Source organism: Vulpes vulpes, chromosome 9 (genome assembly GCF_048418805.1).
Source record: "Vulpes vulpes isolate BD-2025 chromosome 9, VulVul3, whole genome shotgun sequence".
Lineage (NCBI taxonomy): Eukaryota > Metazoa > Chordata > Mammalia > Carnivora > Canidae > Vulpes > Vulpes vulpes.
The window spans coordinates 11,243,992-11,374,459 of record NC_132788.1 but is presented as its reverse complement, the minus strand read 5'-3'; the positions used below and the strand labels follow the sequence as shown (position 1 = coordinate 11,374,459).

General features: G+C 40.9%; 2 protein-coding genes across 9 annotated transcripts; both read right to left on the bottom strand.

Annotated features, from left to right (window-relative positions):
• Positions 1–19,684: 19,684 nt before the first annotated feature.
• On the bottom strand, positions 19,685–65,813 carry LOC112925466 (thiamine transporter 2-like). 4 transcript variants are annotated; one of them, XM_072719330.1, is made up of 8 exons: positions 65,418–65,808; positions 64,864–65,001; positions 63,229–63,389; positions 47,696–47,859; positions 44,659–45,472; positions 40,583–40,775; positions 34,434–34,575; positions 19,685–24,798 (listed from the first exon to the last, which is right to left on the bottom strand). In XM_072719330.1, the coding sequence occupies exons 4-8, from the start codon at positions 47,843–47,845 to the stop codon at positions 24,622–24,624; spliced, it is 1,476 nt and encodes a 491-aa protein (XP_072575431.1). In that variant the 5' UTR covers positions 47,846–47,859; positions 63,229–63,389; positions 64,864–65,001; positions 65,418–65,808; the 3' UTR covers positions 19,685–24,621. The 4 variants fall into 4 exon arrangements, with proteins under 4 accessions (XP_072575431.1, XP_072575433.1, XP_072575432.1 ...); XM_072719332.1 differs by having other exon boundaries at positions 64,864–64,960; XM_072719331.1 differs by lacking the exon at positions 63,229–63,389.
• A 5,777-nt stretch (positions 65,814–71,590) lies between these two features.
• On the bottom strand, positions 71,591–92,675 carry SLC19A3 (solute carrier family 19 member 3). Of its 5 annotated transcripts, XM_072719328.1 has the most exons (9): positions 92,514–92,675; positions 92,112–92,242; positions 91,049–91,199; positions 85,804–85,869; positions 80,336–80,487; positions 77,511–78,336; positions 75,315–75,507; positions 73,722–73,863; positions 71,591–72,953 (listed from the first exon to the last, which is right to left on the bottom strand). In XM_072719328.1, the coding sequence occupies exons 5-9, from the start codon at positions 80,483–80,485 to the stop codon at positions 72,777–72,779; spliced, it is 1,488 nt and encodes a 495-aa protein (XP_072575429.1). In that variant the 5' UTR covers positions 80,486–80,487; positions 85,804–85,869; positions 91,049–91,199; positions 92,112–92,242; positions 92,514–92,675; the 3' UTR covers positions 71,591–72,776. The 5 variants fall into 5 exon arrangements, with proteins under 5 accessions (XP_072575429.1, XP_072575430.1, XP_025862103.2 ...); XM_072719329.1 differs by lacking the exon at positions 92,112–92,242 and having other exon boundaries at positions 92,514–92,594; XM_026006318.2 differs by lacking the exon at positions 92,514–92,675 and having other exon boundaries at positions 92,112–92,372.
• Between the last annotated feature and the right edge of the window lie 37,793 nt (positions 92,676–130,468).

The following is a 130,468-nucleotide window of genomic DNA, read 5'->3' as shown; positions in this document are numbered from 1 at the left end:
ACATCGGACCAAGAGCATCTGCTTAGCCTCCCCTTAGATTCTGAGATGATCAAAGCACAGGACAGGAATGCTGTCTCACTCACCTTGGAGGATGACCCTGTCACTCCCACCCGAGCCCAGTGTCCAGCACAATGTATGGCAAAGAGGATGCAACCCAGTTCGGTTGTCTGTCAGCTGGGAATAACGGGATACATCCCGCTTGTATTTCTACTGAACTCTAGTGGCTTCTAAGAAATACCTCCACTGTATTCATTAGTGAATGTGTTATGGTGAACACAAATTTTAATAAGAGGTTTGCATTTGAAAACCTCAAATTTTTAACAGGGATGGAGTTTCCTACCTATAGTTATCTAACAGGGAATGAATTTCCTACCTGTTGTCCTCTCACTGGTCTCTCTCTAGGTTTTCATCTTTAACTCACCCTACAAGCTGCTGCCAGGTATGTGCTCCTAAAATATTTCCATTTCTATGTGCTGTTTAATTCACTTGCAAAAGAAACGTCAAAGTCTCCATGACCTAAGGTTCAGAATTAATCCCAACTTTTATTCCTGGCCTCAATACCTACTAATTCCCTTGAAAAAACTTTCTACTATATGCACATGTGCTTTCTTTCCTGTCTTAAGTCCTGTATTTTCCCTTACAACATGTAGCCTCCCTTGAAATACTAACAATAGCTTTTACTGAGTAGGTCCCGAACTCTATTTTAGGTGTCTATAGGTGTCATCACACTCACATTCCACAACAACCCTCTGCTATAGGTATTATTATTTTCATCACAAAATGGAGGTGAAGACGGATCAGATCACACCCCTGGGGGTGGAGGAAGGAAGCAGCTCATGCAGGATGATCCCAGACTGCACCCACCCCTGCTCCTTCCTCCTCTCTACCTGTTTCCATCTGGTTTCCCATTCAAGACCCAGCTTGAGCTCTGCCTGCTTCATAAAACATTCCTATCACTATGTAATCGGAATTAATTATCCCCTCCTTGGAACTCTTGCAAATCTTAATATTCACTTGGAACTTAAGCAGCCCATACTTGGAGTCAACTCTTATTTTATTTGACTAAATCTAAAGCTTTTTTTCTCCTCAATTTACCCAATTATTTCTTCTCATATCTCTGTTCAGTTGGAGTTACTTAGAAGTACATTTCTTTGCATCACCCATGTAGTCTGGCATGTGAAATGGGTTCAAAAATATTGATTAATTTGGTTTGCCTTTGCTCAAGTGTTTATCATTCCAAGTAGAACGATAAGCAGGAAGTTAATTGATAGGTGCCCTGAAGAGTATCCTCTATTTAGAACAGCCACACCTGGTTATTTTTAACTGGCATGCTTATGCATTTGACCCGTGCTTTAGGTAGGAATTTGTGCTACTGACTCATGGGCCACATATTTGAATGCTCTATGACCTCCAATGACCTAGTTGTACAGGTTGGGAGTTGGGATTGTTGTCTATCCCAACAGGATGGAACAGAGCTGACAGTCCCATATGTGGCATAATCTGAATGCAGTCACTCTTTGAATGAAATCTGATCATTGTCCAATGTTACTTTTTCAGGTTTTGGTAAAATTTCAAGAGAAGTGAAGAACTCATTAGATGGTATGTGTGTAGGAGTCTAGTTTCATCTTTGGGTAATTGTAGGGATTTCTGCACTGTTTTCAATGGAAGGTGTTATTGTTAAGATTAAATATTATGGTTTAGGATCTATAGATAATCTTGGAGTGCTCTGAGTCCTTATTTCTTCAGTCCCTGACTCTCTTTTCTCAGTTTAACCCATTGTTTCTATCATCTCTTTGGCTCTGTGAAGTATTTCTAAGACATCCTTTTGCCACATCATTGACATCTATTTTTCCCTCTATGGTAGTGTGCAGAACCTTTCTGTCCTTTAAGAAGGAAAGAGGTTCAGACTATTTTTTTAAAAATGTAAGTGTTCAAAAAAAAAATGTAAGTGTTCTTGGGGTGCCTGGGTGGCTCAGTCAGGTAAATTTTTGACTCTTGATTTTGGCTCAGATCATGACCTCAGGGTGGTAAGATCAAGCCCCGAGTCAGACTCCACCCTGGGCATGGAGCCTGCTTGGGATTCTCTCTCTTCCTCTCTCTCTCTCTGTCCCTCCTCCCAAATCCCCTTCTAAAAAAACAAAAAGAAAGAAAAATATGTAAGGGTTCTCCCATCCTTTCACTAACAAAAAAAATAAGGGAAACACAGTTAAATATTCAAGATCAAAACAAATAATTCAATTTCCTTTATAGACAAGAAGTACTTTATCTGTTGCTAATCCATTCCATATCAGTTCAATTCAGCAGAGCCTCTGAATGACGATTTCAACTCTACCATGATCCTGTTACTCTCTTACACATTATTTGAAGATCTGGTTTGGAGGATAGCTTGAAGAACAGGAGGCACCAATGAAGAATTTCTCTATACTTTTTCACCTTGACATTCCACAAATACACTTTGAACACATGTACTATATGCGGGAATTTACATTTTAACCTAAATGTAAGGAAGATTGGTTCAAAAACAGGGGGCAATAGCAAGTAGGTAAAGAGAAGGGATAACGTTGACCAGCTTATGCAGCTGGAACAAAGTAGTTGGGAAGCCATATGGATGACCACAGATATTTATCAGTTCTGCTTCTGAGATGTCACGTACACTTACGCTGTGACTGGCCCATCTGAATCTCAACTCTACTGGTCTTGGGATTCTGATGTGTCTGGTTAGGGCTCCAGAAATGGTGACATGGGCTTGCCAGGGGTCTCTTGGGCTGAAGGCTGAGGGGCCTCTTAACAAATCCGAAAGCAAGTGGAGTCATTGTAAGGGAAAAGAGTCATGCAATGGTGTTCAGTTCTATGACAGATGAGTGACTAGAGTCTTTTGAGTGGTCCATGTCATGGACCTAGAGCAACTGGATCTCACTATGGACTTGGGCCTGAGGCATGTGAGAAGAAGGCAATGAGAAACATTCCCTGGGAGACATGGAGAGTCCAGGGCATGGTACCAGGTAGGGGAGGACGTTCTTTCCATTGCAACAGAGTGGCATCCAGGCAGGGGGATGTTCGTAGGCCGGGGGGTGAGGCCAGGGTGGTTAGCGGGATGAGGCCAGGAAGGTTAGCACTGATAGCAGCTACAGCACAGGGTGGTGGCTGGTGACAGTGTAGGTTCCATTACGGTATGGCTTTGGCTTAGGACATTCACCCTTAGGCAGTACCTGTAGTGGTGGGGCATCCACTATTGCCTTCATGGTTCTTCATGCTTGTAAGTCCTCAGAGATGTGCCACTCCTGGCCCTGGGGGGCTGGCCAGGGGAGAAAGGAGCACTCCACAGGGCTACTGAGTGTGCTACATCCCTGAGCACACTGCCATGTCATGGGGAACCCCAGGATTGTGGTGTTGGGGCAGGAGGACTCTGAAGTCCTCCTACATGGCACACAATGATGAGCGAAATTCAGTCAATCAGTTAATTGATCGAAACATTCAACAATATTTACTGACCACTTGCTAAGGGATTAAGTAGCCGATCTAGTAAAACACAATTTGTTACTCTTAGTGTGATGCCGTTTTCTCTACCGTGACGGTGGTCCCCTGGGGAATATTCTATGCTGTTCGTACTGGTTGTTCCTTGCCTCTCTGTCCCTCTCTCTAGCCCACCGAGGCTATCTGTCCAAGACTGTTGCAAAAGCCTTTTCACTGGTCTCTACTTGTGGTCTCAGCTTCCCAAGTCTTGGTTCTGTGGTCAGTCACCTTCCAGAAAAGTGAATCCCAGGTCCCGCTGGCTGACTCCACACCTCCAGGGCTTCTGCACCAGGTTTCCCTTGCAATCTGGCTGGAAGCAGAGCGTTCCTATGAACGCTTTCAAAAACCAAAGTGGCACAAAGCTCAAGAAGCAATTACCACTAATTTACATGGAAAAATTTTTGAGGGTTCCTAGACCCCCAAAGCACCTTTCTTAGGTTTTTCTGCAACCTGAGGCCACATCTTGCTAACAGGTGCACAAAGTCAGTGGAGATAAGGCACAGATGCCCACGGACGCTGCTCAAAGCTCTGGCGGCCTGATGCTGGGATGCTGAGGGTGGCTCCCAGAGAAGGAATGGACAGGGTGGCTCCCCATGCTCAGGAAGTGAAAACCCTCTTCAGATTTCCTTCCATTAGCAAAACCAGGTACTAACACAGGTCTTTGTAAAAGCAAAGCTTAACATGAATGTACAAAAAGCTGGGATACCTGTGCCCAAGGATTTCTGCCCTCAACTCTGCTCCCAGGCTGGGCACTCAGTTCTCAGCTGTCCCTGCTTCCCCTGGGTCCCCCAGCTGTGGGCCTAGAGGGGGTGCTGCCTGGATTGGCCCTCACATGTTGCCGTCTCCAGTCCTTACCCAAGCCCTTAGATGGGAGAGAAGCCTTTCCTGTGATAGATGGTCCCTCTCAGTTTTCCCAATTCTCCTTCTCCCACATTAACTCCGAATCAACTTTTTTTATTCTCATACCTCTAAGGAAATCGACTGATAAAAGTTATTCTGGTTCTTACACTGCGTCTTCGAATTCTTTGCATGCATTTCTCACCAGACTGAGAGCCTGTGGGTTGGTCTTGTGATGTCCTCAGAGTTACTGCCTAAGACAAGGATCATTCAACCACCATTTGTTAAATTGCATATGCTGCTCCCCCCAAGTTTATTGGATGGAAAATATTAATGTGCTTTAAAGCAGGAGTTCATGAACCCTTTTAAACAACAACAGGTGGATTTTGGAGGTTAGAGAATTGGGGAGAAATGTGTATGAGCTGAAGGCACGGAGGAAATGCTTGCTCTTATATATTTCCCAGGACAGTTATTTAAGCACTTTTATTGTTCTATCTTCACTCTGGCACAAGAAAGAAAAGCTACCAAAAATTTACAGGACATGAATACGTTCCAAAATAAAGTATCAACCGGAAGTGAATAGGCTATTTTATTTATTTTTTTAAAAAGATTTTTATTTATTCATGAGAGGCACACAGAGAGGCAGAGACATAGGCAGAGAGAGAAGCAGGCTTCTTGTGGGGAGCCCGAGGCGGGACTCAATCCCAGGACCCTGGGGTCACGCTCTGAGCCAAAGACAGACACTCAACCGCTGAGCCACCCAGGTGACCCTGAATAGGCTATTTTATACAGAGTTTTTCCTAGAACTGGAGTGATAGATGCAGGAATGATTTAGAAGTTTGTACAACTGAGGCACGGTGCCACACCACTCCATTTTCTATTTCTTTCTTTCTTTCTTTCTTTCTTTCTTTCTTTCTTTCTTTCTTTCTTTCTTTCTTCTTTCTTCTTTCTTTCTTTTTTCTTTCTTTCTTTCTTTCTTTCTTTCTTTCTTTCTTTCTTCTTTCTCTTTTCTTCATTCTCTTTCTTTCTTTCTTTCTTTCTTTCTTTCTTCTTTCTTTCTTTCTTTCTTTCTTTCTTTCTTCTTTCTTCTTTCTTTCTTTTTTCTTTCTTTCTTTCTTTCTTTCTTTCTTCTTTCTCTTTTCTTCATTCTCTTTCTTTCTTTCTTTCTTTCTTTCATTCTTTCTTTCTTTCAATTTTATTTGAGAGTAAGTGAGCAAGAGAGAAAAAGAGAGAGAGAGAGAGAGAAAGAAAGAGAGAGAATGATCAGGGGAGGAGCAGAAGGAGAGGGAGAAGCAGACACCCCCACTAAGCAGGTAGCCCAATGCGGAACTCGATCCTGGGACTCTGGGATCATGACCTGAGCTGAAGGCAGGTACCTAACTGAGCCACACAGATCCCCCTCCATTATCTTTCTGCTCTGAAAAGTAGGACATAGTTGCATTCGTAAAGAACTCATCTTTAAGACTTTTTAAAATCCAACTATAATTAATGTACAGTGTTATGTTAATTTCAGGTGTATAATATACTGATTCATTACTCAGTGCTCATCATAATAAATGTCCTCTTGATCCTCTTCACCTATTTCCCCCACCCCCCTACTCCCTTCCCCCCAGTAACCATCAGTTTGTTCTCTAAAGTTGGGAGTAGGTTTTTTGGCTTGTCTCTTTTTTTATTTGTTTGCTTTGTTTCTTAAATTCCACATATGAGTGAAATCATATGGTATTTGTTTTCTTCTGACTTATTTCACTTAGCGCTATACACTCTAGATCCAACCATGTTGTTGCAAATGGCAAGAGTTCATTTTTTATGGCTGAGTAATATTCCATTGCATGTATATACCACATCTTCCTTATCCATTCTGTCGATGGACACTCGGGTTGCTTTCATATCTTGGCTACTATTAAAAAATGCTGCAATAAGCATAGGGGGTGCACCTATTTTTTTTAAATTAGTGTTTTTGTAACTATTTGGGTAAATACTCAGTAGTGGAATTACTGTCATATGGTAATCCTATTTTCAATTTTTTAAGGAATGTTCATACTATTGTCCACAGTGGCTGCATCAGTGCATCCCCACCAACAGTGCACAAAGGTTCCTTTTTCTCCACATCCTTGTCAACACTTATTATTTCTTGTGTTCTTGACTTTAGCCATTCTGACAGGTGGTATCTCATTGTAGTTTTGATTTGCACTTCCCTGATGATGGGTGATGTTGAGCATCTTTGCCTGTGTCTGTAAGTCTTCTTTGGAAAATTGTCTATTCATATTATCTGCCCATTTTTTAAAAAACTGGATTATTTGCTTTTTGGGGGATTGAGTTGTGTAAGTTCTTTATATATTTTAAATATTAACCTCGTATTGGATACATCATTTGCAAATATCTTCTTCCATTCAGCAGGTTGTTCTTTTGTTTTATGGATAGTTTCTTTCTCTGTGCAGAAGCTTTTTATCTTACTGTAGTCCTGATAGCTTAATTTTGTTTTTGTTTCCTTTGTGAAAAGAGACATACCTGGAAAAATACTCCTATGGCTGACATCAAAGAGATTTCAGCCTATTTTTTTTTTCTAGGACTTTTATGGTTTCATGTCTCACATTTAGGTCTTTAATTCATTTTGAATTTTCTGTTGTATATGGTGTAGGAAGTGGTCCAATTTCATTCTTTTGCATGTAAATGTCCAGTTTTCCCAACACTATTTGTTGAAGAGACTGTTTTTTTCAATTGTATATTCTTGTCTCTTTTGTTATAGACTAACTGGCCATAAAAGTGTTCATTTTTTCCTGGAGTCTATTCTGTTCTACTGATCTATAGGTTTGTTTTGTGCCAGGACCATACTGTTTTGATTACTATAGCTTTGTAGTATATCTTGAAATCTAGGATTGTGATACATCAAGTTTTGCTCCCTTTTTTTTCAAGATTGGTTTGTCCACTTAGTGTCTTTTTTGGTTCTGTAGAAATTTTAAGATTTTTTCTTCTAGTTCTGTAAAAAATACTGTTGGAATTTTGATAGGGATTGCATCGAATCTGTTGACTGCTTTGGGTAGGATGGACATCTTAACAGTGTTGGCCCTTCCAACTCACGAACATGAAATATCTTTCCATTTGCTTGTATCATCTTCAGTTTCTTTCACTAGTTTTATAGTGTTCAGAGTACAGGTCTTTACTTCTTTGGTTACATTTTAAGACTTCTTTAACAATAACTGAAAAGTAACCAGAAGAGAGCCCTGTGTTAAAGACCTGGGCCATAACATTATTCCAGACTCCTTCAACTCAGGGTCATGCAAGGGTCTGAGAGGACACCCAAGCTTGACTCATTTGTATGCCACTTGAACTGTCCTAGGATGGCTGATAAAAGCACTTTCATATTCCACAACAGCCAACAGAATCTGACCAGCGGCCTGCACTGATTGCCTTTACTATTTACCCTTAACAGGAAAGAGTGATCGGAACAAGATTGGCCAATTAGAAGCAACCATTTCAAATCAGCATTCCATGGCAGACTGATCCATGATCACTAGGGACCGAGCAACTGTTGAAAATATGCCTTTAGGTTTGTCTTTCTTTGTTTTTAAAAAATATTTTATTTATTTATTTGGGAGAGAGAGCAAGAGCAAGAGCACAAATGCAGGGGAGGAGTGAAGGGAGAGGGAGAAGCAGACTCCCTGCTAAGCAGGGAGCCCGATGGTGGGGCTCCATCCCAGGACTCTGGGATCATGACCTGAGCTGAAGGCAGATGCTTAACTGGCTAAGCCACCCAGGCACCCTAGGTTTGTCTTTCTTTTTAAATGGGCTGATGAGAGCAGAAGCCTCCTTGAGTTTGGCACATGGCTTGGGAATGTTGTGCTCAGGATATGCTTCTATCATCTTGTAATAACCCCTGATAACACTAGATCCCTTCTCCTCTGAATCAGAGTCTCCTCCTAACTGATGTTCCAGGATGAAGAAACACCCAAGGAACTCTGCCTTGGGATGATGAAACAGTATGACCTGAGATCACGTTTCCTGTTAATTCTCCAAATATTCCCTTCTGTCTAAAAGGATGCCTCACCACTTAGTAAAAGGATATAAATGGAGTAGGAATGAAAAAATATAGTCCTGGGATGATATGACCAAGAATGTAAAAGTATCCAAGTGGAATTTTGACCCATTCAGACATCTACTGAAAAAAAAGTTATCAAAAAACTCTCCAAAAAAAAAAAAAAAAACCCACAGAAAACAAACAAAAAATTGGGATTTCATAGTTACTTCCTGTCCTATTTTTAAAATGGCCTTAAAAGACAAGTAAAAGATAAATTTAGCTAAGTTTACAAGTCAGAAGGACCCATTAAGGAAGTGCACAAAAGGCCATGTGAGATTCAACTGTGGATATTTGCATTAACAACAACAGGGAAGTGGCCTTGAGTCCTGGGTTAATACTCTTCCCTAGAGTTGGTATATAAGGGGGTCCCCCAGCAGAAGGTGGCATCAGACTCCCCTCGACCTCTCCTGATCACCCTCCTCACCTGTCCTGAGTCCTCTCTACTGACACCATGGGGTGCTGTGGCTGTGGAGGCTGCGGTGGCTGCAGCAGTGGCTGCGGTGGCTGCGGTAGCTGCGGAGGCTGCGGTAGCTGCGGAGGCTGCGGAGGCTGCGGGGGCTGCGGGGGCAGCTGTACCACCTGCAGGTGCTACCGGGTGGGCTGCTGCTCGTCCTGCTGCCCCTGCTGCTGCGGCTGCTGTGGGGGCTGCTGCAGTACCCCCGTGGTCTGCTGCTGCCGCCGCTCCTGCGGGTGCAGCTCCTGTGGGTGCGGCTGCGGGAAGTGCTGCTGCCAGCAGAAGTGCTGCCAGCAGAAGTGCTGCTGCAAGAAGCAGTGCTGCTCCTAGGTGGGCCACCTGTCCTCTGTCCCTGCACAGGAGATACTGGGAATTTCCTCTACTCCATTCACCTGCCCTACCTGTCATCCTCTGGTATTCTGAGACTTAGCCTCTTGGGCCGACTTGGCTCCTGGTTTAGGCTCCTCTTTTTTTCTGCTTTGGGTGTTCTCAATTTTAGTATCTGAAAACTTTCCAATCAAATAGGAAACAGCAAAAATAAAGCCATGAATACCACCTCGTTCTCAAAGAAGACCTGACATCACAAAGCTCTATCAGATAGGATCACAATTATTATTCTTTTGATATGTGTGATTATATCCTTCCCATGTACGTGCTTTTATGTCTGCTCCTTTTTCATCTTGTAGTCCTATTTGTCCATAGCTCTTTTCTAAATTTTCTACTAAAATAAAAACATTTATCATTAAAAGTCTCTCTTTGCCTTTATTTTGATTTTTATCATATCCCACCTCCTGGAACATCTTAATCTCACTTAAACATCCCTTGGAAGATGGGCAGTGAGAGCAGAACAAGGCAAGGACCATGAGAATAGAGCTTTCCTGCCACTGCTGTCCATGTGCTCCAGCTCCCAACACCACTGGGACACTTGAAAGAATGCTTTATCTACAACTTGAATTCTATTTTGAAATGACAGTTTCAGTTACAGAGAAACAAGTGTCCCTAATTCATTAAAAATTCTGTCTTATTCACAAAGAGCCAATTCAAACAAATTTTCAGAAATACATCTGCTACCAAAATATGGATGGCTAACGTTTGCTTTAGATTCCCATCTATCGAGGCCAATTACTCTTTGCATCGGGGGCAGAGTTCCACCCCTGCAGTGCAAGCTCTTTCATTTTTTCCCCTATAAACTCAGCCAGAAGTGTACATTTAGACTTTTGGTATTATTAGTTTAGCTTTCTATCTCCCTAACTACAGAAAGCAATGCAATCAGGTTGTGCTAAGTGGGTTGGCATTGGTGGGCATGGGGTCCATCTTCATTCTCTTCTCTCTATATTAATTTGACCTCAGTAGAGGTATTGTTGAAGCTCAAGCTTTCTTTTGATTTCACTTCAGATTTTTTTTTTTTAAGGCAGGGAGGGTCAGGGCAAGAGAAAGAGAGAGAGAATCTCAAGCAGATTCCACATGGGGCTCCATCTCACAACCCTGGGATCATGACCTGAGCCCAATCAACAGTCGGATGCTTAACCAACTGAACCACCCACATGCCCCTCAAATCTTCCTTAATAACTTGAACTGTGATGTATGGTTTTCAATTTTATTTCCAGTTTTTTAGACTCGTGAGCTTAGAGGGGGCCCTGAGTGGTCATCTAATCTGTGTCCGTTTGCTAGACTGTGGTAGTCTGTTCTTGATAGGAAAACAGTTTTGTGAGCAAGATATGTTTCTTTGGCATCTAGAGGAAACTAGAATTCAGTTAATCCTTGATAGCCATCATTCACTTGGAAGATACAAATGGAAATACAAATGATATTTTATGATTCAGATCATGCGTAGTATTTATAAAGATTTTAATATTCCAGAAGAGTCTATTTTCTGTTGACAAATGTTCCCTGAGAAACCTCTAGATATAAAGACAGGTCTAAAGTGCTGAAGCCAGTTCAAAGATGGGAGTAGGTTTTGCCTTGGAGAGTCTTTGGGCGGGGCGGGTCATGGACAAAGAATTATAATCCAAGGCCAAGTATGACACTTGCTGCAGGGGTTTCCATCAGAGGTGGGGAGGTAGTTCTTGAAAAGATCCGTAATAGCCACTGAATCTTACGGCTTCTTGTTCCCTGTGGACTCCTCAGTGTACATTGTCACGTTTAGTCTATTTTGAACCAGAGCCAGAGGGTTGCAGAGGTTATTGTCACTGCAATGGGAAGCTCGGCAATTATTGTCTTTGTATTAACTTCCCTCATCTTTTGCCACAAGGCACATGTTTCTCAGATGGACGAAGTACTGAAAACAACAAGATGGGTCACACTTTAAAGAAAAGATTTCTGTAGTTCGGTTGGGCTCAGGAAATATTTTCATTTCTCAATCTGATATTTTTCTCACTGTTTTCAAATCCTGATAGGCCCCGCCTATATATTTCCCAATTATCCAGATAACCTAGATGAAGACCCATATTGACACTCAGAATACAGAGGGGAACATTCAAGAACTGAGATAAGATGCAGAATGTGTGCATGCAGAGTGCTCTTCCCATGCTTTCCAGTCCCTGGTACCAAGCCCTCATGCGTGGATCCTGTCCTCTTTCCTTGTGAACTTTGTGATAGCTTCATGCAGTGGATATTAGAGTGGGCCATGCTCAGGAGGAAGAAGAGAGAGCTGAGTGTGTCAAGGAAAACCAGGAACCACATTGCATGCATGTGCCACATCGTGGATACAACAGCAGCACGTTTCTTTCATTTAAGCATCAGGGATGACTCGTCACACAGATTCACCTAAGACACAGCAACCCTTTAGGCTGTGGCTCAGGATCCTCATAAACACGTGTATTGTTGACGCTCATCGGGTATGCCCCAAAGAGTGTATTCATTTGCCAGGGCTGCCATAACGAAGTACCATAGACTGGGTGGATTAACCAACGGGAACTTATTTTCTCACAATTCTGGAGCCTGCCAAGTCCAAGATTAGGTCCAAGTTCCTTGGCTTAAAGTCCAAGATGAAAGTGGCAACAGGTTTGGTTTGCAGCCTTTCTCTTTGGCTTGCAGATGACTGACCGCCGTCTTGCTCTGTCTTCACCTGGTCTTCCCTCTCTATACGTCTGTGTCGTAATTTTCTCTTTTTATACGAAGACCAGTCCTATTTGTTTAGGACCCAACTTAAGGACCTTTAACTTAATTACCTCTTTAAAGATCCTATCTCCAAATACAGTCACATTTTGAGGTACTGGGAGTTAAGACTTGAACATCTGGATTTTGGGGAGATGCAATTCAGTCCATAATAAAAGGGTAACAAAACATAGAGAAGTCTTATGCTTTGTCTTTCATTTATGTGGTTTGCTAGTGACCTATGTTTAATATAATATAGTCTTTGCTTTTTTTTTTTTTTTTTTGGACAGTAGCCATAACTGATTTATACTTACCTTCTTTTCTTTTTTTTTTTTTCAAGTATTTCATCAGTTTATTTATTTAAAAATTTTTTTTTATTGAAGTTCAATTTGCCAACATATAGCATAACACCCAGGGCTCATCCCACCAATTGCCCTCCTCATTGCCCATCACCCAGTCACCCCAACCCCCCGCCCACTTCCCCTTCCACTACCCCTTGTTCATTTCCCAGAGTTAGGTCTCTCTCATGTTTTGTCACCTTCAGTGATATTTTCACTCATTTTCTCTCCTTTCCCTTTATTCCCTTTCACTAATTTTTATATTCCCCAAATGAATGAGACCATATAATGTCTGTCCTTCTCCGATTGATTTATTTCACTCAGCATAATACCCTCCAGGTCCATCCACGTCGAAGCAAATGGTGGGTATTTGTCATTTCTAATGGCTGAGGAATATTCCACTGTATACATAAACCACATCTTCTTTATCCATTCATCTTTCGATGGACACCGAGGCTCCTTCCACAGTTTGGCTATTGTGGCCATTGCTGCATCGGGGTGTAGGTGTCCCAGCATTTCATTGCATCTTGCATCTGTATCTTTGGGGTAAATCCCCAGCAGTGCAATTGCTGGGTCATAGGGCAGGTCTATTTTTAACTCTTTGAGGAACCTCCCCACAGTTTTCCAGAGTGGCTGCACCAGTTCACATTCCCGCCAACAGTGCAAGAGGGTTCCCCTTTCTCCACATCCTCTCCAACATTTGTCTTACCTTCTTTTCTATATCAAATTGTCACCTAACAAAGGAATCGTGTCTCACTGTCCCTCATAGGACCCAGCACAATGTTTAGCAAATAAACATTCAGTAACTGTCACTGTTTCACACTGTTGCCTGGGTCCTTCTTTCACAAATTGATGTCAATACTGAGTAACAACAACTCAGCCAATACTGACAGCCTCCATCTTCCACCTACACTGCCTGAAAACACACTCACATTTCTACTGAGTGGGATGGAGAGATCAGGAGCCTAAGAAGTGTTACATTTTTGATGCTAGGAAGGCCAGGCATCCCAGAATTCTACCTGTCAACCTTGTCTTGTGGAAAACCTGCCTCAGGGAGTCCTTAGTGAGGAAAAGTTGGGTAAGATAGAAGGATGGGACTCTCCCCTGCTGAGAATAGCTATGTAATAGGAAGTGGTTCTAAATGTGAAGCCTGGCAAGAGAAGTGTGAGTCAGAGATTGGAGACCATCCTAGAAGCTGAGAATAATTAAGGGGTTCTGGGTAGCCAGAGGACACTAGAGACTCAGCACTTTTGGATGTGGAAAAGGAAACAGAAACAAAGATGTGTGTGTATCACATCTTTTTTGAGGATGCTCATCTCAGAACCCCTCCGCAACTTGCAGGGGCTCCCTTTGGGGGTCTTAATTGACATGGCTACTCAACTCATGTTTCCTTTGGTGATTTTATTGCATTTGGTCACTTAAATCTATGGAAGCATCTAGTTTGTCAGAGTGACAAGGAAGTACCCTATGTGGATTTGTGTTGGAGCAAGAATATCCTTCTCCTGGGAGACAGATCCCAGGGGTTTCGCTTCCCTTAGGCTCAGCTTCCACCAGACTCATCTGGGAGCCCCTGTTTCCCTTCTCTCTCAGCTCACTGCTAAACCAACTATGATGGATCAAGAATCTGGAAGTTACACAGAAAAAGACCAGAGAGCATTATGGGAAATTAGCAGAAGAGGTGTTCAGGAACACATTTTATCCTGTGTGTGGAGTTAACTCCTTTGGGCAATGCTGAGGGAGTGGTATGAAAGTTGCCCAGAAAAAAAAAGGTTGCCCAGTTTGATTATTTTAAATCTAATGCTCATTTTCTGACACTACATTTGAAAGCCTATTACGTAGTTTGTAGTGGCTGACAGACAGACTTCCATGGTGTCTACCATGACTCCAGTAGCACTTCTGGAAGAGCTGCAGAGGAGGGTATGGATGCTTCGTGAGGTGAGGGTTGAATGGAAAACACTCACGGACTACAGAGCTAATGGGAAAAGAGATGTGAGAGACCGAGGGCTTCCATTGCCTTTTGGAGTAATTCTCAGCAATGAGGCCATGACAGTCAAGCTCAACATGCAGTAGAAAAAGACCCTAGGAGTAGACAAAAAAGTGGCCATCGTAAATGATAAGCCTCAAAAGTGACCATGACCTTAAGTGGTCAAGTGGCTATGCAGGACCTGTATGAATATTTGCACACTCAGATTTCTGTTGCTAAGAGTCCATCAAGGGAGAGGTTTGGGAAGAGTTTAGTTTATGACATTTAGCTGCTAGGATTGAGGATGTGCCCCTGAATTCTTTGCTTCTTGATAGACCCACAGTGGATTAACCGCTTGCTAATCCATCTATATCTATCGTAAACAATGTATCTGGCTTTCAATTCATTGCTGTCATCACATATATACTATCTGCTTCATCTGTTGAGATTGAAATGTATTGTTCCCCAGGGATAGACAGTTTAGAGCCTGGCAAGAAAAAAAGAAATGGGTCTTAAAACTTCTGCTTTATGAAAGGGAAATCCGTTTCTCAAGCTGCTTTGAAGTGTGGCAGAACGCATACAGGACACTTTGTAATTTATGATAATGCTAAGTGAAATGTCTTACCAACTTCTGTAGAAAGTGACTGCAATGGGAATATCTCCATTTAGTTCTAAACTAGGTAAAATGGTCTCAACAGTACCACCAGGGGCACTGATGAGGCCTATAAATTAGAAACTAATAAAAGAATTGCACAACTTTAAAAAAAAAAAAAAAGAAATGGGTCTTTGTGGCTGATTTAGCATAATTTATTAAGATAACAGTTGCTTTGCATTTACAGAGATGACAATACAGTGGTAACAATGGGACATAAATAAACACAAAGTTAAAGGCAACTCAGGAAGGTAAGACATTAGCTGCCTCGATTCACTTTTATCAAGGACAAGGTTTGAATGGTAATTGACAGAGGAGACTGAACATTTATTACTTTGGTTGGTATTTATTCAATGCAGGCAGGATGACGGAAACCACAGAAATGTGGGATTGCTATGGGTTGGTGACAAGGCTCAGGTCATGCTTGAGACTTTAAAGTCAGAAAGGAACAAATAGGAAGGGAGGAGGAAGTATTAACCTACAGCATGGTTACCTGCAGCACCTCCCCAGAGGCCAAGCCCCTTGCCTAGGAGCAGCACTGCTTCTGGCAGCAGCACTTCTGGCAGCACTTCTGCTGGCAGCACTTCCCGCAGCCGCACCCACAGGAGCTGCACCCGCAGGAGCGGTGGCAGCAGCAGACCACGGGGGTACTGCAGCAGCCCCCACAGCAGCCGCAGCAGCAGGGGCAGCAGGACGAGCAGCAGCCCACCCGGTAGCACCTGCAGGTGGTACAGCTGCCCCCGCAGCCTCCGCAGCCTCCGCAGCCTCCGCAGCCTCCGCAGCTACCGCAGCCTCCGCAGCCACTGCTGCAGCCACCGCAGCCTCCACAGCCACAGCACCCCATGGTGTCAGTAGAGAGGACTCAGGAAGGAGTAGAGAGAAGGGAGACTCAGGGAGTGAGAGAGGTCTGATGCCACCTTCTGCTGGGGGCCCCTTATATACCAGCTCTGGTGGTAGCAGCAGGAAGACACATGACCATTTCCTTGTTGGTATTCGGCTCTATTTATGGGGGAGAATCACATTGTCTCTTATTTGCCTCCCTTTTGGATATCTTTGTCTTCATCACATGTTTATTTTTTGAATAAAACCTATATTCTAGTTTAACTTTGAAAAAACTGAAAGTTCTAGGGAATCATTCTGGGGACCAGGAGCATAGTGAGGCTTTGGACAGGAATGGGCAGACAATCCATCTTTCCAGGATGCCTGTGTCTGTGCGGCTTGCAGACTATACCCTGGGCCAGATGATTTGTGCGCTCTTAGGGGGTTGGCACAGTGAAGGCTGAGGTATAGTCCCTGACCTCAAAGAGATGCAAAAGGAAGTAACACTGGGAGCTGGGGATGTGAAATTGGCAACAGGTTCAAAGGTCACCTTGAAGGCCAGATGCCATCATTGCAATTGTTGACCAAGCTGGAAAGTTCTACTCCCTACCTCTTCATGTGAAGCATACCATTGTTCTTTCCCACCTCCAGGTCATAATGACTATTTTAAAAACAGAAATAAATCCTCATAAGAGTCTTCGTTTTCATGATGTAATTCTTGCTATATTTTGCTTTGGATGAGGAATTAATTTTGTCTTTGAGTAAATAATATCGGTTGATGTCTGAGAGATACCCTCTTGCTAAGTAGCCTGACCTAGGCAATCCTGAGAGCAGGGTGGGATTCTCGAGAAGTGCAGGTGCTGAGGCCAGAGATGCAAGGAGAGGCCCCACGTCAGGAGAAAAACAGTGTGAAATGTGGTGAGGTGTGCAGCTGTGGTCCTGGTGGGATTTGAGGGCTAGTGACCGACCAACAAGGAGGCTATGTAAACCTAAGACAAGCAAAACAAGAGCACAGGTGGGCTCTTCATCACGTGTAGCTGTGGGAAGAGCACTCTGGGCTCTCAGGGACCTCTGATCTTCATGGAGATCATTGGCGGCCAACAGATTCCCCAAACTACAACTTACAACTGGCTTGCTGCCCAGAGCCTATTTTCCCAATCTGGCGAGGTTGTTCTCCAGGAATCTGAGTGAGGGGAAATGCTCTAAGGTCCCTGGAGGCATGTTGGCATTGTTATTCATGATCCCAAACTATTTTTGTGGTGTTTGGACCAAAGCATACGTTTCAACCACCCGGGGGTGCTTGGACTGGGGTTGGGGGTGCAGTGGAGTGAGAGATAGAGAATAGGTTTGAGAGGTTTCAAAGAGGCACAGTCAACAGAATTCAGTGGACATCAGCTATGAGGCTGAGAGAAACAGGATTCAAAGCTGACATCTTAATGGATTGTCAACTGGATGGAGAAGGCACAGTGGAGGAATGTGGGGTTGGTGATTGGGCTGGAGAGATTATGCACTGAGCCTGGGGCCTGGGACACGGCAGGTGCCTTGGGACGGCTGTGGGAAGAGGATGGAGGGCGAGTTGGCTGTCTTGGATTTGGAGTGTAGAGGAGGGTCTAAACTGGAGGAAGGAATCCAGGAAACGCACATGAGGACTGAAGCCCTGGGTGTGGATGTGAGCTACCAAGGGAGAGGGGGTGGCGGGCGAGAGCGGAGAATCAGGTCAAGATTTTCAACAGACAACTTTCAGGGTTGAGGAAAAGAGGGTCATTTGGTTTAAAAATAGTCCACATCTCTTTGGAAGTACAGCTGTGAACATGCAACCTCGCAAGAACGAAAATGGCCCATTTAAGAGGTGGAAGCTACGCGACAGTAATAGATGCGAAAACAATTGGAAAGAAATGGTTTGTTCAATTCAATTATTCCTATGGACTCTACCTCTGAGAAGTTTCTGTTGGAAGCAGGGTGCTTTCAGCTGAATCTATGGACAGAAACCCACTGAGGAGAAGCAGAAAAGTTGCCGGCGGTCATCAAGTGCTTTCTTAGCTCTGACTCTCAAAGGTCATCTACGCTTCTGGGGGAAATGAAGACCCCTCCAAAATGTTAGCATCTCTTGGCTTGCCTCCAAAATGGCTTTAAGAAGGGAAGCTAAAATTAGCAAATGTATTGGGTTAAATATCACCCATGAGACTGTAAACAAGGAATAGCCCTGGCTGAGCTAATTGTGGAAAGTGCACTGTGGCAGCAATGAGGAAGAGCTCAGGTCATGTGTCCTGGGTCCCTCGCTCCATCACCATCCTCCTCAAGGTGGTATATAAGGGGTCCCCCAGTGGAAGGTGGCATCAGACCCCCCTCGACCTCTCCTGATTGCCCTCCTCACCTGTCCTGAGTCCTCTCTACTGACACCATGGGGTGCTGTGGCTGTGGAGGCTGCGGTGGCTGCAGCAGTGGCTGCGGAGGCTGCGGAGGCTGCAGTAGCTGCGGAGGCTGTGGTAGCTGCGGAGGCTGCGGAGGCTGTGGCAGCTGTACCACCTGCAGGTGCTACCGTGTCAACTGCTGCCCCTGCTGTTCTGGCTGCTGTGGCTGCTGCTGCAGTACCCCCGTGGTCTGCTGCTGCCACCGCTCCTGCGGGTGCAGCTCGTGCGGGTGCAGCTCGTGCGGGTGCGGCTGCGGGAAGTGCTGCCAGCAGAAGTGCTGCCAGCAGAAGTGCTGCTGCAAGAAGCAGTGCTGCTCCTAGGTGGCCGGTGTGCAGGTGTGCTGATGCCCATTCAGGTGGTAAGACTTCCTCCTTCCCATTGCTCTTCCTCCACCTGATGGTCCGGAAAACACCCCTTTCCTGTCTTTATCTCCTGCCCAAAGTCCTTCCATCAGAAGACTCCCTGAACTAATAGAAACCATCTAGTGGAAAAAATACTTATGCAGCCGAGCACCAGGGTAATTGTGCCAATTACTGATGAAATCATGATTCTGAATACTTTGATGGAAATATCCCCTGCCTTTCCTTCACTTCTGCCTTTTCCCACCTTTCCTTGTCATCATGCATAGTTTTTTCCCCCTTTTCCTTCCTCGTTATTATATAATACTGCCTAGATTTCCTAATAAAATAAAAACTACAAGTCCATGAAAAGTGTTCTTTTTGTCTTTGTTGTGTTTGAGTGCGTGGAATCCTGGTTTGTTCTGAAACTTGAGAGTGAATTTTTCTTTGTACGAAGTTTTCAAAAAAATCCTTGCAGCTGCAGCAGCAGCAGCAGCGGGTTCCAGGTGGTATAATAGGCCTGGCCAGGACTCTGGGGTCCACCTTCCCCCCACACACAGTGAAACATCACTCTCCTCCCAGCCCCCTCCCCCCTTTCAGCCCAGTGTGCCGACTCCCTGGGAGACACAGTCCCTGTGTATTGATGTAAGGACAGGGCCCTTCAGCGGCAACCCCTCAAGCTCTCCATGGACATTCCCATCGGGACCCAAAATACAGAATTTAATGGTGGGTCTGAGACCCTTTGGGCTTTCCATGGGGTCTCCTTTGCTGACATATTCATTCTCTTTCTTCTCCTCTTTTTGTTTTTTGGTGTATGCAGTTTTCTTCTTACACCTGTTTCAGTACACCGTGACGTTCAATAACAGGCATTTGAAATGTTTCTACATAAAATGCATTAGGTTGCCATGAATTTTGCCAGTGCCTCTGTCTTCTCAACTACCTTCAGCAGAAGTAATAAATACGAAGAGGCCCAGGGGAAAGGCAGTTTTCGATGCTTCTTTAAGGGAGGATGTCGTTTCTTCCGCTGCTTCAATTTTATTCACAAAAGGGATAATCTCTTCTTTTCTTCTTCCTTCCTTATTCCTTCTTTTCCAGTTTCTTTTTTTTTTCTTTCCCTTCCTCTCCCCTCCTTGTCCTTTTGTTTCCTTTTTTCTTTTTCTAATTATTTTCTACAGCTTTTTCCCACTGTGGAGATTCTGCTGTTTTATTAGCGGTAGAGACCTTAGGCCGAGGAGATTTGGGATCACAACAGTTCAGTATTTTTACACATGGATGCATTTGTGCAAAAAGTGGGGGGAGGAAGGTATGGCACATAACATGTTCCAATAAAATAAATTAACCACATAGCTGGGCTCAAAACCAAGATAAATATCTCTGTGGACCAAAACACAGAACAGAAATGCAGAATACAAGGCGGTAGCAGTGGCCTTGCTGGGGTCTGGGTCCAGAAGTGGGCTATAGGCATGTGGAGAGTGGGAATATGATCCCGGAGATCAGAGATTCCATGCAGAGAGGGGATGATATAGCCAGGCTCACTTTTGAGATTTGGTATCCGGATGGGGCCTCCTTTGTCTTGAAAAATTCTATGACTCTCTCTTGCCTGGAGCTCTGGCCTATACATTGGAGCCTACCAGAGACACATGCACATAGTCTCAAGATCACAAATTGACTTAAACCATCTATAGGCATGAGAATGATCTATGATATCCAATTACACTATGGGATGGGGCATGGGTGTGGGGCAGGAATACATAACTGCAAAACTTCTAGACAGGTAGAGGCCAAGGTGAGGGCTGAGGTAAGAGGAGGGAGTGAGAGAAATTAATGTGAAAATAAAACACCTCTCACTTAAAGCAAGTTAGCAAAGTTTCAAAAACTCTTTGTAGTAGGAAGCCTCTAACATGGCTCCCCAAATCCCTGCCTCCTGGTGCTCACGCTCTGGTGAAATCACCTTCTCTGGAGTATGCCCTAGATCTAGTGACTAATGAAGAGAATACCACAAAGGTGACAGGATGCCGCATTCTTGATTAGGTTACAAAAATCTGTGACTTCCATTTTTAAGCCAGTTTTTGTTTTCTTGGCTTGTGCACTTTGATGAAGCAAGCTGACACGTTGGAGGGGCCCACGTGGCCAGGAACCGAGAGCAGTCTCCAATCAACAGCTAGCAAGGACTTGAAGCCTTCTGCTCAGTAGCCATGAGGAACTGAATCCTTCCAACAATTACATGAAATTGGGAATGCATCATGCCCCAGTCAATGCCCTGCCTCCTTGAGATGGTAACAGTCCAGTCAACACCTTGAATGCCTGTAAGAGCTAAGGTGTGTCCAGATTTCTGACTCAGAAACTGTGGGATAATAAATGTGTGGCGTTTTAAGGAACAAGGGTTGGGGTAATTTGTTATACAATACTAAATAACTAACACATATTTGAAAACATCGAATGTTATGAAAGGGCAGCAAAATAAACTTGGAACATAAATTCACTTCAGATGAAGTTGACTTTATAGAACTAACAGTATCTTTCAAATAATATTTTTTTGCATCCTTAAAACAACAAATAAGAGAATGACTTCCATTAAAAAAAGAAGGATTTATAGTGAAACTGCAGGTAAAGACAAAATAAGAATAGTTTGATATAAAAATCCTGGGAATAAAAAAATATATATAAATTGAAATAAAAACTCAAGCAACAAAATAAAACACCATCAAAGAGAGAATATGTGGATTGAAAGATAGATATCAGGTGTTCACTTAGCACACAACAGAGAGAGAGTCCCAGAATAGAAGCTGAAGTAGTTTGTCTTGACATGATATCTAATCTGAAAAAATGTTTTTGAAGATTTCCCAATGGGGCTGCCTCATATGCCCAAGGATTTCTTTCTACTACCGTCAAACTTATTATTCACTTTGGACTTAAATTCCAGATATCTCCAGATGGATTAAACTTCAGGCAACCTTTACTCTACAGGAAACACTGGACTCCAAATTATCATGAAACAATGGTAGCGTGTTCCACTACTACTGTTCCTGAATATCAAGTTGCTTCAATTAATTAGAACGCGTTTCTCATACAAATCAAGTAAGAGTTTAGTAAACAGTTTATTTATTTCTTTTCTAGGGATACCAAGTAGCCAACACCACATGTCTCTGTGAGTTAGACTATTCTGACCACTGCTTTAGCTCCATTGTCCATTATGGTAACCATACCCATCTTGTCTTTAGCAACTAAGTGCCTCTTGGTGGCCCCTGCCACACTAGGATCTCAAGATCTCCATTGTGTTTAAGTATCTCAGTTCATTGGTAACAATTCCCACTTAAATTATTGACCTACAGAGCAAAGCAACCACAGCATTCTTCTAGAATGCTGGGCTGCTCTCACAAATGTATTCTCACAGTTATGTTAAAAGATGCATCTTCTGGATCCTCCCAAGCTGAGTGAACAAATCCACATGATAAATCTACTCTAACATTGTAATTTCCCTTTTTGAATACTTTCCTCTGTAGCATACCAAGGCAGTTCTGGCATTTCAAGTTATTTAGTGTAGACCAACTGTGGCTTGGTGTTTCAGCTAACCAACCAAACTGGCAGCCCATATCAACAAATTTTGCTTGATCCAACTTTATGTTCCTTCTATCATGATCCCAACAATCTTAAGTTCCACTCCCACACATATTATCTAGATTTCTGTCTATAAAAACTGGGAGGATCATGTAGCTCTTTTGGAGTTTAATGCATCTCCACACATTTTGTAGTTTATCTTTTGGTCTAGTTATAGGTTTAGAAGCAAAGATGGGTGGTAGGAGTGGGTCTGATGAGACTGAGCAATGCCTTGCTACCTCAGTGGATGCCATTACAGGACTTCCTTATTAGGCTAGGGTGGAAGGGCTGCTTCTAATGGCAAAGACTTGGCAGATCTAGGGCTTAGATGTTCCCAGCTTTATTGAAATCGGACCATATGTCTCTTCCATTCCAGTTTTCAGGATTCCATTCATTTCCAGTGAATGTCCTTACTTTATCAGAAGACACCTTGCAAGGTTAGGAGTTCATTTTGCTTTGTAAATCAGCCAATCGAAGAGTGAGACATTGGGTTTGGTTATCAGAAATCTCAGCTCTGTGGCTGTAGGAGATAAGGGTTTATTTCAGGGAAGATATTAGAGCTTTCAGGTCATGAATGCAGCTCTTGAGCTGGGAATTTGAAATCCTGAGGTCATTCTTTTTTTCTCCCTTATTGTCTTCAGTGCTGTCAGGAGCAACCAGCCAATTCCATTATTCTCTTTAGTTTAACTAAAATAGTCTAAGTTGACAAATACACAGCAATTTTGAACCTTACTTTCTATAGGTATTCGTCCTCGGTTGAATATTGTATCTCCCCACTCCCTAAATTCATATTAATCTAGAACTTATAAATATGACTTTATTAGAGTTGACCCTAAATCCAATATGATTGATATCCTTATGCTAAGAGGGGACTTTGGACATAGAGACACAGACACATAAGGAGAATATCATGTGACAATAGAGGAACAGATTGGAGTGATGTGTCTACAAGCCAAATGGTAAGAATTGCCAGCAACTGCTAAAAGCTAGGAAAAGGCAAGGAAGGATCTACCCTAGACCAAGTTTTCAGAGAGAAACTATGGCCCTCACAACACCTTGATCTCAGACTTCTAGCCTCCAGAACTGTGAAAAAAGAAGTTGTTTAAAGTGACTCAGTTTGTGGTAATTTGTTATAAGAACATTAAGGAACTAATATAGTATTTGATTAAGAGTGTCCAATCGTGATACTTGTGTGTCTAAAACCACATCATGCCATGATTACTAGTGCCTTCCTTATGACTGGAAACAGATTCATAGTGGCTTTAAATCTAACTAGATCAGATAACCAGTTCCAGAAACTTCAGAAAAGTTTCTTTGCTCTTATAAATCTGTCCTCTACAACCACTAACTTGGTACTGAAATCTGTATCAATCAAGATTCAACCTGAGAAACAGAACCAGTGGAGAAATATATTAAAAAAAAAACAACATTTCAAGGAGTTGGCTTACTTGATTGTGGGGGCTGGGGCGGGCAAATCCAAAATTCATAGGGCATGTTATCAGAATGGGTAGGCTAGAACTATTAGGCATGTACTCATCCAGATTATCTCCGGTAATCTCTCTCTCCCTGTCTTTTTTTTTTTTTTTAATTCATGAGAGACACAGAGAGAGAGAGAGAGGCAGAGACATAGGCAGAGGGAGAAGCAGGCTCCATGCAGGGAGCCTGATGTGGGACTCGATCCCGGGACTCTGGAATCACGCCCTGAGCCAAAGGCAGATGCTCAACCACTGAGGTACCCAGGCATCCCAAGGGTAATCGCTCTTAAAGTCAACTGTGAACTTTGATCATATCTGCAAAATACATCACAGCAATACCTCGATTAGTTCTTGTTTGAATAAATAAGGGACTTGGCTTAGTCACATTGATACAGAAGACTCACAAATTGCAACAAACATAAATTAGTTTGAAAAGAATTGAAATCTTTACATTATCCAGTCTTTTCGTGTAGGATCATCGTAAATTTAATAATTTTTTTCCTTAATTTTTTGGCCTCATTTTGTAGGAATTAAAAGATTCTAACTTTTTTTTGGTAGTATACAATACGAGTTTAATAATAATGGTCATCACATGTTGATCATTTACTATGCATCAGGCCTGGACTAGAAAATTCTTTATCTACTCCCCAAGTCAAAACAAATCACACTTTTATGAGGTTGGGGACAGACAGCCAATATATATATCATTTACTCTATGATATTTCATGTTTTTGTTCTTGGATGGTCCCATTTGTCTGATTTCCATGTCGTTTTGCGGTGGACTTGAAAGTGTTAAAACAGTATTTAGGATCCCAGTTGTTCATTGAGGCCATAGAGATGGCTGGTCTCAACTTGTTGACTTCGGTTTTTGGTTGTTCTCAGTTTACCAGCCTGTAGCTGAGGTTTTGATGTGGTGTTGATGAGGTTAATGATAATCCTTCTCTTTTATGGTATCTTAATCTAGGACAAACAATTAAAATGCTATGAAGTGTAGCACCATATATTTTTAGAATCATCCATCCTTTGAGTCCATGGTAAGTAGGAGAGATCAGGCTAAAACTGTGTTGTTACTGTGTTTGTATTAGAAATTGAGTCTTCTCGTTCGCTTGGATTCCGACCAGTAGTAGACCTACAATGTTCCTTTCCACATTTGGCTGAACAGATTATGTAAATGCTTCTCATTAGGAAAATTCCAGCAATAACGGAAAAATAACTCCCATAAATTAAAAACTGAAAAAGAAAAAGAAAAAGAAATCAATGAATGGCATTAAAATGGACATTTAACAATAAAGGTCGGTAGGCACGCTTTACTGCTAGCTGGGAGATCTTAAAGAGGTCACGGATTCTCTTTCAGCCTCATTTTCTCAATTGTAAAATGAGGATAATAACAATATTTACACATTTGTTGTGAGGATTAAATGTGTTATTACACATAAGGTATATAGAAGAGTACCTACATAGTAGAATTCAATCAATGTTAACTGTGTTTGTAGTTTTGAAACTCTCCATTAATATAGACTATATATAGACTTCCTTCTTGCTTTCTTTCTTTTTTCATATTTGCATTTAGTATATGAAATTGAGAGTTTTTTTCTTAGAATCTGACATGCTTGATGGAATTTCTATCCAAAAATAACAGTAATAAAAAGAAAGGATACAGTATTTCTATCCAAAATATTGAAATGATATTAATAATGGAAATTAGAACTCATATATGTTCTTAATGAGTAAGTTGAACATTCAACCATTTTAACGATTTTCCTTAGACATACATATTAAGAGGTCTTGATTATGCTTTATCTTTAAAAAATTTATAGTAACTTTTAAATTTTTCATTTGCATGGTATGAATTTTCCCTCCCCCCTCCAAACTTCACATGTCTTCATAATTTTAAATGCGTCTTCTGTAAATAGACTATGGTTGCAACCCTTTAAGAATCTAGCCTGAAAATATTTTTTTGTTATTTTTATTTTTGTCCTGGTTTATTTAGCTTTGAATTGCTTAATTTTTATTTTTGGAAAATTATAAACATTCACAAAAGTGGATAGGACAGTATCCAAACGCCCACTAATCCCATGACCTGGTTTCATCAATCACCAGCAGCAGCCACTCTTGGTTCCCTAAGGCCCAAATCGCTTTCCCTTACCCCTCACAGATTAATTTGAATCCAGTATCACAGGATTGTAATAAATATTTCAGTTTGTATCTTTAAAAAAGAAGGATGTGCAAAAGCGTAACCACAAATCATGAAGACACCTAAAAAATTAACAATTGCTTAGTATCGTCTAGTCAGTACTCAAGTTTCTCTGCTTGTCTCATAATATTTTTAGCTTCTGGGTATGAATCAGGATTCAAATAAGATCCACACATTGTGATTGATTGCTGAATTTCTCAGGACACTATCAATCTTTTAAAAAGTGTTATTTGTTGAAAAAGTGTAATTTCCCAGATGCAGGTGTTTTTTGGTGGTAATCCTGGATGTCATGTAATGAGTTCTGCTTCCCCTATTTCATGTAAATTGGCAGTTCAATCTATGAGCTAATTTGTTATTTTAGTGACAACTCACATATTTGTATTTTTTGCCACCATATTTTCCTTATTTTTTACGTTCCTTAATTTTCTCCTCCTTTCTTGAGCTCCTTCATGTAACTATTTTTCCATATACCATGTTTTATTCCTCTCTGCTGCATAAAAATTGCATAATCTATTTCTAATTTTTTTCATGGTTCCACTTGAAATATTGACTCTTAAATAAGCAAAGCAATGGTGTATAAAGGTGATGGTGGTGGGAATTGTCTGCCTTGGACACAGGCAGTAAGTAGAGAGACCTACATGTAGAGAGTTTTAAGACTATAATAAAACTGATTAAAAGCCTGTGGTATCTCATTATTGTTATGCTGCAGCAATTTAAACAATGCTGTGATGAAATCCGCCCTCCCTGCCAGATGGACTGCCACCCTCCTTGGCGTGCCACCTTAGGAGTCTAATCAATAATCAACAGCATGAAGATCCTTAGTTTTGAACATCTTCTATTGATATATACTATTGTTGCCTGGTACTTGAGGCATCTTTTTAAAGACTCCTCAAGATATAGAATATAAGTGTTATTTTTATTTATTTTTTTTAAAGATTCTATTCATTTATTCATGAGAGACATGGAGAAAGAGGCAGAGACACAGGTAGAAGGAGAAGCAGGCTCCTCTCAAGGAGCCCAATATGGGACTCGATCCCCGGTCTCCAGGATCATGACCTGAGCCAAAGGCAGACGCTCAACCACTGAGCCCCTATTTTAGCACCCTCTGAGGTGCCCCTATTTTCTATTTTTAAAGATTTTATTTATTGATTTTAGAGGTGGGGGAGGGGCAGAGGGAAGAGAGGGGAGAGAGTCTCAAGCAGACTCCCCCAACAGGGGGCTTGATCCCAGGACCCGGAGGTGAAATCAAGAGTTGGATGCTTAACCGAATGAGCCACCCAGGCGCCCCTAACTATTATTCTTTTATTTATTTATATTTTTTCTGTTGTAGAAAAACATATAAGACCTTTATTAGATAAGTTTAGCTTTAAACACATGCTTATTTGTATTTCAATAAATAGCAGATCTTTATTTTTATTATATCCTGTTTCAGGAGTTAAACAGTGTACCAGACTTCCTTTTAAAGTTTTCCTGAACTGATAAATTCTGCATGCATTGTGGCTGAACTAAGAATGGTTTTTCAATTTTCCACCAATTACCTCAGTGGTATTCTTGACTTGAAAAACCATACTATTACTATTTTAAATGATTAGTGTTTGTTCAGATTTACTCACACATTTACTTCTTTTTTTCACATTCCTTCTTTTGGGAATACCTTCCGTTTGGGATAATTTTCCTTCTTCCTCGAGTGCATCCTTTAGAAATGGCTTTTGTAAAGATTTTTGTTGATAATGCACTCATTCTATTTGTCTGAAAATGTTTTGCTCTCATTTTTAAAACGTAGTTTCTCTTTGTCTATAGCGCTAGGCTGGCCAGTATTCTCGGCAACACTTAAAGCCATTGCTCTGCTGGCTTCTATTGTGAGCTACCAACAAGTCAATTGTCTATTATCATTTCTCCGTAGCTGAAGTTCTGTTTCTCTATTTTTAAGATTTATTTTTCTTTGGTTTTCTGCATTTGCCACAGTGTGTTTAGATATGAATTTCTTTTTTTTTCTTACAATTAAGAAAATTTTTATTGGAGTTCAATTTGCCAACATATAGCATAACACCCAGTGCTCATCCTGCCAAGTGCCCCCCTCAGTGCCCATCACCCAGTCACCCCAAACCCCCATCCACCTCCCCTTCCACTACCCCTTGTTCATTTCCCAGAGTTAGGTGTCTCTCATGTTTTGTCACCCTCACTGATATTTTCACTCATTTTCTCTCCTTTCCCTTTATTCCCTTTCATTTTTTAACAATAAATTTATTTTTTATTGGTGTTCAATTTGCCCACATACAGAATAACACCCGGTGCTCATCCCGTCAAGTGCCCCCCTCAGTGCCTGTCACCCATTCACCCCCCACCTCCCAACCTCCTCCCCTTCTACCACCCCTAGTTCGTTTCCCAGAGTTAGGAGTCTTCATGTTCTGTCTCCCTTTCTGATATTTCCCACACATTTCTTCTCACTTCCCTTATATTCCCTTTCACTATTATTTATATTCCCCAAATGAATGAGAACATATAATGTTACTTTTTTTTTTTGAGATTTTGGGGGCTTCTTTCTTAATTTTGAGAATACATGCTATTGATTACTTTTGGAAAATTCTCAGAGAATATTTATCAGCTTCTCTCTACTACCTTTATTATCTCCTCAAAGAACTCCAAATAGATATTTGTTTAATTTTCTCACTTTCATTTCCACATGTCTTAATTTTTCCACTTCTCTTTCTCTGTGCTGCATTCTTGGTGATTTCTTCACATTCAATAATTTTTCCTACATATTTAAGGTCCTAATTCTCATGAATTCTATTTTTCCCAAATATTCACAATCATTCAAGATATATCTTGTCCCATTCTTATGTTATTATTTTCCTTTGTGTACAAACATCTTACTTTATATTCTAATGCTGATAATTCCTCCATCTCAAATCCTTGCTGTTTGATTCTTTATTTATTATTTCAGTTGGCTTGCTCATAGTACTTTATATCCATTCATGATTTTGGATGTTTTAAAAAATCATAATCTTATATTTGGTGGAATTTTATCTGAGGCTTTTTTTTTTTTTTTTGGTTTCTATATTGAGGAACAGTCTTCCAGAGACCATTTGTTTTGATACATACAGGTGCCTGGGGCCATTACCAACCAGAGCCTCTTTTAACTACATACTCAGCTTTAGAAAAAAATATTTAGGGCACCTGAGTGGTTCAGTGGTTGAGCATCTGGCTTTGGCTCTGGTTTGATCCTGGGGTCCTGGGATCAAGTTCCGCACTGGGCTCCCAGTAAGGAGCCTGCTTCTCCCTCTGCCTGTGTCTCTGCCTCTCTCTGTATGCCTGTCATGAATAAATAAATAAAATCTTTAAAAAAATAGAAAAAAAATGTTTAGCCTATAGACATTGGAACCCAGAATTATGTAAGTGCTGCTTATGAAAGCGAATTTCCAGGGTAAATTCCCTGATACCACCCAGATTCATCTTCTTTGTTGGAGTTTCCCCAATAACTTCATGTTTTGTTCTGTTTTTCTGCTCACTGAGGATGTAGCCCTTGGGGTTGCCACTAAAACCAAAATTCGAGGTCACTGGGAGAATTAGCAGATGCTCGAGCACATGATAGATTTAGTGCTTCCTTGTCTATCTGGTTTCCTGTTCCTGCTTTGACCTCTGAGGAGTGTTCTTATTTCTTACCAATTCAGCCACTTATTAAAAAAATATTAAATTTATATCCAGGAGTTTAAGGTGCTTTGTAGTGTTAAGAATTTTTTTCTGATACCTAGTTTATTTATGCTATAATGGAAATAAGCCTTTCTTATTTTAATATTGTTAAAAGTCTATAACGTTTAATGGAAGTAAGTCTTTCTTAATTTAATATTTTTAAAAACCCTTGTTGACTTCAATCTTGGGGTTTCTTTTATATATTTTTTTTATTAGAGTTCTATTTGCCAACATAGAGTACCCAGTGCTCATCCTGTCAAGTGCTCCCCTCAGTGCAAAACTTGGGTTTGAATGTGGACACCTGCCCTTCTTCTCCTTCTTCAAATGCAATACCTCAACCACATTCCTCTGAAGGTACTTGCCTCTGGACCATTTCCACTAGAATAGACAAGTGAGAAAACAAGACAATATCTGAGGGTCAGGACCCAAACTCACTGAAAATCTTAATAAGTAGTTATTTTGTTTGATAATGAAAATCTGGCCCCCCGTTAAGCTATTCTTTAAGATTCCAAAATAGTTGATGAAATCGTAGGACCAAAATCCAACAGATCACACATCTCCCATGTTTGAGTTAATGAATGTGAACTGAAAACACTCATCTAAGCTATCTGGATTGGCAAATAGTCCACGCTTTAAACACATCTGAGAAATTTCAGATTTGATATATGGGAGGCTGCCTGAAATCTGAACAAATCCCCATTTCATGCACTTAAAATAATAGCATCACTGTTCTACTTTTTGTGAAGTAATCTTTCTGTTTAGAGTGCCCCTTCTCTTATGAAGCCCTTTGGGGTTAAAACTAAAAATCCATTTTCATGATTCTAATTTTTATTTAATTTAAGGCAAACGAAAGTACCAGTTATCCTAGCTAGATAATCTAATGGAGTGTGTAATCAGGGGTCCATCTGGTCCCAAAGTGGCTGAGTGCAGTGGCTTCCTGCCAAGAGAGCTGGGGAGGATCATTTTGCATTTCTCAATGAGGACATGAAAGACAGAGCAGGGCAGCAGCTGTGGTTTTCATGACATCGAGGGGTCACTTTACACCAATGGCCTTTCTTTTTTCTTTTTCATGTGTCCTTGTTTGACTTGCTGGTGATGGCATTCAGGACAATCTACCCCCAAATATGACACTTTGGCATGGTGAATATTTTTTAACTAAAGGAATTTGAGACATGGCAGGTGCAGGAAGGACTTCCAGACCTTCCCTTGGAGCAAGTCATAAGACCCTAGTGTCTATACCCGGAGGAAAGAACAACCTTATCTCCAAAGATAAAGGGACGCAGAGAGGAATCTGAATGAACAGGCCATGTGAAGTTTCCCCAATTTACTATTCTTAGCTCATTTCCTTTTTGTTCTATCATATTTTTTTTCCCACAACTTTCCACTCTTTATCAAATCTAGCATAAAAACACTCAGGTTTGACTATTTCTTCAGGTCTTCATTTCCTTATGAAGGTTCCTGTGTTACATAAAACTTGTATCAAATACATTTGTGTGCTATTGTTAATTTGTCGTTGTTACGGAGACTCAGCTCAGAGCCAAATAGGCTGAGAGGAAACAGTATTTTTCCTCCCTGACAGTATCAACAGTTGCTTTTCCTATCTTAAGCTTCAAGACCCTCCAGGGAGGAGGTGGGTGAAAGTAATGAGATTCACGAATGGGAGTTGAATGAATGTCAACTCCCTCAATCAATAAGAAATCTATGGTTACCAAGGTGTTCCTCCTTCCAAGGGGTATCTCTGCAAATTGAGGGGTGGAACCAGGCAGACAGTGAGAGGGGTGGAGGGATATAACAGGTAACCAACTTGTGAATAGTTGGGCATTTTAGTGTGAAACTTGTTATTACATTTTTTTTATCTAATAAAGGGATTATTTTTTAAAGATTTAATTAATTAATTAATTCATGAGAGAGAGCGAGAGCCCAAGTGAATGCAGGGAGAGGAGCAGAGGGAGAGGGAGAGAGATATAATTTCCAGCAGACTCCCCAGTGAGCACAGAGTCCAATGTGGGGGTCGACCTCAAGACCCTGAGATTGTGGCCTGAGCTAAAACCAAGAGTTGGACATTTAACCAACTGAGCCGCCCAGGCACCCCACAAAAGGATTATTTTTTATAAAAATAATCTTTTTTGAATTGTGTGATTATTCAGCCACTCTCTCTAAAAGTCCCTCATATTTACAACTATGAATTTCACCTATTTTTTAAAAACAAAATTCCTCCAGAAAATTATTTTATATCATCAGTTACAACAGTATGTTCATCTGCTTTCACTAAAGATACACTTTCAAGTTATTGCTTCTTATATGACTAGCTAAATTACTCCTTAGCTTTTTTTCTAGATGAGGTAAAAAGATTTTTTTTAGCTTTCCTTATGGGTCTTTTCTCCCTAGACTTTAAGTAATATTCAAAGATGTATATGGAACTTCTTTTTAAAATCTCTATGGTCTTTTAAATTGAAAAATATATAAAAAACCTGTGTTGTGACAACAGGTTGAGAAGTAATGAGAAAATGGACGAATTAGTTCAGGATGTCTCAAAGCAGATTTCTTTCCACTTAATCTCGATGTCCTACGAAAATGCTGACTTAGGTTGTAGTTTATGTTTCTTAGATTCCAATATTTTAAAATGGCCCTTGAAATTATATTAAAGAGCTCATGAACAAGTGCATAATCAATGATAAATGAATATTTATGGTTGAGATTTGGGAATTATTAATCAATATACCTCTATACTCTTGGCTCTCTTGAAGTTTAATTTAAGTGTATTTAATTAGATTCCTACCCCAAATCAACTTTAAGAAGGCTGCTTTTCTTCTTTTTTTTTTTAAAAAAAGATTTTATTTATTTATTCATGAGAGACACACAGAGAGAGAGGCAGAGTCACAGGCAGAGGGAGAAGCAGGCTCCTGCAGGGAGCCGATGCAGGACTTGATTCCAGATCCTGGGATCATGCCCTGAGCTGAAGGCAGATGCTCAATCTCTGAGCCACCCAGGCATCCAAAGAAGCCTGCTTTTCAAAACCAGAAATCTACAGTAATACTTTTTTAATCTGGGAAATATTTTATAGAAATAGGATTTGTCTTCTGTTATGCCTTTGGACTGTATATTTTGTGCTTACCCTGCTCTGACCCTTGGGTAAACTAGTCCTTTATTTAGGAGCTGAATTTTGCATTAAATAACATACATAGAAGAATCTCAATGAAAATTGTTCTAGCATTAAGGATATTGGCAGAGACGATAAGAGAAGGTAGGTAGAAAGACAAAGAAAGATTTTAGAGGAATGCCCTGAATCTAGATATGCCTTGGTTGAGAAGATAAAACAATTTGAAAATCTTGAATTATCAGGGGAAACAAAGGTGAAGCTTGACTTTTTCTGCCAAATTTAATTTTCACCTTCTGCTTTGGATGTTTGTGTGAACTGCCCAGAAAGGTCAAAGTGTATTGATTTTCCCACTAAAGAAAAATGCACCATGTATTGAGTACACTACAGGCCAGAAATGGTGAATTTTACAGGCAAGCACCTAATCTGTATAAGACCTCATGAAGTAGGTATTATATTCTCCATGTTACTGAAGAGAAAACGGAGACATTAAAAAAAAAAAACTACATCTCTCGGGGAAGGATGAGCAAGTGGGTGGCAGGTACAAGTGAAATAAGATTGGCCATAAATTTGAGTGATGGATGCCTGGGACATCATGCCACTATTCTTTCTATTTTTAAGATATATTTGAAATGTTCCCAAATAAAAAAATTCTTAAGAAATCACTAATAAAAAATCAAGATTCAAATACATACTTTGTGGATTTCAAGCTTGTGCTCTCTTGATCACATCACATCATACACCTAGTGATTTCTAAAAAGCTGGAGAGCAAATTTCAAGCTAGATAATAAACCAGGAATTTAAATTTTATTTTAAAAAGTAACAATTGATCCCTTTATGTTCTCAAAAAGAATTGAGTCTATAGTAATCTTAATTTTAATATTTACTCAATGAAGATCTCTTTCCTTCTACTGAACTATTGCGAGATTTAAATAGATTTCTTAAATATCCTGGTGTTACTCATTCAATTGTGTTTCCTGAAATAATTTCTTTTTTCTCTTGTTTTTAAAGAAGACATTTCAATATTCTAAACATTTGCATTAGATATGTGTAGGGACTTGTAAGATTGAACATTTTGTCCATGAGATTGAGTAGGCTTATGAAATTTGTGAGCTAAGCATTAATAAGGTTGAATTTTAGCTATGGCAAGAAAAACCTGTGGAGCTGTGGGTAACGAGAGCCATTTCAGCTGGAATGACTTTTTGGGTCTATTTTAGGTAGTGCTTTCATTCTTTCATCTGCTTAATGAAAAGGTCACCTGTTTAATGAAAAAGTTTCCTAAGAAATAGAATGTAGATACATCTACATCATATTTATATAAAACATCATATTTATATAAAATTATAAACATATTTATATAAAATTATAAAATTTTATTAAAAATTTATAAATTATATAAATATATAAAAATATAAATATATAAATTAATATATTATTTATAAAAATAAATTTATAAAAATTATAAAATTATTCCATTGAAGACACCATGCTAAATGAAAACAAGGCAGAAACAAAAGGCTATCGGTTCTATAATTTCATTTATATGACTTTCTAAAATGAAAAAGCTTTAGGGATAGAAAACCAATCTGTGGGTTGCTGGGGGGGTACTGTGGAGAAAGGCAGCTGATGGCAAAGGGGCACTGTCTGGGTGAAGGCGCTGTATTTGATTTTCATGTGTTGGTGGCTACACAGCTTTTTTTCCCCCAAATTAATAGAACTGTATATAAATTTATTTATATGTCAATTTATTGTATGAAAATTATATCTCAGCAAGTCCAATTACTATGTCTAATAATATAAATGTGTGTGTGTGTGTGTGTGTGTGTGTGTGTAGTTTTCAAAATATGCCTCTGTGTCAATGAAGGCACCCAGGTATGCACTTACCTGTATGCTGACCGGAAGCCCCAGTCCCTGGTTGTCAACCACAGCTACAGTAATGACAGTCTGGATCACCAGGGCAATGAAGGTGTTGATTCCGAACACCAGGGCATAGCGTTCCACGCTGAGATTAACAGCAATCTGAAATCTAACAGTGTACAAATGGAAAGAGTTTTGAAGGCACACATATGTGGGTTTTTATTTTATTTTTTTTAAAGATTCTTTATTCATTTGAGAGAGAGAGAGAGAGAAAGCAGAGAGAGAACATATGAGCAAGGGAGGGGGTGACAGAGGGAGAGGGAGACACATATCCTTGCTCACCAGGGAACCCTACGCAGGACTCAATTCCAGGATCCAGGACCCTGGGATCATGACTCGAGCTGAAGGCAGACGCTTAACCCACTGAGCCACCCAGGAGTCCTCATAGGTAGGCTTTTAAATACAGAGAAGGGAATTGTGCTGTTCCCAAGATTTGGCTCCCCTCAGGAAGCCCAGGCCTCTGTTGGCAGTCTCCTGCTACAAAGCTCTTCTACCAGAGAAAAAGGAACAAGGGTAAGTGGCGTAGTGAAGTGTTATATTTTAACATTCCATGAGATGTGATATATTATGAGAATTTAAAACTAATTATCCTTTTCTAAAATTAAACCAAATATTCCAAATGTTCTGCAATAAGGGAACACTGAACATTATTGGACGTGGATATGATGTAGGAGTCACTTTTTAACCTAGACATATCAATGAATAAATCAAAAGTCAATCTGATGAGTTTTTACTTATTTGTAGGCTGTTCACCGGATCGTTGACTGTCTACATTAGCAGTTTCAGAGTCTAATAGGTAAATTTTTTTTCTAGAAAACTCACAAATTATTTTCTTTCACAGTCAAGTCAATCTGGCAATTAGTTCATTTTAAATTGGTTGGTTTTTAAAATTTAGGCAAGACTGACATATATACATTTGAATTCTTCCATCTAATTCAGCTAAAATACTTAAAACTCTAATTTATTCAAAAATAAGAAAACAGAGGCACCTGGGTGGCTCGGTCAGTGAAGCATCTGCCTTCGGCCCAGGGTCCTTGGATCCAGCCCTGTGTGGGGTCCCCTGCTCAGTGTGGAGTCTACTTCTCCCTCTCCCCCTGCCTTCCCACACTACTCATGCTCTCTCTCCCTATTCTCTCAAGTAAATAAATAACTAACTAAATAACTAAATAACTAAATAAATAAAATCTTAAAAAATACGGAAGCAAATGGAAAGTTTTAACTATGGGTTTTAATATCCCTTCCCCAAATCATCATATTAAAAGACAAATATAAGCATTTAAAAATCATGTGATTCAATGAAAATGTATTATTTCAGTGTAAAAAATTACCAACTAAACATACAAAACCTATAAATAACCCTAGATTCTACAAAGTGAATATAACATGTGGTCCAAATGGGCCTTAGAGTTTCAGGGGTTCCTTGCTCAGCTAACAATTTTTTCCTCTGGAAAAAAATATTACACTACATAGATGCTCTTGAAACCTAGATTACATCAAATGGCAGATTCCCTTTCAGTATGCAAATTATTTCAGATTGGAATCTTGATTTAATCAGTACCGATGCTTAAACAATGCATCAGCAATTACTTGGTTTTGGATAAGACCTTTATATCTGGGGGGTTCAGATGGAGTCATAATGCTGACATTAGGCTGAGGGTGGCATTGAATCCTAAGATTTTTCAGTCTAAGCCCAAAAAGTATTTCTCCATGTAACTGAAATGACAAGGAATCCTACTGTCTAAAATTTTATTTCAAAGCTCTTACTGAGTCATAAAACTATGATGCAGAGTACACTGCTCAGGGCTAATACACTCTTGGAAAGAGAATTATATTCATGTTCTTCTGTTAGGCATTTTTTAGCACTCAATACACATGAGCCTCTGGGATAGTCTGTAATTTAAAGATTGAACCACTTTGAAATTTTATTTGATCATTTACGTTCCATATATCATGACATTATGGGATTGGTGTTTACCAATTTACCTTAGAACTCAAAGGAAAGTAATAGGAACAATTTATAAAGCATTAAAAAACACATTATTTTGTGCCAATATAAAAATAGAATGGTTAAATTAAAAAAATCAATAGCTCAAAGTTACTATTCTTTATGTTGTATTATTGTATTTGTTCATTGCTTTTTTTTTTTTTCAAGAAATGCTAACCAAATGTTTATCATGAAGCAAGAACAAGCATCGGGGCATACCAATGAATAAGCATGATTTTTCCCCTCACAGAGCTTATACTTCAACAGGGAATACGTAACTGAACCCAGATAACTGCTTTGACTAATATTATTTAAATTTATCAGTTTTTATCATGAAAAAGAAGTAGAAAAAATATCTTCTTTTATAGACTAATCATATTTTTTTAATATGAACTTCTTGTATCACATGATGGTTGAAACCATGGATGGTCGATCATAGAATTTCTTCCAAATCTGAACACTAACGCTTTGCATTAGAAATACATTTATCCTACATGTACTAAATTTATTTTAAAATTTTCTTAGAAGTTAGAATAGTAAAAAGATGTAAATTAAGTTACAGAGACTGGATTCACCTACAGATGATATTCTATCAGTATTCTGAAGCTGGACATGGGAGTGAGAATTTCATTTAGCACCAAATTTGAGAGATCTATGAGGTCAAGTTCTTTTCTTTGCCCCACTATGAGTGTATATCCTGACACTAAGATCAATCATGTGACTGAATTGATAAACTAGATGAAAGACGATCACTGAGCTTTATGTAGAATGTTCTGTACATATTGTCTGGGAAAAGCTTGACCATCAGCCTATGAATTCCATCTTCACGGCCTCCCAGAATCTCAGCATTCTTATTATTCATGTGGCTTAACCCTCTACTTCCTCATGTCTGTGATAAATCATTCTGAGAATTTCTTAACACACCAAAACATTTTGGTTGATTGAGTTTTCCTGAACTATCTATATTCTGACAGTTAATCTTACTATTTTTTTTCCAGATTTTCCTATTTGGTTCTTTAGAAGAACAATATTGACTTGCTTCATGGTATGCAATAGAAATGCAGATGGCTGTGAGCCAATATGTTCTGAAATATTCAAGAATAATATACTTTTACTTTTTCACTGTGTGGAAGCTGTGGTCAGTACAAATAACTCTGAAAAATTATTTTTACTAATTTTCAAGTTCTCCATCTTCCTAAATGTAGCCATGGAGCAGTAAAACAAACTAATTTAGGTTTGGCTTGAGTTCTTTTTCCTAGTCGAGAGTTAGATTGCTAAGAGAAAACAAAACATTTTGAATAATTTCTAACATAAAAGTGGGGGAAGGTAGAGATCTCCTTGTTAGTATGCTGAAGATCAGAAAAGACTGAAATAACAATAAGAAAATAACAGGATAAACCAAAAATCATACTGTTCCATAAAGAAAACATAAGTATAGTTAAATTGCCAAAAATCAAATAAACCAGAAAATCTTAGGAGTAGCCAAAAGTAAAATTATCATCACATTTAGTGGAACAACAATGAGAATGACAATGAACTCCTTAATGCAAACTGGAAGACAATGGAATAATAAATCTTTAAAATGCTGAATGGAAAAAAAAAAACCCACCACTATTAACTTAGAATTCCAATCAGCAAAAATATACTTAAATGACAATAAAATGTATTTTCAAATAAAATTTGAGAGAAATTATTCACCAGGAGGTTCACAGTACAAGAAATGTTAAAGGAAGTTTTCAGGCTGAAGGGAATCAACAGTAAAAGGAAACATGGATCTATAAAAAAAAAAAAGAAAGAAAAGTATTGAGAATGGTAAATCTATGAGCAATTATTTTTTCTTGTCTTAATTTTTAAAAATATAATTTTCTGTTTAAAGCAAATAGAATAATAATGTGCTGTAGCATTTATAACAGAAACTGAAGTGAAATCTATGAAACAATACAAGGGACAGGGAGTAAATGGAATTATGTAAAGTATTTATACACAAAGTAGTATAATATTAATTTAAGAAAAACTGATGAGTTAAAAACCTAATCCTACTAAAAACATGAAGACTTAGCCAAGGAAAACAAATAGAAGAAATAAAAATGGAATTAAAAAGAAAGCTCAAAAAAAAAAAAAAAAACCAAACAAACAAAAAGAAAGCTCACTTAACTTCAAAAGAGGGATAAAGACAAATGAACAGTTGGGACAAATAGTAAAGAAATAACAAACTCGTAGACTTAACCCCAATTGTAAGTTACATGGAGTTCACAGGCGAGTTTCTTTAATGTGTAAATTAATGTTTTAAATGAATGTTTGAGTTTCTTGGATATGTAAATTAAATTAATGCTTTTGACCAAATTAGGGAACTTTTTGGCCATTGCTTCTTCACAGGTGTTTTTTCTTCCTGTTTATGTTCTCTTCTTCTGGGACTCCATAATGCATATATTGATATATTTTATGGTGTTCCATAGGCTTCTAAGAAAAGTTTAAGTCCAAAGAGCATGCCAAAATTATGCAGCTGATAATGTCAAGTCGAGGAAAAATATTTTCAGATGTTTGCTTTATCCATGATCCACTTTCTAATTAAAATTAAACATATTACCACACAGGAAATGATGAGTAACACCTACCTAATCCTTTTAGATATTCTCTAGGAAGCATTCATCACTTCTCTTAGCTCATTTTCTTTCTTTTTTAATTAATTGAGATAAAATATTCTCTATGTTTAAACTGCTGAATGATTTAACATTTATTATCTTTATATGTTGTTTTATAGAACAGCTTCACTTCTACAACTGCCCTGAAACTATTTGAAGAAACAGATGTGCTGTGATTTTTCAAGCAGGTAGGGAAAATTGGGAGTGAAAACTAAACTGAATCACTAAAAAAAAAAAAAAAAAAAAAAAAAAAACAAAACAAAACAACCTGAATCACTATTAGATACAATCACATCTTATTTTGTTATTAAATAAAACCAAATCAAAGCAGAGAAATTGGAACAATGGTACACTGTTGGTGGGAATATAAAATGGTGCAGCCGCTATGGAAAACAGTATGGATGTTCCTGAACAAATTAAAAATAAGACGACCAGGGCACCTGGGTAGCTCAGTGGTTGAGCATCTGTCTTTGGCTCAGGTCATGAACCCAGGATCCAGGATCGAGTCCCACATCGGTCTCCCTGCGAGGAGCCTGCTTCTCCCTCTGCCTGTGTCTCTGCCTCTCTCTCTCTCTCTCTCTCTCTCTGTGTCTCTCATGAATAAATAAATAAAATCTTAAAAAAAATAAAAATAGGATGACCATACAATCCAGAAATTCACACTTCTGAGTATTTATCCAAAACAGTTGAAACCAGAACTTAGAAGAAATATGAGCACCCCCATGTTTGTTATACTGCTATTCACAATAGCCAAGATGTGACAACAACCTAAATGTCTATAGATGGATTAATTAATAAAGAAAATGTAGTACATACATGCAATTGACTATTAGCCTTTAAAAAGAAGGAAATCCTGCCATATGCAACAACATGGATGAATCTTGGGAACACTAAATGAAATGTTTCAGTCATAGGAGGACAAATGTTGCATGATTCCACTTATATGATGTACCTAAAATAATCAAATTCATAGAAGCAAATAATAGAGTGGTGGTTTCCAGGGGCTGAGTAGAGGGGAAAATTAAGTTGCTACTTAATGTGTATAAATATGTATCTTTCAGTCATGCAACATAAATAAGTTCTAGCAGTCTGAAGTACAACATCATGCCTAGAGATAAGAATCTTGTAATACCCACTTAAAAATCTGCTAAGAGGCATAGATCTCATGCTAAGTGTTTAAAAAAAGACTACAAAAGAAAAAATTAATAAAATTACTCCATTAAATAAGTACAGTATAAAAACATTAAAAATCAAAACCTCAGAGTATATCATTGTTTATTAGTTGTGAGAAGTTTGAATTTTTTTTACTGGGTTAATAACCCTAATCGAGTCCCAAGAGAAAGTCAGTTAAAATAAGAATATAGTTCTGTTGTGTCTTATTTTAAACATTAAATATAACATTGCAAACGCTATTCAGAAGAACTGGAAGAATAAATAAATAAATCTGTCTCGTTGCTTCAGATTTAGATCAAGAAATGATAAATACTTACGCCGCTATTGTTATGAGAAGCATGTAACTTGACTTGAAGATCAAAAAACCAGCATAGCACACCCAAATATTAGTCGTGTAATGCATGAGAAATAGAGAACCTGCATCTGCAGCTGAGAATATCGCCAGGGCCAGCTCTCCCAGGAGATCCCAGTTGACTTTCACACAGCCTGCTGTGAAGGCAGCCAGAGCCCCTGGAAAGAAAGGAACCGACATATAGTACAACCTGTCATCCACACGTAACAAAATAGGGCACCATTTTGTTAAAATTCACATTGGATAGGCATTGAAGCATTTCCAGGCTATGGTAAAACATGTTGACTTATTGTGAACTTCGATTGAATGAAAATCATTTGATCTAGTTCTGTGAAGTGTACGTATCTTTTTCCCTTAAAGTTTGAAATAGACCAGCTGAATTTGGGTTTCCATAAATCACAGACTGGAATGGCCCCATAGAGGCCATTTTTTTTCTTTCTTCTTCCCTTTGAGGAGATAAAACTCGGGTTCAGAAATCTGATGTCAAACAAAAAGCAAACCAGACTTTGATAGGAAGAGGCTTTATTCAGAAGAAAGACTTGCAATAGGGAGAACGCTCTGATTGCCAAAATCTGCAAGCATCTTGAAATCAAATAGAAAAAGGGTTTTCTTTTGTAAGGGTACTTTTCTGTAGGGCAAATAGACATAAGCAAGATCTCTGGAGAGGAAGCTGGACAAGCAAGGGGAAATGATCAGTGGAAACGGACAGGAAAGTGTCCTGCTGTGGTCAGTCAATTTTCAGGAGAAGCTGATGGGGGGCTGGGGCACATTCCATACTATGTTGTGTTTACTCAGAGTTGGGGCAAGCAAAATGTGAGGCGTCTGTAATAAGGAGAGGAGCCTGACTCAAGTTCAGTCAAGACAAAGCACAGTGTAAGGAATGGTCATTTGTGAATACTTGGTGACCAAATGAGGCATCAAGTTCTTCAAATTGAATGCCAGTCCTTGCTACCATGTCCTTCTCTGTGCCATGCTATGAATGTTCTAGCAAGGAGGGATTCTCTCTTTCTGTCCTTACCTCTGTTTACTCTATCTTCTCTATAACATCGATTTGAAAATATCCTCAAATCCCTTTAAAGATACCAAACCTTTCTTCAAGAATTCTTTCCTTACAATTTCCCCTCATTTGTTAGTTTAATCATTCCCCTCTTTATTTGCTGACTCATTCCTTCACCTACACACCCATCAAACATTTTTGAGCTTCTCTGTGGGAAAATATGGTGGTCAACTTTGGATCCTTGCTCTTGAAAATAATATAGTCTACTGGAGAAATTGGATATATCAATTTATAGTTTTAATAGTGTGATAAGGATTGTAAAAGTGCTGACCCCAACTCAAATTTAAACTAACCATAACCTAGTGGTTCTCCCAAGGGAATTTTTGCCCTTCAGGGGACAGATGGCACTATCTGAAGACAACTTTGGCTGCCATGACTTGGCAGGGGCAGTGTTGGTGTTGGTCGTAGTATGCTAAGGGGATCTAGTGGGATGAGACCAATGATGTTGTGGGACATCTTACAATGCATAGGACAGGCCCCAGGACAAAGAGTTTCCCCGCCCAAAATGTCAATAATGCTGAGGATGAGAAAATTGACCCGAACCCTATATGTAGTCACAAGACATATCCCAGGACAAATTCATTTAATAATGTTCATTATGTAGACATGCTTTATAATGTATACATTGTGCTGTGAATGAAGCAATCAATTGTCAGGTTTCCTGCTACCCTTAGCTTTCTTTCTTAAAGAAAGAAGGCTTAGGCCAGCAGACCAGTCCTTCTTCACCTGGTTCTGCCTAAAAATTTGACACTAATTAGGGTCCTCCCTATCACAAAGAGACTAAAGAAATATTACATTTAGAAATCTTTTAAAGAATTAATTTTATGAACATTTTACCTTTTCTACAGATGCCCTCAGTAAGGGCACATTATCTGAAGAGAGGGTTTTTTTTCTCCCCTCCCCTGAGGAGCAAGTCCTTAGGGAGGAAGTGGATTTAAGGTAAATAAATCCTAGAACAGGTTTCTAGGAGTCAAAATGGAATTTTTAGAAAGGGAAGTCAGAAGAATATTACCTCAACAATGGACCCTGAAATGTTCAACAAATATGTGGGTGTGGAACACCCCAACTTCAAAAATATTATCTTCAAAGTCTTATTTGATGTGAAAGCTTTGTTATGTCAGGAAAATCCATGTGCATTGTTGGGCTCACTTCAAAGCTAGCTCTGGGCTCTCCCTTTGGACTTTAGAGCATTAACTCTGTGTCAGCCCACTGTCCCTCCTCTTCACCTCACTCTCTTTGGAAAAGGATTTCAAACTTCACAAACTATGTTCTGGGGGAAACGAAGCATGCAGGGACAAGAATCTAGGAAGCCCCAAACCACTATAGCTTCTCAGCCAGGAGGGAAGTTTTTGGAAAGTAGAAAGCCCAGGACAAGGTTGAAGGGTGAAGCCTGTAGCAGAAGCGAGAAAACCTCCTTCCCCCAGAGACCTACTCAAGGTCACTCAGTGTCGCTGCTCAACCTCTTGGTCAAAATGCAATATCAGAAATCCGCCTATAGGTAAATGAGGTTGAAGCAGACGCTTACCAGTCAGCTCAAGAGGAAGCAGTAAATGCTCAGGAACATACATATCCTCTTGGAGGGCCTGTCTCACCCACCATGTCACCCCCCGCCGCCCGCCTGCCTTTCTCCTTTCCTATTGCACTTTGTCTTTTACAGCCATTTTCTCCATAGTCAAGGATTACTATTTGTTAATGGCTACCGTGGAGGGTCACAGTTCTTACTGGTTCATACTGATGACAAATGAATGAAAGTATATAATGTAGGAAAGGGCAGAGAGAAAATTATACAAGATAATACAATAACCTGGTTGTATAGAAGAGATGGGATGGAAGATTGTAAGAATCCAGTCTGGAGTCACTATTATTCTAACAAATATCTGGATATGGTAGGGAATGAGGAAGCTGAGTCCGGAAAATAATCTTAATCAGAAGACAGAAAGCTTTGCCAAATCCCTACATGTAGAGTTAAGGAGAGATATAAATATATTATTTAAGTTGCCTCAATGGGAACTTTTGAAATGATAAAGTAGCTCCTAGAATAATAGATTTCAAAGATCTTTGGCCACAGTCTGAAAAAGGAATATATTTTATATGTCCACTAGTACATACATATGTGTATGTAAACAGAATTTTCACAAAATAGAACTTATCCTTATAAGCTTCAATGTATTCTATTCTATTCTAAATTTTCTATTCTGTTCTTCTTTTTTTAAAGCCACATTTTAAAAAAGATTTTATTTATTTATGACACAGAAAGAGAGAGAGGCAGAGACACAGGCAGAGGGAGAGGCAGGCTCCATGAGGGAGCCTGATATGGGACTTGATCCCAGGATTCCAGGATCACACCTTGGGCAGAAGGCAGGTGCTAAACCACTGAATCACCCAGGTGTCCCTATTCTGTTCTTTGATTAAAAAATGCTGGTTAGAAATCCACTACATTGATTTCAAGATCTTTACTCTATAAAGGGCTAGGTAGTAAATATTTTAGGCATGTGGATCACATAGCCTTCTTTGTTTTTATTTGGTTGCTTGCCTGGATTTGTTATTTTTAAAGCCCTTGTCATATATTATTTTTTCTCTTACAACCTCTTAAAATGTAAAAACTTTTAGCTCTAGTGGGCATGAGCCATCGTTTGCCCACTTCTATTAATGGTTTGCAACTTTCTAAAGACCAGAGTTACAGAGCAGTTAGAGAGGAAAGTGATGAGATAGCTTAACCTTAAACCATTCAAATCTTTATGGCCAAACCAGGTTCAGCCAATGGGACACAAATTTGCAGTCCCTGTTTTTGTGGATTGGTAAAACTTTATCTTCCATGGATAGCTATGTCAATCTTCCCTTATGTTCATTCCCTCTTTTAAATTTTGTGGCAAAAACTCTTTTTTTGGTATTCAGTGTTGAAATCACTACAACCAATCGACCTAAGACTATGATTTGGAAGACTATCTCTCCTGCACATCGAAAAGATAGTCTGGTATACTGACCTCCAAAGGTTGCCAGGGCTTCTACTGCTCCATTATAGATTGTAGAACTTTGGGATGGTGCCTTGTAATCCCACAGGATTTGGACATAGTTCAAAACCTGGTTAAAACCTGCTGTGGAGAAGGCCCACCACAGGGACCAGTAAAAAAGATGCTTTGAGGAGTAACAACCTTTCAGATCTTGGAACCACTGCACAAAAACTCTCAAAGTTACATTTCCTGGCTTTGGAGTGCTCAACGGACCATCATCTTGGTTCCTTGAAAAGGTGAATAGTTCTTGGTAGACTGGTTTGTGATCCATTTGCGGTTCCTCTAAGAAAGCATCTTTTCCTGGTGGCTTTGGAGGAGCTTCTTTGCTGGGTTTTGCATGAAAAAACATGCTCTTCTTAGGCATTGGTAGGAAAAGTGAGAAAAGAAAGGCCACACAGACAGAGGCCAAGGATATGACATTGAGGTAAAAGTACGATACGTTGGCCAGGGACACCAGGAGCTGGGCCAGCACCGAGGCCGCTGTGTAGGCCACCAGTGTGATGCTCCTGCAGTAGCCACTCACTTTCTGGTAGTGCTCGGGGCTGACCACGCTATAAATGTAGGCATAGTAGGCCACCTCGGTGGCAGAGACCATCCCATAGAAGAACTCTAGCACCTGCATGGCTCTTAATCCTTGACCAAATACAAGCAACAACCAGGTGATGATGAAGCTGATCCCTTGCAGGATAATGACTGGTTTGTAGCGAACGTAGTCGGTGAGGATGAACACAGGGAGCAGCAGCACCAGATAAGAGTATGTCCAAATTGGAAAGATCTCATTTGTGATCTGTAAGAGTAAATAGGGAGGGTGTGAGGACAAAAGCACCAGCAGTGAAACACACCATAGATCTCACAGATATATATTATCCAGATGACATGTATCCATCCTAGGACATATTGTTTGGCCTCACATCAATTTGATACTTCACATGAGTTTCTGACAATATGGTGGAAAGCTATGGGAGCTGAAATTCAAGGAAACAAAGTGCAAAAATCATAGATCTTCAAAACATGTGGGTTCCTTCCTCCAGATATAAAGAAAGAACAGTTATTATTCTTAGTTATCTGCTTCTTTCATTTTTTTATTTAAATATTTTTAAAATTTATTTATTCATGAGAGAGAGAGAGAGAGAGAGAGAGAGAGAGGCAGAGACATAGGCAGAGGGAGAAGCAGGCTCCCGGCAGGAAACCTGCCACAGGACTCGACCCCAGGACTCCAGGATGACATCCTGAGCCAAAGGCAGATGCTCAACCACTGAGCCACCCAGGCATCCCTGATTCTTTCATTTTTTAAAATGGAATGTGATCTACATAAGCCACTGAGGCTGGGAAAGAGGCCATAATGCATATGTTAGCCTTACCAGCTTTCCCAGGGCCGTGTAGGGCTGCTCGCGTGCTGTTGCCTGTCCTTTTAAAATAGTTTACCCTTCTTCAATAAGGTTAAAAAGAATGTTTCAGTACTGGCGGAACCTGACCATATTTACCTTTGATTCACATCAGTATGTAAAACGTGCAGACTATCTAGAGATCATCTGGGTGACCAGAAACACATAGGCCAAATGACCAGTTCCAGACTGAATATCAGAAGAAGGAACACTAGTCTGTCTTCTGTTCTTCTGCATTCATGGCCTTTTTTTTTCTTGGGCTGCTTTGGAGGAGCCATGAGAAACCCCTTAGTATGTCTCTGGTTTAAGTCAGCTTTGGTCATGGTTTTCCAGGAAACACTGGTGGTATCAGCAAATCATCTGAGCCCACCAATAATACATAATTATTTTCGCTTCTGTAAGCGAGATTTATAGTGGATGGAAGATCATGTAAAGAAGGCTGGGGTGGGCCCTCTTAAATCTCTGTTCTTTCAGGGTCTCGCTGACCCTCTCAAATCCCAGGGTCTCAGATCACTGACATAAACCCACCAATTTACTAAGCCTGAGAGTGTCCTTCATTTTGACCTACTCTGTGCCCTTACTCCTTGAGTTTTCAGGTCACCTTTTACCTAAATGTTCTTAGAGTTTGGTAGAACTTTATTCTGGATCTTCCTGACATTTAGGTGTAGTCACTAACCCAGCAAAAGCTACCTTCCAGATCTGTTTTTTGTGACTGGCTCTGGAGTATAAATCCAGCCCTGAGCTATCTCCCAGCCAAACCTCTTTGCACCTACTGGCATTCAAGATTGGCATGTGCTTTTTTTTTTTTTTAATTGGGAGAGAAAGTGGTGGATTGGTTTAGAGGTCAGAATTTCCTTAGTTTGGGTGGAACATGAGGATGGTTTCTGGGAGAGGAAGGCCATGGGAGATACAACTGTGATGCCGCGTTTGCTGAATAACCAGCCCGTAAAATGGGTGTGACATTTTTTCCCCTAAATAAATCGAATCGTGTGATCTTATTATTGTTCAGTGACTAAAGCGATGGTTCTTTAATGTTAGCATGTGTCAGATTCACCTGGAGGGTGTGTTAAAACAATCAAATTTTCAGACTCAGTAGTTCCAGGGCAGGGCCTATATATGAACATTTCTAACAAGTTCCCAAATGATGCTCTTGCACTGGTCTGAGGACCCCACTTTGAGAACCACTGACTCATAGGCTCCTTAGGATTAGATCCTATGACCTAACTGAAAGCTAACAACAGGCTTAATATCGGTACATAAAGAGAAAAAAAAAAAGCTTCAGAGGATTTTTTGCATATACTTTTTCCTAACTCCCCCCCCCCCCGATCTTATACTATCCTCTAAGGTTTGTAGTTATAAGTAGGCATGGCTTTATTTTAGGTTCATGATAATTAGCAATGACATCCTGGAGTATTGCTTTTGTACAGCTGACAGATTGTTTTGAAGCCACCACATTTTTGTGGTGGCGAAGTTTTATATTTTTACATGACAAATAGACAGAAATCATTAAGGCCTATTTTTCACATTTGAGACTGTAAGGAGTGCTGATACTTTGCTCTTACCCAAGGCTTTAGACGTTGTTCTAACAAGATATAAATCTAAGATAAGCATGTTACTAAACTTACTGTGCTGAGGCTTATATTTTTATCTGGTCCTGCTAAATAAGGTATGACAAATGGCTCTGATGGTTTCATCATTGAGAAGAATCCAAAGCAGCAGAGGTTTACTGTGGGAAAAACCCAGGAATGGCTTGGTGATGTCCGGCAACAATTCATGGATGGTTAACCTGCTGGAGGAAAAAGAAAAAAAGCAAGTCAGAAGATTGATGGTTTCTTTTCATCAAATGTCCCCATGCTCCATTTGTCCTTTGGTCTTAAAAATGAAAACAGGAAAATCGTGGGGACAGTAAATATATATCGCAGGTCAAAACACAGGGACTTGAGTCTTGTCTTTGGGTTTCTTGGTTTCAAGAGAATGGTAATGGTCACTTAAAAACACTGAAGCAAGGAGGTTAAGTTTCATGCCAGCTGGAATGGCGGGGTCACTGAGGAAAAAAGTACTCCCCAGTACGGCAAGCCTGTCGGTCATGCCCTCCCGTAATCTTTTACAGTAGAAAGAAGTCAGAGAATTTCTCCTCAGGCAGAAATCTTGGGCATTAGATAAGATTGGTGGAATTTTGATAAACATAGTTGCTAAGCAAACATCTGCTTCATGCCCCCCATCATGAGCCTTGTCGTGGTTGATGAACTGGAAATCCATTTTAATGAGTGCTTTTAACTGGTGAATAAAATAGCCTTTGGTTAGTGAAGATTTATAAAGCAGATAGACCCCTTGCTCTTTCTGAGAACCAAACTCAGAGTGAACCTTGGTTTAACATGAGAAGCTTCTAGTAATTTGAATTGTCATCTTCCCAAGCGGTTTCATTTGTTTTTAATACCTCTCTTCAGAGGAATTACATGACATCTAGACAATATGGTGTCATGGATGAAATTTAACACTACTCAGAAGTACTTTTCTCAGTTGATATTTAGCTCTTGCTCTGTTCCTATTTTTCCCCACCCCTGTTGCTAATAGTGAAACCTGAGAAGATTTTTTGGGGAGGATAAGCCTTACCGTCAGCTGACTGAGGGAAGACATGGGCAGCCTTTAGAAAGGCAATCCCCTGCTCTGAGAGGACCACAATCGCTCAGCCACTCAGTCACTCAGTCATTGACCATTTCTTCCCTGAAGCTTCCAGACCCTCTCCATCTTCTCTCCTGCCTTAATCTCTGCTTCCTTTCAGTGACAGCCCAGGTGAGGCAGTATGGTGTGACAGTCAGAGGCAGGGCTCTGGAGACAATAGGGTCCAAATTCTTCTCTGCTACTTACAAGCATGTCAACTTTGGCCAGTTACTGGACTTTTTTGATACCTCAGACTTCTCATCTGTAAAATGGGAATGATACTACCTACCTCATGTTGTTTTGAAGATTACATGCATTAGCACACGTTAGAACGATGCCAGTCAGTAAGCATACCCTATGCATTCTGTAGAATGGATGGCTTTGGAAAGCACTAAGGTATGGACATGCACATCGGCTCGTTAGCCTGGCAGCTCCGTGGGGGCAGGGATTCATTGTCATCATGGAGTCTGGCATACAACCTTGCACATCAAAGATCTCCTGGAAATGTTTGTTGAAAGTATAGCCATTGGACTGTACCCCAGTGGGGTTTTCTAATTGACCAGAACAATTCAAACAATAGCGAGGAGATATTTTCTAAGTGTTCTGGTTACGTAAATTTGTTCTGTGGAGTGGGAACAGCAAGCCACTGTTTGATTCTCAAGAATATGGAGGTTACTCTTTTTTTCCCCCTAAAGATTTATTTATTTGAGAGAGACAGAGAGAGAGAGAGAGAGAAGGGGAGGGGGGAAGGGATAGGGAGAGAATCCCAAGGAGGACTTCCACCCCAACCCTGCTGAACGCGGAGCCTGATGTGGGGCTCGATCCCAGGACCCTGAGACCATGACCTGAGCTGAAACCAAGAGTCAGCCATTTAACCAAGTGAGCCCTATCCAGGTGCCCCTGGAGGTTGCTCTGAAAATAGTTTTGGAATAATGAAACGAGGATTCCCTGGTGAAAAGCACGAGGCCTTCGTAGTTGAGCAAATTCAAATCTTGAATGCACCTTTTGAGTTGTGTGAGCCCTGGACAAGTTTCTCAATGGGCCAAGGGCTCAGTTGTCTTCACCTGTGCAGGTGGGTAACTTCTCATTCCCCACCAGATGTTGGCAGCCAGTTTGTTAAAGGAGGTTGAATTCAAAATGGGTGGACTGGTTGGTCTGGAAGCCATGACCACCACAGCGGGAAGATTCACGTCACAAGGGATCATGTGGAGAAATAGCTACAAGGAATCCTCTTTTTTTTTAATAATAAATTTATTTTTTATTGGTGTTCAATTTACCAACATACAGAATCCTCTTGGTTGTGAAATCAGGACTATGGCTGCCAGGATGGGCTCCAAGTTTGCCCCCTGCTGGTATCCTCACTTACTGCAAAAGGACAGTGTGTTTATTTTCTCAGGGGTGCTCTGACTGCATAGCCCCTCTGAAGCCACTGGCATTCCTTTTGGCCTGTGGACAACTTATGGCTCCCTAGGAAGATCTTTGAAGACCCCGGGTGTACACTGTTCCCTGATATGTGCTCTCCGCTGAGATTGAAGGGAGTGAAGAACCCAGTGTGAAAGATGCAAACTTTCCTTCCTTAGACCCCTTTTTCTAATTCCAAGCCATCTTTTCCCTTTTTGGAATGAATGGTGGAGTGATAGCTTTAAAAAGAGACAAATACCGAATTTACAATCTCAGTTACCCTAGTGGTATGATTGCTAATAGTGCAAGCAGGTGATAATTCTTAGTTGATTTTTAACCTGTTGCTTCAAAGGTCATTGCAAAGCAGTTAAAATGTTACCAAACAAACGATCCGATTTGCAATTAGTTATGTCAAAATGCAAACTTCTGGTCTTCTTGAGGCTGTTGGGTGCACTGACGCAGGGGTCTTCTGTTTCAGGACACAGATCTATCCCAGCTGCTTCAGGTGGGGGGTGTCTGTAGTGTCAGGGCTCTCGCTGCTTGAGGGGCTGGTGCACTGCCACGAGTGGGTGGGCATTGAATAAGTATCCCAGCTATTGCTGTGATGTGGACCTTCTGATGGATTTTTTTTTTCTGTTGCACTTAACATAGATGACTGAACTTACTCAAATTCCTTTGCCTCTCTGAGTCTCACTAATTAAGAGAAGGTAACAGTGATCTACTTTAGTATTTGTGAGGAGTAAATGAGGTCAACAGGAGAGGACTCGGGGCACTGCCCAGCAAAGTAAACACCAGTGTCTTTCCCTGGCCTTTCTTTGAGAATCTGGTTTAGTTCCAGTGACCCAGGAAATCACACCACCAATAAATCACTGATACAGGAACAGCTCATAATAGACCCAGCTAAGTAGAATCACTGATCATCAGTACACAAAGTAGAAATGACTTCAGAATGAATTTAAGAGAATAAGAAGACACTGAAAGAGTCAATCCACAGTTTAAGATTGCAAGGAAAACTGTTTCTTTAAGGAATTAAATTGTCTGAAAGCCCTTTATAAATACTAACTTACATAGGAGAGATCATGAGTCATACTCACTTGCCTTTTAATCAGACCTTTACGGTCTGCCATAAAGGGAACTCTTAATCAGTTTAGTTATGTTCTGCTCATAATACGTGCTGTCCACACCTATACTTCTCCATCTAGATGTTTTACTAAATTCATTTGGAGTCTTCTCTAAATTAGTGAACACTTACTGTATGTAAAGATTTTATGTAAACTTACTATAATTTTTAAATAATTAAGAGAAAGTGATCTCTATATTCCAGCTCACCATTACTCTGTACCAAAAGTATTGTTTTTTTTTTGTTGTTTTTTTTTTTAAATCTAGATGATTTAAATCAGCTTTCCAGGTCAACATTTTCCATCCGGACCTAGCTCTGCCCTTCCTTCCTTCCTTCCTTCCTTCCTTCCTTCCTTCCTTCCTTCCTTCCTTCCTTCCTTCCTTTTTTTCTTTTTCTTTTTTTTTTTTAAAGATTCTGTTTATTTATTCATGAGAGACACACAGAGAGAGAGGCATAGACACAGGCAGAGAGAGAAGCAGACTCCATGCAGGGAGCCCGATGTGGGACTTAATCCCAGGACTCCAGGATCATGCCCTGAGCAGAAAGCAGACGCTTAACTGCTGAGCCACCCAGGCATCCATAGCTCTTCCCATTCTAACGAGCTGTGTTGGCTAATACACACACAGACCACATGGCTCCATCATTTTTAATGGCGATTAGATAGCTTTCTTTCTATTGACTTTCAGTGGTCACATCACTCATCTTGCTATTTGGATGCTATCAGGTATGACTGGGGACTCATTTCAATGGGGTGTTTCTCTTGCACCCAGGAAATCACAAGATTAATGAATTGTTGATACCAATGTTGGTACTGGGAAGTGATGTGGTGCTGTAACAAACATGCAAAAATATGGAAGTGGCTTTGGAACTGAATAATGGGATGGGTAGAGGCTGGAAGAATTTTGAGATACTTGATAGAAAAAATTTAGAATGCCGTGAAGAGATTGTTGGTAGAAATATTGCCTTTAAAGGCAATTCTGTTGAGGGCTCAGAAAGAAGAGAGAAGTGCTATAGAGAAGGTGTCTATTGTCTTAGAGAAGACATATATCACCAGAAATAGAATGTTGCTAGAAATATGAATGCTGAAGGTGCTTCTGGTGATGTCCTAGAGGGGAAGGAAAAACATGTTATTCAACCCTGGAAGAAAGGTGCTTTTTGTTATAAAATCACAGAGAACATGCTTGAATTATGTTCTATTGTTGGAAGGAGAGTAGAAATTGTAAGCAATGAATCTGGACATTATGAGGGGAGAATTCCAAGCAGTGTTAGAAGATGCAGCCTGGCTTTTCCTTGCTGCTTATAAAAAATGTGAGAGAAAAGAAAGAAATCAAGGAAGGAATGCCAAAGCAAAAAGGAGCCAGCAATCAATGACTGGGAAGATTCTCAGCCCATCTAGACAGCATACTTGATCCACAGCGCCAACAGTGTGGCTGGACAATCATTTGCTCAAGAACTCAGGTGTGTGGCTGATGGATCCAATCAACCATCTTAGTGGAAGCCAGAAATGGAGATGGGGTTATCCTGGAAAGCTATGTGGAAGACCCACTTGTCTGATGATTTGGACCTCGGTGAATTGCATGGGAATCTGACAGGTCTTTGAGAATTTTATATCAGCATAATCACTACCACCCTGGACTAACAGGGGTAGAGGCAGCATGAAATGAAAAGAAAAAAAAAAAGATGATTCTGAGGGCAGAGGCACAGGTGCAGAAGTTTGGGCTGGTGAGGCCCCCTCAGGCCAACAGGGTGAGGCTGCCATCCTGCAGGCCCAGAGGACAGAGCATCGAGCCACAGGGGATTATTCTCAGGTCTTGACATCTAATGGAACTTGCCCTGCTAGTTTTTAAGACTTCTTTGGGACTCATTACTCCCCCCAACTTTTTAAAAAAGATTTTATTTATTTATAGAGACACACACAGAGAGAGGCAGAGACACAGGTAGAAGGAGAAGCAGGCTCCATGCAGGGAGCCCAATGTGGGACTCGATCCCGGGTCTCCAGGATCACGCCCTGGACCGAAGGTGGCACTAAACTACTGAGCCACCCAGGCTGCCCCTCATTACTCCCTTTTTGACTTCCAATGTCTCCTATTTGGAATGAGATTTTTCTACCCTATGCTGTGATATTGTATTTTGTAAACAGATGCCTTCTTTTCTGGTTCCACAGATGGAGGGGAATTTTACCAAAGGATGAATCATACCCTAGGTCTCACCCATTAGTGATTTATACAATTCAGAGGATGAAATTTCTGGACTCTGAATTGATGATATTTCGATGAGAGTCTGGATTTAGAGTGGACACTGGGGTGGTTAAGACATTTCAGAATGTTGGGAATGGGGTGAATATAATTTTGCATGTGGGAAGGATGTGAATTTTGGGAGGCCAGAAGGTGGACTCTTATGGGTTGAATTGTGTCCCTGCCCAAAAATATATTGAAGTCCTAACCCCTTATACCTCAAAATGGAATTTACTTGGAAACAAGTTTGTTACAGATGTAATTAGCTAAGATGAGGTCATTCTAGAGTAGAGTGGGCCTTTATTTTATTTTATTTTATTTTACTTTTAAAATATTTATTTATTTATTTATGATAGACATAGAGAGAGAGGCAGAGACACAGGAGGAGGGAGAAGCAGGCTCCATGCCAGGAGCCCGACATGGGACTCGATCCCAGGACTCCAGGATCGCGCCCTGGGCCAAAGGCAGGCGCCAAACCGCTGAGCCATTCAGGGATCCCTGGGCCTTTATTTTAATATGACTGAGATGCTTATAAGGAGAGACACAGATACAAAGACCCACAGGGAGAAGGTGGCCATGTGACCACAAAGGAAGATTGGAATGATGCATCTACAAACCAAGTAACAGTAAGAATTGCCAGTAAACACCATAGGTTGGCAGAAGCAAAGAAAGCTCTTCCCCTACAGCTTTCAGGGGGAGAAATAATCCTTTTAGGAATATTGACACCTTAGTTCTAGACTTTTAATCTCCAGAACTATGAGAGAGGCAATACATTTCTGATGTCTTAAACCTACCTCGTTTCGTTGTACTTTGTTATAGCCACCCGAGGAAGCTGATATCGATTCTGAAACACCTAATTTGAATTTTTGATAATTTGGACACAACGTACAATGTATTACACATTAAAACCCTTTCATTAAATATATTCTATCCTGGATTTCCTTACATCCATACTTTCATTATATTTGACTATAAATAGGACAAATGAGTCTTTATTTATATATTGGGTAAAATTTGCCAGTTTGTTTTGGTAGCTACCTATAAATATCTACAGCTAAGCAATAAACATTGGTTATACCCCATATGGTGGTGGTTCAAAAAAACTGAAGTGTTCTCATTACATAAATTGCAGAAATGGTAGAGGACTGCCCCACCTTTTAGGTCACCTGCCTAAGCAAACTGCAATTTTTAAATAAAAATTTATACATTTCCTTAGAGCTTAGTCAATTACTCATAAATTTATTTTATATTGACTTTCCCACTGAGATACTGATGTTTGTAATGATTGCACTCCTTTTTACTGGGTCTCTCTTCTTTATCAAGTTATCAAATTTTAGTACAAGTGTGCCATGATAGCAATAAAGGTGTCTTTTGTACAGGAGGCTGATGTTCTCAGGGCATCTTTGGTAGAGTTTGCGCTTTCAGCTAAGAGAGCCCTCATCCGCCTCAAGTACTCAGGAAGCCTCTGGGGAATGAAGGAAAGAAAGGAAGGAAGAAAGCCAGTTTTCCTGTAGTTGTAGTAAAATTGCTGTAATTCATTTGTACACCCGTATTTGTTATGCCTGGTCTGAAAAGAACATAAATTAAGCATGGCTGGGCAGAAAAAAGACTTATGATAGAATATCATCCTGTGTATCTATTAAACATAGGCTAGAGTTACAAGCTTTTCACCCCTACTTCACAATGCAAACCCTATTTTTTGTAAAGATTTTATTTATTTATTCACGAGACACATACACACAGTGAGAGAGAGAGAGAGAGGCAGAGACATTGGCAGAGGGAGAAGCAGGCTCCACGCAGGAAGCCCGATGTGGGACTCGATCCCAGGACCCCAGGATCACACTCTGATCCAAAGGCAGACGCTCAACCACTCAGCTACCCAGTTGTCCCCAAACCCTATGTTTTATGATGGGCATTATCACTACAGAAATTTTCTTTTAAAGAAAGGATGGCCAGGTCCATTCTAGAACTTTCTTTGGTTATTCATCACAGTGCTACAGATAAATTGGGTCCAGTGGTACCATTGGAATGGATGTAATACATATTGAGTGTGAAAGGATAGCATAGAGTGGAAATTGCTGAACAAATCCTAGGTATAGAAACTCCTCTGTGAATTTTTGGTTTTCAGGAGGCTGTTCCAAGTTCAACTTTGTTTTCTTAATTGAAAGAAACGGGATACAAAAAAAAGTGCTACTCCCACCTGTGGGTGATGGGCTGAGTGGTTTTGTTCCTCATTCGGAGAAAGTGTCTAAACACCGACCCTTGAGTCTCTTCCCCACTTACTGATTCAGCAGGTCTTTGCAGGGAAGGGTTGAAACTGAATATTCATTTCTAACAAATTCCTGTGCTGACGCTGTCTATTGGCTGGGGACCTCACTCTGAGAGTCACAGCTTAGCAAACAGCAATTGGGAGCAACTCTGAGGCTCGAAGTTTGAAAGATTTCTGTAGCTCTCTTTGAAGATGAGACACTAGAGGGCGGTGTGATCCCAGCACACGGGGACAGAGAGCAGATGGTCACCTCAAATCCAGACCTCGCTTCAGCCTAGGAATCGCTGATTTTTATTTGCTTTGTTTATTGACAGTTCACATAGGAACTTATTTATTTTTATTTTTTTTTTCACATAGGAATTTATATGTAAGAAAGATTCCAAAAATAAATTTAAAAGCTGCTCTCTCTCCAGTCCCTTAAAAAAAAAAAATCCTAGGGCCTGCTAGCTGGACAGCAGGAGCGATGGAGGGGAGGGGGTACATATGATTTTATATCCCATTATTCAGACAGCTTTAGTACATAGATAAATTGGCTCCTTAGAGTCTGGTGTTTCTTAAAGTGTTTTCAAGGAACTCAAATTCTATTAGTAACAGAACTAGAGTTTGAGACCAAATAAATTCAAAAGAATTCAATTAAATAGTTCTATGAGTTCTTTGCTGGACTTTTCCTTAGAGTGTTTACTTGTACATTGGAAACCCTTGTGAGGAGGATGTCCAACACAGGGCCTCTGTGAGTATTTTGGAAATGAATGCCAATCTGGTCCTAATGTTTCATTTTTCTAGAAGGAAGTAGAGACTGGAAGATAACATGGCTGCTGGGTAGTGACAGGGCCTGTCTCCTGAGTGCAGCTCAATGTAATTTCCATGGGAAGTATGTGTGGGCCTGCATGCAGTGACAATGCCCACGGAGTCAAACGTGCTTCCTGTTTGGGGCCTGGAGTCTTCATAGTCTACCTGTTGGGCTCCTCTTCCTCTGGGTGCCTGCCCGCTGCACCCCATACCTTTATACAGATGGTGCTCCAATGCTGCTGTCCAGACAGGACTTCTCAGGACACCTTGTCCAAAATGTTTTTTTTTTCCTCTATCCTTATTGCTTTGTCACTACTTGCTAATATTAATATGCTTAATAGCTTTTGTGCGTTTGTTTCCTTTGAAATAGAAGAGCCAGAGCCATCTTGGTGTCTACTATATTCTTAATATTTAGTAGGTGTGCAATGAACATTTTTTGTTCATTTTTCAAAATGTTCAAAATGTTCAAATTGTTCAAATGTTCAAAAATGAATATTTTTTGGCACATTACCTAGTGCCACCAAAGTGTATAAGCTAATATTGATTATTGTATCAGAGTTCTCCAGAGAAATAGGACCAATAGAGGTTACATATGTTATGTGCTAAAATGCCAAAAATTAGTGTGTTTTCTAAAATGGTTCTAATAAGACTCAGATAATCTAAGCACTATATGAATGTGCAGACAAATTTCCACTTGCATTTCTGGGGTTAAAAGTACAATATCTGATAATTTCCAATAATCATTTAAATTTAGTGGTAATTTATTTGTATATATCCCGGTATGTTAGAGAACATTCTTACAGGCTTTGGGAAGTTTGGATTTAAATGTCATTAAGGTGATAGGGATTTTTATTTATTCAAAGGCCTCTCTGAGAAGGACATCTACACTGGGTTTTACTGCAATTAAGGTTACTGCCTTGGAAAATACTGGCCACTTCTTTATTTTCCATCTTCTGATTCTCACAGGAGTGCTTCTCATGTGCAGACTGAGGTGCAACCATACAGGGAGGCAGAGTCAGGTAGATATGGTTTCAGGCTTCTCTGATGCACAAAGTAAGAGACCCTGAAAGGTGGTGGTGGGGTGCTGGTGGTGATATGCAGTTGCCAACAGACAGAGGAGCACAGATATTTGGGAGATTAACTAACTTAAGATAAAATCCACCCTCTGAGAAGACCTCTCCTGCTGAGCCACACAGAGCTTACCTTCTCTCCTCTAATCACATGGTCCGTCCTGCCCTGTGGACCATTGAGGAAAAAGGAGAAGGCAGTGGGGAGTGCATGCGTGCTTGTGTGTGTGTGTGTGTGTGTGTGTGCGCGCTCATGTGTGTGCATGCATGCATAGTCTTAGATATAAAAGAAAGCCTGAAAAGAAAATGGATGAAAGATCTAAATGTGAGACAAGATTCCATCAAAATCCTAGAGGAGAACACAGGCAACACCTTTTTTGAACTCAGCCACAGTAACTTCTTGCAAGATACATCCACGAAGGCAAAAGAAACAAAAGCAAAAATGAACTATTGGGACTTCATCAAGATAAGAAGCTTTTGCACAGCAAAGGATACAGTCAACAAAACTCAAAGACAACCTACAGAATGGGAGAAGATATTTGCAAATGACATATCAGATAAAGGGCTAGTTTCCAAGATCTATAAAGAACTTACTCAACTCAACAGCAAAGAAACAAACAATCCAATCATGAAATGGGCAAAAGACATGAAGAGAAATCTCACAGAGGAAGACATGGACATGGCCAACACGCACATGAGGAAATGCTCCACATCCCTTGCCATCAGGGAAATACAAATCAAAACCACAATGAGATACCTCCTCACACCAGTGAGAATGGGGAAAATTAACAAGGCAGGAAACCACAAATGTTGGAGAGGATGCGGAGAAAAGGGAACCCTCTTGCACCGTTGGTGGGAATGTGAACTGGTGCAGCCACTCTGGAAAACTGTGTGGAGGTTCCTCAAGGAGTTAAAAATAGACCTGCCCTACGACCCAGCAATTGTGCTGTTGGGGATTTACCCCAAAGATACAGATGCAATGAAACGCCGGGACACCTGCACCCCGATGTTTCTAGCAGCAATGTCCACAATAGCCAAACTGTGGAAGGAGCCTTGGTGTCCATCAAAGGATGAATGGATAAAGAAGATGTGGTTTATGTATACAATGGAATATTCCTCAGCCATTAGAAACGACAAATACCCACCATTTGCTTCGATGTGGATGGAACTGGAGGGTATTATGCTGAGTGAAATGAGTCAATCAGAGAAGGACAAACATTATATGGTCTCATTCATTTGGGGGAATATAAAAGATAGTGAAAGGGAATAAAGGGGAAAGGAAAAAAAATAAGTGGGAAATATCAGAAAGGGAGTCAGAACATGAGAGACTCCTAACTCTGGGAAACCAATTAGGGGCAGTGGAAGGGGAGGTGGACGGGGGGTGGGGGTGACTGGGTGGTGGGCACTGAGGTGGGCACTTGACGGGATGAGCACTGGGTGTTATTCTGTATGTTGACAAATTGAACACCAATAAAAAATAAATTTATTAAAAAAAGAAAGCCTGACACTAGATATGATGTGTTAAGGAATTCATGTGTTAAACACCTGGCTTAGCTGGAGTGGTGCTGTCTACAGTAAGAGATACAAATTTCCACAAGTACATTCACATTTACTATTAGTGACAATCAATGAGTCCTCTGGTAATTTCACTTTGAAAGGAGGTTAGGGATAATGTTCACCATGGAAGATGATGCTCCCTGAAAAAGAGTAAGCAACCTTGGATAGAATCTCAGACTTCCCTGGTGGAAGAACTTTGGGAGGGATGACCTTCCAGATGAGGTCATATTATTTACCACTCTGTCCCTTCACAAGACGGGTCCCCATGAAGATTGACTTATTTGGAGACCTATTAGATTGATTGTCCTCTTCCTCGAGGTAAAGTAAATACGTATCAAGTTTCTATCAATAAAGCTCTTACATAAACAGAGTAGGTGGCAATAAAAACCAGAAGCTGAATTACATGAATAAGCAGGAATGATGACAATGAAAAATATTTGCCAGTAGTTAACTGCTTTCTATTTACTTTACAGACAGTAAGGATTTGCTCTTCCATATGGAGTGCTTCTGGGGTTTTCTAGGTCTTTCTTGTGTAAGAAGCTGATGAAATGAAATGTGCGGAGTCCTCAATGAGCCTGACTGGGAGTCATCTGTTTTCTGTGCTCCAGGAAGCCCACTCTCTTCTTTCATTCATTATGCTTCTGTCTAGCCTGACTATGGGTTGTTTGCACAACTCCATAACTGAACTTGGACCTAAAATTCTGGTCTTTTTTCTTCATGACCTTCACAGACTTACAGCTATTTCTACTGTCCTGGAGAGGTTGAAATTCCTCTTCCCTCTGAATTTTGGGTTGAGAAAATCAGAGATAAACCTAATAGAAGAAACACAATCTTCCACTTGATGGGGGTGGGAGAAGACCACTGCCTCCTTGGACAGAGGAGGAGTAGACTAGGCAAAAGTGCCAGGATTGGGCAAGAATATATAGACATGGAGGGGGTGATTTTGAGGGAGAAGGAGATGGAAGTTATACCCCGCAACTAAGCAGAGCAAGGCTGCTGCTAGTATTTTCCAGGTTCTTGAGTTCAAATGTCAACCCCATCATTTTCTAGCTGTGATTTTGGGTGTTTACATGTGGTAGTTGATGCTGTCCTTGATCCTCCATGCTGCCTCCAGACAATTATTCTCAATCTTGTGGCAGAAAATAAAAATGTTCATTTCTTTGGAATTCACTTAACTTGACCACTTTGTCATGGTCTAGTTGCTGACACTGATTGCCCCTTCTCTTTTCCTCCATCTTCCAAATCCTTGGCATCAATTCTTCATCCCAAGTCCCGATATTATCTTACAGTTCTTCAATATCCACCTGAAATGTGTCTCATCTTCCCAGTTCCTCAGTCTTCTCATTTCCAGGGATCCCTTTTCCCATTCTACCTCAGTTCCCCATTCTCATGGCCGCATCCTATTCTCCCTCTAAAAAAGGGATCCAGTCAAGGGCTCTGTCTACAATGACCTCTTCTTGCTTATGTCATCAACTTTGATTGTGCCATTGGGATATCTCTGTTTTGCTTCCAATATCCCAGCCTTCTCTCCTTTATAATTTCTACAGTAATCATGCCAATGCCCTAAACTCTATTGCTTTTCCATGTTTTGATCACTTCTCTGTGGAAAAAGCCTCATCCTAAGGTCTCTTCAGAGTACATTTCTTAGTTGGTTATTTTGCATTCCTGATCTTGTCTGTTGGACTAAAAGCTGAGTTCTCCAGTAAGGCTTTCCCCATCTTCCATGGAGTTCCTGGAACGCCCTTCAAAGAAGGGGTACTGAAATCTCCTGTATGCAATTTTCAGCAGTTACTCAGGGATCCTCTGGATTCTGATGCACCCCACTTCCAAGCTGAGGACTTCTCTGATACCTCTGCTCAGACTGCTTTCTCCAAAAGGGACCACTTGAGTATCAGGTGTGCACCCTGCCTGGTTTAGCGTTGCACAAGGGGGTGTGTGGCAGGGCTACCCTGTTTAAAAGACATATGCACATAGATCTCTGAAATTCTTCAGCCCACCAAAGACTCTCATCCCCTTCATACCCTCTGGAAGCACTTGGACTTGGGTAGTGAAATACCACCTGTCTTCTTGTGATACCTCTTTAGGTTGGATAACCACCTATTAATATTACTTCTAGTGACCTACTTGAATCCGGCGATGCCTATCTATCCACATTTCCTGAGGTTCTGAGTGCTCAGCGTGTACTCCAAGCATGCAATTCTCTATCAAAACCAAATCAATTCTTCCTAACCCGTACTGTCAACAAGCATGTAAAAATAATACCTCTGGTAGGTGCCATTTACCCTGACACCTGCTTGGGCAGGCATTTATATGACATGCTTTCTATGTCTTGTTTTTAATCCTCTGAAAAGTTCACAAATTAGATATTATCTCCACTTGGAGATGAGAAAGCAGACATTCTGGGAGAGAGAACGCGGCTGGCCCATGGTCATGCCGTTTAGAATCCAATTCTGTAAGGATGCGAGGCTTGAACTCTTCTTGTACCCATTGGGTGGGGCATGCTAGTCTTGTTTCCATCTCTCATTCCTTTTGAGTTGTTCCCAGGTCTTGTTTACTTTCTCCTCTGTCTTTGCCGGCTACTTCCCAAATCAGAATTGTGTGGTGTAGAACTTATGGTTACCATCTAAAATGATGAACACTGGGGAGCATGGGTGGTACAGTTGGCTACATGTCTTGACTCTTGATTTAAGCTCAAATCATGGTCTCAGGGTTGTGAGGTTGAGCTCCGTGTTGAGCTCCCCACTTAGTGGGGAGTCTGCTTGAGATTCTCTCTTTCTCCCTCTGCCCCCTGTGCCCGCACACTCTCTCTCTCACACAAATAAATAAATCTTAAAAAAATGATGAGCATATTAAATACCATGTATAACTCCAACTGACAATAAATGTAGCATGCATTCCCTTTTTCTTATTGAAGGATAATTGACATCCAATATTCTATTAGTTTCAGATGTCCATTATAACAATTTAATATTTTTATACATGAAATGATCCTCAAAATAAGAGTACTTACCATCTGTCACCATACAAATTTATTGCAGTATTATTAATTATATTTCCTATGCTGTATAATACATTTCCATGGCTTATTTATTTTAAAACTGGAAGTTTGTGCCTCTTCATCCCTTTGCCTATTTTGCCCATCCCCCTCCCCTCCTCCTCTATTTCCCTTAGGTATCAGTGATCTGTTTCTGTTTTGTTTTATTTATTTTGTTTTTTAGATTCCGCATATATAAGTGAAATCATACAGTATTTGTTTTTCTGTGTTTGTTTTATTTCCCTCAGTATAATACCATCAAGGTCCATCCATGTTGTCACAAATGGCAAGATTTCATTCTTTTCATGGCTGAATAATGCAGCATGCACTCTTGAAATCAGTTCAGTGGACTTTTACAGAAGTTTTCTTTGGACAGTTTAAGCCCCTACAAGCTGTTCCTTGGGTGAAAGGGATCCTGTACTATTTGGTGCTAGTGACATCTCCAGTGTCAGGCTTTCAGTGACATGGTGCTTAATTCCCATCTGTAAAGGTTCCTGAATTGAAAGTTCAGGGGAACTGAAGCACAGGGAAAGAGCATTCACACTGAAAGCCACCTTTATCCCATGAATGTGAGGAGGTGTAGACCCCTTCTTGTCCTTGCTTCCAGAACTTCCCGTTCCAGCTGCTGGCACCACTAGCAGAGCTTTGGAGGTTGCTTCAAGGATGCCTTGCCTTTATTATTACACCTAAGAGTATACAATCTGGATTAAATGTTGCAGCCCCCCTCCAGCCTTGGGCAAATTATAAGAAACAGTGACATTGTAATTATTATTTGACTCATGTATCTTCTCCATAGCAAGGAATGCAAGTAAGAATGCTGTCCAAATTACTATTTTGCTCTTGCCCTCTCTGTTCTGATACAACCTCCCCTCCTCCAGGAATGAGTCATTTTCCATACTTTGGCCCTAAAGATGAAACGAGAGTGGTCCTGTATTTGGTGAAACCAGTGTCTGAAGCAAAAAAGTAGAAAGGTGTCTTTGATCAGCTGCTTCCTCCAGCAGATAAATAAAGCTGGTCTGGGCTTACCTTTATGGTCTGAAAAGTGAGAGGAGAGGAGGCTTTACACAGGAGGAAACGGGATTCACAAGGTGAGCGGGGTGCTCTGTCCTCTGCTCCACGGGGACACAAGGCCAGCCGCCATCAGCTGCGAACTCAAAGTTCTGGTTTGTGGGGCAGATCTGTAACAGCTGCAGAAAATCTTGATTGAACAATGAAGCATGCCGTGGCACGCCGTGGCATACTGCAATCCTCAGCAGACAGGAAGGACCAGAGTTCATTAGCACAGAGTGAGGACACCTCCACCTTTGTATCGGCAGAGTATTGATCGTTCCCTGTGTTAAAAATAAATCACTGCTATCATATTAACAACTACTTGGAGAAGCTAAGTCTTTGGATTTTCTCAGCATCGCATTTTGTGAGTGGCCAGGAGCCCGGACAGACACATTCCTGCTATTACTTTGCTAGCTTCCTGTTTTAATCTCACTCCCTGGGGTTTATCAAAGTCACATTTTTTTTTCCCCTGGAACATCTAGTCGGGTTGAATTTTTGAGTGCACACACTTGCCTTTTATTTCCATGACATTTTAGTTTAATTCCTATCTCCAAAGCTGGATGCGTTTTGCTCCCCCTCTTCCATTTCCTTTGCGAAATTCTCCCATTCTAGGATCCCCAAAGCAACCTGGTCTCTCGGGTTGAAGATTGAGGCATCTGCATCCCTTTGTGGCCATTGTTATGGTGCTGCCTCCTTTTCCCTGTCATATCACTTACACCTGGTTTTGAGCTACCTCCTTCCAGACGTTTGCAGCTGGCTTCCGGACAGCATTTTTCTCCCTCTGTGTGGGTGTAGCTCACAGGGCTGGCATTCATTAGCCCGACAGCACTGTGGATTTTATATAATAACCTTGAAGCTCGTGTACATTCTTAGATTAGGTCAATTGTCCTTATAATCATTTCAAAAGATAGGAAAAGAAATAAAAAGAAATGACAAGGTTTTCAAAATTTGTGTTTATTAATTTTTTTAAAGATTTTATTTATTTATGAGAAACACACAGAGAGAGGCAGAGACACAGGCAGGGGGAGAAGCAGGCTCCACACAGGGACCCCGATCTGGGATTTGATTCATGGACTCCAGGATCACACCCTGGGACAAAGGCAGGCGCTAAACCGCTGAGCCACCCAGGGAGCCCCACATTTTGTGTTTACTAGAAGGGAACAGAGTGTGGGACCTGAATAGGAATTTGCTGTGGGTACTGTAGATCCCTCTACCCTCTAAGATACCCTCAGCTTTCTGAGTCACCTTGCCTGTGGAGGAGAAACTCAAATGTGGTATCTCTACTAGTGGTCGGTGGAGTGGACACAGCTAAGTTCCATAATATTGCTCTGCCCCTAATTCCAGACTTTTTTTTTTTTTTTAATTTTGAAGGTCTGGAAGAGCTAAACTGGTGAAAATAAATGTGCAAAATTTGCTTCCCATTACCCAAGATGCCTAAATTATTTTAGCAACTATGTTTTACACTCTTCTTGATAACCCACCAGTTCCTACAGTGACCCCAGTATAAACTCTGACTAGAAAGTTACAGACTATCAAAATTGGATACCTTAAAATGGAAATATGAGCACTTAAATTTCACATACCTTCAAATACAATAACATTGTAACTTACTCTTTAATGTTAAAGCAGGAAAACTGTGGTAAATTTAGATAAAGCCAGCATATGTTGTTCTAATCTGGGCCAGGATCGGATGGAGCAGAAGCTGACGCTAGAGGAAGTCAGAAGAGTTGTTTAATTTCTATTTCTCCACTGCAAATAGAAAATGAAGTAGTGTGGTTTTTTTTTTTTTTTGAAGACTTTTGATTAAAAATAAGCAAACTGCAGGAACTAGAACAATGCCTGGTTCACATCAAGCACTGAATTAATTATTAATAAGAGGTGTTACTACTTTAGATGGAATTTCCACTAGGGCAATTTAGTTTTCAGCCTCATGCAGTCTGTTCTCTTTTTCCCATTAGAGCAATGGTTGTAGTTTCCAAAACTTATACGTCTGCTCTGCATTATAATTAGGCAGTTCCATAAGATATTTGAATTGCGAGTGTCCTAGAAAGATGCTACTAATATGGTCTCTCAATAAAAACTCAGGCAGCCCAAGAAACTGTGTATGCCTGGACATCTCACATTTAGAAAAATGATTATTAATAGTAATATCATCCAAGACTTACCAAGCCTTTACTGTGTGCTGAGTACTCCTGGGTACTTGACGTGCATGTCCTAGATCATTTAATCCTCAAAAAAATCCTATGAAGTAAGACTGTTCTTGTCCCCATTTTATAGATGAGAAAACAGGTACAAAAACATGAAGAAACTTCCTCAAGTCATGCAGCATGCAGGAATATTTTCAGCGGGACAAGTTGACAGCACCAACAAAGCAGAAGAAAACAAATCCTCTGCAAGCTCCATCAAATACCACATCAGACAGTCTCATTCCTTCTTCCGTTGTTGGGATGATAGGAGGTTGGCAAATTCAACAATCTATTTTTTTCTCAGTTTGGTTTGTTTTTAGTCCTTTCTGGATGAGAGTCCTGCTCTCTGCCTCTCCTGCTGCCAGTATCTGAGATTGCCCAGCTCGGAGTCCTCTAACCCACCTCCCTCCTGGCCAAACTGTCAGGGCAGAGTCCAGACACTGAGGTCTACACGCTGCCAAAGCCAAATTCCTCTGTAAAGTCAAACAGAGACTTGATCTTTGGATCTTGATCTCTTGGGGATTATAGGTGCCTGAACGGGGGGGAAATCCAAGCCAATATCTTCCCCAGATGGCTATGATTAAAGGAATTTAAAAAATATTTATTTATTCATGAGAGACACACAGAAAGAGGCAGAGACATGGGCAGAGAGAGAAGCAGGCTTCTTGTGGGGAGCCTGACATGGGGCTTGATCCCAGCACCCCAGGATCACACTCTGAGTTGAAGGCAGATGCTCAACTGCTGAGCCACCCAGGTGTCCCTGATTGAAAGAACTTAATTCAGAATTTCTTTAGAATGTTGTGCTCAGTGGCTTGAAGCCCTAGATCCACAGGTTTTTGGAAGACTCCCAGGGCAGCCTCTCACCACCTTTCCCCCCTCAGCCTCCACAAGTGATGTTTTTTAGCCTCTGAAAGAGTAAAGAGACATCCAATGGTCAGGTCAGAATGCTGTTGTTTTCATCTTGCTTTTTAAACTCCATATGAAAAGTTTTGGTACGTAAGGAAGAATCTATGCATCAGGAAAGGACTAGATGCTGTCTAGACTCTAGAGCACCTTTTCCCTGGTTACCTGGTTCTGGCTTTTCATTGCCAGGTGAGCTATTTTCCAGATATGTACATTGTAGATCTCTAAAAGCAACATGAGATAATTCTTTTTATTTTTAAGATTTTATTTATTTATTCATGAGAGACACACACAGAGAGAGGGGCACAGACACAGGCAGAGGGAGAGGCAGGTTCCATTCAGGGAGCCTGATATGGGACTCGATCCCGGGTCTCCAGGATCACACCCTGGGCTGAAGGCGGCACTAAACCGCTGAGCCACCCAGGCTGCCTGACATGAGATAATTCTATGGAAAGCCATGCAAGTTAATTCTGTCCAGTAAAGGGACCATCTTTCTTCCATGTGGTAAAAACTCTGAATGTTTCCCAGTAAGAATATAAATGAGAAAGAATTCTAGATTCTTTTCTGGATGTTGGAATAAATAATAAGGAAGGAACCATTTGTCATGTGTCTTGGGTTGTTCTATCACCAACCATTTCAAGATGCCACATAAGGAGCTCCCACCCCTTGAGTCTCCCTGCTCACCTGTCCTGAGTCCTCTCTACTGACACCATGGGATGCTGTGGTTGTGGAAGTTGCGGTGGCTGCAGCAGTGGCTGCGGTGGCTGTGGCAGCTGTAGCAGCTGTAACACCTGCAGGTACTACTGGGTGGGCTGCTGTTCGTCCTGTTGCCCCTGCTGCTGTGGCTCTGTGGGGGCTGCTGCAGTGTCCCCGTGGTCTGCTGCTGCCACCTGTCCTGTGACTGTAGCTCGTGCGACTGCTCCCAGATCTCTCCACTTGCTATCACCTGGGTGCACCAGGATTTACTTTCTTGAACAATATCACTGGTTTATGAACTCAATCCCCTTCTCTTTCAACCCAATGGTGTCAAGGCTTTTTATTTGAAAAAAAACTCTTAAACAGGAAATGGACATGACAAAGACGTAAACCCAACCCACACCTGAAGATCACTGAGCCCAGCCAATGTGATCACCGTTCTGAGTATTCTATTTGAAAGGTATTCATGTGGTCTCCCAACTTGGTACTTCTCTTGCTCTGCACCAGTATGCAAACTATTTTTATTACTATTACTCTGTTCTTTTACTATCACTATTGTTTCCATTCACCATGTAGCTATTGCCCAAATTTCTTAATAAAACACAGAAAACATCTGTTGGATGAATAGATCAAGAAATTGTGGTGTGTGTGTGTGTGTGTGTGTGTGTGTGTGTGTTTATGTGTGTATGTGTATAATTCAGCCATAAAAAAAAAAGGAGGGCAGCCTGGGTGGTCAGCGGTTTAGTGCTACTTTCAGCCCAGGGTGTGGTCCTGAAGACCTGGGATCGAGTCCCACGTCAGGCTCCCTGCATGAAATGGAGCCTGCTTCTCCCTCTGCTGTGTCTGTGCCTCTCTCTCTCTCATAAATAAATTAAATCTTAAAAAAAAGAAGGAAATCCTGCCATTTGTGACAACATGAATAGACCAAAAGGGCATTATGCTAAATGAAATAAGTCAGAGAAAGATAAATACCATGTGATCTCTCTTATACATGGGATTAAAAGAAAACAAGATCATAGATACAGGGAACTGGTAGGTAGTGGTGGGTGGGAGAAATTAGTGAAGGGGGTAAAGGGTTAAAATAAATAAATAAAAAGTGTGGAAAACAACCCTAAGTGATTCTGCTTAAATTGTGCTATGGCAACAGGGTGTACCCGAGGGTTTTTCTCACCTTGGCCAACCTGAATGGTAAGTGTGCATGGCAGCAATGCAAAGTCAGGGTTGCAGGGCAGGCCATGGGCCACCCCTCCTAGCCACCTGTCACTTTTCCATGGCAGACACTTCCCTCCATCACTTCAACACCTACCACTGTGTGTGCCTCTTCCCTAAAGACATAGTGATCCTGCTTATTTGTCAAATGTGCATCACATGCCTCTTCACGTGACAACTTCCTAAACCCAGATCTAAATATTTCACCTAAATTGAGGCCTAAGTATAGGCAAAGGGCAAGTGCAAACAAGCTAGAAACATAACCTTTTTTTCTTTTCAAAAGTGGTTACTCTTTTGCTATTTCTATCCCCTTATTTTGATTATTTGTTTATGAATTTTTTTCTGGTGTTCCCACCAGTCATTCTACATACAAAAGAAAGCATTTATCTTATCCATAAGGTGTCTTAACCAGTCAAGAAACTCCACACCTTACAAAGCAAATCTGTGTTTTAATATATAAAAAAAACCCTTTCTCTTTAATGAGATACCAAATAAGAAAATTTCTTTTCAGAATACTCTGTCTTTTGTGCTTGTTCCTTTTAATTATAGATGTGCATTTAGATTATCCATGCATATTACAAAAATGTATAAAACAGAATGGTTACGTGTAAAAAATAAAAATCTCCAGCTCCTTTTTCTGTGATGCTAATTTACATCCCAAGAGGCTAAATACTTTTTAAAAGTTAGCTTTTCAATTTTGTTATGAGTAATTTATGTGGTGCAAACATCAAAAGCCATGGAAAGATGCCATCTTCCCCCGCCCTCCATTCTTCATTACTCCATAGCAGGTCATTGTTATTTGTTTTGTTTGTCCTTTCAGAAAAGTTGCATGTGTATTAAGTTGATACACGTATTTTTTCAGTTTACTTTTGCACAGATGATGAGCTACTGCTTTCATTATTTTGGCACTTGCCTTCTCTCCACTTAATAATTTATTTTAGAACCCTTTACCACTATATAAGGATTTTTCTCATTTTTTATCCAATTAATATTAATACAAGTGAACATACTGGCGCACCATTATATATTTTCCCCATTCATGTGACAACATTTAAATAGTTTCCAATCCTTTGTCCTCAGAAACACTGCTGAAATGAAAAATATCTGTGAGTCATTTCCAAGTCAGGCGGTACACAGAGATGTATATTTCAACCACAGAAATCTATAGGTGAAAAGATATTCACATTTTTAATTGTGAGAGTTCAGAGTTTTTCTTCACAGCAATGAAGCTAATATATACTCCCACCAACCATCTTTGAGACAGTCTGTTGAACCATTCTCAAAGAACCAAGCATATTGGATTAGCACTTTTGGATTAGTTTCTAGTCTGCCAGGTGAAAAATGGTATCTCATTGTACTTTGACAAACATTTCCCAGATGAGTTCATTTAAACATCATGTACATGTCTGAGCCATTTGTATTTCACTTTCTCTGAATTTCCTGTTCACATTCTTTGCCCATTTTTCTATCAGGTAACTGATCTTTTTCTTATCAGTTGGTAATGGTTCTTTATAAACTAGGGAAAGCAGATTTGGAATTTTTTAAAAGATTTTATTTATTTATTCATGAGAGAGAGAGAGAGAGGCAGAGACACAGGCAGAGGGAGAAGCAGGCTCCATGCAGGGAGCCCGATGTGGGACTCAATCCCAGGTCTCCAGGATCACGCCCTGGGCTGAAGGTGGCGCTAAACCGCTGAGCCACCCGGGCTGCCCAGCAGATTTGAAATGTTGCAATATTTATTCCAGCTTATTGTGTCTTTTGCATTTGTTTGCAGTGGTTTTTCTTCCACACGTGTTTAGTTTTATGCTATTTTTTAAAATGATTTCAAGGTTTTATACTACTTTGGAAAGTTTTAAGATTATAAAATAATGTTTACATTTTTCTTAGTGTTTTTGTGGTTTCACTTTTTTATATCTGTGCATTGATACATCTGTATTACATATAGATGAAGTTATTCTATCACTTGTGGGTGCAACTTTGTTTCCCTTTGAAAAAAATGTTCTAATTTATTAAATGTTCTTTTTCTTCCTTTTGTATGAGATGCTATCTTTATCATAGTCTAAAATCCCATTAGGAACTAAGGATTAATTCAGAATTTTCTACTCTGTTCCAGTGGACTGTCTCTTCGTGTTGCGTGTAGTTGAGAGTTTATTTATTTAAAGATTTTATTTATTTGTTCATGAGAGACACACACACACACACACAGAAAGGGAGAGAGAGAGAGAGAGAGAGAGAGAGAGGCAGAGACACAGGCAGAGGGAGAAGCAGCAGGTTCCACGCTGGGAGCCTAATATGGGACTTGATCCCGGGACTCCAGGATCATGCCCTGGGTCAAAGGCAGGCGCTAAATCACTGAGCCACCCAGGGATCCCATGTAGTTGAGAGTTTAAATAGGAGTTTTTTCTCTGCAAATTATTTAATTTCATTTTCCAACTGGACAAAGCATTTTCTTGGTTCTTCTTTGTTTACTTTCCAAATTAAATTTAGAATCACCCTTACTAGTTCTGAATAAAAATGTATTTTTTTCTTCTAGGATGGGATTTAACTTATAAATTTATTTAGAAAACATGATGTCTTTATGTATTTTTTTCTTCCCGAGAACAAGATAGGCTTTTCCATATGTTTAGGTGTTATTTTGCAATCTACAGAAGTGTTTGCAGGTATAGTCATAGATGCCTTACACATTTATTAAATAGATTACATGTAATTATTTTGTATTCTTTTTGTCCTATCATAAATTGGATCTTTTACTCCTATGCATCTTCTAAATGGTTGTTGTATCATGAGTAAAGCTGATTTCTATATACTTTCTGCACTGCAATCTTAGTTTTTAGTTGAGTCTCCTGGGTGAATACTTGTGGTCTCTAGAATAATGATAGTTTTGCCTCCTCTTTTACAATTTTTAATTTCTCTCTCTCTCTCTCTCCTTGTCTAATTGTGTTGGCTTATACCTCTAGTACAATAAATTAAATAAGGAGAATAATAGCGATTATCTTTTCCTTGTTTTTTTTAAATTTATTTTTATTTATTTATTTATGATAGTCACACAGAGAGAGATGAGAGAGAGATGAGAGAGAGGCAGAGACACAGGCAGAGGGAGAAGCAGTCTCTATGCACCGGGAGCCCGACATGGGATTCGATCCCAGGTCTCCAGGATCGCACCCTGGGCCAAAGCCAGGCGCTAAACCGCTGCACCACCAAGGGATCCCACCTTGGTTTTGATATAAGTAGTAATGTCACTAGTTTTCCCTACTTAGTAGGTGTTGGCTTTGGGGCTGAGTTTTATTTTCAGTCCAGTGATCGAATTTTAGAATTTGGAGAAAAGTATATGTGAAATACAAATCTTGAACCGGCATTCTTTATTTCCATGGCAGATTATTCCATGTGTCTTCTATTGAAGTTTCAAAGGACATACAAGCACAGATGATTCTTAGCACAATTCATCAAGAATTTAGAAAGACAATTTAATATTTTTGCACACAGTATTTTATGTAGGACAATCTCTGCCACTTAAAAATTAGATGTCCCCCTCGCTGCTGACCCCATCATTATTTTTTTTATTTACAAATATTTTCAGCTGGAAAGGGTGGAGGGCGGGGGGTGGGGGTGAATGGGTGACGGGCACTTAGGGGGGCACTTGACGGGATGAGCACTGGGTGTTATTCTGTGTGTTGGGAAATTGAACACCAATAAAAAATAAATTCATTATTAAAAAAAAAAAAGAAATTCCTGGAAATTTCTACTTACATTTTTCTGTTTTAGACAGAGATCAAACTGACATATCATGACCTATCTGGAGTCATGGTAGGGAGAAAGCTCACTTCCTCTCCTAGGCCACCAGGAATTGACTTGAATGTCATTCTGTGGACACACAGGAATGTCTGGGGCTATTCCTGAGATAGAATTTCAACAACACTCAGAATAACACAAAGTAAAAAGTAATCATGACAAAATCAAATGGTGATATTATCAAATAGTAGTTTGTGAACAATGCCATGTTATCAGGATTGAAGAGGGGTCCTTAGAAACTGGACCAGACCTGGAGATTCTCTCAGAAAACTGCAAGTTATATAGAAATATACTTGATAAAAGAAGGAAAATAACTATGTGACAAAAAATGTCCCATCTCTTGTCTGTTTTGGTAAAATAAAACAAATATTTAAACCTAGCAAAGGGGTTGGTCCAGTTAGTATTTCTGTTTATGAATGGAGAATTTCAACTCCAGGATGACTGGTGTTTTCTCATAGTTTATTTCCATGCCATTTGTATGTCTTAGTGAGTAATCAAAACCAGAATTTCTCAGTTCTTGCTACTCACTGGGGTCCCCAACACAAGCTATTTGATCGAGATGATGGGCCTTGTTGACTGCATACAGATGGACACATAGTAGCCGGTCTAAAACTGAGATTTTGTTGTGGTTTTGCAAAGGTTTGTTGAAAACCAGACTTAGGAAGTGTACCAATTTGTGGAACTCAGTAACTTTATGACCAGGAGGATCCTTGCCCAACGGATGCAGTGGCTGCCATAAGGTTAGAGCTTTGTTCCTGTAATGACATTCCTTAGCCCCTCTGGGTGGGGCTCATCTGGATTCTGACTTGTAGTTGGTCTCTGTGCTTGCTTTTGGCATTTGGTTGAGTAGATGATGTACATGCCTCTCATTAGAAAAATGCCAGCAATAACTGCAAAATAACTCCCATAAACTAAAAACTAGAGAAAAACACATAGAGGTAATTAGACACACATAAAATATGACTATGTCACTGATAATACACAGTGATGATAATTATTTGCTTGGATTATGGGATAACTAAGACCCAGGATATGCACAATACTTTCTTCTTCTATCTTAGAAGAATCAGCTATAAAAATGTAAGAAATTCAGTAACTAAGAATGTGGGCTCTAGAGCCAAGGTTGCTTGGGTTCACACCCCAGCTAACACCAACAATAGTGAAAAAACACTAAATTCCACTGATCCATGTGTTTATGTCTACAGGATAGTGAATGAATTTAGTGAATGCTAGGAATTAATTTTAGATAATGAGGTTACTTCTTACATAACTATCCCCTCCTTTCCCAGATCCATATGTAAAATGTGAAATGGGGCTATTTCAAGGTCCTCAGTGGAGTAGGGAAAAGGAGTTGAGCTCTGCAGTCATGTACCACTTCTAGTCAAATCTCCTAAACCTTGGAACGAATATGATGGCAAGAGGAAGAGCAGACATAGAGGGGACACAATGGCCAGAGTGGCATCTGATGACATGTTAGTAGCCACCGGCAAATGTTACTGAGTATGGTTATTGCTGAAAACCTACTTGGTGTGTTATGATATGATAAGGAAGGAATTGCTTATTTAAAATTTTGCTCAACTAAGCAATTCAAGAAATTAAATACTGCTTGTGGTGAGGTTGAAAAAACCTTTCAGATTACCTAGTTATTCCACATTCCCCCAACTGCCTGAGTAGGAAACTACTTACCTGAATGTTGATTGGCAGGTTGAGTCCTTTCTGATCTACTACGATCACTGTCATAATGGTCTGGATCACCAGGGCCATGAAGGTGTTCATTCCAAACACCAAGGCATAGCGTTCCACACTCAGATTAACCGCGATCTGAAATCTATCATTAAATGTTGAATTACATTCTTTAACAAAATACACATGGGATCCTTACCCTTAAAAGACAGAAAATAAAGAAATGGAGATCAAAGCAGTGTCTTGCTATCAGCCCTTTTTGTCTAAATCTCTTCCAGTTTAGACAAACAGGCAGAGCAAAGAAAGGGAATTAAAAAAATACAATACAGTTGAAGGCTGAATGAAAACACCAGTTAAAGGAAATATGGCACAATTTCTCCTCTTCAATTTAATGCTTCCAGAAATTGAACCTAAATGTTCTGAGTCTTCATAACCTGAGAATATTTGATGGTTTCTGATTATAGATACTCTTTCACAGTGAATTTTTATGAAAATGCAAGCAATGTCCAATTCGTGGAATCATTTGGAGAGTTATTCTCTTTACTGTCAATTGTATCAACAGTTTCAAATTTTGGTGGGTGAGTTATTTATTTTTAGGAAGATCCAGATCATGATTGGTTGTATAATTGAGTGAATCTATAAATAATTTATTCTAATAATTACACAGGTTTTGACACCTTATAACTAATGACTGGCAAATGTATGTTATCTAGAGCTGTTCTGTGGAACAAGGGTAAAAGGCTTTTGGTTCTGAAGATTCTTAAAATGAGAAGAAGTAATGTAATCCTACCTTAACAATGTCCTTGAATTAAAAAGAAGAAACTTAAGAGACATGAGTTTGATTTGTTAAACTGACATATTTCCACTAAAAAAGGTAAACAACCTTATTCTCTTTCATGATCTTTCTCCCAAGCTGCTCATATTTCTGTGGTTTGTCGATTCCTTATCAAACATTTTTCACACATTAAACCTCAGAACTTAATAAAGCTTCTGGCTCTACTTCTTTCATGTGATTTGAAATTCAAATATTTCTTATCTCTTTTGATTAATATCAAAGCACATTTCCTGTAGTCAGCTTTCTCTGCACTTCTATATGAAACAAAACATTTTTCATTGTTAAAAACTGATTTCTGAGCTAGTTTCTTGTAATCGTTGCATCCACTTTTTTCAATATCCAAGTTTTTATAACCCGCTGAGTCTGTTTTGCTTCACACAAATGTATATGTCTGGAATTACACAAACAACTAAATGAAATTAGTGATGAAACCTAAACTTAATCATTCAGAAGCAGATTGCACCCTGCCTCGTTATGGCAAAAAACTTGAAATAAAAATCACAACCCGACAGTGTATCTTTGCTTTTGGTTCATGAACCCATAGAACTTTTTTTTTCTGATGACTTATCTCAGCAACATTCAGAGGGCAAATAGTTAAATGAAAACATGGCTTCATTGTGCCCAATTTAATATGTAGCCAACATTTAATATTGCTATTGATTAAAATACTTCTGAAGTTCTGCAAAGAACTACAGAAATGCTACAGAAGAGAGAACATGGTGTGGGTTTAGGAGTGGAGAGAAATGATTGGTAATACTTACACTGCTATGGTTATAAGAAGCATATAGCTGGACTTGAATATCAGGTAGCCAGCATAGCATGCCCAGATGTCAGTTGTGTAATGCATGAGAAACAGAGAGCCTGCACTGATGATGGAGAAGATCGCTAGAGCCAACTCTCCCAGAAGATCCCAGTTGACTTTCACATAGCCCACTGCAAAGGCAGTCACGGCCCCTGAGAAAGAAACATTAAGGGAGATCCAACACATTGACTGTGCACATGGGATATGCCACCGTACTCTATTTACTCTTATTTATTTATTTATTTATTTATTTATTTATTTATTTTTACCGTGCTCTCTTTAAAAAGTCAAGTCTTAGGCAAATGTACATGATGAATGTATGGATTTCACAAAAATAGCATGTGGATTTATCTTTTTCTCAACCATGTTTTCTGTTGGCTTCTCTCTTTGCCTCCTCCTCTTTCAATCAGGTAGTTGCCACGCTTTTAATTAATATCCATTACATGCCATGCACTGTGCCATGTGGAGAGGCCCGAAAGTTCTTTACCACAGCAGCGTGGGGAGAAACGATCCATAAACCCAGTCACTTGCTACAACATGTGAGGAGCAGGAATAGAGAAGAGTGAAAGGGCTGCTCTGATAGTATACCTGGCCCGTCCCTACTTGCCTTTCTCATTGGTTGTTTATCGTAGTTTTTTTCAATAGGTAACAGATATGTTGCCCTGGATAGAAAATTTTAGTCTTTATTAGTAATCTTAAACTTCTGGTGTCCATCTCAGTGTCTTTGAGATCTAACCCATTTACTTGAGGTTTTCAGTGAACTCAATATTGACTTACAGAATTTAAGAGACTGAATAATTGGCAGTCATTAGGGTTAGCATTTATAGTTCTTTTTAGCAAAATAAAAGGTACTTATGTTTCAAGTTACTGATGTTTGATGAACTTTTCCATGTGTGATCCAGGAAAGAACCAACGCTACAAAGGAAATACCATTCTTTCACCCCACCCTCCCAGAATTTGGAATGTAGAAGAAATAATTTCATAATTTCAGTGAACCAAGTCCAGAGCAGTCCTGGTGTGCAGGAGTAAAGGTGAAGCCTCCCAAAAGAGAGACAATAAGAGAATGGACGCCACTTGAGTTTTCTGAATTTTTTGTAAATGAGGGTGTGGAAATCTCCTACTTCCTAGAAAAAATCTTTAAAGTCTCAGTTGAATTTAAGTTTCCACTTACCAGGATATAAATATTTATTGTAGAGTAAACTTCAAAGGCAGATTTCCTTCTGGTATTAGAATCCTGACTCTTGCATACATTCCACATCTCACTTGAATCTCTTAAGAAAGCTTTTTTTTAGAACTTTTTTAAAAAAGATTTTATTTATTTATTCGAGAGAGAGAGAGAGAGAGAGAGAGAGGCAGAGACACAGCAGAGGGAGAAGCAGGCTCCATGCAGGGAGCCTGATGTGGGACTCGATCCCAGGACTCCAGGATCATGCCCTGGGCTGAAGGCAGGGGCTAAACCGCTGAGCCACCCAGGGATCCCCCCATTTTAAAACTTTTTAGTGTAGAACCTAAGATTGCTAATGGTCGGCACTAGTTAAATCTTCTAGTGGTAATCTGGAAGGCTTGAGGGTTCAATCTATTTTACTAAAATAATGAAAACTCCTTACTTATGTATAAGGTGAGTATTTTTCTTTGTATATAAAAAAACAACCTGAAAGAAGAAGGGGTATTATTAACCCCTTTCCTTTTTTTTAAAATTTTTATTTATTTATGATAGTCACAGAGAGAGAGAGAGAGAGAGAGAGAGAGGCAGAGACATAGGCAGATGGAGAAGCAGGCTCCATGCACCGGGAGCCCGACGTGGGATTCGATCCCGGGTCTCCAGGATCGCGCCCTGGGCCAAAGGCAGGTGCTAAACTGCTGCGCCACCCAGGGATCCCGACCCCTTTCCTAATGATGAATTGGAATCTTAGGAGTTTGCCTAAAATTTAATCATTTGATGCTTAATCCAGAGCTCTTGAATTACTTGCCATAACTCTACCACATTACATACAAATGTCATGGTCCTCTTTTTCTTTCTTCCAGTGCCTTCCATTAAAAATAAAGGTTAATATGCCTTCTTACAGAATTAGCTTACCACCATGGAGCTTAGCAACAAAGACAAAAACATAATGGGGGTAGCCCATCAAGGGAAGATAAATCAATGTTTGCTTACCTCCAAAGGTTGCAATAGCTTCTACTGCCCCATTATAGATAAAAGAACTGTGGGATGGTGCCTTGTAATCCCACAGGATTTGAACATAGTTCAAAATTTGGTTAAAACCTGCTGTAGAGAAGGCCCACCAGAGGGACCAGTAAAAAAGATGCTTTGAGGAGTAGCATTCCTTCAAATCTTGGAACCACTGCACAAAAACACTCAAAATCAAATTTTTAGGCATTGGGCTAATCACCGGAGCACCATCCAGGTTCCCTGAAATGGTAGGTATTTCTGAAGTGGGTATCTCTTCGCCATCTTGTGTGGTAACTTTGGAAGGTTCATCTGACTCTGTATTTTTGTTTGATGGCTTCTGTACCTCTTTGTTGGGTTTTGCATGAAAAAACATGCTCTTCTTAGGCATTGGTAGGAAAAGTGAAAAAAGAAAGGCCACACAGACAGAGGCCAAGGATATGACATTGAGATAAAAGTACGATACGTTGGCCAGGGACACCAGGAGCTGGGCCAGCACGGAGGCCACTGTGTAGGCCACCAGTGTGATGCTCCTGCAGTAGCCACTCACTTTCTGGTAGTGCTCTGGGCTGACTACGCTGTAAATGTAGGCATAGTAGGCCACCTCGGTGGCAGTCACCATCCCATAGAAGAACTCTACAACCTGCATGGTCTTCACTCCCTGGCCAAACAAGAGCAGCAGCCAGGTGATGATGAAGCTGATCCCTTGCAGGATGATGACTGGCTTGTAGCGGACATAGTCAGTGAGGATGAACACGGGGAGCAGCAGCACCAGATAAGAGTATGTCCAAATTGGTAAGATCTCGTTTGTGATCTGTGAGGTTGAAAAATGGATCATGTGACCATGAAGCACCAGGAGGTGAAAGAGATACCTTTTTACGTAGTACATTACTAAGGTGTAGGTGGCTTGCCCAATATCAAACTCTGCATCCAATTGGATAAGATATTCTTCATATTATGGAAAAGCACAAGTGAAAACTGATTTTCTTTCTTTCTTTCTTTCTTTCTTTCTTTCTTTCTTTCTTTCTTTCTTTTTCTTTCTTTTCTTTCTTTCTTTCTTTCTTTCTTTCTTTCTTTCTTTCTTTCTTTCTTTAAGATTATTTGTTTATTTGAGACAGCACACAGAGGGAGAGGGAGAGGAAGAAGCATACTCCCTGCTGAGCAGACAGCCCAACACGGCACTCGATCCCAGGACCCTGAGATCATGACCTGGGTTGAAAGCAGACACTCAACTGACTGAGCCATCCAGGGGCCCCAAGAAAATGGATTTTCAAGGAAAAAAGAGGTCCTCCCCCTTCTTCAAAATAAAACCAATTTATAAATTTATGTGCATCCCAACAGAAGAATATATTTGCTTAATGTGCAATCTGAACTCTCTTAAAGTTAAATAGTATGTACATTTGAGTTAAAGTAGTTAAAAATTATTCAACAGACACTCCTGGGGTTTTTAGTCTCTTAAAAAAATACCATTCCTCTTTTGTTCAAAGATTTTAACATTAGACAAAGGGGCTACAATGTTAGAAGACTCCAACAAACTTTATGTTTATTTGATCCATCACCATGTCAGAAATGTCCACAGTCTAATGAACACATGTGAGGACAGAAAAGAATAAAGAACTTTGCAAAATTGCAAAGTGGGAACAAGTCATGCATTGCATTATCTTCCTGGCCAAATCTCCCAAAGCTTTTCCCCTCCCAATTCTACTGGTTAACCTCTGCTTACTCAATTCTGTCCTCATTTGATGTGGGTATCTCATGGCTATCGTCAGAAATGCAAGGGACCGCAGTGATCATTCCTAGGAAGGAAGGACCGAAGGGGTTGATCTCTGGGGCAGGATGGGTGCAGTGGCAGCACTGTCACACCACACCTGCATTTGTTCTGTTCTGTGCCACTGCTGTAGACAGCAGAGTGATTGCAAAGGCTAGTGGGACTGAGTGGCACCTCTGGGCATAGGTAAGCAAACTGGTCTATAGTGGTCACAGAAGCAGACCCCAGTCGGTTCACTGGCTGATTTAGGACCTGTATTTGTCCTTTGTTTTGTCTCGATTGTGATCGGCTTCCATCTGGAAAAAAATTGGAAACAGAGTTGTCGCAAAGTGATTTTACATCACCACACAACACGCTTGCTTTTCTGTCCGTAGCACCTCATCACCAAATTAACTAGCATCGCTTAGCCTTCTAGGTGAAGGCACACACTCTGTAGTGTCTTCGTGGCTATGGCTGGAGATTATAAAACCAGAGCAGGGTAATTCTCCAGGTGGGTGAGTGCCTTTTCTTGTTGCACTTATTATTAAAAAAGGAGGTGGATCTTTTAAGACAATTTGGCCTTCAGGGGAAGATAGAGCTGAGAGATAAAGCTGTTAAGTCTCACTGGCTGGTAAACAGTTTTTCACAACTGAGTAAGTGTTCTAAAAAAATGATGTGGTTCTTTATCAGATCCTGCTTATACCTCAGCCATCTAAAAGTTTATTAGGACTAGACCCTGTGCCTGGCAGAGATTTTACGTTAGGATTACGTTAGTATAACAGAATCGATGGAGCCCTGAAAATTACCTTGTGTTAAGACTAATGGTAGAGCTCCATAAAAGTTAAAATATGTATTGGACTTTAATATGCTGAGGTTTCCCATTTTTACAAGTGTGAGGAGGGAAGACTAGTTTGAATCATTGTATTAAATGACAAATACTATGAAAATGGATCACCAAGGTTAGTGCGTTAATATCTCAAGTGTGATGAAGCCCTAACCCCACATCTTGTTCAAATCCTGTAAAATTAAACCATGTTAAGATATGTATGGATGTATATTAATTTACCTCTGAGCTGGTCAGGTTTTTATCTGGTCCAGATAAATACGGGATAAGGAAGGGTTCTGAGGGTCTCATCATGGAGAAAAATCCAAATAAGCACAGGATCACAGTAGGATAAATCCAGGAATGACTTGACAAAGTTTTGAAACAATCCATGGCTGATCAAATGGAAACAGAGTCAAAATTAGCTGACATTTAATTACTTTTGGAATCTTGGACATAACGAGAAACGTGTTTCTAAATGTTGTGTGGAAGGATAAAGTTTCCTCTGTCTGCAGCTGAAATGGGAAGGTGAATGATTCATAAGTGTTTTCACATATTCCTTAGGTGCGCCGGTCAAACCCTCGTTAGTCAACAGGCTTCTTACTCATTATTGCTGGGACAGGTTACGCCCCCTTAGTGCTCTCCAGCATAAACATATCCAAATCTTCTCATCCTCTGTAATGAGGTAATGAGTAGTTCCTGATAAATGGTAAACATGGGTTAATTAATGCTTGAAAGGAAGTACAACACGGGCTGGTGCATTACTGGTGTTCATGTGGTAGGTGACATACTTCTAGGAGGTCAAATCCAACTTCACAAGATTTAGTGGCTCAAGTTACTATTTCTTTTAAGATTTTATTTATTCACGACAGACACACAGAGACAGGCAGAGACACAGGCAGAGGGAGAAGTAGGCTCCATGTAGGAGCCTGATGTGGGACTCGATCCCTGGTCTCCAGGATCACGCCCTGAGCTGAAGGCAGACATTCAACCGCTGAGCCACCCAGACATCCCTCAAGTTACTATTAATTCATCTGCCATAGTATTTTGTATTGTGACCCTGAAATCTTTAACACACTGAATGGCCTGTTTATTTACACATTTATCTCCCCATTAGACCATCCCTTACTTTTGTGGTTGCTTGACACATAGTACGCATCCAAAATACTTTTGTTAGGTGTCTCTAACCTGAGAATTTATAATTTCTCAGTTAAAAAAAAATTAAGCCAGATGAAGAATCGACTGGCCATTTTGTCCTATTTCCCCTCTGTTCGAGACTCATGCTTAGTCTGTGTTGGGAACGAAAGGCACCAGTTTGTAGGTTGCTACACTGCTCTTCATTAAGATTGGGCCCATTTCTTCCATTGGTCTGCAACTTCACACCACTCAGTGGGGGCAGGGAGCTGATTAACAATAGTTCATGCTTTGTTTCGAAGCCACAAGTGTAATTGCTTGAAATTCAAACTTCAGACAAGAAGTCCAATGGTGAATCTGCCACAGGAAAATCCCCTCTGATTCCTTCATATTGGGGATCCAGTCTACTTACAAAGTGTCCACATTTTTGGAAGCCTTGGATGGGGAAGCTAACTTGCTGTATGATGCTTTTCTGTATATTATCTAGTTTATTAACTCCTAATAATAACTGTAAAAATATATACCACTTTCCCAAATTCCCAGGTGAGCATATGGGACATCCAAGGTATCCTACAACTGGCTTCAAACCACCCAGTCAAGATCTGAATCCACATATCTCTGATGTCCATCTGGATCCCTTTCCCTGCTCCACTCTGCCTCATTCTGGTAGCCCTAATGACAACCTTTCCTCGCAGTGAGGGAAGAAAGTATTTTCATGAACACATTCATCCTAAAGATTATGACTAACTACATAGAGCCAATTATAGTTTGAAAGTGGGCCCAAGAGAGGGAAAGTGATGCTCACTCCAGCAGAGCAAGTCACTGGGTGCAATTCCAGGTATCCAGGAAGACGAACTTTGCTAGGGGCTAGGGAGGTGGGTAGGTCTTGCAGAAGGAAGAGGATGAAGGTCAAACTTCACCGCTGAGAGCTAGTAAAGCTTTGTTTGCATTTCCAGAGTGTACTGCTGGCTGCATCAGGAGAAGGCCAGGGAGGCCCTTAACTCTACAAATGCCTTGCAGTTCAGTTGTGCATCTGTAAAAGGGGGTAATGACGTTAACTGTGTAGGCTTTCTGTGAGTACCGAGTGCCTTGACTGATATCTGGAAAGGACCTGGTGCCATGTTGGGCATAGCACCGCTGCTCAAACACATGGCACTTCTCTTCCCTTTCCTCTCTTCATGTTGGAGGATCCACAGTGATTCTGGCTTAATGAGGAGAAAATGAGAGAATGTGTCTGGCCTTAGCTGCAAACAACCGGGAAATATCTGGGGGGCTCACACCTGTATCCTAGGATATACTGGGCTTCCTTTCCTCACTCCTTTTCTAGCCTCCTCCCCACAGAAACAAACACATGCTCCAAAGCTAGGTTTTCTGCTAGAGGAAATAAGAGAAGACATCTAACCCAACATTAGCAGGAATCCTTTAGTCCAGACAACAGCAGGAGCAACCAGACCCTTTCTGAGGCCATGTCTTGCTTGGTGTCTCTTCTTCCTCCTGCAGGGCTCCAGCCCTTGTCGCTGCCTGCTGGGAGACTTCTACACTGGCAAATATTTGGCTGTTCTTTCACCTGCCCCGACTCGAGGTCTCCTAGGCATCTAGCACTTGCCTCATTTCCTAATCCTTCCTTACTCTGTGTGGACTTGACTTATGTATCAGATCCCCTGGGAACTGGGAGAAATATGGGCTCCCCGACTCCATCCCTAACGTGTGGTTCAGTAGGTATGGGGGCCAGGAAGTCTGCATTCATGCAGAGTGTGATTCTGACACATGATGCCCAAGGACCACTTGTCCCTCTCTCACCCTCTGGACAAACTGGCTCCATGCCACGGCCTTGGATCTTAACAGGGTGGAGAGGGAAGTGGATGGAAATTGTCCAGGGAGCTTTTGCAAAATTACACGTAGACATGCAGCCCTGAAATTCTTTTCTGGTTCTCTAGGCCCTGAAGAGTCCAGGTCAGGTGATGGAAAGATCATCAGGTGACTCTGATGTTTTGGGTAGATGTCTCAGACCGTCAGCCCCAACCCACTAACCTCTTCATGTGCACACATCACTCCCTGTCTGTGACCCATTCTGGCCCAGTTAGCTGAAAACCTTTTCCTGTAGGTGCCCTGGAGTGTCTGTGTCTAGCACTGAATAAATACCAGGGGTCTGGCTTCTTTAGTTACTGGCACACGGGTATCTGAAATTCTCCAGCTCAGCATGGCCTTTCACCCACTCTCTGAAGGCAGTAATTTTTTTTCTTACTTGTGAAAGATCCTGCCAACTCACACAGATAAAATGAGAGCAACCTATCAGCTATTGTCGGCTTGGCTCCTGCCTTACACCAAGTACTGTATTAGTTACTGTATAACGTTATTGTCTCTGATCCTTAGAACAATCCTAATTATATATATTTACCTATAATTATATATCTTACAGAATATATACAGATGCTATTATTTAAATAATTAAAATTATTAAATATGGTTCTATTAAATAAATATGAATATAATTATATGATATAATAATATATTTATCATATTTAATATTACATATAGTTGACCTTTGACCAACAGGTGTGAATTGCATGGGTCCCCTTATAGGTGGATTTTTTCTGGATAAATACAGTACAGTACTATAAATCTGTTTTCTCTTCCTTATGATTTTCTTCTCTAGCTTATTTTATTGGAAGAATACAGTATATAATGCATATAACATATGAAATATGTGTTAATTAACTGTTATCAGTAGGCTTCTGGTCAACAGTAGGTGATTAGTAGTTACGTTTTGGGGGAGTCAAAAGACAAATGTGGATTTTCAACCGTGCAGGGGTTGGCATCACTAATCTCTATGTTGTTCAAGGATCGATGGCAATTACATATTTTTTATATGTATCTAAAATGTCCCCAATTTCTCAGACATGGGAACGGAGCCTCCTCAAAGCTCATGGGCACTCAGCTAGGCAAGGTTAAGATTGAGGTCAGGGTCAGGTCTGTTGGCGCCAGGTTTATGCCTTCCCTCTACGCGGATGAGTAGATGGGTCCGACTTCTCTGGCACCATTCCCACCTCCTGGACATTTTCCTCACCAGCCATCCCATAGGCACCGTCAGCATGGCCTCTAGGTTTCAAACCCAACAATCCCTGCCCAAATAATTCTCTCCCTACTAGAGAAACCTCTGGCTAATGGGGTCATGAAGCTTGGAAGCATTGATCATCACTTTTTATTTTTATCTTATTGAGGAGATGCTACTCTTATCTGTCACATGACTATAACGATGATAATCAAATTACACAATCCATAATTTCTACATTTGAAAATTATTTTTTCCTTGACAGTTTTGTGAGGTAGGTAGATAGAGAAGATGGTATTTCCTCATTTTTTGGATGAGGAAATTGAGGGCCACAGGCAGTATTATGTGTGCAGGTTTTCACCCGGATTTGAACTCAGTTTTTTCAATTCCAAGTTCAGAAATCTTTCCTCTGTGTTGAGAGTGCCTGGTCAGACCCTCAAGCATCCAATTCCCCTTTATTTTAGAATAATGTTTTTCAGATTGTGAGTGTCAACAAAATTTAGTGGGTTGCAAACAGGATTTTTTTAAATGTCCTGTTTGCAGATAAAATATATTAAGAATCAAAATGCACTGCAGAATCAGGCTATGTTTTTTTCTGAGCTTTGTTTGGATTATCAATATAGAAATATACAAAAATGGTCACATCGTAAATTATGTCTTTCTCTGGGACACAGTCATGGAGTTAGAAATTGCAGAGGAAAGTGGTGCCTGGATGGCTCAGTCGGTTAAGTATCCAAATCCTGATTTCAGCTTAGGTCATGATCTCAGGGTTGTGAGATCGAGCCCTGCATCTGCCTCTGCACTGGCTGTGGAGCCTGCTTAAGACTCTTTCTCTCCCTCTCCCCCCATTGACACACACTCTCTTTCTAGCTCTCTAAGAAAAAAAGAAAAGAAAAAAGAAGTTGCAGAGGAAGATATAGGATTGAATATTTACTCACGTCTCTCCTAAGCACACCTGTTAGGGTCATCATAGGATACCTGTTCCGTCTGGGAGGGCCTCCAGGCTTCATGGCAAAGCACCATTCTAGAAAAGACTGTCCTTTTGCTACTTTTCCATTTATTATTATTTTTGACCTTGTAATATTATCCTCATCCTAGAAAGTACTCTAAACCTTCCCTCACTTCATTGACTCTAACTCAAGGACATGAATTGGATGGATTTTCTGACTTGACACTTCTGAAAGTTAGATGTTGATCTTTCCCCCCTTTCTGTGCTTTCCAAAGAAGACAATCCTCTTAAAAAGTTGCTCCTGTAGTAGTAATTCTCACCTATTACTCGTATGCTCCATTACATGGAGCACATGTTCTTGTGCTCCATTTTTAAAAAGGCACAAGAACATTATATGGGCAGTTGGTCAAAAGAAAATACAATAAAAGAATGTTCTCCGAACAAAAGTCAGCTTATTGTGCTATCATGACTTGAAATCTACAGTGAAAACGCCAGAAACAACCAGAAAGCTGAATGAATCAGCTGCTCCTTCTGGAGGAGACTTGGAGCAGTAACTAGATTTACCACAGAGCTTACCTCAGTGGGTCGGCTGGGTGGTGTAGGAGAGCTCTTTGGAGGGAGAGCTGTAGCCAACAGGAGCAGCTGGAGGAAAAGAACGCTGGGCATTAGCTTCTGCTTCACTCCCAGGCAACAGTGGCCCCAGGCAGGGTGCAGTCTCCCTGCTTGGCCTGCCCAGGGTCTAGAGAGCACCTACTTCTGACCCAGTTACACCACCTGCACACATGCAGCGCATATGGCCCCAGTAATAAATGGCACGTGCACTGCTGGCCTCCCCATATGACCTTGCATAAGCTCTGGGGAACACAAACACCTTTGCACTGGGAAGTGACCTATCTAAATTACTTGGGAAATAACGTGTTCTGTTCTCTTTTTGATGGCTGAGAAAATAATGGAGATTTTTCATTAAAATTCATCAGGGACCCTTTAGCAAGTCTCTGGTCGCTTCTCTCAATCCTTACCTGCAGTTTATTTCTGGAAGGCCACATATTTTTAGTGCCGCTTCCTTTTCTCTGGTTAGTGTATCTAAACCAACTTTGTTTTAAGACACTCATAGACTCATCTCCATCTCCTAAAAAATGTAAGGTTTACTTGTGTTTCAGCTATGACTGGGGTGGGCTGGGGTGGCTTCTCATTGTTTTTGTTTTTATCTTCCTTGGAACAAATTCTTATTATGCATTTCTAGTCTCTTGCTATCAGAGTTCAAGTTTTCATCTCCTCTTTCACTCCAAGTCTTAGCATATTATTGATTTTTTCCCCATTTTTATCATTCTTTAAGCATTTCTAGTCTCTTGCTATCAGAGTTCAAGTTTTCATCTCCTCTTTCACTCCAATTCTTAGCATATTATTGACTTTTTCCCATTTTTATCATTCTTTAACTACATCTTTAAATCTTTCCAACTGGCTTCAGGTCAATGTCTTTTCCATATGATTCTGCATAGCTTTAATAATCATCACAAGTATTCTTTGATTTATAATAGCCCTGAAATGCCTAGTTTTCTTATGTTGGCTGCAGGAGAAATTCATTTATCATCATAATTCTATGGTATAGGGAAAAGGAAACTTTATTTTTATTGTTGCCAGGATCCCCATTTGGACTGAGTTGCAAGGTAAACCTAGAACCTACATTTCCTGGTTGCTGAAGTCTACAGCCATCCCCTTGGCTGTATTTCCTTCAGTTAACTAACTTAGAGACTCATTGTGTGAACTAAACCTTTTCCGTATTTGTGCACATAAATATTTTCTCATGCATTGCTCATCTATGCCCTGAAGAACCAGACTGGGCACGTGCCAATGTGGACCTTATCTAACTCACAAGCACTGACAGTATCCTATTTCCTAAACAATAGGCTATACATATGTACTGGTAAGTGTGGTCACAAATATTTCTAAGTATATATTTACACTGGTGCAGAATAGGCAATGATAATAAATAATAAACAATAATACAAAGCAAGAACTGTAGAAACTGGTACAAGTTGGTGAGCCTTCTCTCTCCTTGAGACCTGAGTAGACTTCTCTAGCTAGGGGGACCTTTGGGGACCAAATTCTTCCACACACTCTGAGAAGATGGGATTCTCCTCCCACAATGGAAGCCTTTAGAGCTGTGGGTTCCTTGATGCAGGGGACAAGATGATGTAGTCAAAGCAAAGACCATTCCCAAACCTGGTTTTCCAAAGGTTCCAGAGAGCCTAGAGTATCAGGACCTAGTCAGTGGAAAGGAATCATTTTTATCAACTCCTTTTCCATGTTTGTTTAGAAGACACTGCCAGAAGTAATTGAGGTGCTAATAAATCTGGAGAAAATTATCCGGAATCTCCAGTCTCCACCCAATTCCTGTCCAATCCTCCCTACTAAACATTCCAGTCATCTCAGAGAGGGTGCCTGACCATGCAAACCGCATCTGAGAATGGGCTGGCCTCATTTTCACATTATTCTCTAGAATCTTTACTTCAGTCAAAACATCAGTTTCAAATAACAGAGCATCAGGTTGGTAAATTAAAATAATCATGAATCTCATCATCTCAAAATGGCAAAGGACTTGGAGAGCTGGTCAAGAGATACAACATTTGCAATGGGTTTTCTCCCCAAGGTCCAAGGCCCCTTTAAAAACAGAGTGATGGCCAGCATTTGTTCCATTTTCCCAAAACTCACCTTTCAGGTTTTTCAACACTGCTGGAGCCAAGCCCCTCACCAGACAGAAGCAAACCCAAAGTCTGATGACTGAAAACTGAAATATATGCTTGTCACGGACAGCAAAGTATAACATCTAGTTATGCCTCTCAAACTACTTACTGCTCACATAGAAGAGACTAGAACTTTGAGTGAAACATCCATGTAAAGCAAGGAGCTGCAGTATGCGTAAGTCAAGGTACGCTGATGCTGGAGGGAGGCACATTCCAGGGAATTGCTTAATTATCAGTCCTCTATTGCAAAATCAGGATCAGAGGATGGTTTCACCAATTTCTAGAGAGCTATTGTATTTTAGCCCTCATCTTATTTAAAGGGCATTTCCCTGACCTCTACCTCACTTTATACACAAAAACTGTTCTGACACAATCAACTCTACGAACCATAAAAGTATCGTCTAGAAGAAAACAGATCACTATGAACATAGGCATTGAAAACCCTGTCACTGAACTGATAAAAAGGACTCAAAAGAAAATAAACCAATAAATTGGATTTTATCAAAAAACCGTTATCTGCTTATCAAGAGATACCATTAGGAAAATGAAAAGGAAAATCACAAGAACACTCTACAACCGCTAGAATGCCTAAGCACAAAAAACCTAGCAAACCAAATGTTGGGAACGACTTAGAATTTGTACGCACTGCTTGTGGGAAAGTAAAATGATACCAACACCACTTTGGAAAACCATTTGGCACTCTAGTCAAGAAAATTCATAAACTCACAATGGTGAAAAAAAAAAAAACAGGAAGCAACTGAAATGTCCAATAAGAAGGGAACGAATAAACAATATCATATATTTAAGTAATGAATACTGATTTTTATCAGCAATAAAAAGGAAAGCACTATTGCAAAACTTGGGTGAATATTTAAAGAGTGATGCTCTGCCAAAGACTCCAGACACAAAACTGTGATTCCATTAATGTATGTAAAGTCCTAAAACCAGCAGAACTACTCTGCTGTGATGGAAACTGGATAAGAATTTGCCCAGGGTAGGAGACAGGGGAGGAACCGACTGTAGTAGGGCACGAGAGAACTTTCTGGAATGATGGAATATCCTATATCTTGATGAGACATAGATACATGGGTGTACACCTTTATAAATGCTCAAACTTAAAATCCATACTTCATATTCTATGTAAATTCTACTTCAAGCAAAACCAAAACAAAAACAAACCCCATTCTATTCCACCTCCCCATCCCCTACTCCTTAAAAGCAATTCACTGTGTGGGACTCTATGCAGCCCTGGACTTTTCTTACTGTTGGAAGCACTAAGGGTTTTCCAAATTCTACATGGCACGATGTGAAAACAGAACAGCATCTCTCTAACTGGGTCTGTCCTAGAAGATTTAGAACAGAAACTGTGCCCACAAATCAAAGCTAGGACAAACTAACAAAACTGGGAAGTCTGGCCACATGTAACATTCTTCGAAATAATACAGAGAGAATCAGAGTTACCTGCGCCTTTCGTGTTCTGAGTTTATTTCTCTCTAGAACTGAGTCCAGTTTCCTGCCTTCAGATCCAACTCCTGCTCCTTCCTGATGTCCCCTGCTGGGAGTCCCTGTCACAATACCCCTCCCTCTCCTTGGAGTCTGGAGTCCTTCAGAACTGAGCTGTCAAGAGCAATGGCTTTATACACTAAAGCCCACCCCCTTCTGAGGGCTTACAACACCTCTTCCGCAGCCACCCTCTTCTGGAATCTCATTAGAAAAAAAAAAAATAGAGAAACAGATCTTTGTGAAAGAAACACAGACAGGGAGGTAAACATACCAAAAACATTTTTTTTCCCTGAATGTTAGAATTAAAATAATCTAGTTTTTTCTCAAAGTTTGTATTAAGGGACTTAGAATCTCAGAAAACTGGGAAGTAGTCCTATTACCTACCAACCACTCATAAGCCCCCTCTCCACAAAAAACAAAACAAAACAAAAACAAAACACAAACAACAACAACAAAAAACCATGACAAAAGCAAACACTAGAGAACCTTTGCTGAAATGAAGCTTTCTACACAACTTCAAAAAGTATGAATTAGGTTACCTATTCAACACGCTGGCCAGAATAGTTCTCCTTTTGGTCAAAACCACCACAAGAGTAGATACAAGATCTTTAAAACACTTCAGATTCCATTTTGTCATCTATGGCATCATTCTTTTTGGCTGGTGTGAAACATTTGCTGATGAATTAATCACCTTTTCTAGGCTGTTTCTTCTCTGTATGTCTTTGATTAGATCGATCTAGCCTCAGGTGTGGCTCAAGGAATAAAACCAGTAGACAGCTGATAGGGAAAGTCAACTGACCAACCACAGAAATGTCATGTAGGTAACTAGTCCGATGCAAGGGGTATGTGGACTCAGGCAGGAAAACATTTGTGCTTCAGGGGAAAAAACAAAAACAAAAACAAAAACAAAAAAACAGAAACAAAAAAACAACCTGCATTGTTTGAGTTATTTTACAACTATATAAATTGTAGTGACCAATGGCAATATGAAAGAATTCTTGTCTACAGACATGCAAAGGAATTCTATCCAATGAGGGGACAGCCCTGTGCCCCCACCCCCACAGAAGACCAGTTTTACCTCTATTTCAATATTCCTGATCTATAAATATACCCATTCTTTGGGTTCTCCTTTGACCAGGTTGTAATGGCCTTACCAGTTTCCTCATTGATGAGTTAACAAGACCTCTAACACATGATCATATTTATATCTGTGTGTCCGTCATCACTTTATCTTTTCCCCCAAACCATCCTTTAATACTTGTTATCATTTGTCATGTCTCTAGCCTAGCCAAATGGCTTCCAATTTATTCCTCTGAACTTAAATGACTTGTCAATAGTTGTTAATTATGGAATATGCTATTTAAAATGTTGACATCTTACTGCAGACTTTCCCAGCTTTAGGCTCTCCCCACCCCCGCCTCTCTCCAGGTTTGAGTGTGTGGTGTCCAGTGTGGCTTGGTGGAAAGAATGAAACTTTGGAGTTGGAAGCTTCAATTCCTTCTAGTCCTACCCCGATTGCAGCAAGTTGCTAACCTCCTGAATTTGGCTCATAAAATGTGGATAACTGTACCCACCTCACAAAGTTATCTCAGGAACTGCTCAATCTGGTTCTAGGCACATAGTAGTTGCTCAATAAAGCTTCTTTCCCATCTGTGTCCTGGAAGCACATGTAGTAAATTCAACCAGAATGAATACAGCTGGGCACTCATAGTTCAGAGAGGGTCACTTCAGAAAAAGCACAAGGTAAATAATTTCATTTAAATTCATGTGACTATTTATCTTTGAATTACAATTACCATTACCCAACTTTGAGAAACCACTGATGATCTCTGACCAATAATGACTGAGCAAACCTCGTATTTTTGACCATTTCTGCCCCTTCTAAGGCAGTATGAAGAAAAACATATTCGAAAGTTAGTTATGTTTGGGTCTATTTAGAATATGTACTTTCATAAAAACACAGATTTTTGCCTTAGGAGATACAAATGTGTTCCATCCAGTCTTGGTAGCGGCAAAACAGCTCAGTATGAGTATTTGTAGAAAATATTTTCTTCGCCCTTTACAAAGTTCAAGCACTCCACATCCTCACATGTTTTGCACATTGACATCAGCAGCAGTGATTTGCCAAATAACTGTTCTACGTGTTATTTGATGAATTAGGTTTCCTCTCCAGAAATATCACTGTAAGGTACGGCTGTGTTTTCCTTTATTTTTATTTATTTTTATTTTTATTTTTTTGTGTTTTCCTTTAATCCCAATTAAGGGAGGCCTCAGTCTCCCAGGCCTCTTCACTTCAAAGTCCCTTCTCTTTTTCCCCACCGGGGCCTTTCTTCCTTCCATTCTTGTTTTTGTTTGTTTGTTTGTTTTTATTGAAGTTCGATTTGCCAACATATACCACCCAGTGCTCATCCCACCCAGTGCCCTCCTCAGTGCTGTCACCAAGTTACACCCCCCCCCCACCTCCCCTTCCACAACCCTTTGTGTTTCCCAGAGTTAGGAGTCTCTCATGGTTTGTCTCCTTCTCTAATTTTCCCCCCACCCAGTTCCCCTCCCTTCCCTTATAATCTTTTTCACTATTTCTTATATTCCCGGTATGAGTGTAACCGTATGATGATTGTCCTTCTCCCATGGACTTACTTCTTGGATTGGGATTTAGAACCCTGGGCCCAAGCTTCTTTTCAGTTGTGATCTGTGCACGTGGGCGTCACCAAGGGGGATGCTGGTCCTTTACCAGAGTCGTGGTCTCATTTACTCGACTTTGCAGACGGCTGAGAGCGAGAGTCTCCCCAGTTTAGGGGGGCGAGCCTCACCCCGGCAGGCGGGAGAGCGCAGGGGCCGCAGAGCCAGGCCGCCCGTCCCGGGGCGCGCGATGGAATCCAGGCAGGTCCCGACCCGCCCGCTGCCGCGCAGAGCGCGCCCCGCCCGCGCAGCCCAACCCGGAGACTGGGGAGGGCGGGAGGAGGGGTGGGGGTGGGGGTGGGGGTGGGGGTAGGGGTCGTGGTGTTCCTGCCGGACCTCGCCCCCCGCAGCTAGTCTTACCTAGAGGAGGGGGTATCTGCTCGCCGGGTCGCTCCCGGGGGAGAACAGGTGCAGCCCGGCGCTGAAGGTAGCCGCGCACCTGGCCCCGAGGCCCCGCCCCACCGATTTGCATATGCTAATCACCGGCCTCCCGAGCCTTTAGCACCTTTAACGCAAGGAGACAATTCCAGGTCCGTGGGCCGACCGGGGAAGGTACCCTGTGTACCGCACCCGAAAGGAGCAACCAAAAGTAATAACCTGATACCTCAATGTGATGAAGCAGGATGGACCGGATACGGTGTGCATCTATTTATGAATATGTCCTTGCCCATAAGTCCATTTCCTTTTCCCAAAAACTTGCGAGAGAGGTACAGTCAAAAAGCCCATTTTGCACTGAAGAAGGTGAGTCAGAAGTAAATGGAGAAGTCTGGTTTCTTGGGGGGCATCCTGGCTCCAGAGTTAATGTGCACAGTCACTGTGATTTTATTTTATTTTATTTTATTTTATTTTATTTTATTTTATTTTATTTTATTTTATTATTTTATTTTATTTTATTTATGTACTTATTTTATTTTATTTATGTATTTTACTTATTTTATTTTATTTATTTTATTTTATTTTATTTATTTTGTTTTACTTTATTTCATTTCATTTTTATTTCATTTCATTTTTATTTTATTTAATTTCATTTCATTTTTTTATAAATTTATTTTTTATTGGTGTTCAATTTGCCAACATATAGAATAACATTTTCATTTCATTTCATTTCATTTCATTTCATTTCATTCTATTTTATTTTTAAGGTTGTGAGGTGGCGTGGTTTTCTTGTTGCTTTGAGAATTTTCCAACACAAATAGTTCCAATATTAAATAGCTTTTGTTAAGCGGAGGTATTTAAACAAAAAAGAAGTTATGAAGTTCTCGTGGATTAAAATGGAAAAAAAAGACCCCACCAAAATCCAATCTTTTTTTGGTTATCTGTTGGTAGAAATGGAAAACCCTTCCCAAAGATAAATACTGTTTGGTTTCTAAGGACTATGACTGGAACTGAGACTGATTCAAAGCTCCCCCACTGTGTTTTGGATCACTGTCCCATTGGCTTGGGTTTTCTATTTTCACCTTCCTGTGATTTGCAGAAAATCAATTTGGAAATTACCAAGCTACTCATTGAAAGTGGGAGGACCCTGCTCATTGTGCAAGAGTGCCTTTGCCTTTGTACATTGACTGCCGGGTCCTCCCAGAGAACACCAGAATTTCTTAAAGGTCCAGGGTGTCACAATTTCCTGCATAACCTCTTGCCAAGAGAGGACCTCATTTTGGACCTTGAGTTTACGTCTGTGTTTCTTTGATAGCTCTTGGCCATAGTCTAAGTCAGAGAGAGATGATGAGGAATTCATTCATTGGAAGGAATGTAAATACATTGCTGATTAGGTGGTGAGGTCTGGATTTAGTGGTGTATTATTAGCTAGTGGTGGGAGGGGTATGGATGAGGTTATAGATGATAAGAGATTGGCCATGTTGATTATTGTTGGCTTGGGTGATGGTTCTTAGGAATTTATTGTACTACATTATCCACTTCCGTTTATATTTGGCATGTTCCATAATAAAAAAAAGTTTGCAAAATTATTTATTTATTAAGAAGCTATTCAGGGGTGCCTCGTCAGTTAAACATCTGGCTTCAGCTGAGAGCATGATCTCAGGGTCCTGGGATCGAGCTCCATGTCAAGCTCTCTGCTCAGAGGAGAGTCTGCTTGTCCCTCTCCCTCTGCTTCCCTCCCCTGCTCATAGTCTCTCCCTTTTCTTAAATAAATAAATAAATAAATAAATAAATAAATAAATAAATCCTTCTTAAAAAAGGAAGCTATTTATTGAGTGTGTATATATATATATATTGAGTGTATATTATGTTCTAGGCACTTGAGATACTGCCAGCGAACAAGAGAGTGAATGAGAAATCTTTGCTTTGTGGAATGCACATTTCAGTTTTGTGTGGGGTGAGGCAGAGGGGCGCACCATGTGGTAAACATGATAAATTCCTGAATTTTATGGTATGTTAGAAAGTGTTAGGTGTTGGAAAATTTAAAAAAAAAATAGAGGAGAGATTAGATGAAGACACCGGATGATGGAAGAGAGGGCTAAGGTCTGAGCACTGGGGTGTCCATGTCGGGCAAGGCCACATACAGGATGTCAGGGGGTCCCCAGGAGGAGGATGAAAAGCTGAGCGATGAAAGTTTACTATGAAGGGAGGGTGCTCAGTTGTGTCAAATGCCACTGGGAGCCAGGGAAAAACCCCATGGAAAGTGTCAACCACTCACTTGGTTTTTTTGCCCCGCAAATGAATTAAGGGACTCTTATGTTGGTGTTCACAAAGTGGCTGCAGGGATATACACACAGATCTACTTGAATCGGTGACACAGGAGGTGGAGAATGTGTGACCACAGAAACCTGATATAGGGTCCTATTTTGTAATGGACTTTCTCTCTCGACATCAATTCCTTGAAGGCAAAGACTTGTTTTTCTTTAGACCTCTGGCAAGATACCTGGCCTAACGGCAGCACTTACACATGTGCTGAATGAATGAATGAGTAAAATGTATGCAGAGCAGCGGGGTGAAGCACGCCCTGCCATGTGGGGCTGTCCAACACGTACACCCAGAACTCGGTTGCAGACAGACAGCAGGAAGCAGCTGCAGGAGAGCACAGGAATTTCCCTCAATGACACTGATGGCCAAAATTTCAGGTTCTACCCACCCCCCCTAGATTTCTCTCTTTATTGTAAAACCCATTATAGGACAGTGTAGGACCAGTCATCCACTAATTGAAAACTATCCCAAGTCTTTAAATATCACCCTTTGTCTTCTGCTCCATTGGCCTCAGTCATGGGACGGTACGCATCTTATGGAAAGAGACACATTAGAATAATGCGAATAATTTTTTTTTTTTATTAAGAAAGAGTCGCTTTTTTGTTTGTTTGTTTTTTTTTTTTTTTTTACAGAGTCATAGAAATGGGAAGAAGTTAGGGAGTGTACAATAGAAGATTTCATCATAAATAATTTTTAAAAAATAGAGAGAAAGAGAGAAAGAGAGAGAGGCAGAGACACAGGCAGAGGGAGAAGCAGGCTCCATGCAGGGATCCTGACATGGGACTCCATCCCAGGACCCCAGGATGACACCCTGGGCTAAAGTTGGCACTAAACCACTGAGCCACCGGGGCTACCCCATAAGTAATTTTTTTTAAGAAAATGAAATATTAATCCTCATGATTGTACTTTATCAAGCTTATAATCTAAAAAGATGTTAGACCAGGGTGACCGCCTTCCCACTCTCTAAGGCCGACGCTGTACGGTGGTGGTTTATCTTTCCTCCAAACGGAGATAAGATTTCAAAGATGACCGAGAAGAGTTACCTGCTTGACCTTACCTTCTGGAAAATACAAAGAGAGGAAATTGGTGAAATCACGTGGAAGGGAAAGAACCAGCCCTGCAACTTCAGAGCCCAAGGACAGAGTGAGCAGCTCTGAGACATCAAAGCACATAGAACAAGAGCAAGCAGGCAGGCGGGATGTTGGGAAGCCTTACCCAGTGCTCTGCAAGGAGCCCCCCAACAACTCTGGCCCTGGAGGCAGAGCTGAGGGGCCGCCTAGGAGCAGCACTGCTTCTTGCAGCAGCACTTCTGCTGGCAGCACTTCTGCTGGCAGCACTTCCCGCAGCCGCAGCCGCACGAGCTGCACCCGCAGGAGCGGTGGCAGCAGCAGACCACGGGGGTACTGCAGCAGCCCCCACAGCAGCCGCAGCAGCAGGGGCAGCAGGACGAGCAGCAGCCCACCCGGTAGCACCTGCAGGTGGTACAGCTGCCCCCGCAGCCCCCGCAGCCCCCGCAGCCTCCGCAGCCTCCGCAGCCTCCGCAGCTACCGCAGCCTCCGCAGCCACTGCTGCAGCCACCGCAGCCTCCACAGCCACAGCACCCCATGGTGTCAGTAGAGAGGACTCAGGACAGGTGAGGAGGGCGATCAGGAGAGGTCGAGGGGGGTATGATGATGCCCTTTGCTTCAGGGACCCTTATATACTCCATACGGGGCCTGACCTGGGGCACGTGGCCACTTCCCTGTTGTGGTTTCCACCAGCTTCCTGGGCAGAATTTCACAACACCCTGAATGTGTTTCCTCACTGAATTCCTTTGACTTCACGGAATTGCCTGTTTTAGCATTTACCTCTTCCCCAAGTTGTGCTTCTAATAAAACAGCGTGTGTCTAAAACGCTTAATCTGGGCTGCATCTAGCAGCCTTCCAGGGCAAGGAGGGGGTGCACAGGAGTCTCAGTTGGATGATGGAAGCCCACCCGGTCTGTGAGCATCAGGATCCCTTTGCACCAAGTGATCTGATCGTCTTTCCCTTGGTTACTGGCAAACCTTTCTCTGCTTGCAGATAATCTTTGCTGAATGCCGGAGGAGATGGAATCCCACCTGGGGAAGCTAAGCACCCCCATTTTCCTCTTTTCACACGTTATAAAGTGCTGAGCTAGAAAGTCCAAAACTTTTCTCATTGAGTTTCAGATTCACTGTGTCCTTGACTCATGGGTCAAAATATGGGAAAGTTGCTTGGAGAGAGATTGCTCTGGGGTTGGAGGGCTTGTAAGGATGTATTCCAAAATGAGCTTCCCATGCTGGCTCATGTCTCCCTGTATCCTGCACTCATGGGGTAGTGGATGGAGCCAAGTTGGCTCCAAGGCTCAGAGAAAGCCATGGTCTCTCCATGCCTCAGTTTCCTTAGTTTAGGTTAAGTCATGTCTATTTTTTTTTTAAGTAAACTATAGTTTTTAGTTTTAGGATCACAACACATCTGATCTGAAAGTTCTGAGATTTCCCATATACTCTGTGTTCACTACAGGGCCTCCCCCGCCATCAACATCCCGCCCCAGAGTGGGACAGTTGTCACAATGGAGGAACCTAACTCAACATGCCATTATCTCCCAAAGTCCACCGTTGACTGCAAGCTCACTTTTGGTGTTACAAATTCCTTGAGTTTTGGTAAATGTATAATGACAGGTAACCACTATTATAGTGTCATACAGAGCAGTGTTCTGCGGATTTGTCCCCTTTTCCCCACTGATCTCTGTCTCCAGTTTTGCCTTTTCCAGAATGTCTTATAATTGAAATAATTCACATTTGATTTGAAAAAATATGCAGTTGACCCTTGAAAAGTTCAGTGGTTTCATCCATGATGAAATCCATGGTTTCATTTATATGTGGAATTTCTTTTTGATAAATACAGTATAGTTGTGTAAATGTATTTTCTGTGCCTTATGATTTTCTAAATAGCATTTTTTCTCTAGCTTAAAGTAAGAACATAGTATATAATATATATATTATATACTAACATATAAAATGTGTTATCGATGTCTTATGCTATCAGTAAGGCTTCTAGTCAACAGTAGACTATTAGTAGTTAAGTTTTCTGGGAGTCAAAAGTTATATTTTAAACTGTGTAGGGGTTTGGTGCCCCAACTCTGCATTGTTCAAGGGTCAACTGTGTATCATTTATGTCCTGCGTAGGGTTTGTGTTGCCAGGCTTAGAAAAATCACAATAAGATCTTGACTACTACTTATTGAGGTACACAATAAAAGTAAGAGACTTACTTTGTCACCAGAGCTTCTATTTCTAGGTTTTGTAGAAGAAAAGAAGTAAGCACAAGTGCGTAGTAGATAAGTCCATTCCGGGTACTTTACTGTGATTACTGTCAGCACAGTCCTAGGAGGTAAATGCCATTAGCAATTCTGGTTCAAAAGGGTCAAGGTACATGCAAAGTGTCACATCTGGGGTCTGAGCCAGGATTCCGACTCAGCTCGGCCTCACCCTGGCTGAGCGTAACAAAGGGATGACCATGTCCCCTCAATTGTAAGATCTGCTCTGTTTTCTCAGAACCTCCTGCTGAAACGTCCAGGCTCCATTTTTCCTTTCAATGATAACTTTGAGATTCAGCATCACTTGTTGGTGATTACAATTAGTTCCTGTCATATTTAATGTATATTGTGTAGAACAATGGTTGCTTGAGGTTACACCCCTCTGCAGAAAGGCCTGGAATGGGTCACATCTGCTCAGTCACCCATCACTCCTGAAGGAGCTCCAGTGTCTCATTACCACTTGGATCACCTCTGCAAATGTCACTCTAGGTTGCGCAGCCTGGGTAAATGGTGCATGACCTTGACTTTCATGACCAAGCTTAATTTCTTGGTTTATTTATAATCAGAAAAATACTGTGGTTGGTCATTAAAAAATATATATATATATTTTATATATTCTTTAATTATATATATTTATATATAAATATACAATTATTTATATATTTTTATATATAAATATAAATATATAAATATAATTAAAGAAAGATACCTCACCACCATTCTTCTTCTCACCTTGGGAGATTTCTGGTCTTATTCAAAGCTCTACTGAGACATCTTGTCCCTATTTCATCATTGCCCACAAAACATCACGCATCCCTTCCTTGCCACTTTTTCTCCTCCTTTTTCAGTGCTATGATGTGGGCTATTTCCCCTTACGTTTCGGTAGGGCTCTGGATCTCGGGAACATATTAATAAGTAATATATTCTTATTAACCAAAGTTACATAATCAAGAGGTACATAATACATATAAAACCAAAAGAGTATATCCTCCTTCCTTCATATGTGGCCTTGTTAAACTATCTCAGCATAGTATAGTTCAGAATGTTCCAGTCCCAGGAGGGAAGATACGAACTTATTTATTACAAGGGACTGAAACACAGCTAGAGATGCACTACTGTCTTTTTTGTTTAAAAGGATCTCATGAGAAATTCTTCAATATGTGCTGCTTTGTTGATTTTTTTTTCATCAGATACTAGAAGATACCTACCTTTCAGCATCTGAAATGAGAGACTGTGCTAATTGCCAGATTGTACACCATTGTCTGTGTTCCTGGCCAGACTGAGCTCCTTGAAGTCTGGGATCATATTTTATTTATATTTTCATCCCTGTGTCAGGAACATAGTGGTGGACTGAGAAAGGGGCAGACTGGTGGGAAGTGAGAATGTTGCAATGGGCTGAAAGTTCCCCCCAAATGCCTAGGCTGAAATCTTACCCGCCCCCCCCCCACCCCCGCATTGTGATGGTATTAGGAGGTGGGGCCCTTGGGAGGTGATCAGGTCATGAGGGTGGAGCCTGCACGAATGGGATTAGTGCCCATATAAAGGGACTCCTGAGCACTCTCACATCCTCTTTCCACCATATGGAACCACAAAGAGGGCTCTCCTCGAAACCCACCATGGAGGCACCCTGATCTTGGACTTCCAGCCTCCCAAACTGTGGGTGTTTATAAGCCACCCAGTCTATGGTATTCTGTTAGAGCAGCCCAAACTAGACAGATGTGAGGTCAGGCAAAGAAACTTGGGCCAAAGAAGTATCACACCATAGGCTTCTAAGCAGATACCAAGGAAGAGGCACTGGCAGACCTTGGGAAAGATGGGGTCTTCCTACGCAGCCTGGAAGCAACAGGAAGAGAGGGGGAAGAAGGCATGGGATAAGTTTCAACATGGCAGGTTTGTCCATGACGTTCTCCCAGGCCTGTTTTTATGGCCTCTTTCCTACTTCTTGGAGCGCTGCCTTTCTATTCCCTGCAACGTAGGTCTCTTTGAAACCATTTTGAGCTCCCTGGGGAACACTGGTCCATAAACACTTTATGTCCCCAGGTCCCTTTGCCTGGCTTCCTGTCTTCCCAGGAGTGTTTGTGCACCCAGGAGTCAGAAGACAGGCCCTGCTGGTCCAACCAAGGCACCCTTTCCCTCACCAAGCATCGCTTGTGTTCTCTGTGTTCCCTTTTTCTCCTCCTGTGGGGATGAAAGATAGAACACTGGGCAGTGCTGACTAGCAAATAGCATAGACTCACGTGGCTTTTTGTTTTGGTTTGGTTTTGTGCTTTGCTCTGTCTACTTCATTTTTTAAAAGGGGCTAGGATTTCGTTTTGTTGGCCTCACTAGTATCTCCTGTGGTTTTCTTACTGCTTTCTTACATATTTACAGCAGGTAAATATGCCTCCCTGGGGTATTGGACACAAAAGAAACTCATGAGAGCAGAAGTCAATTTACTCCAACATTTTTTGAGCACTGGCTCCTTGTCAGTATGGTGGCAGGGTCTGTAAGCATAGGTGAGCCCTTCCCTGGCCTCATTCACCAGCCACCCCATGTACTTTGCCCCTTCCTGTCTTAGAGATTCTTTCCAAAGATTTAAAAGGGAAAAAAGAATTTCATACAAAATCCTTTCGTGGACTTCAAGGACTATTTCTAAACTTGCATCTTTTGCTAGAGTGCTATGATGTGGGATATTTCCCCTTACGTTTCGGTAGAGCTCTGGATCTCGGGATGGGGGGGGGGTGCACAATTTTGGCCCTTGAGAGACATATGGGTTGTCATAACTGGGAGAGAAGTTGTCATAACTAATCAGTAGAAGCCAGGGTTGCTGCTTAATATCCTATAATGCATAGGACACCCCCCCCCCCAACAAGGAGCTGTCTGGCTCAGAATGTCAGTAGTGCCAGAGTTAAGAACCCTTACCACTGTTTGATCTTTCCAAAGTATTTTCTGAAGTATTTTCTCATCTACTGTTTCAAAGCGATAGAGTTGCCTGAGACTCACCTAAAAAAAAAAAAATCTTTCTCAATAATAAAGAAGCATTAGCTCCTGACAGGTATGATGTTCTGTGCTGGAAGGTTCCATAATGCACCATTTTGTGCCATTATTTTAGGACAGGAACGAAGGCTGGGTGTATGGTCACCCATATGAGACCCCAGGAAACATACAATATGGGTCATGTCAATAGCTTTCAAATGTGCCTTGAATATTAATTTAAAAATATATGTACATGGTTAAAATAGTTCTCATCATCTATCTGCCATTGTGGGGCATAGCATCTTACATGTAGAGTTCCCAATTAACTGTCATTTGATAAAAACTTCCCAAGCACTCAAATTCATTTTTTGTTCTAATTAGGAATTACTTTTTTTAAGTGCAATAGGAATTGTACCAGAAAAAAAGGTGAGTCATTGCAAATATTTACTTGTGCTTTTTAAGCAAGCTCGCAATGTAAAATATACTGTGTGGTGGGACATGGTGACCTGCTTTAGGACTCTGTGGTGGGGAGTAAGATTTTCATTCTTTGGTAAACAATCTCTGATCAGAAGAGAAAGGCTGACTTTGCAGTTGGCAATGATATTTCAGCCTGACACTCCCAATCTTTGGTGAGAGGACTTCTGGGCTACACATGGAAATAACCCCCTAATAATGTTAATTGTTGTTAGAACATCAGACCCTTAGTTGTGCGGCCTGGGCCTTCTTAGTGTGTCCATGGTTGTTGACAGCATCCCCTTTTCCATGGCTCTCAGGAGCCCTTCCTGGAATTTTTAGGGCATTTATTTGACTTAAAAAAATAAATAACCTAATAAATCTAGCTGACATCACAAAAAGGGAAGTGATGAATATATTATGAGATGTTCCCTAGATTGCTGAACTAAATAGCAACAAGGAAGTGGTCATGTGTCTTCTCGATGCTGCCCCCAGAGCTGGTATATAAGGGGGCCCCCCAGCAGAAGGCGGCATCAGACCTCCCTCGACCTCTTGATCACCTTCCTCACCTGTCCTGAGTCCTCTCTACTGACACCATGGGGTGCTGTGGCTGTGGAGGCTGCGGTGGCTGCAGCAGTGGCTGCGGAGGCTGCGGAGGCTGCAGTAGCTGCGGAGGCTGTGGTAGCTGCGGAGGCTGCGGAGGCTGCGGTGGCTGTGGCAGCTGTACCACCTGCAGGTGCTACCGTGTCAACTGCTGCCCCTGCTGCTGCGGCTGCTGTGGCTGCTGCTGCAGTACCCCCGTGGTCTGCTGCTGCCGCCGCTCCTGCGGGTGCAGCTCGTGCGGGTGCAGCTCGTGCGGCTGCGGCTGCGGGAAGTGCTGCCAGCAGAAGTGCTGCCAGCAGAAGTGCTGCTGCAAGAAGCAGTGCTGCTCCTAGGCGGCCCCCCGACCTCTGGGAAGATACAGCAGGTAAATATCCTACTGGTAAAATTTATTTCTTCTTTCCAGTCCTCCTGATTTGAATGTCACAAGGGTGACGTGACACTGGTTCTTGGGCTCAGGAGTTTAATACGGATCCCCTGGTCCCTGAGATCCTGCCTCTAAATGGAAAACACCAACACACTCCTCCAACCATTGCCAAAGTATGCGCCCAACAAAATAGAGTGATGATTTTTAATGCTATGCTCTCTTGAAATGTCACTGCTGAAATTTTTGTTTGTTTCTACTCCTTTCCCCTCTTATTGTGGCTTCTGCATCCCGAATCTCCACTACTTTCTGTTTCTGTAAATCTAAGACAATGATTTTCCTAATAAATTGCATAAAACTGGCATTCAAAGTCTCGCCAACATCTCTCTTGTCCTGACTCGACTGTGTCTTACCCAAGGATGATTACACCCGTCAAAGTAAGACCCCTGGTGTTTGTTTGAGATGGGTTTGGAGTAAGTAACAGATAATCTGTCGTTAATAGGTTTTCACATGATGGTCATAATTTGGTGACTAATCAAGGAGGATAGTTAGGATAGGATAGTTATCCTCCTATGCGAGTCAGAAAAAAGACTCTGGTAACATTATATCAACGGACTCTGTTTCTCCCCCTCTGGATTCAACTTTTCTAACAGATTTTGATCTTAGTGTCTATAGCCAGGTGGAAATTCAACACCTTAACCAATGTATACCTACTTAGGTTTTAGTATTTCTAGGTGTGGTGCTATTAACAACCTAAAATCCGACTGCATATTAATGAGAATTTTTATTCCATCACCAGCATTAGTCAACTGTGTCTTTGTCAGGTTGTGGTCACAAAACACTAATGTGGTCATAGGTAAATAAATCTATCAGTGAACACTATGAGTTACCAAAACACTTTCTTCACTTTGACTATAATCTGTTATATCTAAATAAATTACAGGAACGGAAAAATTACAATTGCACAATGAGAAGGGGCACCTGTGTGGCTCAGTTGGTTAAGCATCTGACTCTTGATTTCTGCTCAGGTCACAGTCTCAGGGTCGTGAGATCAAGCCCAGTGTCAGGCTCCACCCTTAGTGGGGAATCTACTTGAGGATTTTCTCTCCCTCGCCCTCTGCCCCTCCCCTCACTCACACTCTCTTTCTCTACATAAATAAAAGCTTTAAGATGTCCCAACGGGTTGTTTTCAGATCACACATCTCAATGTCCCTTGAAGGTGAAACACACACAGTGTATGTTATTGATAAAGCCACGTTCAGAGCGCAGTAGCCTTCCATATGAACTATGCCTCAGACTTTTCTACCTAAATCTGTTTCTTGTGAAAAGCAGGGGATGGAGACCAGGGCAGAAGGGTGCTGCTCAGGGGCTGCCAAGGTGGTTCCCTCCCACTGGCTCACGACCCAGCCCACCGGGTCTCTGGTCCTCTCCTCTCTCTCCCACCAAGGAAGCGCTCACAGAGAGCAGGTGCTTTTAGAGTGTTGCACTGAAAAGAACTGCAGGAGGCACTGGGACAGGGAGCAAGGGGAAAAGCACACACCAAATTACAGGGTCGGGGATGCTTCTGGGGAGCCCATGCCAGGGTTCACAAGACTCAAGCAGAAACAAGCACTTCTTGCCTGGCCCAAGTCTGTTTTCAAATGCACCCGGAAGATGAGGGTGAGACTGCCTGCTGGGAGGGGTATTACTTGTTACTACTTGCCAGCCATCACACTAACATGTGAATGAGAAAATAACATAAAATACATGAATTTGCTTCAGCATATACCTGGGGGATCACCAATTCTGGGGTGGGACACATGAAAATAATTAAGGGCTGGGAGCCTTTTTGCACTCACGAGTGGGGCGGGGGCGTGGGGAGATTGGGTCTGAGTTGTTTACTTCTGAGGACGGGGAAATAAGACATGTGTACCAGCAGCATGATATTTTTATAGATACATTATGTTTCCCGATTTTATAAATACATACGGAGTAACCACAAGGTGATACTGCTCTAGGCATCAAGAGTAGATCAACGAGCAAGACAGATAAAAATTCCCATTTGGGGGGCACCTGGATGGCTCAGTGGTTGAGCATCTGCCTTTGGCTCAGGTCGTGATCCTCGGATCCCAGGATCAAGTCCTGCATCAGGCTCCCCACAGTGAGCCTGCTTCTCCCTCTGTCTATGTCTCTGCCTCTCTCTCTGTCTCTCATGAATAAATAAATAAAATCTTAAAAAAAATTCCCATTCTCATAGAACTAACATGCTAGGTGTGGCAGTGAGACAACACACTTAGAAAATGAGTATTGAAAAAAAAGAAAATGAGTATGTTATATAGCATGTTAAAGACTAAAGACTGAGCATACAAATGGTCAATGGCTGAACCATATATAAATACAGAACTGTCGCCCATCATCTGCAGCAACCAGCCAGGAAACCAGCCTTTATCGAAGTAAGCTGCCCCGGCACCCAATCTACTACCTGCAAGTCAGATTTCCAGAAGTCCGATCACTATCTCCATCAAACAATCCAGGAAGTCAAACAATAACTCCTGCAACCATTGGCCCCAAATGGTCAGGACCAGATCAATAACTGGCAGTTTCCAAATTTTTGTCCCTGCTTGCAATTTAGGACAACTGGAGAGAGCCAGACATGCCATGCCCCCCTTAACCAGTAACATAGGATGCCCAGCTTCTAGCTAGCTCGTCTCCACCTTCCTCGGGCCACAGGCTCCCAAAAGGGGGACACCTGAAGCCTCTCCTTTTCCACCATAGAGCTCTGCCACTGTCTGCCTTTGAGCCTCTGCCAAAATGCAAGTGATGGGGGCCGACCCCTCTGCTGTAGGGGGCTCCGGATAAATGACCTCTCTCTGTTCTCTCTGGTCTTCATTTATTTCCATAAGACTCAACAATTTCGCTGTCAGGTGTGTATGAACCCTTGTACACGGGCTCCAGCAGGCCTGTACAAACAAGTTCATAGCAGCACTGTCAACAAGAGCAAAACCCTGGAAGCAATAGAAATTCCCATCATCCAGAGAGTAGATGAACACATGAATTTCCATGCTTTCACAGGAAGGAATGCATATAGATGTAATAAATCTATGTCCAAAGAAAGGCAAAGAAATGACGAGCACAGGCTTTAAGGTAAGGACTAGCCTAAGTGTCAAGGTGCAGAAAGAAGGGTTGGGGTGATGAGGAACCTTTTAGACTGGGATGTCAAGGGTTTGTCCCATTACATCATCAAAGTAATTAGCAAATTAAATAAAGAAGATGATGTATTACTAAGTAGAATTCATTGTTTTCTGTGTCATAGAGGTCCGTAAAAATATATATATTACCAAGGTGATGTCATGGGGAGAAAAAGAGCATTGTGGCGGAGAGTTGGATTGCAGGGAGGGTGAGTAGGATTTCAATTTTAAATTGATGGATTTAGATAGGACTCGTGGAGGAGGCAGGTGACGCTGGAGCACAGACCAGAAGTGGGGAGAGTGAAGTCTCCAGCTGTCGGGGTCAAGAGAACTGTGGGCAGGAAGCAGAGGAGGGCCCTGGGAGTGGGAGTTCAGCACAGTGGTGGGGGGATTGCATCTCACGTGTCAGTTCATATCATGGCCAGTGAGTGTCATAGGCCACCCGAGAAGGGCATGGATTAGAGATGAGATCGCCTGCCTTTCTCTGCAGAAGGATTCTTGTAACTGGGCCTTGAGAATTGACTACAGGGGGACCAGGATGGGAGCCAGAGCTGCTGCTCCACCCTGAGGAAGCTCTTGCTGGGCGCAGTGGGGAGGGGGAAAAGCTGGGGCCTGTGGGGTAGGGGTGCAGGTGAGACTGGGTTGGGTCCCAGTGATGCCACCCATATATATTGCTGATCAATCCAGGGCAGGGTGTAAGAGGAAGATAGATGTCCCTGGGTGCCAGGGTCTTTCTAGGCTGGGAAACAAGAGGATGAAGTCACTGTGGAAGAGGATTAACAGATTAGGGAGTGTCTGTGAGAAAAGCATTTTGCGGGGAGGCATACTGGTAGGAAGATCAAGGGTCCAATTTTGAACATGTACAACTTAAGTTGTCGACTGGTTTCCCTCCTCTGATTATGCCCAGCAATACCTTGGTAAGAGCAGGGTGGCTCGGTTGGTTAAGTGTCTGCCTTCAGCTCAGGTCATGATCTCAGGGTCCTGGGATCGAGTCCCACATCGGGCTCCCTGCTCTCTCCCTCTCCTCCTGTTTGTGCGCACCCTCTCTTTCTGGCAAATAAATAAATATACTCTTTGGAAAAAAAGAGAAATTGAAGGCAGTGTCTGTCTGGGGTGCAGACTTCGCTGCCTTCAAGTTTCTCCTCCTTTGATTCGGGTGCACAGGTAGACAAGCATTGCCCTCCTTCCTGCAGAGGCAGATGCAGAGGCTCCATCAGGGCTTCCATCAGGCAGATGCAGAGCTTCCATCAGGGCATGGGAACCTGGGAGATATTTCCTTCCCTCTGCCCATTTGGGGATGTGTCAGGTAGACCTGTTTCTCCTCTTTGCCTGGATTCAGGTGCCTGCTTGCCTGGGCTAGGGGGTGGGGGGACAGTTCTCTTCTTCAAGCCAATGCTCACAGATGGTCGGGAGCACTGGCTTTGAGTCTCCAGAAAAGATTCCCAGTTCAATTTTAATCCCCAGTGGAGGAGGACACATGAAAATGAACAGGACAGAGTTTGGCACTTCTCAACAGAGGCGTCATATTCCTAGGCCACATCCCACGTGATGCTTGAAATTAAATGCTCCAAGCATCAGGAAGTAGGGCTGTTGGTTAATTGAGTTCTGAGGTTAATTGTCCTGCTGTGAATTGGGGGGGGGGGCAGTGGGTGGGACTGACATGGAATTCACTCTGAAGGGAGCAGATATTTCCACCTTCCACCACCTGAGCCGAGGTAGATTTAAGAATAGGAAAGTGGGGCAAAGCCCTGCCTGGGGCAGGTGAATCCTTTCAAGGGAGTTTAATTGTGGTTTGTGTCAGATTTCTTGGGGAGCAAAGCTGCTTGAAGGCATCCTGCAGGCAGAGCAGGGGTGGGCTGTGGGCAGGCAGCAGGGGGGATGGAAGTGGGGAGAGACACCTGGGGGTGAAGAGCAGGGCTATATTTGGTTGTGATTTTAAACCACTCCCTGTTGTCCTTGAACCTGGGGAGACTCACCAATAGTTCGAATCTGGGGCCTGAAAATTCGTGGGGAATTAAAAGAACACACTGCTCCACACTTGGGATGAAGGGAGAAGAGGAGAGTGGACTCAGTGGTTGTAAGAACCGTGGACACCCACTGGGCACCCTCAGTCCAGCAGATCGGGGACCCCTGAGAGCCAGTGGGTGGCAGTGAAGGGGTTCCCTGGTGATGCGGGTGGGGATGGGGAGAGCAGGGCAGCTGTGCCTGGGTGTGATCTGGAACCCTAGGGATCTCTCAGGACAGGCTCAGCGAGAGAGTGCACAGGTTAGGGCAGCTGAGACCACCAGAGGGACTGGATTCCAGCAAAAGCCTGGAGCAGATCCAGCCATCATCATTGCCTGTCGCCCTCTCCTCCTGTCCTCCCCTCCGCGTGCTCTCTCTCTCTCAAATAAATAAAATAAATCTTAAAATAATGTACCGAATCCAAAAGGTTATCATGCAGATTAAATGAATCAGTGCCTGGCACAAAATAAGAGTTCAATAAATGTTAGCTATATATTACATCTTTTCTCGCTTCTGATCATTTCCTTGGAGCAAATTCCTTTTTTTTATTTTTAAGATTTTATTTATTTATTCATGAGAGACAGAGAGAGAGGCAGAGACATAAGCAGAAGGAAAAGTAGGTTCCCTGTAGGGAGCCTGATGAGAGACTCATCCCAGGAGCTTGGGGATCATGCCCTGAGCTAAAGGCAGAGGCTCAACCACTGAGTCACCCAGGGGTCCCCTTGGAGCAAATTCTTAAACGTGGAATTACTAGATCAAAGGTTATCTATGTTTTGCTGATAAAAACCACAAAATTGCCCTCTATAAAATGTTTATCAGTTATTTCCAGCCACTGCGTATGATGGTTTCTTTACATTCTGCAACCAACATTAGATATGATTGAAACAATGTTTTGTTAATACAGCAGATGAGAAAAATTAATGTTTTTCTTACTAGTGAAGTTCACTGTGAAAAAAAGCCCAACTTTAAACATATATCATGAACGCCATGGAGCTTCAACAATGATTAATTCATAGCCAATTATTTTGAAGAAAATTTCTAAAAATTAAAGTATAACCCAATGCCATTGTCATGCCTAAAAATTAAGAATGCTTTTTTCTTCTTTTTTTTTAAAGAGAAAGACAGAGAGAGAGAATGAGGGGTTGGGGGGTGGGACAGAGAAGAGAGAATCCCAAGCAGGATCCACGTGGAGCCTACTGTGGGGCTCCATCTCACGACTCTGAGATCATGACCTGAGCCAAAATCAAGAGTTGGATACTTAACTGACTGAGCCACCCAGGTGCTCCTAAGAATAATTTTTAATTAATATCTCTTAGTAATTAGTTATGCTCGTATTTCTCCAAGTATCTTATTTTTAAAAACAGGGTTCTAAGAAGACTCGTGTATCCCTGCAAGTGGTTGAAGTGACTCTACGGTCCATTCTAACCTGCATTTCCCCTGCAGCCCTTGCAATGTCTCCTTGGAATTTGTCTCTACGGTAGACTTAGTTAGTTGTCCACAGCGGAGTTCTGGAATTGGAAGACTGCACCCCCATGGAATCATTTAACGCTCTGGATTTCCAGTAATCAGCTCTAGTGGCTTGCGACCATGCCCTGTCTAGTATTAGGGTGCTAATAGGTAGCGTTGAATTCTTCCATTGAGAGGCATGTCATTCTGTTTGTCTCACTCTGTGTGATCTTGGCATCCATGGCTGGTCACTACTGATGTCCATGAATTCATTAGGGCTGCATTTTCCTTCCCCTTCCATACCAGGACTCTATCTGCAGAGCCAGATGTCCTCTCCTCACCTCTTCGGTTACTCTGGGGTACGTTTTATTTAGGAAAGGCAGGATAAATGCCTGATTCTCTGCTCCCCCATTTTTAAAAGTCAATTTCAAAATAATGTGTTAATTTTCTGGCATCTTCCAAAGATGACTAATGAGGTTTTTTATATTTTTTCTGTTATTATTATATACACATGTATTTAAATATATCTAATGTGTTTCAGTACATTGCAGTTGTTATTCTTTCTGATGCTCAAATGGTCCCCTCAATGTGATTCCATTATGCTTTGTGATTTCTTGTTATCCAAGGTAACAAGATTTTGGGGGCTTATCTTGTGCATTTGATGACCTAAACCAGGAATCACTCATTTTTCAAGGAGCCCTGATTTATGTTTTTTTTTTTTTCAAATGCCTGATTCTGTCCTTCGTATATTTTTTCCATATGGATTTGTAAGAACTCTATACATATGAAGATATTTATCTTTTGTCTGTCAGATGAGCATATATAATTTTTCCAGTTTTTAAAAAATTTTTCCAGTTTTTAAAAAAATTGAGACTTTGTTCATCTTGAGTTGTTGGCAGATGTTTAAATGTATAAATTCTATATATTAATTTTTTCTTATGAGTTTTGGTCTTGGTGCTGTACTAAGCACGACCTTCCACATTCTAAGAATATAAAATTATTCTCCCATAGTTTTTGAACTACCCTATGGTTTTAATTTATACTTCAAATAAAAAGTTTAAGTATTGAAATATCCTTATATAAATATTAAAATATTAAAAGATCCATTTGGAATTTAAGAGGATTTGGTGCGGTATAAGGTTTTTACTTAAAAAAAATCACTTTTTATTTTACTATAGTTATGCATGATGTCACTATTGACAGAAGCTAAAATAAGAATACATGGGACCTCTCTGTAATACTTTTAAAACTATAAATCTACACAATTTTCAAAATAAGGAAGAAGTCATTTTTTTGTTTTGTTGTTGTTGGTATCCAAGTTTGTATTTCCAAATGGCTGGATAAATGTACAGCTGCCTAGGTATCTTAGTGGTGAATATGAGGTAATAATAGAAATTACACACAAAAATGGCTATTATGTAGTCATTAAAAACAGTTTCTAAAAACAGTTTCTAAAAAGCAAATATTTAATATAAGAGCAATTATATACAATTAAATGTTAAGTCAAAAATCAGAATAAGACATTTATTTGTAATACTTTTCATTTTGTTGTATAAATACACAGAAAATAGCACCACTGTTATTAAAAGGGAAAGAGTAGATTAACAATGACAAAATTCGGTGGGCACTACATTAATTAGCTGATCAAGTTTAACATAACCAGTAAGGGATAAACTGGCATCGCATACTTCTCAATGCCATGTTTTGAGGGGGGAAAAATCACCTGTATAGTATTCCTATTTAACCTAAATTTGATCATGAGGGAAGAAACAGACAAATTCATTTTAAGGGCGATTTTGCAACAACAACAGACAAATTTATTTTAAGGGTGATTTTGCAACAACAACTTTCCAGGACAGAAATAAAATGTTGGAGGACCATTCTAGATTAAAGTCAACTTAAAATATATCTTTGGTTGGATCCAGGTTGAAAAATTATTAAAAATGTCAATATAAATTGCAAGGCATTCTTGGGATAGAGAAATTAAAGATTGTATATTGCACAGTAGCATGGACCACTATTGAGTTTCTTAAGTGTGAAAATTATGTGATAGTTTTGGAGGAGAAGATCCCTTTTGGGAAATAGATGTTAATATTTTTAAGGCTGAAGTTTCATATTTGCAACTTATTCTCAAATGAGAAGGAGAGAGAAAACTAAAACTCTGGCAAAATGTTCACCATTGGGTAGTGAGTGGTATATGGGATCTTCCTGCAATATTCTCACAACTTTTCCATAGGTTTGCGATTCCCCAAAATAAAAATATTGGGAAAAAATAGAAGTGTAGGAAAATAATGGAAAGAAATATAACGGAATGGTAGGAGTGGTTACTATAAGCAATGTTAACTTTCACCCTTATAATTTGCTGTATTTTGAACTTGTTTATAATAAGCTTACATTAATTTAAATTCAGGAAACAATGTTTTAAAAGAAGGAGGGAGTTATTACTCCATTTTCTCTATTTTTTCTTGCTGAATGTTCCCTGTCAGTTTCCATGATCTGAAGTCACACAGCGGGTGGACACAGGGAAGAAGTTAGGGCAGCAGTTCATGTCTCTGGGTGGCACCTCCTCACATGTTTGGCAAAGGCTTTTACCAGTGGAGAGTGGAGTGATCCATACTTCTGGTGTGAATGTTTTTGGGGACAAGTTCCTTTCATCTGGGTGTGTTTCCTTAGAAATCTGAGGCACAGTGTAGGTCTAATTCCTTGATGAAAGAACATCTTTTGAAAGGACCTATAGGAACTTGAAAACCTTCAGAGAACCAGCTTAGGGTGAATTATTTAATGAAACCCATAGATTGACCTAACTGGACTATAAGAATTTCCTGATTGTTTCTCAAATTGCTTTACTTTCAGCCCAAAGCCTGACAACATTGAATACTTTGGCCAATTGGAAGTCAGACATCTGCATCCTGCAGAGCAATGAAGGCAGCCACGGTCATTGTCATGGTCACTATTTTGCCTGGACTCCCTCAGCCTCACACCAGGGGCTGTTGTGTGTAGAAGAGACACAGTGAGTGGCCTGAAGCAGAAGACTACAGAGCACCACTCTCCTTGGGTATGAACACTCCTGGAGCATTAATAATACTTCTTGGGGGTGATGTCACAGGAACACTATGATGCTTGGTGGTGCTTCTGCCATTTAAAAGCCTGTGGGGGGCAGCCCGGTGGCCCAGCGGTTTAGCACCGCCTTCGGCCCAGGGCCTGATCCTGGGGCCCCGGGATTGAGTCCCACATCTGGCTCCCTGCAGGGAGTCCACTTCTCCTTCTGCCTGTGTCTCTGCCTCTCTCTCTCTGTGCCTCTCAGGAATAAATAAATTAAAAAAAAATCTTAAAAAAAAGGCAAAAGCCATCTTGAATAATTAAAAAAATAAACAAACACCTGTGGGATTTCCGTAAATTAGGTCTTTCTTCCTAAAATCTTCCTAATTCTTTTTGTACTCCCACAGGCACCCCACTCACGCACATCTTGTGATAACATCTTTCCCTTGACTGCGTGTTATATTCTGGGTACGTTTCTGTTCCCATAAACGATCTTGCTGAGCTCTCAAAACATCCCAAGTTCATAAAGATCTCACTCTTTTTTTTTTTTTTTTAGATTTTATTTATTCATTTGTGAGGAGTGAGGAGCAAGGAGAGGCAGAGGGAGAGGGAGAAGCAGACTCTTGCTGGGCAGGGAGACTGATGCGGGTCTGGATCCCAGGACCTGAAGATTACGATCTGAGCCTAAGGCAGATGCTTAACCACCTGAGCCACCCAGGTGCTCCTGGATCTCACTCTTTTTGACAGCTGTGCAGTATTCTGATGTATAGTAACAACATTTAATGAGACCTCAATGGCAGACATTTAGGTTTTTTCCTGTTCTTTACACTGTAATGAATAGCCTTGACAATAATATGTCTTTGCTCCAGATGTGAAATCTCTGAGTTGAAAGGCATGTACTTTTTAAAAAAAAAATATGCAGATTGCTAAATTGCCATCCTGAGAAATAGTACCACTTAGCATTCTCACCAATATTGTAGAAAAGGGACAGGTTTTCCATGCCCATGCCAACAGGTTGCTATTTATTTTTTAAAAATAGCTAGTGGGGACTGGGAAAAAGAGAACTGTTCAAGAGATTTTGAAGGCCCAACTTCCTAGTTATCCCTATCTGTGCTTATTTCACACAAACTCACGGTGGTGGTCCTGTGAGTGTGATATCCTTTCCCGAAAATCCTTTTTGCAAATGAGATGGCTGAGTACACCTCAAAGCTTCATAGCTCCAAAAGTTTATTTGTGTACATTTAATGTGAAAATAAAGTTCTGAGGAGTGGTATTAGGTTTTCCCATAAGGGAATACTTAAGTTGTAGGCAGACCTGAGTTGGCTAAAAATCCACGAGAATTAATCTTTTGTGGTTAAAACCAAATTTTAAATTTAATTGGGGAAATTAACTTGTCAAAAAGATACCATTCCCAGGTCAAATTTAACTTGTATACAAAAATCTATGTTTTTGTGAAATTATTTTGCCTGGAAGGAAAGTGGGTGGATGGTTGCAGTAGACATTCTGATGCCTGAGGTAGATTTTATCAAGCTCTCTGTGTGTGATTAGCTATTATTATCAGCTTCCTTAAGACCTTTTTGAGAAAAAAAAAATTTCAAGTTACAATATAGATTCAAAACAGATAAAATACTGAAAAAAAAATGTAATGTTGATTAATGGAGGCCATCCATTACCAAAGCAGTTGACATTCACAACAAATGTAGGCAACCCCTGCGGTGGGGCTCTTTCTGTCCCACTCCTTATATGCCCCTTTGCCCCCCCTGAACGGTAACCACCAAATAAGAAGCTGATGTGAGACAGTATTTTAAGGATGACCTGGTATAGTTTATTAGAGATTGTTAGTATTATAGCTAGAAATACAAAGCAGCAACTGAGAAATCAGGAATCCATTGTACTTAGAGATGGGAAAGGCAGACGTTGATGGGCAACAGCGATGAACACAGAATCAAATGATCCTCCTGGTTGGAAATCAGGGCTGCTGCAGGCTGCTCTTGAGGTGTTGGAAGGGCTCCCATCTTTTGGTTTAATTATTCCTTTCGGTTTAGACACTCTGGCGGTGTGAAGTCTTGAGCCACCCCAAGCAAAAAGAGAAGATGGAAAAACAAGGTCCCAGCACAGAGGGAAAGTGGTAGATGTCCCACAGCAGAGCAAGTAGCCAGGGAGCAACAGATGGGGGCCGGCTGGGGGCCCCACAACTACCCCTCCTGGGTGGGCCGCACGGCACTAGCAGCCACTAGAGCCACAGATGGAGGATCCAGATGTTCTCCACCTTTCCCCACTGGATGTCCCTGTACAAGGCCTCACTCAGAGAAAGTGAAGACTCGCCCACACTTCAGAGTAGGAGATACTCAACCAGAGAAAAAACTCCCAGGAAGCTCAGGTGACAGGGAGACAGTGGGAACAGGTAGATGGGATGGAGGGGAGCCTTAGCAAAGGCAGCAAGCGGACGGCCCAGCACACCTGCACACCATCCGCCTAGGAGCAGCACTGCTTCTGGCAGCAGCACTTCTGGCAGCACTTCTGCTGGCAGCACTTCCCGCAGCCGCACCCACAGGAGCTGCACCCGCAGGAGCGGCGGCAGCAGCAGACCACGGGGGTACTGCAGCAGCCCCCACAGCAGCCGCAGCAGCAGGGGCAGCAGGACGAGCAGCAGCCCACCCGGTAGCACCTGCAGGTGGTACAGCTGCCCCCGCAGCCCCCGCAGCCTCCGCAGCCTCCGCAGCTACCGCAGCCTCCGCAGCTACCGCAGCCACCGCAGCCACTGCTGCAGCCACCGCAGCCTCCACAGCCACAGCACCCCATGGTGTCAGTAGAGAGGACTCAGGACAGGTGAGGAGGGCGATCAGGAGAGGTCGAGGGGGGTCTGATGCCGCCTTCCGCTGGGGGACCCCCTTATATACCAGCACCACAAGTCAAGCCAGTGCCTTGTTTACCTGTCTTCCCAGTAAAGATCTCACGAGGCCTCTTCCACCCTTCCTTGTTGAAGTCGTGGTCAGTTATCCTTGCTAATTTTAACCTTCACTTGTCTCTTAAATCTATATCTGGGTTAGAGCATACTTCTAAGAGGTGTGCGCCCATGAGAACGTAAGTGCTTATCTGTTTTTTGCCCCGGGGCCTACCAGAGTGCCTGGGCCCTTGAAAGCATTCAACAGATAGCTGTTGAGTTACATAAATGCCTGAAGTATTTAAGAACAATCTTTTATTATTATTATTATTATTATTATTATTATTTAAATTGTAACCATGGGAATCTGAGTCTAGAAGCAGGTAAAAGTCCTGTGTTGCCATAGATACCTCTTAGTCATCATGGGTTTCAAAAAAAAAAAAAAAAAAGAACATTGCTTTGCTCTCTTCTGGGATTCATGGCACACTTCTGTGTCACAAAAAACTTTCTGAAAGAGCAGGCGAAAACCAGATTGAAAAGAGAAAAAGTAGACATCCCTAAAGGTATCATGTCTCCTCTTAAAACTCAGATATGCTTTTCCTGGCTCAGTGAGATTCTTGGTTCACGAGAATTGCCGGACCATTAAATTTCTTTTAAGGGGCATCCCTGGTAGCTCAGTGGTTTTTGCCGCCTTCAGCCCAGGGCCTATCCTGGAGGCCCCGGGATTGAGTCCCATGGCGGGCTCCCTGCATGGAGCCTGCTTCTCCCTCTGCCTGTGTCTCTGCCTCTCTCTGTCTCTCTGTGTATCTAATGAGAGACATTTTTAAATAAATAAATAAATAAATAAATAAATAAATAATAAACCTTTAAAAAAAATAAAATTTCTTTTAAGAGTTGTGTAATGTCAGATGCTAAGGATATAATTTTGGGCAGCCTGCTCCTATGTCATCTGCCAAGAGTGAAGTTTCTGCTGTTGTTTGTTAAATAATTGAGGGAAAAAAAGTAAGAAAGGTTTCATTGAGCGGCTGGCTGTCTCTCATGCCTCTCTCAGGTTTAAGGCCAACCAAGACCTGGGGAATGTTTACTTGAGATGCTGGCTCTCCGGCTGGCTGCCTCTCCCACCCCCGAGAGCCTGCAGGTGTGATTAGGAGTCCCGAGAAGCATCTTCCTGCTGGACGATCATGAGAACCCGCTTAGTGGGGCTGCTCCAGACAACGCTCACAAGGGGACACCACCGACCACAGTCTGTGTGGGGGCCTATGCTGCAGCTTCTGGATGGGACACAACCCAGCCTTGGCAGGTCTGTGCTTCCCCCAGCTTGTGGGTGTCCCTGGATTCACCACGGGCACCTCTTTAATAGGCTTTCCTTTTCAAAGCTAGAGAAGGAGACTTCGAATGCCCTCCCATGATCTACTTCTCATCAACCAGGAGGCTGTCGGGATTCTTCTGGTTTTCCATTTTGGTTGCCCAGCATCCTCGAGAGGCCCCGTGGTGGGCAGGGGAATCCCATGGAAGGTCTCCGATGGCTCCCGTCTGGGACACAGGCATCCTTGTCAGGTGCCTGGAACCCCTTTCCCTCCACTTTGGCCATCATTTACTATGTCTGGACTAAAGATGTAACACACAACCCTTCCATTCATAGCAGAAAACTCAGAGGTCACTAAGGGTGCTGCTTTGCTAAAAATAGCAGGGTTACCATGGCAAGGGGCCCCAAGGAGGAAGTGAGGAGAGGTCTTGTGAGAATCTTCTGTGGAAATTGGGCTGAAAAAGAAGGGGGGTGTCAGTATATAAGGGGGTCCCCCAGCAGAAGGCGGCATCAGACCTTCCTCGACCTCCTGATTGCCCTCCTCACCTGTCCTGAGTCCTCTCTACTGACACCATGGGGTGCTGTGGCTGTGGAGGCTGCGGTGGCTGCAGCAGTGGCTGTGGAGGCTGCGGAGGCTGCAGTAGCTGCGGAGGCTGTGGAGGCTGCGGAGGCTGCGGGGGCTGCGGAGGCTGTGGCAGCTGTACCACCTGCAGGTGCTACCGTGTCAACTGCTGCCCCTGCTGTTCTGGCTGCTGTGGCTGCTGCTGCAGTGTCCCCGTGGTCTGCTGCTGCCGCCGCTCCTGCGGGTGCAGCTCCTGTGGGTGCGGCTGCGGGAAGTGCTGCTGCCAGCAGAAGTGCTGCCAGCAGACGTGCTGCTGCAAGAAGCAGTGCTGCTCCTAGGTGGATGGTGTGCAGGTGTGCTGGGCCGTCCGCTTGCTGCCTTCGCTAAGGCTCCCCTCCATCCCATCTACCTGTTCCCACTGTCTCCCTGCCACCTGGGCTTCCTGGCACTTTCTCCTTGGTTCTCATCCTCTGGGTTTAGGTGACTTTTGCCATTGTAAAAAATAGTCATGTGGACATTTTATGCACTGCCATCCAAGAAAAAAAGCTGGAGAACATTGATCACTGAGCTCAGCAATCCCGACTTCTAGTGTCTTCTCTTCTTCACATTTTTTTTTCTATCTAGACATGAAGTCTTTTTCTATTTACCATATTTACCATAAACGTTCTGTCCTTTCTGTGGCCACAGAAACTTTCAAGATGCTCTCCTAAAAATCTCTTAATAAAGTCCAAAAATAAACTCTGAACAGTTGTTATTGTTTTATTCTTAGAGCTACCGTCATTAAGCTAACACTCATAATGTTCCTCCACGGGTTCGGGCTGTCAATACACAAATAATTATGTCTTGTGTGATTGCAATCTAGTCATACACAAATAACCACCATCACAAGGCAGAAAAATAAACACGTCAAAAGGTCTCGATGTGGTGTGTTGTGGCAGGAGGGAGTCCACACGGCTGGATGGGGAATGAGTATAAAGGACTGGGAGAGTGTCAAGAAAGACGTGACATTTTGGGGTGTGTTTTAAAGACTTAATGAAGTTTTGACAGATGGAGATGATTGGGACAGATAGTTCAAGAAGGGCAAAAAAGTGAGGGATGGGAAAGTTTAAGACATATATGGGAGCCTGCAAGCCGCGACTGTGACTGAGGTACAGAGTCTATGAGCACGGTTGGAGAGAAGCAATGACAAGACCAGGCCTACAATTGATAGAGACAGCAAGGACTAGCATTTGCATTGCTTTTAAAAGTTAGGCATTCTAAGAACTTGCAGGCTTTGATGGAAGCCATATTATTATGCCCATTGAACAGAAAGAGAGGTCAAGTAACTTGTTTAAAGCACATGGTTGGGGGCACCTTGGTGGCTCAGTGGTTGAGCATCTGCCTTTGGCTCAGTCATGATCCTGGGGTTCTGGGATCAAGTCCTATATCAGGCTCTCTGCAGGGACCCTGCTTCTCCCTCTCCCTATGTTTCTGCATCTCTCTCTGTGTCTCTCATGAACAAATAATCAAAATCTTTATAAAAAAAATCCCATGGATGTTGCTGGTGGAGCTCTGATGTACCACAGTGCTACAGGCTGGTGATTTCTGACTGGAGCTGTTTGACTGCAACATACAGAGTTAACTGGCTCGTGGAGAGAGCTGAAGCTATGTCAGCAATCCTGGGAAAGACAAGGAGGACCTGATACAACGGCAAATGGAAGCAGCAAGAGTATTTGTGAGCAATAGAGCACAATGCGAAACCCACCACGCGAGGGCCATGTCTGCAATCACAAGACAGGCAAGACACCAATGGCAATTGCTATGGAATGAATAATGCACCGCTCCCCCCCTTCATGTGTGGAAGCCCTAGATCCCAGTGTGATGCTTTTTGGAGATGCTGTCTTTGGGAGGTCATTAGGTTTAGATAAGGTCCTGAGAGTGTGACCTCAAGATGGGATCAGGGCCTTCACAAGAAGAGGAAGAGACACCGGAGTTCTCTCTCTCTCTGCCATGTGAAGGTACAGCAAGAAGGTGGGCATTTGCAAGTCAAAATAGAGCTCTCACCAGAGCCCAACCACACCAGCACCCTGATCTCAGACTTCCCAGACTCCAGAACTGTGAGGAAATAAATCTTTGTTGTTTAAGTCACTGGGTCTATGGTCTTTTGTTATGGCAGCCTTGGATAATACACGGATGGAAGGATACATAGGGATGTCTATTCCTGTTTCTGAGAGATTTGAGATACTGAATAAGACGGACTGTTTTGAAATTCATGTTAAATATGGTCAACAAATGGGTGAGGAACTGACCATTTCCTTTAAGGTTATTTGTTTACTCTGTAAGGTGACAAGGTCAAGGGACTCAAAAACAATGAAAAAAAGCCATCCAACCACACAATAAATTCTCTCATACATCACCTCGATCCTGTTCACAGTGTTAATATGTATTTATCTATTTATTTGAGGGGGGGTAGATGGAGAGAGAATCTCAAGCAGTCCCCACACCCAGCATGGAGCCAGTCACAGGGCTCAATCCCATGACCCTGAGATCATGCCCTGAAACCAAGAGTCAGACTCTCAAATGACTGAGCCACCCAGGCACCTTATTATTAGGCACCTTATTTATTCTATTCCCTCAGCATTTATTCTATTTTGTGAAGTCGCACATTTCTTTGATTTGCCAACCTAAAAAGATCTAGACTTGAAAAAATTGTCTTTTTGGTCTACTTATCTAATCTTGATCTTTCACATTCATTTCTAAGAAGACTATTTGGATTCGGATTGTAGACCAAAAATATGCTTTGTGTGGATCACAAGGCTTGGCACACATTACAGTTTGCTAATATTATTAGAATGAGTAGATGCTAATTATAACATGTACATAGCCTGTATGTTTTATATATTTACATATTACTCATATTTAATGTTGTTTATTTATATCCTATGTGTTACGTCACAAGTTATACATATATTTTATGTATACATATCAGGTTACGTAGGTATCATATGTTATACACAATATTTACACACTTACGTATATACACACATACACATGCCTATGCACTCAAATTCTGAATTTTATGACTCAACACGTGATTTTTTTTTTCTTCATTAATTTGTAAAATCTAGGGATTTGTGAAGCTATGTTCTTAAAGGAGAAGCCGTCTCCTTCTGTCTGTTCCTTCCTGATCTTTGGGTCATCTGTGACTCCTGGGACTTTAACCTCTGTGGATCCTATGATCCAGGTTATCACAGCTTAGACTGTTACCATTCAAAAGACCTTTGGTCACTTCAAAGCAGCCAAAGCAAAGACATAGGAATCTTCAGTATATACCTATATATGGAATGTCCTGAATTGTGTGTTTTTTGGCTGTGTGGGGATAAGGAAGGTGAACATCAGTGAGAGGATGGGAGTGTGCTGGGAAGGATAGACAGGTAGACAGACCATGATGGTTCACTCAGCTTGCCTTTCAATGTTGGAAAAGTAAGATTTGGTGTATTTTAATTTTTTCTTTGGACCTGACTTCTGGCTCTCTTTGCTGTTAGAGGTTAAATGCACTGTTTTGATAAAGATGCCTGAAGTTAAAACAGAGCCTACTGACTTCTATTTAATCTGTGATTCGGGTTCTCTCAACATGAGTGTCTTCACACCTTGGCAAGACCCTCAAGTAATAGCATGGTGCCTTAAATGTCTCCTACATTTTCAATTGATTCAAAAAATATATATATATATATATTTAAGATTCTTATTTATTTATTCCGAGAGAAACAGAGACATAAGCAGAGGGAGAAACAGTCTCCTCTGAGGGGAGCCCAATGTGGGACTTGATCCCCCGGACTCTGGGATCATGACCTGAGTTGAAGGCAGACACTCAACTGCTAAACCATCCAGACATCCCCAAAAGTTATCTTCTGAAACTACTTCTTGGGATCCCTGGGTGGCGCAGCAGTTTGGCGCCTGCCTTTGGCCCAGGACGCAATCCTGGAGACCCGGGATCAAATCCCACGTCGGGCTCCCAGTGCATGGAGCCTGCTTCTCCCTCCTCCTGTGTCTCTGCCTCTCTCTCTCTCTCTCTCTCTCTCTGTGTGTGTAAATAAATAAATAAATAAATAAATAAATAAATAAATAAATACTTCTCGTGTGTGCACTTAACACACTTTGGATAAAACGTTAAATGGGTCTCACAGCTTTCTCTGCTTGACTTTAGTTGGGAAGAAGCTTAGAGTCAACTTTTCTGTCTAATTCCGGTGTTGAGCAGGACTGCATCATGTCTGTTTTTCGGTATTAATCTTTCCTCTTAGTGTGATTCACATAGCTCAGTACTCCCTTGCCATCACATTTTAACTCTTTATTATTCTGGGTGTTTTTTGTAAGCTCTCTCAAGTCCTTTGTGAAATCAAGTGGAGTATAAATCAGCAAGCAAGAAAATAATCAAACAAAAGCCACTGGCACTTCAGCCAAGTAAAATGTTGGTAGTTACTTGTCCTTGCTGGAACTTCCCAGAGTTCCTACTGGTCCTAGGTGGTTCCTACTGGTCCATCCTGAGCCATTATCTTCCTTATAGGAAAAATGCATACCTTATGAAAAGCCTTTCTTTCTGCGAATTTCTGCTCTTCTTCCATCTACTTTATTTTGATGCATAGTGAAAAATAGACTCAATAATTTCTCCAAACACTATATTGTGCATAATGCCAAAGAGAGGCAGGTAAGATTGAAAGAGACGAACTTCACCAGTACCATGATAAATGGCCTTTTATCTTGTCCAGAGAGGTAGATTTTCACAGTCCTACCTTGTGGAGATTCAGATGCCATGTTTTCAATGATCCATGCAAATTACTCTTCTTAAATGTAGGCATCTTTTTTCATATATTTTAAATTGTTCTTGTTTCATCCCACTTAGCCATGTCTCAAAGCCATATTTGCTAGTGAAGACTTTTGATTAGGGTCCATTCAAATGGAGAAGAAAAATTGTTTGACCAAAGGCACCCAAGACACAACGATGACCTCCTGTGCTATTTGATTGGAGGCATAACCGTCTGCCTCTGTGTCTTCGTATGCTACGATCAGTATCCAAAAGCCAAATTACAACTCTGTAATGTTTTTTCATCCCTGTTTTGCTGAGACTGCTTTTGGAGCTATCAAACCCAAATTTGAGATTTCTCTCTCTCTTTTTTTTAAAGACTTTATTTATTCATGATAGACACAGAGAGAGAGGCAGAGACATAGGCAGAGGGAGAAGCAGGCTCCATGCAGGGAGCCTGACATGGGACTTGATCCTGGGACTCCAGGATCACGCCCTGGGCCGAAGGCAGGTGCCAAACTGCTGAGCCACCCAGGGATCCCCCAAATTTGAGATTTCTTAAGACTTCACAATGTCCTTTTTCTGAATGAAACTCACTCCTGACTTTGCTCCTTCTTTTCTTTCCTTGTTAATCTTCCATTCATATTTCTGTACTTGAAAAAAAATCAAATATATGTATATATACATATATATGTGACAATAAAGTGGCACATAACTAATACAAGAAAAAGTGTTTAGAAAACTACTTTTTTTTCTTTAATTTTGTCCCAGAAAGAAATAACTTTTCTGGTGGCTTTTGTTGGATAATGAAAAATAAAGCTTTATTAGTTTTTAAAAATAGCTTATTATGTGTATATCTCCACAATCACATTGTCACTGCATACTCTGCATTCAAAGACAACTCTTTTCATTGGATGTTTTTTGGTGAAGGCTCTGATGAGAACAACGTTTCTTGACATGTTAGGGATTCCCTGAGCACTCATTCCACTTTTTAGACTAAATTTTACAAAGAGGGACACTTAGCCCATCCCAGAGCCAGAAGTTTTCTGCAGCGTCAGATGCCAATTCCTTCATCTGCATACAGGTGAGCAGGGATGCTGTGTGTCCTGGTGCTAATTTATGAGGGGCAGTTGGCTGAAGTCCAGGAGAGGGTCTTGAAGGATTAGCCTTGAAGCAACAGGTGAGGAAGATCAAGGTTGATGTTGGTGTCCTCACTCCTGTCCCTATTCTGTGCCTTAGGTTGGTGGCGGTGGTGCAGGGGGCTCATGTTTCCACCTGTGTTCAGTGACTCATGCATCCCCTTTCTTTTTCAAAACCTGCTCTCAGGAAATATTGGATAACAGAAGTCACTTCTTAAAAGTTGAAAGTGACTAGTCCCACACAAAGTTTCATTTAATATTTTCACTGGGAACAGTTTACCTTTGCAGGAATGTGACTGTGATTACTAGTTGTGGCTGAAGCACTTATATGACGTTCTGCACAAGTTCTGGTCTAGAGAGGAAAGCTGCCTACGTAAATAGCACACAGAGTGTTAATCCGTTTAAATAATAATCATGCAAAATTAGAGTTAAGAGTTAATGGCACACTAGATAATCATCCACCATTTCTGCGCTGAACTTTTGGCACATAGCACAAGAGAGTAGAGTGCACCAGATTCAGAAAAGGGCAAAGTTTAATAATTGGTTGTAATGCACCTTGATAGCCATTTCCCCAGGCTCTGTTTTCCTAGCAGGGAAAATGATATCTTAAATGTTTAACACTGTTTGATAGCTACTGTTCTTTGTCTTCAAGAGCATGGGATATTTGGCTAAGTTTGTGCACTTTAAATCAAACAGTGATAACTACTGCAGAAGATCTTTCTTTCTCTTTCTTTCTTTCTTTCTTTCTTTCTTTCTTTCTTCCTTTCTTTCTTTTCAGCCTCTTGCATCTCACTTATGTATAGAGAACATTACTGAAGTGGAATCATCGTGAGGACAGATTAAAATAGGTTGGATCCTACAAGAAGAAAGCCAAGGCTTTTTCTTTCTCCCCAGTTCTTTGGGAATTCACAGGTAATTATTAGAAAGTGAGGAGATGAAGAGGTTGGCCATACTCCAACGTGGAGAGTGCTGGAGAGACAGGAGGGTAAAAATGTTTAGGATGTAAAAACCTGGCTTCTATAAATTGCTTCCCACTTTTGAGCTCTGCTAAGAGGTTGCAGTGAACATTCATATCTTATTTTTTCCTGATAATGTGATTCTGCTAAGACAGGCCATAGGGCAATGCTGCCTAACAAAGAATGTACACATCTATCTGTCTACCACTCTATGTTGATTTTATATCACAAAACTAAATCATGGTAATGGAGGAATGTAAGTGGACCAGTAATGGACAAAGTAAAAAGCAAAAGTCCACTGTGAATCTCATCATTTAAATAAAATCACATTTACTTTTGATAGCTACACTCAGTATTTTTTTCTACACATATACTAACATATAGTTAATATGGGCAAAATGAGACTAAGTTCTACATACTTTTATGCACCTTCCCTTTTTCACTTGTTTAGTACTGCTCTCCAAATCTTTTAGGAATTCTTGCAAAGTTTTCCATCTTACAGATTATAGTAAATCTGTACAGTTTTTATTTATTTTTATTTTTTATTTATTTTTTATTTTTTTTTTAATTTTTATTTATTTATGATAGTCACAGAAAGAGAGAGAGAGAGAGGCAGAGACATAGGCAGAGGGAGAAGCAGGCTCCATGCACCGGGAGCCCGATATGGGATTCGATCCCGGGTCTCCAGGATCGCGCCCTGGGCCAAAGGCAGGCGCCAAACCGCTGCGCCACGCAGGGATCCCCAGTTTTTATTTTTAATTTATTTTTATTTTTTATTTTTTATTGAATTTTTGCATTGTATTTACTTATATATGAGCTCCATATTCAGTCATGTATTCTCTTTGTTTATTTTTTTAAATATTAAAAAAATTTTTATTGGAGTTCAATTTGCCAACATATAGCATAACACCCAGTTCTCATCCCGCCAAGTGCCCCCCTCAGTGCCCATCACCCAGTCAGCCCAACCTCCCACCCATCTCCCCTTCCACCACCCCTTGTTCATTTCCCAGAGTTAGGTGTCTCTCATGTTTTGTCACCCTCACTGATATTTTCACTCATTTTCTTTCCTTTTCCTTTATTCCCTTTCACTAATTTTTATATTTCCCAAATGAATGAGACCATATAATGTTTGTCGTTTTCTGATTGACTTATTTCACTCAGCATAATACCCTCCAGGTCCCTCCACCTCGAAGAAAATGGTGGGTATTTGTCATTTCTAATGGCTGAGGAATATTCCATTGTATACATAGACCACATCTTCTTTACCCATTCATCTGTCGATGGACACCGAGGCTCCTTCCACAGTTTGGCTATTGTGGACATTGCTGCTATAAACATTGGGGTGCAGGTGTCCAGCGTTTCACTGCATCTGTATCTTTGGGGTAAATCCCCAGTAGTGCAATTGCTGGTCCATAGGGCAGTTCTATTTTTTTTTAAAATTTATTTATAATAGTCACAGAGAGAGAGAGAGGCAGAGACACAGGCAGAGGGAGAAGCAGGCTTCATGCACCGGGAGCCCGATGTGGGATTCGATCCTGGGTCTCCAGGATCGCGCCCCGGGCCAAAGGCAGGCGCTAAACCACTGCGCCACCCAGGGATCCCAGGGCAGTTCTATTTTTAACTCTTTGAGGAACCTCCACACAGTTTTCCAGAGTGGCTGCACCAGTTCACATTCCCACCAACAGTGCAGGAGGATTCCCCTTTCTCCACATCCTCTCCAACATTTGTGGTTTCCTGTTTTGTTAATTTTCCTCATCTCACTGGTGTGGGGTGGAATCTCATTGTGGTTTTGATTTGTATTTCCCTGATGGCAAGTGATGTGGAGCATTTTCTCATGTGCTTATTGGCCATGTCTATGTCTTCCTCTGTGAGATCTCTGTTCATGTCTTTTGCCCATTTCATGATTGGATTGTTTGTTTCTTTGCTTTAATATGTTTTTAAAACTTTGTCACCATTATTGGTCATTTAGTTGGTGTCCAATTTTTTGATATTGTAAACAGGGCTGCAATGAGCATCCTTGAACATAGGAACATAAAGATTCTACTATAAATTACCTTTTAAAAATAGTAAAAGACTCTTATGATCCTTTGTATTTCTATGTTATTAGTTATAACAACTCCTCTTTCATTTCTGATTTTATTTACTTGAGGCCGCTCTCTTTTTTCTTTATGAGTCTGGCTAAAGGTTTGCCAATTTTCTTTATCTTTCCAAACAACCAGCTGTTAGTTTTATTGATCTCTTCTATTGTTTTTTAGTCTCTATTTCATTTATTTCTGTCCTGATCTTTGTTATCTCTTTCCTTCTACTAACCTTGGGCTTCGTTTGTTCTTCTTTTTCTCATTCCTTGAGGTACAAAGTTACATTGCTTATTTGAGATTTTTCTTGTTTCTTGATGTGGACATTTATTGCCATGAAATTCCCTCTTAGAATTGCTTTTGCTGAATATCACAAGTTTTGGTGTATTCCATTTCCATTTCCATTTGTCTTAAGGTCTCTTTTGATTTCTTCTTTGACCCATTGGTTGTTCAGTAACATGTTGTTTAATGTTCACATATTTGGGAATTTTCTTGTTTTCTTCATTTCTAGTTTTATACCATTGTGGTCAGAAAAGATGTTTGATATAATTTCAGTACTCTTAAATTTATTAAGACTTGTTTTGTGGCCTAACATATGATCTATCCTGGAGAATGTTGCATGTACACTTGAAAAGAATGTATTCTCTTGCTTTTGGTTAGACCATAATTTATACGTCTATTAAATTCATCTGGTCCAATGTGTCTTTTAAGGCCAATGTTTCTTTATTAATATTCTGTTTGTATGATCTACCCAGTGATGTTAATGAGGCATTAAAATCCCCTACTATTGTATTGCTAACTAATTCTCCCTTTAGGTCTATTAATATTTGCTTTATATATTTAGATGCTCTTATGTTGGGTATATAATATTTACCAATGTTATACCCTCTCATTGGATTGACCTCTTTATGACTATGTAGTGCCCATCTTTGTCTCATTACTGTTTTTGTATCAAAGTTTATTTTATCTGATATAAGTATAGCTATTCCAGCTTTCTTTTGGTTTCCATTTGCATGAAATATCTTTTTCTATCCCTTAACTTTCAGTCTGTATGTGTCCTTACATCTAAAATGAGTCTCTTGTAGGCAGCATATAGATGGGTCTCATTTTTTTTTTTAATCAATTCAACCATTTTATGCCTTTTGATTGAGTTAAACTAATTATTGATAGGTATGTACTTACATTCTGTTACTTGTTTTCTGGCTATTTTTATAGCTTTCTATTCCTTTCTTCTCTTGCTCTCTTCCTTTGTGATTTGATATCTTTTCTTTTCTTTTTTCTTTTTTTAAAGAATGTGAGAGTAGGTGGGAAGGGCAGAGGGAGAGAGAGAATCCTAAGGAGGTTCCATGCCCAGCCTGGAGCCTGTTGTGGAGCTCAATCTCATGACCTTGAGATCATGACCTGGGCTGAAATCAAGAGTTGGACCCCAACCAACTGAGCCACCCAGGCTTCCCTGTTGCTTTTCTTTAGTTATATACGCTTATATTCTTTTTTCTTTAATCTTTATGTATTTACTATAGACTTTTGCTTTGTGGTTCCCACAAAGTTTACATACAGTAATTCATATCTAAAACTATTTTAAGTTGATAACAATTTAAATTTGAAATGAAAGAGACATTGCAACTGATACCACAGAAACACAAAGGATAATTAGAGGCTTCCTTGAACAATTATATACCAGCAAATTGGACAATCTAGAAGCAAGGGATAAATTCCTAGAAACATACAACCTAAAAGACTGAACCATAGTGAAAAAGGAAATCTGAGCTAGTAAAGAGATTGAATCTGTAATCAAAAACCTTACAACACACCAAAGTCCAGACCACATGGCTTCACTGGCAAATCCTACCTCACATTTAAAGAGGAATTAATGCCTTCTCAAAACTCTTCGAAGAAACGGAAGAGAAGGGAACTCTTCCAAATTCATTTTATGATGCCACCATTAGTCTGATACGCAAACCAGACATGGATACCACAAGAAAATTATAGGCCAATATCCCTGATGAACACAGATGCAAAAATCCTCAATGAAATGCTAGCAAACCAAATTTAACAATACATTAAAAAGATTATACTACGCCTAAAACTAATATAAGATTTTATGTCAACTACACTTCAATTTAAAAAATGGGATATAAAAAGTGGGTTATGCACCATGATCAAATGGGACTTATTTCAGAGATGCAAGAATGGCTTGACATCTGCAAATCAGTCAATGAGATACAGCACATTAACAAAATGAAGAATAACTATATGATCATCTTAATAGATGCAAGAAAAGCATTCAACAAAATTTAGCTTCTATTTATGATTAAAACTCTCAACAAAGTGGGTATAGAGGGAAAGAACCTCAACATAATAAAGGCCATTTATGACAATCCCACAGCTGACATAATAATCAATAGTGAAAAATTTAAAGCCTTTACTCTAAGACCAGGAACAAGACAAGGATACCTACTCTCACTACTTTAAAAAAAAAAAAAAGTAGCATAGAGATAAAAAGAAATAAAAGGCATCTAAACTGGAAAGAAAGAAGCAAAATTATCACAACTTACAGATGACATAATATTATATATAGACACCCTAAAGACTCCACCAAAAAAACTGTTGGAACTAACAAATAAATTCAGTAAAATGCCACATACAGAATCAATATACAAAAATCTGATGTTTCTATACACTGAAAATGAACTATCAGAAAGAGAAATAAAGCAAAACAATCCCACTCACAATTGCATCAAAAATAATAAAATGCCTAGGAATATATTTAACAAAAGAGGTGAAAGACCTGTATATTGAAAACTCTTAAGATATTATTAATAGAAGTTGAAGACACAAATAAATGGAAAGATATTCTGTGGTCATTGATTGAAAGAACCAATGCTGTTAAAATGTCAGTACTACCCAAAGCAAGCTACAGATTCAGTAAAATCAAAATATCAGTGGCATTTTCCACAGAAAGAACAAATAATCCTAAAATTTCCAAGAAGCCACAAAAACCCCCCAACTAGTCAAATATCTTGAGAAAGAAGAGAAAGAAGGACAAAGCTGAAGGTATCATGCTGTCTGATTTCAAACTATGTTATGAATGTCAAAGCTATCGTAATTCAACAGTATGATATTGGCAAAAAGATCAGACCTGTTGATCTACGGAACAGAATATAGAGTCCAGAAATAAATATGTGCATACGTGGTCAATTAACTTAAGACAAAGGAACCAAGAATATGCAATGGGGAAGGGACAGCCTCTTCAATAAATGATATTGGAAAACCGAACAGCTACATGCAAAAGAAGAAAACTAGACCACTATCTTATGCCATATACAGAAGTAAACTCAAGATGGATTAAAAACTTGGATGTAAGATCTGCAACCGTAAGAATTCTGGAATAAAACATAGGTAGTAAGCCCCTTGACTTAGGTTTTGGTGGTGATTATTTGAATCAGACACCAAAAGCAAAAGAAACAAAAGCAAAAATAAACAAGTGGGACTACATCAAAATAAAAATCTTCTCCACCACTAAGGAAACTAGCAACAAAACAAAAAGGCAATCTACTGAGAGCAAATATTTGCAAGTTGTATAACTGATAAGGGAGTGATATCCAAAATATATAAAAAACAAACAAACAATCCAATTGACAAATGGGCAGAAGACCTGAACAGATATTTTTCCAAAGAAGACATACAGATAGATGGACAAGGTACATGAAAAGATGCTCATAAACCATTATATCCTTAATCATCAAGGAAGTGAAAATCAAAGCCACAATGAGCTATTACCTCACACCTATCAGAATGGCTGTTATCAAGACGACAAGAAACAACAGATGTTGGGAGGATGTAGAGATAAGGGAACCCTCCTGCACTACTGGCGGCGAGCTAATGCAGCCACTCTGGAAAACAGTTTGGAAGCTCTTCAGAATATTATAAATAGAAATATCATATGATCCAGTAATCTCACTACTGGGCATTTACTCAAGGAATACAAAAACACCTAGTCATTTAAAAAATTGGATTATTTGTTTTTGGATGTTGGGTTGTAGCAATTCTTTACATATTTTGGATACTAACCCTTTATCTGATATGTTATTTGTAAATATCTTCTCCTATCCCATATGTTGCATTTTAATTTTATTGATTGTTTCCTTCACTGTGCAGACACTTTTCATTTGGATGCACTCCCAATGCTTTATTTTCACTTTTATTTCCCTTGCCTCTGGAGATACATCTAGAAAAAATATTGCTACAACCAATGTCAGAGAACTTACTGCCTGTGTTCTCTTCTAGGATTTTCACGGTTTCAGGTCTCACATTTAGGTCTTTAATCTATTTTGAGTGTATTTTTGTGTATGGTGTGAGAAAGTGGTCCAGTTTCATTCCTTTGCATGTAGCAGTCAGTCCTCTTCTTCTTTTCGTGAAAGGAGAGTGAAAAGGAATTCATGCCCTCCTTAAATCCATGACGCTGGTCTATGCTTAGATCCTTCCTTTGTGGCTCAGCATAATTCCCTGAGCTTCTAACACCAAATCTTTTTTTTTTATTCCTGGCTTCTTAATATCATCATTTTATTA

Coding starts and splice junctions, on each gene's coding strand:
- SLC19A3 (XM_072719328.1), bottom strand. CDS start 80,485: ATGGATTGTTTCAAAACTTTGTCAAGTCATTCCTGGATTTATCCTACT. Junction 75,508..77,510: donor AGCTATTGCAACCTTTGGAG/GTAAGCAAACAT, acceptor TTTCTTTCTCAG/GGGCCGTGACTGCCTTTGCA. Junction 73,864..75,314: donor CTTCTTATAACCATAGCAGT/GTAAGTATTACC, acceptor ATTTAATGATAG/ATTTCAGATCGCGGTTAATC.
- LOC112925466 (XM_072719334.1), bottom strand. CDS start 47,845: ATGAATTGTTGCCGGACATCACCAAGCCATTCCTGGGTTTTTCCCACA. Junction 34,576..40,582: donor CTTCTCATAACAATAGCGGC/GTAAGTATTTAT, acceptor GTACACTGTTAG/ATTTCAGATTGCTGTTAATC. Junction 24,799..34,433: donor GGCTTCCGGTCAGCATACAG/GTAAGTGCATAC, acceptor TTTCTTTTTCAG/TTTTTAATTTATGGGAGTTA.